Consider the following 144,179-nt stretch of genomic DNA (forward strand, 5'->3'; position numbering starts at 1 on the left):
CCATCCCTCTGAGCCTGTTTGTAGCGACACCAACTAATTGGGCAAAGATAGTGTATGGGCTGTTCATCTGTGGATAACATATGAAATTATGTAGCCCAAAGAGACCGGCACATGTCTTCAACCCTTGATAGGTTATCCCAAATATTCTTACCATAATATACTTGAAGTGTATCAATCATCTTCTTCGATAACCTGTTCTTTCCACTTAGACCCTTTCCATCTTCCAACTTCTTGCCCTTCATGTCATCCATAACTTTTCGCAATCTTGAGCCCATGCGCTTCTGGATGTGACCTACACATTCAAGCTTTTCAATAATACATTCTCTTTGCTGTCACTTACTACCTGGAGTCACCATTACCAAGATACTTTATGTATCCTACTCCATGTTTGGGAACAGATTTGTTAAAAATTATCTTCAGTCCAGCACCTTCCATTGAGCCACTTAATCCACAATGGTTCATTCTGCAGCTGTGATTCTTCATCAAATCTTCTGTTTTCATATTTCTCGTAATAGGACAATTTTGACAGTACTTGCTCATTACTTGCACATCAAGTACTTCACCTACATCAACACTTATCACACCTGAAATACCGTATAGGGATGTATCACCTCTCTTCATAAATGTGCCATCACATGAAACAACCAGATCAGTCTTCACATGATTACCATCCTCATCATCCAAAGGATCATTCTCTCTTACTGCCTCTGCTGTGCTGCAGATAAATTCTCTTCGCAAACTTCATACAGTGCCTTCTCCAATTCAGTATTTGCCGTTGAAAATCTAGCACATGGTGCTGGCATATTCATCATTCCGTGGAGTATATTTCCTCCTTCTCTTCCTACACCAATGCATCTTAGACCATATAAAAATCTCATATTCACTTCATAATACCAGTTATTTGATTTTGAGGTTTTAAATGAGGGGTCAGCATCCTTGCATACAATATGTACATTACACACCATGCCCACTCTGTTACCATCATCGAATAATTCCAGATTGTCAGAACCACGTGTCTTACATACACATGCTAATTTCACTACACTAGACAACAACTCAATGTCAACCATCTGATATCCAGTGTTATTTTGACAGTCATCACCACTGTCATTAATATTGACACTTGAAATCTTCTGTCTTGAGCTACTGGGGGAAGAGTTCACATGTTTAAAACACACAGTCTCATCAGACAACTCGGTACCATTACCGAAATTATTAGCGTGTCTGCAATTTAATAAAGCACGTACACACTTCTTGCACATCTTTTTGAAAACTTTTCTTTTCGGTGGCATCATTAAAAAAAAAAAAAAAAAAAAAAAAAAAAAAAAAAAAAAAAAAAAAAAAAAAAAGTACGACGACAAAGTTAGCAAAACAGCACAAATAAATACAAGTATTCACAACTTTGTAAACAAAGATTATTGTTGTCTTTTGCTTCCAGCGACAATATCCAACAGTCACAGATGATATACAACACAAAGAGAATAACTACATACAATTCACAGCCATCTTGATGTTTCCGTAAGTAATACGAAAACTAATAGTGAAGAGTCTCTTCAACTAAGTGTGCATGGCAGGACGAACACGTTAGGCATTAAATTTTTTTAAGGTACTTAGGTTTGGATTTGGTTTATGAAATTTCCGGAGATTATTGCCAATGAGCTGAGCTAACAAAAGAAAATAAATTTAAAAAATGATATTTTTTCGCGTTTTCATGTACGTTTCCCCTTAACCTATAAATATTACCACTTATACGTAGCCTTCCACAATTCAACTCTCAGACTTTATATATTTCTATGAACACTCATACATATAATCCCATAACCTCAATTCAGCAATGAGGGTGCGTATCACCAACTCCCACTGACCATCTTGCACACATGCATCCTTACATCTGCCGCCCCTCAAGCTTGCACGATAATGTCTGTTTACATACACTTTCATAATAACTGAGGATATCCAATAACATACTTAATTATTGCTCATTTATTCACAGCATTTGGTTATTTCCTTACATCTTCTCAATCCAATTACATCTTACATTCCTACTGAGAGAAACTAACTGTTCATTAAACCCCTCTTTATGTAGTGTAGCCACTATAAGCTGAAGTTCCCAACTGTTCATGTACTAAGATCCTGGTTTTTAGACAAACAGCTATTTCATAGCATTTTTACTGTTCTAGTACATATCCACTTACTGTTGTAACTGTATCGCACATCTGGAGGATTCCCTTATGTTAACCACATTGATCACAATTATTATTCCAATCAAAAAGTTCCATTGATGAAGTTTCAACTATGCTACACAGGCCTATAGTCTCTTCCACGTATGAACCACAAAATATCATTCCTGAAGGTCTGAATTAGTTTAAGCTTTCTTATCCACTATAGGTTTCCTGATGTGCACCATTTAAAACTAATACGGTGTACCTTTAATCCAAATTAATTGAACCAGACAATCTAATCTTCCCCTTTACTGAATTAATCCCCCAACAAGGAAGAAAAAAGAAGCTTCATAAAAACCAACCCATAACAAATACATTCCATTCTTGCAAAAGGCAAAGAAAAGAAAAAAACTAACTCATCTCGAAATTTCATGTCTTAAAAGGACAACCCACTGGAGATTGTTGCTCTGATCCTAATAGTCTCAGCATTTAACATATTATTGACATATACTAAATAACTATTTTTTTAATAACTGTAACACTAACACTTAATTCTCCTTTACCAAGTACCTCAAAGGTTGATATAAATCATGAATTTCATAGCTGTCATCCCATTTGGCTCAGATTACAGTTCATCACTTGATTACTATCTAATTTTCATAATTTGTCTCTTCATTCCGTTACATATGACTGTTACTGACAAGGGGAAACCACGATGTTGGGATCATGGATTTACTTCAAACTTTGTACACCTTGAGTAAGCCATTAAAACCACATAATGTGCACATAGTAAGATGCACTACTCTCACAATTCCGAGAAAATCATAAGAGAATTTTGTGTGTGTAGGTGCCAGATGTTAGAGCTGATAGTGGTCAACTGGTTAATGTTTGAGCTACATGAGACACTTACAGGACAGTAGAAACTTACTGGACGGTAAGTCTCGCCCGACCTGGGGTTCTGGGTGAATTTTCTGAATTGTACTCCTTTCCCTAAACCTCTCCAGTCCTTCTTCTTCACCCCTCTTCCCTCCCCTTTAACTCTTCTGACAGGAGGAGGAGTCACTGGCTCTGATAGCTTGTAAAACTTAAACCTTCTTGTGTATGTGTCCTCCTGCCACCGATTGGTGACTAGATTTTTTTTATCTTTCCATTTACATTATACTGTCAATAACTGATTATTTCTGTTGTTATAAATGAAATATATTGTAATCTTGATTATGACGTTGAGCCTTCGAGGCACATCTTGTATGTAAATATGTGTTCCACTCAAACTCATGAGTAACTATTGATCTGTACGCCCATTCACGGAAATATATGTTTGGGAAAGCAAAGTAGTGGATGTGCTTTTCTTCTTTTGGTCCAATAACAACTTCAGAAGTCAAATATTCCTTCGGCTACACATGTGATTTCAGAGGCACCGATTAGCAGGAACTCTACTTCACGAGAATCAATGACAGCAACCAGATCAAAAGAAAAAGGTAAATACATCAGATATTATGTTGGGTGACAGATTTCATGAAGTATTCTGACTCAGCTTCAACTACAAGGAGTGAGCCAGTAGCTACATAAAACTCTAAACTAACAAGAGAAACACTTCACTTTGTTGTGGTAGGTACCTGTAACCATTTTCTGAGGTTATTCTGTTGCAGGGAGTGACCATCGGTATTATTGTACGAAACACTGAAGGTACTTTTTCTTGTTTTCACCCGCCGAAGGTGCTGGTGAGAGATAAAACTACTACGTACACATCTAGGGAGTTTTGCACATACTATTTTGGCAATGCTATATCCCACATCACCATTTTTATCCACAACCTTTGTAGAAAAGGGTGAACTGAAATCTAAAATTGGTATTAATTAATTTCCATAGCAAATTGCAAGCATATTGGAACAGATCTGTGGGGTGGCTTAACTTTTCCTCCCTATCTGCAGGCCGCGAGGCTCATAAAACTGCTATGGCAAAATTAACGCTAGCATATCTGCTAAATTCACCTATAGTGAATCTGTGGAATGTTAATGACTCATTGCCTGAGAAAATTAACCCAGACGTGGTTAAGAAATGAAAAATATTCAGCCTCCATACCAGAGAGAGATTAGGAGGTACAGCCAGAGAAGACATCCTGTGTTGTTGAAAGTTGGCGATTTGATTTTTGTTAAATATTTCTTTGCTCAGAGTAAAGCTGTGGAACATCCTGGGAAAATTATTGTGGTTTTTTATGGGCCCATATAATAAAATTTTGGAGGTCCTTATGCCAGTCGCTTTTTGGGGACACAGCACGGCCATGGGCAAGGTTAAAGTGGGGAGCTTAGCCATGCACTGACTCATGTTGACTTCATTGTTAGGTGATAAATCACATGGCATTCTTCTATGGGGCACGCGAAGAGGCAGCTAACAAAATTTAATGCCAGATACATCTGTGTGGGGTTGTCTTGTTTGTCAAGTGACATGGTGTTAATGGTTGAGGACTACAGTAGTTTGCTACATGATGGACAGATCATACCTAGTGTTTATATTCCATGTGGGATGGAGCATGGCAAACCATGAGAAAGTGTGGCAATTAATCAGTAATCATTCTTGTGCATGGTATGTCATAAAGGATGGGAGGTTACTGCCGGACGGGCCCTAAACTCTTGGTTACAGGTGATTGGGTGTATTTACTTGATGATTTATTGGAATTTTATCCGTGCAGCTGGACTATGTTGAATCTGGTGAGCCTTCATTAGTAAAAACTGACCTAATGGTTTTGACACTGCAGTCCCTGGTTGCACCTTGGTGATATAAAATTAGAGTAACAGTGTTATCAGCTATAAGCAGTTTAGTAAGGAATTTTTCACATGGTGAGGCCAACTCATTACTTTTAAGGCCATGCACCAAGTCTGGTCTTTGGTGTTTCCTAAACTTTTCTTGTGTGCTTATTGGTGATACACGGATATTACAATTTTCATGCCTAGTGGAGTATCGAGTGATCTTAACATGGACATCACGTTCCAGTGTCCACTGACTGGGAGTGTTCCTTACATAGTTACACATTTGGTATGTATACAAATCTGTTTTCTTGATATTTTAGTAAAATGGATGATTACCACAAGTGAGCTTTATACATTATAAATAACACACTCACATGTAAGAAGCCAACTTCGATTGATATGGAATCGCAGGCCTTACTATTTTTTAATCCTGCTCATGCTAAAGTAACTCTGATTTTCTATTGGAAGTTGTTGCCCTTTTAAACTGTGTAAAGTTTCCTCGAAGTCCATTTTGTTACTGTAATAAGTTGACTGAAGACACTCTGTCTGAATTTCTTTACCTGTTATAAGTTTAATGGAGCCTTGATTGCAAATTATGTTCTTAACTGATATTCAATTTTCTTTGGAATTTATCATTTAAATTGTGTCCTTTGCAGACAACTCTGGTAAATAAAACAAAATTTGTTCTGTAAGAAATTTATTTTTTGAGCGCAGTACCTTACCACTGCCTCCTCCTTGCATTGCTGCCATCTTTCACACAGCGAACTACTCACATGAAACTTGGAATCTTTGATTTTGACCACTAAAAGTCAACAGTAGGCATTGGAGATCTAATATCCCAAATGAGAGTGTTGTTAAACACACAACATGCTCAGTGTTACTTGGTATCATGTACATGTCAATGGAACAGATTTGTAGCATTATTTCGTAATGTGAGATTGGAGATCCATGCGACTCAACAGGCAGTAGCATCTTTGGTAACTAAAGCAGTACAGCTGTGCAGCCCATATAGGGAATGAACCACTTGTGGTGTTTCTGGTTGCAGCATTAAGTTTACAGAAAAATATGCTCAAGAGAAGATAATTACACTCCATGTGGGATGGAATGTGGATGGACAATTCTCTTTAATCTTTCTCCAAAATGTTCTGTTCTCTTTTATTCACAGTACACTAATACATGAAATAGTATGCAAATAACGTGGTTCGAATCTTTTTACAGGTGTGATATTTGATATTGTACCAGAATGTAACATCATCTGTGCTACAGACAAGTAATCTTTGTGTAATTGTATAACCGAAGATAAACTCTAACCATAAAAGTGGTGTATCACCAGTCTGAGTAAAGCCTAATTTGTTACAGTCAAGCATACATCCATTATACTGGTACAAACAAATGTCCAGTTATGAATTACTTTACAAACCGCTGTTTATTACTAATAAGATATTTTTGTTTCTAAAAGTCCGTCTTGATCACACATTGCTATCTGATACACATATCACTGTCACGTAATTTGTACATGCAAGTACAAGAGCATTGGCTATTTTACAATGTCCAGTTATGAATTACTTTACAAACCTCTGTTTATTACTAATAAGATATTTTTGTTTCTAAATGTCCATCTTGATCACACATTGCTATCTGATACACGTATCACTGTCACGTTATTTGTACATGCAAGTACAAGAGCATTGGCTATTTTACAGAAGATGAAGATGGACTACAAGCATCATTTCTTAGTAGCCATCTATGCCACCTATGCTACATATGTCGAATGTCCTTCCTTCTGGCCAGCTTCAAGGGGGTGTTCCCCAAGTTATCTACGGCTTCCCTGTCTGCCCCCGCGTTCAGCAGCACAGTTACCACACTTCGGTGGCCCCTCTCTGCTGCTCTGTGCAGGGGTGTGCGCTGCCACCTGTCCCTGGAATCCACTTCAGCCCCATTCTTCAAGAGACATTCGACCGTCTCCAGGTATCCTCTCTCGGCTGCCCAGTGCAAGGCAGTCATCCTGTAACAGTCCCGCATTCCCACATCGGCCCCTGAAGTGAGCAGTTGTTGTAATTCCTCCATTGATCCATCCTTAACTGCCTGGAGAAGCCTCCTATTCATCTCGTCTGCTGGCGTGCTGCTGCACAAAACAGTGAAATTATTTCATTTTACTGTGAACTCCCAAATCTGTCAACAGTTCTGAATACTCATGGTAACAATTGTCCACCAACAAATTAAAATTCTACAATTTTTGTTCCTTCTACAATACATGAAAGTAGGAAAGTCAGCGCATGTTAAGGTACTGATGGGAAAACTGTATCTCCTTCTTAAAGTCTTCATGCACTTCCTATTAGAAATGTCTTTCCTTCCCCCCACCTCTCAAAAATTCAATTGCAACATCAATCCTCGATAGTTCCTGCCAGTTTACTATTCTACAGCCCTCTGTGTGATTATTCTGCCTGGAGATGATCTATGATCTGTGTAGAGAATGGCAACTTATCCTCAACCTCAGTAAATGTAATGTATTCTGTATAAATAGACAAAGAAATCCAACAATATTAGATTACATTATTCACGACCAACCACTAGAAACCATGACTACTGTAAAATGCCTTGGAGTAAGCACACATAGTGACCTAAAGTGGAATGACGACATAAAACAAACTGCAGGAAATGCAGAATTTAATTCACCCATGAAAGAAGTAGCTTACAAATCAACTATCTGACACATGATTGATTATTGCCCATTAGTAAGGGACCCTTACCATGATGGATTAATAGAAGATTTGGAGAAAATCTGATGAAGAGTGGCACATTTCATCTCAAGTTTGTTTACTAAATGCGAGATGATTACAAAGATGCTCAACAAACTCCAGTGGCAGCTGTTACAAAAGAGGCATTGTGTACCATGGACATGTTTACTGTAGAAACTTCTAGAGTGTACATTCTGGGAAGAGTTGGGCAACATCTTACATTTTCTCACACGAAATGATCACAATGAGGAAATAAAAGAAATATGGCTGCAAACAAGGGTTTATCAATAATCATTCTTCCCATGCACTGTCTGCAAAAGGGGCTGTGAAGTGGGGAGGGAAATTGGTTGTATCAGAATTACTCTTCACCACACATCATAACGTGGCATGTAGAGGGCAGGTGGAGATGTACATGTACATGTACATCTACATGGTTACTCTGCTATTAACACTTAAGTGCCTGGCAGAGGGTTCATCGAACCACTTTCATACTACTTCTCTACCATTCCACTCTCAAATTGTGTGTGGGAAAAGGAACACCTAAATCTTTCCATTCGAGCTCTGATTTCTCTTATTTTATTATGATGATTATTTCTCCCTACACAGGTGGGTGTCAACAAAAATATTTATGCATTCGGAAGAGAAAGTAGGTGATTGAAATTTTGTAAATAGATCTCGCTGAAAGAAAACCACCTTTGTTTCAGTGACTGCCACCCCATCTCGCGTATCATATCAGTGACACTCTCACCCCTATTGCACGATAACATGAAACGAGCTGCCCTTTGCACTTTTTTGATGTCCTCCATCAATCCTACCTGGTAAGGATCCCATACCATGCAGCAATATTCCAGCAGCGGATGGACAAGTGTAATGTAGGCTGTCTCTTTAGTGAGTTTGTCACATCTTCTAATTGTTCTGCCAACAAAGTGTAGTCTTTGTTTCGCCTTCCCCACAATATTATCTATGTGGTCTTTTCAATTTCAGTTGCTCGTAATTGTAATTCCTAGGTATTTAGTAGAATTGATAGCCCTTAGATTTGTGTGATTTATCGTATACCCAAAATTTATTGGATTTCTTTTAGTGCCTATATGGATTACCTCGCACTTTTCTTTGTTTAGTGCCAATTGCCACTTTTCGCACCATACGGAAATTCTCTCTATGTCATTTTGTAATTGGAATTGATCATCTGATGATTTTACTAGACAGTAAATTACAGCATCATCTGCAAACAATCTAAGGGGGCTGCTCAGATTATCACCTAGATCATTTATATAAATCAGGAACAGCAGAAGGCCTATGACACTACCTTGCAGAATGCCAGATATCACTTCTGTTCTACTCAATGATTTACCATTTATCACTATGAACTGTGACCTCTATGAGAGAAAATCACAAATCCACTAACACAACTGAGATGATACTCCATATACATGCAATTTGATTAATAGTTGCTTGTGAGGAACAGTATCAAAAGCCTTCCGGAAATCTAGGAATATGGAATTGATCTGAGATCCCTTGTCGACAGCACTCATTACTTCATGGGAATAAAGAACTAGCAGTGTTGCACAAGACCGATATTTTTTGAATCCATGTTGGTTATATATCAATAAGTAATTTTCTTCAAAGTGATTCATAATGTTCGAGTACAGTATATGCTCCAAAATCCCAGTACAAGTTCTAAGTAATTCCCATGAGGCCTTTGTTAATGTCTAATATCAATTTAAATGTTAGGAAGTCATTTGTGGGGTGTTTGTCTGGAGCATAGCCTTATATGGAAGTGAAACATGGAAGATAAGCAGTTCAAACAAAAAGGGAATACGAGCTTTGAAATGTTGTACTATATGAGAATGATGAAGATTGGACAGATAGATTTAATATCAAATGAGGATGTGTGGGGTGGGGGACATTTATGGACAACTTGACTAACAAATAGCAGCAGTCAATAGGGCACGTCCTGAGCCATGAAGGCACTGTCACTGTGTAACAGAAGTATGGGGGGTAAAAACTGTAGTGGGAGACCAAGGCTTGAATACGGTGAGCAGATTCAGAGGGATGTAGGTTGCAGTAGTTGTGCAGAGATGGAGAGCTGCACCAGGCCAATCTTCGGACTGAAGACTGCAACACCAACAACATGAGGGCATATATCTTCAATGCACTTACTGGCAATTTTTTCAATACAGTGTCATAAAAAAGATAATGTTACTTTTCTGTAAATCACCATTTTGTAGATACAGTCAACAAATAACAAATACACTACTTGCTGCTGTTGACAATATGACGACACACACACACACACACACACGCACACACACACACACACACACACACACACACCAGCAACAGGAGGCTTGTAGCTGCCATGCTTCTTTCGGGTGGCAACCAAACAACTGTCGATTATGTCTATATGTTCTATAAAACACATCTTTTAGAACACAGTTTAACATTCAGGGGTCTCATAACATCTCACACTCCAAAGCAGAGTGAGAGATTGATTTAACGCATTATTCTACCGCAGGAGCTATTAGAGATCTTGAAGACAATGAACGTTTCACAACTGTCCTATTTCTTTCCTTACAAATGTTACGTATACACTGAAGAGCCAAAGTAACTGGTGCACCCGACTAATATCATGTAGGGCCCCTGCGAACACATAGAAGTACTGCAACACAACATGGCTAATGTCTGAAGTAGTGTTGGGGGGAATTGACACCATGAATCCTGCAAGGCTGTCCATAAATTCATAAGAGTACGAGGGGGTGGAAATCTCTTCTGAAAAGTTTGGTGGCCAGCAGAAGTGTTTAAACTCAGAAGAGTGTTCCTGGAGCCACTCTGTAATGATTCTGGATGTGTGGAGTGTTGCATTGTCCTGCGGGAGTTGCCCAAGTCCATCAGAATGCATAATGGTCATTAATGGATGTAGGTGATCAGGCAGGATGCTTATGTATGTCAATTCTCAGAGTCGTATCTAGACATATCAGGAGTCCCACATCACTCCAACTACACATGCCCCACACCATTACAGAGTCTCCACCAGCTTTAACAATCCCCTCTGACATGCAGGGTCCATGGATTCATGAGGTTGTCTCCATATCGTACATGTCTATCCGCTCGATACAATTTGAAACGAAACTTGTCTGACCAGGCAACATGTTTCCAGTCATCAACAGTCCAATGTCGGTGTTGACAGGTCCACAAAAGTGGATCTATAACTCCGAAAGCTGAAATCTGCAGCAATTTGTGCATGGGTTGCACTTCGGCCACACTGAACAATTCTCTTCAGTCGTTGTTGGTGCTATTCTTGCTGGATCTTTTTCTCGCTGCAGTGATTTTGGAGATTTGATGTTTTACCGGATTTCTGATATTCATGGTACACTCGTGAAATGGTCATTTGGGAAAATCCCCACTTCGTTGCCACCTTGGAGATGCTGTGTCCCATTGCTCGTGCGCTGACTATAACACCACGTGCAAACTCACTTAAATCTTGATAACGTGCCATTGTAGCAGCAGTAACTGATCTGACAACTGCGCCAGACACTTGTTGTCTTATATAGGCATTGCCGACCACAGTGACATGTTCTGCCTGTTTACATATCTCTGTCTTTGTATACGCATGCCTATACCAGTTTCTTTGGCACTTCAGTGTATATGGAGACAACAGTATCACCTTTTCCACCAATAACAACTTCTGATAAAGAAGGGGAACACTATCATAACTACTAATATTGCACATAAAACTGATCACAAGCTTACAGACAGTCTGTAAAATTATGAACAGTTCAGAAATTGAGAAAAAGTAGGCATGTTTCCAAGATTTTATATGAATTGATTATTGGTATTTTGTATGGCCAAATTTTAATAAATAGCCATTACATGTTTCTCTAGTTAGATGAAACATTTATAGTAAATTCTGTAATATACAAATAAAGAAAAGCATACTTTAAAAGACGGAATTATAGTTGTGAACCAGGAAGATAATGTGAACACCACCAGTTGCAGACATGTACGAACAGAGCTGATAATTAACATAGAGCAAGAGTTTAATTTCAAGTACAACACACACAGGGCTGACAAAGGTGAAAATCCCACCTTAAAACATAAAATATCCTAATACAAATGACATTGAACTCTGAACCTTTGGAGTTACCCTTTTACCTATGGTAAATGAAGCAGGGAAACATCCACACATTGATATGCTGTGCACGCACAAGCCTACATCTCAGAAAACATTTGTATGAGTTAGATACATTATACATTCACACACGGAATGAAACGTCTTTTTGTCAAATGAGACAGGACTCCTATTTTCTTAACAGAGAATTCGATATAAAAACTGATGTTTAGTTGGATCTAAGCAAATTTTGTTTTTCTATGAGGAAGAAACACCTATAAGTATTTTGCAAACCTTATAGCCTGCAGATAGCAATTATGTTTAAACTAACATGGTTACATTTATTCTTTACATGGGAAAGAAATAATAAAATGACATTGAACAAATGGCTAAATTAAGAACAACAAAATATACATTTTATTGGCTCTAACAAATTACATTTAAACACTTATTTACTATTAGAAGTGAAGTCATAATGCTACTCACTTTTGAAAAGTAAAAACAACAAAACGTTAAAAAAAAGTGTTCGGTCCACTCCACTTACAAAAAAATTTACTCATCTGATCTTCATTTTGACATATATAAATTCAATTTATTTTATGGTTTCAAACAAAGTAACATTATTAGAGAATATAATTCTCTGTACCTCAGTAAAGAACACAGGGACACAGAGGGTGAGATCTGTTTTGTTTTATACTTGTTTGGCTGTTGCGACTATACCAGAGCCCCAGGAGCAAAGCAGTATGGCTGGTGCTGTCCCTTTGACAGACATTAGCGGATATGATGAACAACTAATGGCTATTTTTTGAAATGTGGCCGTTCAAAATACCAATAATCATTTCATATAACATGTTTTTGGAGACCTCACCTGTAAACAATGGTAAGTGACATTTTAGGTCCAGAATGAGATTTTCACTCTGCAGCAGAGTGTGCGCTGGTATGAAACTTCCTGGCAGATTAAAACTGTGTGCCCGACTGAGACTCGAACTCGGGACCTTTGCCTTTCACGGGCAAGTGCTCTACCATCTGAGCTACCGAAGCACGACTCACGCCTGGTCTCACAGCCTCACTTCTGCCAGTATCTCGTCTCCTACCTTCCAAACTTTACAGAAGCTCTCCTGCGAACCTTGCAGAACTAGCACTCTGAAAGAAAGGATATTACGGAGACATGGCTTAGCCACAGCCTGGGGGATGTTTCCAGAATGAGATTTTCACTCTGCAGCGGAGTGTGCGCTGATATGAAACTTCCTGGTAGTTTGGAAGGTAGGAGATGAGATACTGGCAGAAGTGAGGCTGTGAGACTGGGCGTGAGTCGTGCTTCGGTAGCTCAGATGGTAAAGCACTTGCCCGCGAAAGGCAAAGGTCCCGAGTTCGAGTCTCGGTCAGGCACACAGTTGTAATCTGCCAGGAAGTTTGACATTTTAGGTGTTTTAAGAAATCGTGCAGTGAAGTTTCATTACATTCCCAGAAATAAAATATTGTATGGGCATCCAATGTGATTTTTTAATGCACCTACACCACTGTTTTCACATACATACACCATAACGACATATTTTTAAACTGGTAAATGCTACACAGAATACTGTATTCTTAATGCACTTAACACCGGTTATAATTGATTTGCCACTGTTTACTTGCTGGGTGAGTTAGTGAAACATTACTGTGAAACATCTCCAAAATACAAATTTCAAAGGTCTTTTATATATAACACTTTTTCGACCATAAACAACCTTATAGGAAGCATTTTGCATATCATAGCAATTCAGCTGCCAGAAATTACGAGAATGTGCATTGTCTTCTTCACTTATATGCTCAAAACACTTTTTTGAGCACTCACATGGAGAGCCTATATGTTTTCATACAACACCGACCCCTTGCCCCTGTATGTTCTATATTCCTTTCCCTCATTTTTCTTTTCTCTTATCTATTCCTGGGTACCCCCATGTTTTGCCCTCTTCCGACCTCCGTCAGTTCTGCTGATACTTTGGATCAACTGTATCTGCCTGCAGAATTAATATTTTAATAAGGTGATTTTCTACTGTCATCAGATACTTACACAACTGCATTTTTAACCATCAGTTGTATAAATAAACTTTTCTTCTTTACCAGTTTTGATCACTCAAATCAACATTACTGGAAGAAAAGGCAAATACATTAGATGGAAAACCAAATCATCTCTCTCTTGGATGTTTTGAAAGTCTTCAATGTTACACTGATTCTACATGTCCATCTATTGTATAGCATAATCTCAAATACATCTATTTCTCTTTAAGGTTGTAACACATAACAGATGGGTATGTACAATCATTGTAACACTGAAGACTTTCAAAACATCTAAGAGGAAGATGAATCACTCTTAAATATGAAGAATTTGCCTTTCCTTCCGGATATGATGGTCTAGGTGACCGAAACCAGTAGAGAATAAAGGTTTATTTCTACAGCTGATAGTTAAAAATCAAGTTCTTTAAAAGTGCTTGCAGAAAGTCAGGACCTGGTGCATCTTTGGAAGGATGCATATCTGTGATGTTACTCTGAATCTATAAAAATGCAGAGCTATAAGCTTAACATCCTCTACACATTTCAGAATAATTTCACATATGTAAGTCAAATACAACCATTGATAGTATAGTCACATTGACACCATAATACATATCCCCCCCGTCTGAACACCGAACAGGCCTCAGAAAGTCCAACGGTTCAGACCAACCACCATGTCGTCCTCAGCCATTAGGCATCACTGGATGCAGATATGGAGGGGCATGTGGTCAGCACACCGCTCTCCGGGCCGTTGTCAGGTTTTGTGACTGAAGCCACTACTTCTAAATCACGATACTCTTCAGTTGGCCTCACATGAGCTGACTTTATAGAATTATAGAATACATTCATGCAATAATAATGTTTTTTAAGCACGTAAATACAGAATTGACTTGTTTGTCTGGGGGTACTGATACAGCTGTAGGTAATGCTTTAAAAGAAACCAATGAAAGCACCTTACTACAGCATGTCAACAATGTTAAGGATGGCATTTAACATGCATGCCATCACACTGTCATGTAAATACACGTAAACTACGAAAAGTGACAAAACTTTACGATGTCTACTAGTTGCTCTGTGGTTCAGAGTCTGCGTTAAGTTGTTCATTCTCCTATAACTGGCTGGGTAAGTAAGTGCAGAGGTCAGAGCAAGGTGAGACTTTACCACTGGCAACAGGGTCCTGTCCAGTAAAGCACTGCCATGCTCAAACCAACCTTTACGATGAAGACAGCTGTACTTGTGAGCATGAAAATGGTGCCTTTTTGTAAAAATGATTTGTGCGTAGGGAATGCAGATCCAGTGCTGTGACATGCATGTGTGATCATGGTACTCACCACACGGTAGAGAGGAAGCCATTAGGTGGGGCAGCCTTCGACATCTGGTGGGATCTTGTGAGTGGTAGCGCTTCTTCAGGTGTGGCAGATTTCTGAGCGTGGTCTCCCTGGAACTGTGTGCCACCGGGTGGTTGTGTCTGACGTGTTTGGTGGGAATCTTGGGTTGGCACAGCCGTGGCAGACGTATGACCACTCTGGAGCCGAAAGCCAGGGGTTCGACAGCTGTCTTGTGCAGTTGGCACACTACACAGAGAGTCACAGTCTGAGTGGGGATTGGGTATCATATAAGGAAGAGTTCCTAGTCACATGTTAACCTGAGGTTGCTTACCACACAGTGAGTGGTTTCGAGAAATGGTACACTTTACAGCTACACTGGTCTGTGTTTTAAAACTTTTCTTTTATGTCAGGGTTTTCGTTTTTAAGAGCTTTTATATTTAATGCATGCTGAATTCATAAATGTATCTCACTTTGCTAAATCAGGTCATGTTTTTTCTCTACCCTGACATTTAGGTAGTAGCCTGTTAGGTATATAAGCCATTCAAGTGTTTGAAATTTTTAATTCTATTACCACTTTGCAGAATTATTTACAAATCATATAGCTACATTAAATATATGATATTAAAATAAATGTAGTTAACAAGGAGGAAAAGATATCTGTAATTATCTGTATTTTGTTAAAGACCTTCAAAATGATGCTAGAAGCACAGCCATAGCTGACAAATCTGCCCATAGAGATGGAACTGGCAACTCTGCAGGAGAGAGAGCTGGGGGTTGGGCTGACATTGCTTCTAGCTTGTAGCAACCTGCAGGCTAGTATGACTTGAACTGAGTGATAGCAACACTGGTACAAAAGTGCAAAGTGCAAGAAGGATCCTGATCAATTTTGCTACATTTGAGGAGAAGTCATCACACGACATAGGAAGTTAAAAATTAGCCCTTTTGTGAGAACAAATGTATCATGCATGTCTCTGAGTTAAAATTGGTGATGAGGACAAGTCCTCTGCGCCATATGTATACAGCAAAACATTTGAAAGTCTGCGGTGCTGGAGCAAAAGCCAACAGAAGTTTCTCAGTTTTGTTTTATGTATGATTTGGAGGGGAGAAGAGATCACACTACCTACTGTTATTTCTGCATGATAAATTTACTTAATTTTCATGAACTTCACATATCTCTTTATGAGTGCATTTTAAATTAATTAGAAAATGTGTCTTAATTGAATTAATTCAATGAATGTATTTACATTTACTTTTAGGTATAAATAAAAAAACAAAGAGAGCTAGGGAGTTAAAATATCCAGATATGCCATCTGCCATAAGACCAATGCCTCATAGAACAGGAATTCCAATTCCAACACCTCCTGATAACCAGAGTGACTTTTCTGCCCAGATCATGAAACGCATTAAGGGAATGTTGGGGATATGTATCACACCCTCTCAGATTCACACCAACCAAAGCCCCTAATCCACACTGAACTGAATGATTTGACATAAGGTTTGTGAAATAGGTTATCAGCTCCTGGAATAATCTTCTATTGGTGCTGTGGTTTCCAAGAAAAGTTTTGACAGTATTTCAGAAACATGAAGAAGTTTCTCTTGTTTCCTGTCATGACATTGGTGGTCTCATTGAAGCTTTGAGTATAATATATATCTCTACTGAATGGCAGCTTTTCACAGATCCATCAAGTAGAAGTTTCAAAGCTGTACTACTCCACATTCATAATGTGATTGCTTCTGTTCCTGTGAATCACTCAGGAGAAAGGAGTGAAACTTTATGGTCATCAGATCAGGGAGCTCGTGAAAGATCCACAATTAGATGACAGTATGGATGGTACAGAGAGAGGAATGCCTGGTTAGCATTAAAATCAATAACAAAAAACTTTCTTGGCAACCATAGGAGCCTGGAATATGAAAATTCTGTCACGGAACTCCTTCAAAACTTCCAGGTTCTTGTACGTCAATAAAGGTGCACTTTCCTACCTCACATTTAGATTACTTCCCTGACAACTGTGGAGATTATAGTGTGGAGCAGGGTGAGCGTTTTCATGGCGATATTAGAGTGATGGAGAAGAGGTATGAAGGTTGCTGAAATGAGCACATGCTTGTGAACTACTGTTGGTGCCTCAAAAAGAGACATTCCAGACCCAAAACACATATTAAAGTCCTCGAAAAGAGCCTTCCTTTGATAAAATGATGATGATGTTTGATCTTATATACATAATTCAGACTTCATCCAAATACAATACTGTTTTCAAACCATAATCAGCATATATATTGTATTAAAAAATATTAAATGCCATATTTCAAAAAGTGAAATAGCAATAAAACCTCACCTGACTCAACAAAATGAGTTACATTTCTGAGTTCAGAATGCATGAAATATTAAGAATCAGCTTAAAAAAAACCTTGACCTAAAAAATGATGTAAACCAGAGCTATATACAAGGAATGAATGTATCAAATACGGTTAATGTTATTCACCAAAAAATCCAGAACTGTAACAAAGTAAGTGACTTTTGAAGTTATACGTAACCTTAACTGTGCCAAAAGTTTGATGAGTGTAAATTATTCATAGGTACTTTTGTTGTTAGAAACTGAATTTCGCTCTGTAGCCCTTACAGCTCCTTTGTGCAATGGAAACCTAGTGTGCTCTGCTCTGTGGCTCATGGGTCTTTTTCTGCAGCACCTTACCTTTTTAGCTAAAAGGGAAAATATTTATATTGTTGCATGTAGTATGCTCACATACATTGTGAACGTGTGTGATTGTGAGTTTTCGGACTATGGAGGGAAATTATTTGCTTGCATGAACATCTTCATTTCAACAATTGTATACGGTGTGTGCCAACAGCAATGAAAAATAAGGGACCAACACACATTTAATTTCTTAATGTACAATGGAAAGGAAAAAAAGGATGTAAGAATGTCTGTGAAGGTCTGTGTCTGAAATGAATTATCAATCAACAGTTCAGTAAATTTAGAGACAATAAGACTGTGGCTTGTAGTCACAAACTAGTCATAAATGCATACAAGGTATCTGCTCACTTTATGGAGTTACTTTCTCAAAACGATTAACAAAATGATCACACATAAAAAAGGTATTGGCACAATCAACCACAGAAGTCACTCAAACACTCCAAAGGTCCCTCAGATGCAGAATGGATAAAACTTCACAGACTATGACACAATGTGGAAAGTAAGTGCGGGATTTAAAATATCCCAGATGCAACCGCAAAAGAAGTACGCTGAAGGTGGTTCTGCAGTGCCTGTAAAGATACTGAGAATTTTGTTGTCAGCTCAAATGCATGCAACACAGCTGAAATCAGGAGCAGCCTCCTTCCCTGGACCTGGAAATGGGAGTGTCCTACTTCAGAAAGCATTTACTTGCAAAATCTAACTCCAATGATCTTGTTACAGAAATCTTCCTGCTTCTGATATACTGATGACAGAAAAAAATCTCTGTGCATTTTCATACATCCTCTGCTGGAGCAGTAAGAGCATTGATCCGTGTACACTATCTGATCAAAAATATCTTGACATCCATTAGCAGACCTTAACAATGGCTTAAATTCTGCTGTGGATACTCTCATTGAGGCGTCTGAATGTCTGTGGAGGAATCACAGCCCATTCCTCCACAACAGCCAAAATCAGAGATAGTAGTGACGTTAGAGGCTGGGATCTGTAGCGAAGTCAACATTCTAACTCATCAAAAAGTGTTTCACTGGGTTGAGGACAGAGCTATTGGCAGTCCAGTTCATTTCAAGAATTTTACTGTACACAAAACATTGTCTCTCAGAATACACTTAATGAAATATTGTTTTGTCATGCTGATACAATGAATCATCATCTCCAAACTGTTCCTCTACTGTACACAGAACACAATGCTGCAATGTGTTCATATATTTTCGCATTTAGCATTTGCAATAAGGGTGTCAAACTCTAACCACACGAAACACCCCCATACTGCAACACCAAATTCACTATACTTCAACACTTGGCTCTACACATGATGGCAACTGACACTCTCCATGTCTTCGCCAAACAGTTTGCCACATTGTATAGCACCATTTCATCACTTCAAATCACTTGTTTTGAGTCATTCACTGGCTAATGGTATAACTCTTTACATCACCTTAAGCACTGCTTAACACTGATTACATCAATGTGAGGGGTTGCTTGAGCATTATACCCCCATTCTTTTTAGCTCTCTACGCACAGTCTGTGTGCTAGCTGGACTGCTGGTAGTCCTCTGGAACTCATGAGTGGCTCTTTACACCTGATTTAATATGATACTCACCATATAGTGGGGATGATGACTCGCAGGTAGCCACAATAAAAAGACTATCAGAAAGTGAGCTTTCAGCCAACATGGCCTTTGTTGAAAATAGACAACACACACACACACACACACACACACACACACACACACACACACGCTTGTGCATACACACACACATACACACACACTCACACACACACACACACACAAAACCACAATCTCTGGCCATCTGTCTTCACTGCCAAGGACTGTGACTTACCAAACGGGAAAGTGCTGGTAGATAAGACACAATAAAAAACACACGAACACACATGAATATTGGTAAGTCACAGCATCTTTTTTAATATATTTTTCCCATGTGGAATGTTTCTTTCTATTTTATATATATATATATATATATATATATATATATATATATATATATATATATATATAAAAAAACAAAGATGATGTGACTTACCAAATGAAAGTGCTGGCAGGTCGACAGACACACAAACAAACACAAACATACACACAAAATTCAAGCTTTCGCAACAAACTGTTGCCTCATCAGGAAAGAGGGAAGGAGAGGGAAAGACGAAAGGATTTGGGTTTTAAGGGAGAGGGTAAGGAGTCATTCCAATCCCGGGAGCAGAAAGACTAACCTTAGGGGGAAAAAAGGACGGGTATACACTCGCACACACACACACATATCCATCCACACATATACAGACACAAGCTTGTGTCTGTATATGTGTGGATGGATATGTGTGTGTGTGCGAGTGTATACCCATCCTTTATTCCCCCTAAGGTAAGTCTTTCCGCTCCCGGGATTGGAATGACTCCTTACGATCTCCATTAAAACCCACATCCTTTCGTCTTTCCCTCTCCTTCCCTCTTTCCTGATGAGGCAACAGTTTGTTGCGAAAGCTTGAATTTTGTGTGTATGTTTGTGTTTGTTTGTGTGTCTATCGACCTGCCAGCGCTTTCGTTTGGTAAGTCACATCATCTTTGTTTTTAGATATATTTTTCATATATATATATATATATATGTGTGTGTGTGTGTGTGTGTGTGTATGTGTGTGTGTGTATGTGTGTGTGTGTTGTTTATTTTTGATGAAGGCCTTGTTGTCTGAAAGCTCACTCTCTGACAGTTTTTTTGTTGTGCCTATTTGTGACTTAGCATCTCCACTATATGGTGAGTAGCAACTATCCTTTTCATGGTGTTGTTACGTTCCGTCCTGGATTTTCCATTGTTTGGTTTACTGTGATTTTTGAGAACCACATTATACGATGCTTGACAGTCCCTGTCCATCAGTACATGGGGTCTGGCTGGTTTGGTTTAGCTGTGGTTGGTACTTTGTCTTTCCACTTTACAATTACATCACCTTCAGTCAACTTGGGCAGCTTCAGAAGTGTTGAAATGTTTGTGATTGATATGTTACTCAGGTAAAACCCAATGACTGTTCTGTTTCCAAAGCCACTGAACTCTGCTGTAAGGCCCTTTCTGCTGTAACTACCTCTCTTCCAACAACACAATACTCCCTGCCTCCTTTTAGAGTGGACTGTCCACTTCTCATGACAGCCAGTGGACAACTCTGCATTAGAGACAGGTATCTGGACACTTCTGACCAGATAGTGTACATGATATCAATTTTATTTTACAATAAATCATAGAATGATGAACATTTACTATTGTATATGTTACTGGCATTGTGTGGTATCTGGCCTAGAATCGAACATCAGAGTTTGAAAAAGACTCATATTTTATACATTGTCTAGGCGTTGTATACTTTGCCACATTAGTTGATGGCAAAACATACAACACGCCTAATCCTGCCATTTTTTCCCCCCGACACCACTGTCTGCAGCAATGTTCAGGTCTTTGTTTAACAGTTGTGACGACAGCGTATTGTTGTATGATGTTCAACTATCACACCATGGATATCGCCATAATAGTCCTCCAGTGTACAGCATCCAGCTGAAGTTCCACAGACGCTCTCCTGTCATCGTTTCCTGTTGTTCTTGTATCACCATGTCGGAAGCAAGTGTAGTACCAAGACAGGGACAGGTATCACACCATGCTGACAAGTAACGACATTTCTGCGATGAACTGTCTCAAGTAAGACCCATTGTTCCAAAACAGTGTTTTCCTAACAGAAAAAAGTTAGTCAACAATATGAAGAAGGCTAAGATGACCATGAAGCAGGAACCACAGACCATTGGCTGCTGAAATACTATGACGTCATAATGGTCAAGAATAAGACTAAGTTGATCTATTCTGTTAAATAAAATATGAGCGCTATTCAATTTTGCGATGTGAACTATGAGTTATCTAATATACTTCTTACAACCCTTTTGGCTATTGGTCATGGAGGATGGGATAGAATACTGAAAGAACTTTCACCCAAGTATAAGAGAATTACCCGTCATGGTAATGAGCTGCATATTTATCTTTGTGAGCCCTGCCAGAAGAAACAAAAACGTATTAAAAAAGATGTTGTGGACAAGCCAATTTTTTTTCTTTTTCTTTTTTTTTCATAATTAAATTCCCATTTTACATTCATCTCATTGACTTCCAGTCCCATCCTGATAAGAGTGTACAAGTTTATAATGGTTTACCAAGATCATCTCACTAAGTTTGTAGTCCTCATGGCTTTGAAATCAAAGAGAGGAGAAGAAGCAGTCTACAACCTCATCAACATATTTAATTTACTTCATGCTTCAATGATTCTACAGTCTAATAACAGCAGGGAATTTGAAAACACTGTGATAAGCAGCCTAAAGGAGTACTGGGCCACTTTGAAGATTGTCCACAGTAAGCGGCACCACTCACAAAGTCAGGGGCACATCGAAAGAGCAAACTAGGACACTGAAAATATGTTGCGTGCTTGGATACAAGATGAAAAGTTAGCTGCTGGAGTGATGGGCTGCAGTTCATCCAACTTATGAAAAACAGAGCTTTTCATTCTAGGATTAACAGGTTGCCATACAAAGCTCTGTTTGGCTGCAAAGTTAGGTCTCGCAACATCGTTCCTGCTTGACAATGTTTTACAAGACACAGATACTGAGGAGGAGCTGGAAAAAATAATGGAGAGCATAAAAAAACCAACAGCAGAAAGAAAGACAAAATGAATCAATGCAAGAGGCACAGCTCCCTGCAGAAGACACGGATAAGAATGCAATCCATGATGGAGGAAACCAAAACAGTGATGAAGCCATGGTTATCGAAGAGCCTTCCATTTCTGTGGTTACCGAAAATCCTTCTTTTTGTGATATCTTAATAGAAACCAGTGCTCCTCATACATGTCAAAAGCATGCATGAAACTTTCATGCCATCTGTGGACATTTTCCTAAAGATGATGATGGCGACAAAATAGAAGGTCATGGAGTCAGCATTTTGTGCCATGATTCAGTTTTGAGAAAGCTATCCAGAATACAATAGAATCAGCATTGAACCTTGAGATTCAAGCCAAAAAATGAAAAGGGATTCTGACAAAAAAAAATTCTCCTGTGGCTTTGGGTGACACTGTGCGATTCCTGATTCCTGACTTCAACAAAAGGCAGGGTGACTCACACAGTCTGTTGACAGTTGTCGGCTTTTGCTGACTTGGAATTGGTGAAGGAATCTTGAAGCAGCTTTAAGAAAGATCAAAATTCACCAATTTCCAAAGAACTTAATTAGAACTGAAGAGGTTCCTGATTATGAAAGATCTCTCTGATCAGCAGCTCATTCTCAGTCCACAGGAAGTGCAAAAATATTTGATATTCGTCAGGTGTATGTGCAACATGAAATGCCAAAATATGGAATGCCTTTGCATCAAAAAGAAAATTAAGGTCAATTCGAAATGTCATTCTAGCCTTCCCTGCTGCAACAAGTAGGTCATGCCAGTTCTGCTTTGTGTTTTACCAGTAACAACATTCTGCTTACATTTTTCTTTAAGTCATGAAATGTATGGACAAGATGAAATTGCCAAAATTTAAAGTGCTTTTTTGTGAAGAAGAAAAATAATTACTAACTGTAACAAGTACTTCAATCTCTGTTCTACTTTCATTGTTTTCTGTTAAGTATATCCTGTGCTTTATTTCTTAGTTTTGTTCTTTCAGTTTCAAATGCATATTAATTAATAAAGACTTCTCATCTTGTGCCCTTTTAATGCTTTGTGTAAGTGGTATTGGTAATTCTGTATAATGCCTCGGAATTGTGTAGAATGCCTAGAAAAAGTATGTACCATTTTCACAAAAAAAACTTATATTTCATAGTTTGCCTAAAACCATCAAGCATTCTATACATTACCTAGGCATCTCTCACTCTTGTCACACACTGAAATAATACGATGTGCACGTAGAAATTAGTGTGTATACTGCTTGCACTGAGATACAAGTAGTAGTCTAATACAGCGAATGACACACTGTCCAAACTTAAGAAGAAACCACATGAAAATATCTAGAGAGATATGGAAGATTTGCAGTCACACAAGACAGAAGTAGCATACCTTGAATTTCTAAAATCATTAATGTTAGTGGTAAAAGAACAATTACTCACGTTAGTCTGCAGGATCTATGTGACTGGAGTCCTACTGTAAGACTTTTGGAAGGGTATTGCCCACAAAATCCCTACCACGACAAGAACAGATAACTGCTGGGAACATCTCACAATCAGTTTGACAATTTACCCATTCTTGTTGCTAACCAGAATAATATACAAAAGACTAGAACTGAAAATTAAAAATCTTATAAAAAGGGTGACGCGCACACACACACACACACACACACACACACACACACACACACACACACACATGACCACTGTCTCTTGTCACTGAAATTAAAAATCGGTTGGATGATGACCAGTTTGGCTTTAGGAGAGGTAAAGGTCAGAGGAGGCTGTTCTGCCATTTCATTTGTAAATAGTTGAAGACTTCAGGACAATCAAGCCACTCTTTTATAATTTGTTGACCTAAAAAAAGCATTGAAGAGTGTACAAGTGTACAATGGTGCAAGATGCTTGAAATTCTCAGAAAATGAGGACAGACTCCAGGAAAAAGGTGCTGAAAATAGTATATACAAACACAATGTGGTTAACAGTAAAACGGACCCCCAAATGAGTGCTGAGATTAAGACCGCATAAAACACGGTAAACTTTCCAACCTGACCTGTATATTGAATATGTAATGAAGGTATAAAAAAAGCTCAGAACTGGGTTTAAAATTCAGGGTGAAAAAACATCAATAATATGATTTTCTGATAATGTTGCTACCTTCTGTGACAGTGAGGAAGAATAACTGCATCTGTTGAATGGAATGAAGAGTCTAATGATGACAATTATGGACTGAGAGTAAACCATAAAAAGACAACAATATTGAGGACTCCAGGAATGAGGTTAGTGACAGTAAATACCAAAGCTTGGGATCGTACAGTAGATGAAGTGAAAGAATTCTGCTGCCTTGGAGGCAAAATGATGCAGCACGAAAGAAGCTGGGAGGGTGTAAGAAGTCGACTAGCAAAGGCAATGTGAGCAATCCTTGCAACAGAAATTTTGTAGTATCTAACAGTGGTCTTAATCAGAGAATGAAAGTTCTGCAAATGCACATCTGGTGCACAGAAGTGCATGGAAGTGAATCACACACTGAGGTCCAATATGAATAAAAGAGAATCAAAGCATTTGATGGGTCAACTTTTCAGATTTTACAAAAATAATAATAGAAAACATTTTATTTTGCACAAATAAAGTGCCTGACAAGAAAAGTGAAGCACCCAGAAGGGGAAGAGGAAACAATATGAAACTTCAAGGACTGAGTGGGCACGTCATGTTATTTCTGTCACTACAATACCGAGTCAAATTTATTAAGAACCTGCCTATGTGACCCTACTAATCACTAGTTAGATACATAGTTAGCTAGATATTTACATTTTCCACAGATAAATTGAATGATTCTTTTATCGAAATGGTGTGGAATGAGTCAATTTACAGGCTATGTATGCATCATTAGTGTTAACATTAACTAACATTATTATTTTTTATGTACTACTCATGAATTCATCAACAACATTTAAAAAAACTAGGTGTATTTCTTATTGGCTATCAGTTTTTAAATAAAAAATTGTTCACGGAGGAAGAGTTCTCCAGCAGAAATGATTTTGGGTTAGGACTTAAAGGAATTGCAGACATTGGCTGCAAGTGGGCATTGATTTAAATCGATGGGGAAGGTTGAAAATTTGTGCTGGACCAAGATTTGAACCCAGGTCTCCTGCTTTATAGGCACATATGCTGGCCACTGCACTCTCCAGACACAGTGGTCATCACAACTGCATGGACTACCCCAGCTCGCCCCTCATCAGACCCAAATTCTTAACCTATCCCCCCCATTACAAATGTAGTACCCCTTCTCATTACTTGCAGCATTCCACTGAGTCCTGCAAAAGTTTGAGTGATGATCTCTACAGAACAGATGCACATCAGGCTCAAATGGACGTGCAAAATTACAGACCAATATACCTAACTTCAGTTTTCTGCAGAATCCTTTAACTTATTCTCAGTTTGAATATTATTATTATTATTATTATTATTATTATTATTATTATTACTATTATTATTATTAAAGGCCAAGAAGCCTATGTCTATAAATCATCATGGTTTTAGAAAGCATCACTTGTGCAAAACTCAGCTTGTGCAAAACTCAGCCTGTCCTTTTCGCACGTGATATAATGCAAACTATGGATGATGGGCAACAGGCAGATTTCATATTTCTAGTTTTCTGGAGAACATTTGACATGATGCCCCACTGCAGGCTGTTAATGAAGGTACAAGTGTATGGAATAGTTTTACAGATATGTGAGTGGCATTAAGGCTTTTTTTAAGTCATAAAACCCAGTACATTGTCCTCGAAAGCGAGTATTCATCAGAGACAAGGGTATCATCAGGAGTGCCACAGTATGATAAGACCACTGTGTTCTCTATAATAAATGATATGGTGGACAAAGTGGGCAGTGATCTGCAGTTGTTTACTGATGATGCTGTGGTGTATAGTAAGGTGTCAAGATTAAGTGACTGTAGGAATATACAAGATCACTTAGACAAAATTTGTAGTTGGCGTGATGAATGGCAGCTAGCTCAAAAAGAAAAATGTAAGTTGATGCAGATGGAGGGAAACATTCCACGTAGGAAAAATATATCTAAAAACAAAGATGATGTGACTTAAAAAATGAAAGTGCTGGCAGGTCGACAGACACACAAACAAACACAAACATACACACAAAATTCAAGCTTCTGCAACAAACTGTTGCCTCATCAGGAAAGAGGGAAGGAGAGGGAAAGACGAAAGGATTTGGGTTTTAAGGGAGAGGGTAAGGAGTCATTCCAATCCCGGGAGCGGAAAGACTTACCTTAGGGGGAAAAAAGGACGGGTATACACTCGCACACACACACACACACATATATCCATCCACACATATACAGACACAAGCAGAACACAATGTATCCCTGCCTACGTAGATCAACACCTTCAACCCATTACATGCAGTCTCCCATCCTTCATCAAAGACACCAACCACTTTCTCGAACGCCTGGAATCCTTACCCAGTGTGTTACCCCCGGAAACCATCCTTGTAACCATTGATGCCACTTCCTTATACACAAATATTCCGCACGTCCAGGGCCTCGCTGCGATGGAGCATTTCCTTTCACGCCGATCACCTGCCACCCTACCTAAAACCTCTTTCCTCATCATCTTAGCCAGCTTCATCCTGACCCACAGCTTCTTCACTTTTGAAGGCCAGGCATACCAACAATTAAAGGGAACAGCCATGGGTACCAGAATGGCCCCCTCGTACGCCAACCTATTCATGGGTCGCTTAGAGGAAGCCTTCTTGGTTACCCAAGCCTGCCAACCCAAAGTTTGGTACAGATTTATTGATGACATCTTCATGATCTGGACTCACAGTGAAGAAGGACTCCAGAATTTCCTCTCCAACCTCAACTCCTTTGGTTCCATCAGATTCACCTGGTCCTACTCCAAATCCCATGCCACTTTCCTTGACGTTGACCTCCACCTGTCCAATGGCCAGCTTCACACGTCCGTCCACATCAAACCCACCAACAAGCAACAGTACCTCCATTATGACAGCTGCCACCCATTCCACATCAAACGGTCCCTTCCCTACAGCCTAGGTCTTCGTGGCAAACGAATCTGCTCCAGTCCGGAATCCCTGAACCATTACACCAACAACCTGACAACAGCTTTCGCATCCCGCAACTACCCTCCCGACCTGGTACAGAAGCAAATAACCAGAGCCACTTCCTCATCCCCTCAAACCCAGAATCCCCCACAGAAGAACCACAAAAGTGCCCCACTTGTGACAGGATACTTTCCGGGACTGGACCAGACTCTGAATGTGGCTCTCCAGCAGGGATACGACTTCCTCAAATCCTGCCCTGAAATGAGATCCATCCTTCATGAAATCCTCCCCACTCCACCAAGAGTGTCTTTCTGCCGTCCACCTAACCTTCGTAACCTGTTAGTTCATCCCAATGAATCCCCAAACCACCTTCCCTACCCTCTGGCTCCTATCCTTGTAACCGCCCCCGGTGTAAAACCTGTCCCATGCACCCTCCCACCACCACCTACTCCAGTCCTGTAACCCGGAAGGTGTACACGATCAAAGGCAGAGCCACATGTGAAAGCACCCACGTGATTTACCAACTGACCTGCCTACACTGTGATGCATTCTATGTGGGAATGACCAGCAACAAACTGACCATTCGCATGAATGGACACAGGCAGACAGTGTTTGTTGGTAATGAGGATCACCCTGTGGCTAAACATGCCTTGGTGCACGGCCAGCACATCTTGGCACAGTGTTACACCGTCCGGGTTATCTGAATACTTCCCACCAACACCAACCTATCCGAACTCCGGAGATGGGAACTTGCTCTTCAATATATCCTCTCTTCCCGTTAACCACCAGGCCTCAATCTCCGCTAATTTCAAGTTGCCGCCACTCATACCTCACCTGTCATTCAACATCATCTTTGCCTCTGCACTTCCGCCTCGACTGACATCTCTGCCCAAACTCTTTGTCTTTAAATATGTCTGCTTGTGTCTGTATATGTGTGGATGGATATGTGTGTGTGTGCGAGTGTATACCCGTCCTTTTTTCCCCCTAAGGTAAGTCTTTCCGCTCCCAGGATTGGAATGACTCCTTACCCTCTCCCTTAAAACCCACTTCCTTTCGTCTTTCCCTCTCCTTCCCTCTTCCCTGACGAGGCAACAGTTTGTTGCGAAAGCTTGAATTTTGTGTAATGTATGTGTCTGTTTGTGTTTCTATCGACCTGCCAGGGCTTTCGTATGGTAAGTCACATCATCTTTGTTTTTATATATATATATGATGTTCGGATACAGCATTAGTAGTGTCTGCTTGACACACTCACATCTGGGTGTAACACTGAAAAGTGATATGAAATGGAACAAGGTTAAAATATCCCTATAAATAGAGGTCTGCGCGGATGCGGATATCCACGGATATATCCGTGGATATCCACGGTATTTGTTACTTGGCAGATGAAATCGCGACCACCGTGGATATCCACGGGTCATCTGCGGATAATGAGCAAGGCATATGCCCAGTATGTATGTTGCAATGTTAGATGAAAACTTCAAGTCCGTTGACATTCTTGGAATCTTGCAGGGCCCGGGTAGAGCGGATGTCTGTTGTCCTCAGCCCCTGGCTACGACCGACGTAGCTGTACCCAATAGACCTGCGCCTAATCCGTTTCCGCGACCGTGTCTTTTGTGTGGCCTGTGAAGTGCTCTCTGAGTGGCAAACATACCCACTGTCTAGCAGACAGGTACCCATTGCAATTTTCCGCTGCCATCAGTTAGCGCTTTGTAGTGACCGAGTGACAACGTGCATCGTAGCAAATATCAGTGAGAGTTCTTTCTTCAAATGAACACCATATCAATGGATACAATTTCATGTAAGGTGAAAAAAGGTGATTTTACATTAGTGAAGGAACAAAACTGAAATCGCCAATTTGGAAAAAATTCGGATACCTATTTGATGGCAACGAAAAGATAAAAGATATAGTGGCTTGTTTTGCATGTAAAAAAGTATATTGCTACACTGGACACAAAAGTGGAACTTCAAATTTGCTAAAACATTCGTGTGAGGCTGGACAAAGTAGCATAATTGGTTCAAATGGCTCCGAGCACTATGGGACTTAACATCTGAGGTCATTAGTCCCCTAGAACTTAGAACTACTTAGACCGAACTAACCTAAGGACATCACACACATCCATGCCCGAGGCAGGATTCGAACCTGCGATGGTAGCGGTCGCGTGTTTCCAGACTGAAGCGCCTAGAACCGCTCGGCCACCAGCGGCCAGCGTAGCATAATTACTTATTTAAATACCAAGAGAGACGTGAAAGTTCCTGAAGTTCTGGCAAATTTGAAGACAGCCGCGACAGAAAAACTTATCAATCTTGTCAGCAAAGACATTTTACCATTCGAAGTTGCATCTGGATCTGGGTTTCTCAAGACAGCACAGTTTCTTATTGATGTGGGGGCCAAGTACGGTGCAGTGAGTGCTAAGGAACTGCTACCTCATCCAACCACCATACCCAGAAATTTGAAGGAAATGGCCGATCGTCTGCGTGAAACTGTCTCCGCAGAAGTGAAGAATATATTCAGAGATATAGGTGGAGCACTAACTGTCGATTTATGGACTGATTCGTACTGTAAAATAAACTATATGGGAGTGACTGCACATTATGTTAATTATGAAGAAGTGAAACTTGAGGATCGAGTGTTGTGCATCAGAAATTTTGAGAGTGAGATTAAAAAAACAGGAGAAAACATTAAAATTGCATTAATTAAGATACTACAGTCGTTCGATTTATTCAATGCTGTGAATAACAGCGTGTTCGTTACGGATAGAGGTCCAAATAGTGTGGCAGCACTTCGCCAATACAGGAGGCTCTCGTGCTCAGCACACATTCTTAATACTGTGCTGGAGCACACGACTCGAGGAGACGCGAATGATGAGAAGAGTGACGTGCAGCGACTAATATATTCCTGACGAGCTATCACAACTTTCTTTAAAAGATCTGGTCTTCAGAATTGCCTTCAGAAGTCATTGAAAGGAGGTAAACACACATGATGGAACAGTAAATTGGATATGTTTGAGTCTATTAATTTACAATGGTTTGAAGTTCTGTCAATTTTGTCAGAGAAAAATCAAGATAATTTGATTGATTCTATAGACAAGATGATGTGGGAAGATATAATAATCTTTCTGACACCATTTACAATAGCTTCTTGCGATCTCGAAGCCTCCAAAGCCCCTACGCTTTATTTATGTGTGTTGTGGAAGTTAAAACTTCTCTCCTTCCTTGAAAAAATTGATGGCAACAGACCATTTCTGATGGATTTAAAGAGTACAGCCAAATTTATTTTAATCAGCAAATGGGACATAACAGTAACCCATAAACTTGCAACGTTTTTGAATCCAAAATATAAAAACCTAAAATTTCTTAGCAGTGCCGAAAAAGATGAAGTTGTAAAGGAAGTGAAAAATTATGTTGCGAGAAATTGTCCACAGTGAATAGATAAGGAGGAAACAACATCTGGAATTCCTACAAAAAAACATACGTCTGACGTACTTTTTAATGAATTTGAAGATTACTCAGAAGATGAATCGACGAGAGATCTTGACGTTGCGTCAGATGAAATTCTCAGATATACGAATGATTAAGTCCAATTTTCGGAAGGCAACGACCTGATGGCTTGGTGGCATGGACGTGAAAACGTCTATCCGCGTCTTTCCAAACTCGCATACTTCGTGCACTGCATTCCAGCGTCCAGTGCGCCATCTGAGAGAAGCTTCTCTACTGCGGGACAAATAATGCAGGACTGACACACGTCTTTGAAGCCACAGACGATTGATGACATCCTGTTCCTGCATAGTAACATTCAAAGTAAAAAGGTACTTGTACAGCTTCTCTTACTTCACTGTATTTTTTGGGCTTATCTGAATTAGTTAATTTTTTTTCATCTGATTCTTTCTTTTACAGAATTTGAATCAGAAGCAAGCAGAAGATGAAAATATTTAATCTGAAGCCTGTGAGTTTTTATTGTAATATTTATAGTGAAGAATATCCTCGACATATTATTAGTATTTTTACTATTCCCAACAAGAACATTTAAGTAGCATTAGATAAAAGAAGGAAATATTTAACAAGCAATTTGTTTTGTTGTAATTTCCATATTAAAGAGCTCAATTTTAAGTTTTTACTCTTCGCAACAAGAACATTCAACAGCTAACACGTCAATATTATTAAACTAGGTAATGATGATCTCATAAGTGCCTATCTAAATTTTAGCATGCACTACAGTGACATTTGCAGCCACCGAGCACTGTCACTCCTTGTGAACAGTGAAACAGCCCGGCCGGAGCAGCAGCACGGCGGGCCTTGTAATTAATTACAAGTGGGACTTCAAACTACAGCTCACGACCACCAACAAACTGTGACTGCGATAGCCCCTGGAAGATTATTCTGATCACATTGAAAACTTACAAAATATTCAAATCATCAAAAATAATAATGTGTCTTTTAATTCACCAACCAATTGGTAAAGATAAGGGCTGAAATTCGTAACAAAATTGAACATTTTAACTTTAACTCGGTATTGCTTAACAGGGAACAGTGCCTAACATTAGAAGTTATGGGACAGTCGTTTTTATACAGACATCTTGAAATTGTTTGCAGTTCCATTACACTCTGAAAAAAATTATTTTTTAACATTGAAAGTATTAACTGCGAAATCTACTGCAAATTTTATCTTAGTAATTTAGACCAATGTTGAGGATGTTTTAAAGTGTGAAAAACTTTGTTTAGTTGAGAATGAAACAGACATTTCATTTATCGCTAGGTCTTAATTCGATAAATCAGCCAAAAGATGAGGTTCGAGATTTCAATAGTATTTTTAGCTAAAGCTAAATGGACTCCTAATTCCTATAGCCACCGATTTTGTTGTCACTCTTCGGAAGACGAGTTATTTCTTCCAGACAACGTCAGTTACTGCTGGCAGTTTAACTTTTTCACAGGTGCGCCAGCATTTTGCAGTGTAGGCCTAATACTGTAAATATTTTCACCTGGAAATGACGAGGACTGAACGCGTAAGCTATAATATAATCATCAGCTGACATGAATGGCTTCAAAATTTGACACACCCAAGCAGTGAGTACAAAAATCTGTTGGTAAATGATGCAATGTGCTAGTAACAGTTTAAAACCATCGTCATTTTCAGCTGCCTTGGCACGAGAGCAGCGAAATATAATTGTTTCTATATACGTATTTTCATCATTTAATACTATTATATTGAATTTTATTTTTTTAAATAGTGTTTCCAATCTCACGAGATCCGAGCCGCTACTGTGTGTGCTCTGGAACGCCAATGCTTTCCTGTTTGGAATGGTCTGCTTTATAGTATGTATAGAGCATTTCCTGTGATTTAAGAAGTCAAAAGCAGTTAAGTTGTCACAGAAATGGCACCCTAACAATAACTATGCCATTAGATACCATAATTATGATTGCTACTGTCTATTACTATTAATTACTCATTCAAAACTTACAATATATGCGAATGCGGACAAGGAACTTGCGGATGCGGATTAATTGCTGCGGATTGCACTTTTCTTATCTGCGCAGACCTCTACCTATAAACATACCAAAACCTTTGTTCTCCAGCTGACAATATCCTACCCAGTTCATCTATAAACAGATTTTTCACGCCATCTCCTCCTCTGAAAACAGTAAACATGTTAACCAGCTGCCAAGCAGCATTCCATTAATCACCTAAATCACTCTAGCCTGTCTATTGTTGTGCCCTGAGATGAACGAACCACCTACCCAACCTACAGAGTATCCTTGTCCATCCCTATTCCAATCATACACCCAATGGCTAATTCTCCTGTGAATGTCCCAAGTGCAAGACTTGTCTCACTTACCCATTCACCTGTCTTCTCCTACTACTGCAGTCCAGTAACTGGCATTTGCTACCCAATAAAAGGCAGGACCATGTGTGGAAGCAACCACATTATATTTCAACTATGACGCAATTACTGTGCAGGATTCTATGTCAGCTATTTTACAGGGTTCTATGTCAGCTACTTTATCTTGAAACTCTTTCACTGGTCCATGTTTGCATAGAAACAACAATATGTGATTGTGGATCTACTATGACACAAATCACTTTTGTTTTTAATTTATTTATTGCCAAAGTAGTTTCAGCAACAATATTGCCATCGTCAGTGGGTCCTATGATTCTAAAACACACAAAAATAGCATAGTTGTAAATGTTACAAAACATTATTACATGTGTACTGTTTGGTTATAAATACTGTGTTCTGTCAATAGTTTCACAATACCTTATTTACTTTAAACTTTCCTTCTCATCCTGTGCGGTAAGTCTCCAATGACCCGCGCTTCTGGGTGAATTTCCCAAAATCTACCCCTTTTCCTAGACCTCTCCAGTCCTTGTCCTTCACCCTTCTTCCTTCCCCTTCAGCCCACTGGCTCCAAAAGCTTGACAAGCACAACAATCTTTTAATGTGTGTGTTCTGCCGCTGCTTGGTGAGAAGATATTTTTATCAATCCAGTTAAATAATTTTATCAATAAATGATTGTTTTCCTTATTTACTTTAAGCCATACCATGGTTTTTACATTTGCATTTAAGTGTGGAAAAATTTATGTTAATGTGGATGATACAGCATTAGTAGTGTCCTGCTTGACTTAGTCGAGTCGTTTACGTATCTGGACATAATGTTGCAAAGCGATATGAAACAGAACAAGCATGTGAGAATTGTGGTAGGGAAGGCAAGTGGTCGACTTCAGGTTATTGTGAGGATTTTAGTAAAGTGTGGTTCATATGTAAAGGAGGTCACATATAGAACACTAGGGCGACCTATTCTCGAGTACTGCTCAAGTGTTTGAGACCCGTACCAGGTAGGATTAAACAAAGACATCAGAGGCGGGCTGCTAGACTTGTTACTGGTATATTCGAACAACACTTAGCTGTGAAGGAGATGCTTTGGGAACTCAAATGGGAATCCCTGGAGGGGAGATGTCCTTTTCAAGGAACACTACCGGGAAAATTTACGGAACTGGCATTTGAAGCTGACTGCTGAATGATTATACAGCAGCCAACATACACTGAGTATACAAAGATAATATTAAAGAAATTAGGGTTCATATGGAGGCATACAGACAGCTGTTTTTCCCTTGTTCTATTTGCGAGTGGAACAGGAAAGAAAATGACTAATAGTGGTACAGGGTACCCACTGACACAAGCCGTATGCTGGTTTTGGGAACTCAAATGGGAATCCCTGGAGGCAGATATAAATTCTTTGTGTATTAATTCCAGTGGCTGTCCGATAGAACAGACGTCACATATACAGGGTGTCCCATTTATCTTGACCACCCTAAACAACTGTTTGTCCAGATGCAATTTACAAAATGTTTCAAGCAAATGTTCTTTAGCCATCAGGGGGACATCAATCAGCACGATGCCTTTGTTGTAGCTTTGTTTTTTACAAGTGGAAAGGCTTTTTTTAATGGCACCCTGTATTTTTTATTTGGTAATTCATTTCCTCTCCTAAAGACCTATTCAAAAATGTATCACAGAGTACCATTCACTGAAACACAATGTTATTAATTACATAACACAACACTAACGTTGACACTCCCAGCGCTTAGTGCAGGTACTCGGGATAATGGGATACATCCACATGCTGATGTTAACAGAGGAGAAATGTAAACATAAGTAGAATGCACACCCGTCATTCCGTCAACCACATCATCAGTTGCAGAGTTGTGTGAGTAGAATGTACACCAATCAAGAGAAGGTAGAAATGCAATTCATCTATGGGGAATATAAGTTAGCAGAACAATAATTGCAATACTGTTTTCTTATTACGGGTACATTTAGTACAATAGTTTAGTTCTTTTAAATACTGTTGTGTAGAGTAGGCATACAGTAAAGGCTGTCCTTCCTACAAACTGCATCAACATAACATTTCTTTTGTTGTTGTTGAAGGTAGGCGAAATGCTATGCAGGCAGCGGAACTATATAGAGAGCAATATCCTGACAGGAACCCACCTTCCCGATGGATGTCTTCTCATTTTGTTGTGACGCTTCAGGAAAAGGGGAGTTTCAACCCACGACAACACAATCCTCATAGCACTCGCACAGATGAAGCTGCCAAGGTTACTGTTCCCGCTTCCATTGCTATGAATCCATATGTGAGCACACAACAGCTTGAACACAAGATTGGCATTCCTTAAACCAGTGTACATTGTATTCTTACACGTCGCAGGTTCCATCTTTACCATGTACACCTACATCAAGAATTGCATGGGAATGATGTCCAGAATCATGTACAAGTCTGTCAGTGGGCACAGCAGCAAATCCTCGCCAACCCAAACTACTTCACTAATGTTCTATTTACCGATGAATGTGCCTTCTCAAACAAAGGACAGGTAAATACAAGAAACATGCATTACTGGTCCAGTGACAACCCATGATGGCTTAAGACAGGTGAAACATCAGCGTCAATGGAGAGTTAACATCTGGTGTGGGATGCTCGGTACTACAATTATTGGCCCTTAAAGGTAGTCTAAACGGCATAGCATATGCCGACTTACTCTGACGAATTCTTCCTCCTCTTCTGGATGAAGTGCCGCCAAGAACCGGAATGCTTATGTGGTATCAACATGACGGATGTCCAGCACATAATGCCTTGCGTGCACGTCTTGTTCTGAAGCGAAGGTATCCTACCAGATGGATTGGTCAAGGAGGAACAGATACTTGGCCTGCTAGGTCTCCTGATTTAAATCCTCTGGACTTTCTTCTTAGGGGGTTCCTTAAAGATTTTGTCTATCACAATATTCCAACAACTCCAGAGAACATGCAGGAACGTATCATGCTTGCTTGTAATTCTCTTCAGCAGACAACACTGGAAGCCGTAAATAATTCTTTCTTTCAATGAGTGCACCAGTGTATTGGTGTCCAGGGTCACCACTTTGAGCACCCTTGAATGTTCTATTCCTGGGCAATGGTACAGAAGAGTCAAAGTCAATTTTGTGTTATGTTTTTACTTTGTTTTCATTTGTTTTCTGACAACTCCAGCGAATGGACGAGTTTGTGATCCCGGGCTCAAAGTCAATGTTGTGTTATGTAATAAATAATGTTGTGTTATGTAATAGATAATGTTGTGTTTGAGTGAATGGTACACTGTGATACATTTTTGAAAAGGTTTTTAGGAGAGGAAATGAATTACCGAATAAAAAGTACAGGGTGCCATTTAAAAAAAGTCATACTGCTGTTCATATCTCTGTAAAAGAGCTGCAATGAAGGCAATCATGCTGATTGATGTCTCCCTGACAGCTAAAGAACATTTGCTTGAAACATTTAGTAATCTGCATCTGGAGAAACAGTTATTTAGGGTGGTCATGATAAATGGGACACCCTGTATATTTTACGTTAGCTCTGAAACTTGTTTTTGTACCTGTTACAGTTTTCTGTTATTGGGTAAATGATCAATAATTTTTGTTTCAGCATACTGAACTCCTCCATGAGGCACTGACAGCTTCAATAATGACTAATAAAGATCATTTTTTCCTGTAGTGCTGTAGAAATGAACATCACTATTCTTCTCAAATTGTGATGGATTACGGTGTTGCACACACTGTGGCATGTACACATGAACTGACTTGGTTGGGAAGTGTGTCATATGGTAGTCGTATCCTCTCTTAAGGCAAACTGTCCCTCAGCAGTTGTAACCGGTTATTGATATCCTTGTTACTGGCACTCGGATGAAAATGATATCCAAGCTGGTCCCACTCATGTTCTATCTAGGACAGATATGGGAACCTCACTGGCTATGGGAAAGCCTCAACATCATGCAGTCAGTTCATACACACATGAGCCATCTGTGGAGGAGCATAGTCCTATTGAAAAATAGTGCCACAATACTGTTGCAAGAGAGGTAACATGAGGACACAGGATGACCAAGACATATTGTTGTGCCATCACAGTTCCTTCTGTTACTACCAGCTGTGATCTTAAGTCATATCTGATGCCCCCCACCCCCCACCCAGCATGACCCAGCAGTAACATCAATGTGCCTTTCCAAAACACTGGAAGAATGGGACCTCTCCCCTCTCCCCAGGTCATCTCCAGACTCGCTGATGATGGCCATCCAGAGTAGTGTAGAACCGCAATTTATTGCTGAACAAAATGCGGCACCATTTGCCAGCAGTCCACATTTCCCATTGATGGCACCACTCCAAAGGCAAACAATTGTGTTGTGTTGTTAATGGCAACCTATACACAGGACAGTAATTCCTTAGTCCAGCTGGTGCTAGTCTCTGACCAATGGAGAGGGATGACAAAGAATTTTGCAGTGAGTCCATTACTTGTTCTCGGGTGGTATGCACAGATGTGAAGGTCTTATGGCGTGTTTGGTGCAGAATATGGCAATTCTCTCTTGTGGTGGTAAGACATGGTCAACCAGAACCTTGACAATGAGTCATGTTACCATGCAGTCCAACATCAAGTCTGTCACATCTGAATACCCCACAAATCTGGAGATTACAGCATTTGACCAGTTGGCCAAATGGAGACCCACAATGAGGCCCTGGTCAAACCGTGTCAGATGCTGTCAACGCTGTCTCAGGCGAGTAAAAAGTGTCTCCACGTCTGATGATGCTCACGCCCCTTATATATCCTACCAGCCCTAGTAATAACACTAAATATGAACAGTACTAATGCACTCTGCTGACCTTTCTGCCTGTCAAAGAAAATTGCAACACTAATAATTTTCACATCTTCTGCTGGATCGCATGTGTACAAAGTTACATTCACATTCAACCACGTTTTCTGGATACTCCACTCTTTTGTCAGGTAGTGTAGCTTTATTGTTGTTAAGCTAATTGCCTTTAAGATATCTTCACTTGTGAATGGGTTGATCTGGAACAATTTTTCCAGTCTGATGTTGGTATCTCACAAATATATCTTTGGAAGAATTCAACAGGCTCTTGTTGTTATGGAATTTGCCTGCCACACACTTTTGTTTGATATAAGGAATGTAAGGATGTCTTTTAAGTGTTTGACATTTTGCATTACAGCTGGTGGCACTGTCATGATGAAGAATGATGTAACATTTCCTATTGGTTTCTTCCTTATTTCATGGATAACTTGCAGTAAACAAATTATTGTATACCATTCAGCAGTAATTGTTCTTCGACCCTTTAGACAAACGGTCACAGTATGTCCAGTTAACCAAAAAAACAAGCAAATCTTTTCTTGGAAGTGCTTCCCTAAGTAACCATTTATTTTGTTTTCAATCTTTGAATAGCCAAAGACTTGACTGCAGCTTAATTTCTAGTTTGTATGAGTGTGTCCAAGTCTTTTTTGGTCCTTGTATTATGCTGTAAACCAATTACACATTTCTACAATCGAATTTTTGAAGCATTTTTAGACTTGAATTGACATAAGCCTGTTTAAGAGTTTCAGATATACTGTGCAAAACACGTCAGGAACATGCTTTTCACAGCTAAATGTCTGGGCAAAGCTGAATGAGCTACTGTCTTCAGTATGACTAAGAACACCTTGATCTAATGGTACGATGTTCGGTAATACTTTTTGCCCATGCTGCATACAGCACCTACATTTTATTTTGGAATAGCCAGTGTTGATAAACACTGTAATTTGTTCCTGACAGAAGGACAACCACAAAGTAATTTTCCACACCAACTGTTGATAATCTTTCCTGAAAGTGTTTGACTAGCAAAAGTTGAACGAAAGCATTCAAGTCACTGGTGAAAAAATTCACATTCATTCACATTTTCAATTCTTTATATCTTGTTTCTTTCAATGCTCCCTGTAAACCAACTAGTTGGTCAATTCATGAACTGCATTTTTTAACAATAATGAATGACAAATTTTGTAAAAATACTAACATTACACTTCAATAGCACCATCTAGTGGTAGTTCTTAAAAACTTTTCAAAAAAGCACCACTCATTTTACAGAGCCACGCTTGGTAAGACAAGAAATGAAATTCTCAGCAGAACTGATAAGGAAATGAGTATTTGGAAAATATTAACTATAAGAAGGTGCAGGATATTTGTTAAAATACCAGTGGAAAGCTTTCATAGTACTAGAAGGATCTGTAGACTGCAAAAATTGTAGGGGAAGAAAGAGACTGGAATGGATGCAATGAATATCTAAGGATGAAGGCATAAGGGAGGTACGCACAAGGAAGGATGTATTGGTGGGCCACATCAAATCAGGCAAGAGACTTATGACAAAAAACTCTGACCTGATATCTGGACTGACTGCCACTGCAGCAGCAGCAGCAGCAGCAGCAGCAGCTGCTGCTGCTGAGACAAGACTGCAGATTTCAACAGCGACCTCTGTGTGGTTCCGTAGGGCCGCTTTCCAGCCATCAGTCCCCATCACCTGTGGGGCATGTCGCATGATTAACTGAACAGCCGCACTCCTGAGAGTGAGGCGGCAGTTCATAACAGCCACAACGGCTACTGTTGCAGCTGTTTCCACAGACAGTCCCTCCATAAGCACCCGCTCACACCGCTCCGCGAGCTCTGGTAGGGAAAACCTCTCGGCAGCAGCGAGCATCTCCCCTGATGATAGATACAGCAACAAGTTATTAATATATGATGATATCGAAATTTATACTGCACTGACATTGGCATGCACACATTAATTTATACTGCTGATATATCAATGATATCAACATGTTCTATTTATACAGGGTGTTAAAACATATGTTATTTTGAGAAGTGGTAGAACTCATCAAAACAAGGAAAGCAAACACATTAAAATTACTCTGGTAAAAGCATACCTCTTTATGAACACTTGCCCATAGGAATGGCTGAAAAATGTTCAATTGTGAATGTGAGCACAGTTCTTGCATTGACAACTGGTCAACATGGCCAACAGAGCATTTTGACATCTTTTTGTGATACAGAACTGTAGGCACCAATTATTCTGACCTTTAAGTCACGTTGTTGTTTGGTCTTAATTCTGGAGGTGTACAGAGATGCCACACAACCAGAGTTTGCAACAACTGATACCACAACTACCGTGGACATTCATCCGTAGTAAGAACATCACTGTGCACAATCTAATCGTGCTGCCTGTGAGAAACATGCTCCCTGAATAGTGTCACTAGGAAAAGAGAAGTATGCTTAAATAATCATTCACAAGCAGATGTTGTCAGCTGCCAAGCAGAAGTTGTCAGCTGCAGTATGAGCAGAAGTTGTCAGCTGCAAGCTGGAAGTCTGTCCAAGTCTTCAAATCATTGAATGTGGCCAATAGATAGACTGTGGTTGTCTTCAATGGAAACAGAGCAGTGAATAGAATTATTGTGAATGAACAGAGACTGCCTGCCTCAAGATGGAACTAAGTACTGTTAGTCTGAAATGCTCTTTGAATAGAACATCAGGAGAAAAGATTAGTTTTCTTCTGGCATTAGTTCACAGAACATTATTTAGCTTGTGTTTGTGGAACTGCAGACGATGAAGGACAGATAAGCTAAACCTGCATTCTACAATTGCTGTAATACAATTGCTGTAATCGGCATTATGGAAGCTGAGTAATATACAGGTTGAGTCACCTAACGTTAACACTGGAAACACCTCCCAAACAGTAACAAACACTGAATTACCAATTCCACAGATCAAAAGTGAGGTGAAAGGCTGGTGAAACTGGTTAATACCAACCATTGAGAAATGCACTGAAGTATGATTTTCAACACATACTTTTTTTTTTTTTTTTTTCGCAACTGAAAATGGAAACAAATACTTAATCAATGCCGTTTGTTATATTGTAAAATGTTACGTACATCCAGAGTAATTTTTAACGTAAAGTTGATACCTGAAACCTCAGACATTCAGTTGCATGTTGTAACAGACAAGATCTGCAGAGGTACATTTATGAACAATACGATGTTTACGAATTTGGCTGTCTCAGTGTCTGCATGTAGTGTTTGCTAAATTAGTTCTTGTACTCAGAATAACTGTAATACACTGTGTTACCGGATATCTATGATAGTGTACTGTACACAAGCAAGAACAGAAGTACACACAGTAGGAACGTGAAAAGGTTGCAAGCACAACAATGTGTACAGTGTTGTAAGAACTGAGGAAATGCTTTATTCTGACTCTGAAAAGGCAAAGATGATACTCAACTATGGCGAGTGTAGAAAAAATGCAGCTGCAGCCTGCAGGTTGTATGCAGAAAGATACCCAGACAGATATCATCCAATGTGCTGAACATTTGAAAACACCTACAAACAATTGCATGCAATAAGTACGGTTGTAACACGCAAACGGGTCCATATCAAACCCATCACAGGAGAAGCAGGTGCAGTTGGTGTGTTAGCTGCTGTTGCTGTGAACCCACATGAGTTCACGTGACATCACTAGTGGCAGTGCAATGGGTCAAAGTAGTGTAATGTGCATACTTCATAGTAATAAATTTCACCCGTATCATGTGTCGCTGCATCAGCAATTATGTGGAGATGACTCTAATAATCGAGTGAATTTCTGTCAATGGGTATTAACAGGGAATGCATTGCAGTTCTACCTGTTCACCAATGAAGCAGGTTTCACAAACCACAGTGCAGTGAATTTACGAAACGTGCATTACTTGTCCATGGACAATCCTTGCTGGCTTGAACAGGCAGAGTGACAGCGACCGTGGAATGTAAATATATGGCGCGGAGAAGTTGGTGACCATCTCATTGGTCCTCACTTCACTGAAGGCACGCAAACTGCTGCAAAATACATTGAGTTTCTACAAAATGATCTGCCAACATTGCTAGAAAATGTCCTGTGGAAACGCATAGACATACGTGGTATCAACATGACGGTCTTCCTGCACATTCTACAATGAACACTTGGTTGACCGTTGACAGAATGTTCAACGGGTGTTTCATAGGACATGGCATATGCATAAATTGGCCAGTCCTTTAGACTTCTTTCTGTGGTGTACATTAAAGGAGAATGTGTACCATGATGTGCCTTCGATCCCAGAGGATATGAAGCATCGTATTGAGGCAGCCTGTGACAACATTACACCAGATGCACTGCGTCGTGTAAGACATTCATTATGCGACAGATTGCAAATATGTGCAGCAAATGATGGGCACCACTTTGAACATTTATTGGCCTGAAATGTCAGGACACACACTTTTACATTCTGTAATTGAAAACAAAAAACAAATTTGTAAGTTTAACCACATACGCATGTTAATGTACATTTTCTTCTAACAAATCAGTGCAGTACAGTATTCTTTGGAGAAAAAGACTAATAAAAATGTTAGCATGTGGACGTAACATGCTGTTCATGTCTCTTCTGTACCTATGTTACATTACTGTTATTTTTGTATCCCTAATTAATTTGGATCTCTCCGATACACATGACTGAACTGCTGAGGAGTTACTCAAGTGTCAAATTTACATTACAATTTACTCTGGAAGTAATTAACATTTTACAATGTAAGAAATGACATTGACTAAGTATTTTTTCTATTTTCTGTTGTACTAAAAATAACAATAGGTTTCCATTCTAAAAAAAAATTAAGTATGAGTTGAAAAATCATACTTCTGTGCAATTCTCAATGGTTTGTATTAACCAATTACACCAACCCCTCTCCTCACTTTCGGTCTGCATAATTGGTTATTCACTGTTCGTTATGGCTTGGGAGGTATTTCCAGTGGTAATGTTAGGTGACTCACCCTGCATTTTATTATTCCCTCTTAAGTGTTTCTTTAATTGTGGGGGTCATGCACATCTATGCATTTGTCCAATGAGAACATCTTTATTAGTCTTTTTTTAGTGGCAGTGTGATTTTCATCAAAGTGGATGCCCCCAGTCTACAACTATTCCATAGATTGGTTTGATGCTTCTCTCTATGGACTATTTCTTGACTCTGTAAATAAAATAACAACTGATCTCTTGTTGAATGATACAGAAGTACCAAAAAGAATATTACAAGGAAAGCCATGAGGGCAGAGAGGATGTGGTCGACCATGATCCAGATGGGAAGATGGAGTAATCGAAGATCTTAGGAAGATGGGCTATAGAAACTGGAGAGTATTGGCAAAGGACTGAGAGAAATGGAAGGAAATTGTAGAAGAGGCCAAGGCTCATCATGAGCTGTAGAGCCAAGAAAGAAGATGACGATCTCTTGTTTGGGTCATATTGTCTTAAATGTCTTTCCTCCTCAATCTGATTCCATCTCTTCCAATCTTGGTAAGACCTTCAAAAACAAACCTAAATTGTTTCTTTTCATTAACAACTATGGTACACTGTGTACAAATTTTGCACTCATGCACTCCAATCTTGGTAAGACCTTCAAAAACAAATCTAAATTGTTTCTTTTCATTAATAATTATGGTACACTGTGTACAAATTTTGCACTGCACTTATGGGGCACTCTTTTTTGGTGGCCCAAGCAATCCTTTGTATCGCTTGGGCTTTACACAGTATGCAAATTTGAGCACTATGATTTCTTTTGCAAGGCTTCTGCCCAGCTTGAGTGTGCAGTCAGTGTTGTCTCTCGAACATGGCCCGTATAGTGAATATTTGAATGTTTGCCCCATGTGACATTATTTTAGGCTTGTGATGGTTGCTGCAAGCTGCATTTATGTTCCGTGTTGCCCCATATGGAACACAGGGTGGTTATAACAAAAGATGTCTACCAAGAATCCTTCGAATGGTCCACAGTCCTGTTTGAGTGTGCGGGAAACGCAGATGAAATGCCGAATTGACAGATAAACAGCAGTTATGGGAAGGCTGCCTGGCTACCAGGCTTGGCAAAGGAAAAGGAGAAATTGCGGCAAGCTGGTTAAGCTGGCTAGTTTGTTTTGTGATTGTTCTAGGAAATGTTGTCTTCAATGTGTTAATGAATTGCTCAAGCTTTGGAAATGGGGTTGTTTCTTGTACAATCTTACCTCAGCAAGGAAAAACTGCCTGTTAACTGACAAAAAAGGCTAAATGGTTAAACTATTTGTCATTCTGACTCTTAAGGAACTGTTCAATTTAAAAGAAAAAAGGATTTTACGGTTGTCAGTTTTGTTGAATCAGTTACTGGCAGATACTTGATAAGAATTAACTGACATCTTTGTGATTGCCCATTTCTTACAACTAGAAGAATATTTTCATTTTGGCATTCAGTTTTAAAATGTGTTAAGACTTGCTTATTTGCGTATCAGTAAGGAACTGTTTGATTGTAAAAGGTTTTAAAGCTTCCTGTTCTGTGGAGTCAGGAAGTCAAAAGGGTTATTTAACATACTAGTAGTCAATATACTGATACTATTTCTTAAAACAGAAATAATTTTTTTAGTTTTTGGTATTCTATTTTACAAGGGTTTAAAGCATATTATATTTATTAGTCAAACAATTGAAAATCCAGGAAGGAATGTAACAATATTATTAAGAGGATAGTTGCTACTCACTACATAGTGGAGATGCTGAGTCACAAAGAAGCACAACAAAAAGACTGAAGGAAAGTGACCTTTCGGCCAACAAAGGCCTTCGTCGAAAATACACCACACACACACACACACACACACACACAAACGTAACTCACACACACAACCACAGTCTCTGGCAGAGGAAGCCAGGTTGTGTCTGTGACTGTGGTCATGTGTGTGCAAGTTGTGTTTGTGTTTGCGTCTGCCTGTGTGTGTGTGTGTGTGTGTGTGTGTGTGTGTGTGTTGTCTATTTTCGACGAAGGCCTTGTTGGCTGAAGGCTCACTTTCCAACAGTTTTATTGTCGTATTTATATGTGTTGGTCAAATTAAAATTATTTATCAAAATAAATTGGTCAGTGGTTAGTAGCATGTTTTTACCTGCAACACCAATGAAAAACTCCAGTGTTACCACTTGAGCCATGCTGGGATAACTGCCTTACACACAGCTCAATAACACTAATCTTTTCAGTATTGTGAAAGAGATGTCGTAAGGTGACCCTATTAAGTATTTTATAATTAGCAGTTTATTACATTGTTATATAGACAATTATTTGCAACAATCCAAAGTATGAACATCTGTTTTGTTCCTTGAGGAAAGAATAATTTATTGAATAGAACAGGGTGTAATTCAACCACAGAACCAGGGAAGCCTTTACACCATTAAATTGGTATGCTCTTTCCCTTGTCATTTCCATATTTGAACACCTTTTCTTTAGAAGGAGCATGCAGTAGGCTAACCACAGTAGATAAAATCACTGTAGTGTGCACCTCCACCCTTGGCTTTTTGGAATACATTCTCTCTGTGTGAGGAATGTGACTGACAGACAGCAGTGGACAGAGTAGTTAAAGGGCAGTGTGTGAGTAAAGCTCATCTAACAGTGCATTCTACAAGAATTCAGTCTTTGTGCTTAAATATGGGGCAATTTATGGAGGAAGGTGAGCATTAGCACCTCTTGCAGTACCAAGTCAGCTCATATAAATGCAAGATATTTCCAGGAAAAATGTATTGCTGCGAGAACTGCACCTTAGTTACATCAGGAATGGTAACAAGAGGCAGACAATATGGCATGCTTTGTCTATCTGTATGAGATGATGCTGTGAAAAAACATTTGCATGATACTCTCAACTGTGTTGCTGTTAAAAGGCAAGCTACTGACCTCATATTTTTTAACTAGTATTGTTACTCAATATACAGCAAGTAGTTTCTAGTCTTTTACAAGTACACTACCTTAAATTTCTGCTTAAATTCTACTGAGGTACTATTTATTAAACAAAAACAGATTTCTATTAATGTAAAGTTTTGTCTCTTAAACATTCATCAGGAAGTGATGAGGTACAAACTTCATGGTTCACATTGCTACAGTACTTGGCTAATTTGACTTATAATTCTTGAGACAAGAGTAAATTCGAGCATGTAATACATGTAATACTATTTAACTTCATTTTTCCACAATCCAATCACATAAATGTTCCCCTGTCGAAAATCTTCTGCAGTGCAGGAATACTGTCAGTGAGGTTCTGGAAGGTACTGGCAGGGATGTGGGGGGGGGGGGGGGGGGGGGCATGCTGACTCCAGAGCTGTGGCCAACTCCACTAGGTTTCTCAGCATGGCACGAACAGCTCGATTCTTGATTGGGTTTAAATCTGAAGAGTTTGGTAGCCAGGGGAAACCCACCCTGGTACTCTTTGAAACATGCACGTACACAGTGAACAGCGTGACATCAGTGTGACTACACAAACTTGGGGCTCGGGGGGAGGGGGGGGAGGGGGGGGAGGGGGGGGGAGGGGGGGGAGGGGGGGGGGTTATTTTCAGGAAAGTATTACAAATTTCTGCGCATATATTTATTTCTTTATCATATATAATAAATAAACAAATTAGTAAGCAATGGTTCTCACCTCCAAAGAAGCATAACTTTATAGCTTAAAAAAGTGTAAAGTGTTATGTACACCTACAGTTTAGAGAAAAAACAATACCATAATAGAAGGTTTATAATGAAGTGGTTAAAAATAGTTGGTAAAGGGCCACTCAAAATAAAACAAAAAAATTATTAAACTGATTGAAATCAACTTAAAATTTAGGAGGCTTATACAACATAACAGAATTTTATGACAAAGAATGATACACTTTAAATATTATTTGCAATTAAAAGTAATGTGTAGTTACGAAACACATACAGTTTTTAATGTTTCATTTATGCAGGTCCCAATGAATTCTTGAAACATTTGGGTCCCAACTTTAAACACATAAAATATCTATTTAGAAATTTAGTACGGGAATTTCTTTTTTTTTAATTTTTCAGATAATTTTACTATTTAAGAAACAAATACATTATCACAATGCAATTATCTAATATTTTAAAGCCTTTATTTGTTTTTCATTTCCAATGCTTCTTTTATAGCACTTTCTAAAAATTTCCAAACACTGTTTCCAGCACTTTCACTTTCATATCTTATTTCCATTTTTCTAAAATGCTCTGTTCCTTTGCATGCTGTTCTTCTTAGAACTGTTACAATATTTTACATACTTTGATTGTGCATTCCTTGTGCTGTGAATAAAGGGCTCGGGAATGTTCAAGTTGTCAATGCTGCCTGTATCATATCTTTGCTTGCATGTAACAACTACTTTCTCCCTCATGTTTTCAAGGAGACAGTCACCATTAACAGTACAGTTCCTTTCAATGTTAGCATTCCTTTGGGAAAGGCTGCAAACTAATTTCACAAGACCATAAAATTTAGGTATTTATCACTAAGTACATCCACCAGAAATGATCAACTCTTTTTTCAGAAGAAACTGTATTCTTCATAAGAGTTGTTAAAATGTGGTAGAGAAATTTTCGTTATATGCTGCAGTTCCACTTAGGTGATAACATTCTGTGAGAATACAAAGCAGATTATTGTGACATGATGTTGCCAAACTGATGTTGGACACAATCAAACCTGGGTCAAGACACATAATGACAAGTGTCAGTGGGTAGGTTAAGACTGACCTGTTATTATGTTTGATGACATATGTTAGAAGACTCATACTACATTCTTGGTGAAACTTAAGAATCTCAATAGTTCTTACAACTGAACCGGTTTTCTTTGATTCTTTACGGGTATCAACACCTAGAATTATGTTTTTTGCAGAAAAAAGATTTTTTTCTTCTTTGGTACCAACTAACTTGATTGGTGTGCTTCTCTCTAGTATCTTTGGCTTCATAAAATGTTGTAATGCTGCCTTTACTGTCAATACAGGTGCTGTGTGAAGGAATGGGGTCAACGGAGCATCTATCTAGAAATTTGCAGGCTAATGAATTAAAAGAAAAGCAAGTATTGGACACAGCAATTGATCATGAATAAACATACTTCTTACCAATACGAAACTTTCACTCTTTGGTTCGTTCTTATCTTTCTTCACACCCTCAATGAATTTCTTGTTGTTTGGTGTTACAGCTGTGGCGACTATCGACTCTACGAGTGAGATATCTCCGCCATAGCAGGCTCTCTGACCCATGTGGACTTATTGTGCGCCGCCATATTGCTTGCCTTTCTGTTGTGTGCTGCCGACTGTATAAGACGTTATAAATATTCTCGCATAATAAAGTTGTATTAATGCATGTTGGTGTGTTATTTAATGATCGAAGCCGCTCCGCACATCAGGAATAACCACATTGGTGACCCCGATCTGTTTTAGTTCAATTCGCAAGTGCTATTAACAGTGATTTGTATTGTGCTACGAACAATGTTTCAACAACCGTTCAATCCCTGTGATGCGACTTCTCAGACGCAGTTTTTCAAAGCGGAAAATGAATCCATTCCGGAAATCACGCCACAGTTTCAGTGCCAAAGTGAACTCCGCTGTCAACCGGATTTTTACCTACGTGGCCCTGAGATAAACTCAACGGTTCCCGCTTGGCTGCCGCAGCACGTTCCTGCGCCTACGGCTGCCTCACGACCATCGGACTGCATTCTGCTTATCGACGCCCCAGCACCTGCCGTTCCTGCTCATCTCCTGCACCCACACATGACGCCTGCTCCACAGCCGCAGACTATGCAACTCTCCACGGACAGCTTACAACCGCTAAGGTCTGATGCAGCCGCGTGCCATCCCGGCTCCTGTTCGTCTTCCGCACGTTTTCCCGACGGTTTCGTCCGTCCCTGCCGCGTCGGTATCAACCGCACCCGCTACAGTCCCAAACCCGTTGTTAACAGCTCCGGCATGCCTACAGCCCGCGGCGGCACCGGCCGCCCCACCCGCGCCGGTCCACAACGTTTTATCGACTTCCGCGCCGGGTTCTTTCGATTGGCAAACACCGGTCGCATGCTCACCAGTCCGAACTGCACCTGTTTCCATGGTACTGGCGAGTCTTCTGCACCCAACCGTGCCCCCACCAGCCGGGGCCCCAGCAACTGTACCTGCCTACACTATGCAACCGAACTCACATGTCAAGACTGAACTCTCTTCTTGCACTCCTGCTGCTTGTAAATCATGTGGTTTTGTCCCTAATAACCGGATTAGTACAGCTACTGTGTGCCAGTCTCCTGGTGCCTACAATCCAGATTTGGCACCACTCTACACTACTGCACCGTCTGCACCTCCAAGTAGTGTATTCGCTGCACCGACCGTTCCTCAGTACCTCGCACCTAGCAGATTCCCAAAACTGCCAGCCCTACAAACGGAGAACCCTAAGACATGGTTTGCATTAGTGGATAAAATGTTGGACATTCACAGCGTGCTAGACGATGGAGCCCAATTTGTGTGCCTTCTTAGTCACTTGCACGATCACACAGATCTTATTAGTGACCTGCTGCTTTCGCGTCCCATGCAGAATCAGTACAAATTTGCTAAAGCTTGTATCATTGAACGCGTATCCCGTCCCCCTGCTGAGTCGATCCAATGCATCATCCATGAGGAACACATCAACGACCGTACCCCATCACGGCTGTGGCACCACTTACGCGCCCTTGTGGGCACAGACTTTCTACCAGACGTCGCACTTTGGACAATTTGGATGCTTAAACTTCCTTCTGAGCTACAACTGCAGTTATTTCCCCATGTCTCTGAGCCCCTCAAAGCACGCCTGCACATCGCCGACCATGCCTACAGCATCATTCGACACCGGTACCTCTAGCATTCGAGTCCGGCATCCGCCGACCCCACACATTATGCAGTAACAGAAGCCAAGCCTGGCCGCGGCAGGACACGCGCCACGCTGTCAGCACAAGCAACGGCCCCGCCACCCCGTGGTCGCCCGACTGCACCACCTACTTTTACGTTGCCGCCCCAAAGGTCACCGGAGACGGCCGAGTGAGCACCTGAGTACACTCTGGCCACGCAGCTGGCCGCCTCACCGCCCAGCCATGCTCCTGCACCGCAAGCTGGCTCTCCTTATTGCTGGTTCCACGCTAAATTTGGTGATGCGGCTCGCAACTGCAAGCCCCCGTGCACTTTCCCAAATGCTTATGGTGAGCACGTCTAGGCGCCACGTCCCGCCACACTGCCTCACAGCGCCTACCGACATCTCGTCCGACGCCTGCTGCACTGCCTTCCGCTTCGCGCCTCTTCGTCGAGGACACCAACACTGAACTTCATTTTCTAGTGGACACTGGAGCCGACATTAGTGTTATCCCACCCTCCCTCGCCCCTAACATAGATCCCTTATGTGCACCGCCACTGATAGCTGCTAACAATTCCCTGATTCCGGTGCTAGGTTCCTCACATCTCCTGCTTAAATTTGCCCAGATCAGGTTTTCCCCTGGACATTTTATGTTGCGGAAGTTGATGAACCTGTACTGGGCCTCGATTTTCTTCATCACTATGCCCTCTCCCCTAATCTGCAAGCCGGCTGTCTGACTCACGTCTCCGGTTCGAGTGTTCCTGGTGCGTCACAACATTCCCCCCCTCAGCCCGAAGTTCCTACTGACTGTTCACACTCTGCCCTTTCAGAGTGTATGTCACTTGCTGCAAACCTTTCTTCTGCTCTCTCAGCTTTCTTGCGCGAGCGTTCAGACGTCGATGCATTGCGCACTCAGAATGTCGACCTGCGTGTTCGCATTGACGAAGTCCATGCACAACTGTTGCAGACACAAGAGCAGCTTCTACAACTCCGCACATCCACTCTTGCAATCGTGGATAAGCCTCCGCAGCCTGGTCATTGTGCCGCAGCTGTGATCCCATTAACGGTTCGGCCAGCCTCTGCCCCTACCCCCCCTGCCCCTACCCCCCCTGCCCCTACCCACCCTGCCCCTACCCCCTCTGCTTCTCCCACGTTTTTGCGTGCGATTGCCAAAGGCATGTGCCACAGAATAAACACAACTGAAGGACCCCCTGTGCGGCATAAGGCGCGCCGCCTAAACACGCAGAAACTTCGCCGCGCTAAAGACATTGTTAAAGATCTTTTGGATTCCAACATTCTCCGTCAATCTGATAGTAACTGGTTGTCACCAATCCATCTCGTGCCGAAGAAGGATGGTACTTTCCACCTCTGTGGTGACTACCGTGCTCTTAACGCACGCACTACCATCGATAACTACCCTATCCCCCACATTCAAGATTTCACCCAGATGTTGCATGGTTCCCAGATCTTCTCCGTTCTCGATTGTAGCAAAGCATATCATCAGATTCCCATGTTCCCCGACGACATCCCCAAGACAGCCATAATCACTCCATTTGGCCTCTTTGAGTACTGTTCCATGCCATATGGTCTCAAAAACGCCGCACAGACATGGCAACGCTTCATCAACGCTCTGTTGTTTGACCTCCCTTTCGCCTATGCCTACTTAGACAATATTCTGATTTTCTCTCCCTCACCTGAGGAACACACTCTCCATCTTTCCAGAGTGCTTGCACTGCTCGCTGCTAATGGAATGGAGATCAACCACGAGAAGTCCCAGCTTAGCAGTCCTGAGGTCACCTTCTTAGGTCACACAGTCACGGCCGAGGGTGTCTGCCCTACCTCCTCTCAGGTTGAACTCATACTTAGCCTCCCTTCCCCAGAGGACTTCACTGAACTTCGCCGTTTTCTAGGCATGGTGAACTTCTACAGGCGCCACCTGCCTCATGCTGCATCTATCCAGATCCCTCTGACCGACACTCTGGCGGGTAAGGATACTAAAGGCAAACACAAACTCGTTTGGACACTGGAGATGGCCGATTCATTCAAAAATCTCAAAACCGCCATTTCTAAAGCTGTCACACTCGCTCAGCCCACTCCCAACGCACCAATTTCTATTACAGCTGATGCGAGCGACACTGCAATTGGTGCGGTCCTTCAGCAACGTGTATTGGATACCCCCCAACCCCTCCGTTTCTTCTCCAAGAAATTAACGAAATCCCAGTCCAAATGGTCCGCTTTCGACCATGAACTCCTCGCCCTGTATGAGGCGGTCAAATATTTCAGAGCCGATGTCGAGGGTCGCCCGTTCACGATTTATACAGATCACAGACCCTTGGCAGATGCAATCCACAACTCCTCACGCGATCTCCCCCCACAACGCTTCCGCCATATGGATTTCATATCCCAATATTCCACTGATGCACAATATACGCGAGGCACTGACAATGTAGTCGCTGACTACCTGTCTCACGTCAACATCATCACTACCCCACTTGACCTTACCGACCTGGCCCGCCGGCAAACCGAAGACACCGATATTCGTGCCTTGCAACAAGACACAACCTCTTCCCTCAAACTGGAACAACGTGCATTCCCCGGCACCACAGAACTAGTCTGGTGCGATGTTTCCACTGGTAGCCCCCGCCCTCTCGTACCCGCAGCTCTCCGCCACTCTGTTTTTGATGCATTCCACAACCTAGCTCACCCAGGCATCAAAGCGTCCACCAGATTGGTCACGGAAAGGTACATCTGGCCCGGTGTTAAACATGATTGTAGGATGCGGGCTCGCGCCTGCATACCATGTCAGAGAGCTAAAGTGGGCCGCCATGCACTTCCTCCGCCAGGCACTTTCGACATACCTAAAGGACGTCTGCGACATGCCCATATAGATATTGTAGGTCCCCTCCCTCCTTCCAAGGGCTTTCGATATATCCTGTCCGTTATTGATAGGGTCACTAGATGGGTCGAGGCAGTCCCTTTGGAAGATATTTCGGCTGAGTCTGTGGCTCGGGCCTTCATTGCTACTTGGATTTCCCGATTCGGAAGCCCTACCTCACTGACCACCGACCAAGGTAGGCAGTTTGAATCACAGCTGTTCGCCTCCCTCTGTTCGTACTGTGGCATCGCAAAGTTTCACACAACTGCTTATCACCCCCAGGCCAATGGACTTGTGGAGCACTGGCACCGCACGCTTAAAGCCGCACTTATGTGCCACGGTGGCCAGTGGTCTGAATCTCTCCCCTGGGTTTTGCTAGGCCTCCGCACTGCATACAAAGAGGACTTGCAAGCCTCCCTCGCCAAGATCCTTTACGGGGAGCCTCTGGTTTTACCAGCCGAATTCGTCGAGGATACGCTGCTACCAAGCTCTTCCGAGCTCCCAGCACTCGTCGAGAGCGTCCGAGGGCACATTGCGCTCATCAAACCTCCCTTGCTATCTGCCCACTGTAGGCCTCGTGTGTTCATGCATAAGGAACTGGCCACATGTGAATTTATCATGTTACGTGATGACAGAGTACGGACAACCATGCAGCCTCCCTACACTGGTCCGTTTAAAGTCCTGTCACGAGGCCCTTCCACATTGTCGATACTTAACAACGGCAAACCAGTAACTGTTTCACTCCACCGGGTGAAACCTGCGTGGACCTTGCAGGAGCACTCAGCAAGTGACCCTCCTTCCCAGTAACCCCATCATGATTTGGACGGGCCCACCACCCCTCCCCCCCTTCCTCCCCCCTTGCAGCCTACATCACGTGCCGGACGACTCATGGTTCCACCCCGTGGGCACAGGGATTATGTCCTAGCTTCAGTCGAGCTTGCTACACCTATCCCCAAGTGTTGTGTGTGTGATTTCACCATGGACAAGTGCTTTTGTGACCATCAAGTGTCCCACCCCCACCGGGCTGGCACAGGACTTGGCGCACCACCGCAAGGGGGGGGGGGGGGGGGGGCTCTGTGGCGACTATCGACTCTACGAGTGAGATATCTCTGCCATAGCAGGCTCTCTGACCCATGTGGACTTAATGTGCGCCGCCATATTGCTTGCCTTTCTGTTGTGTGCTGCCGACTGTATAAGACGTTGTAAATATTCTCGCATAATAAAGTTGTATTAATGCATGTTGGTGTGTTATTTAATGATTGCCGCCGCTCCGCACATCAGGAATAACCACACAGCAATTGCTCTTTGAGAAACTGAGGAATTTTCCAGCAATATGATAAAAATTTTTTGAAAACATAATGGAACCTGAATACTGAGTAATTAGTGTTATCCTGGCTGGGACATTCTTGAGCAAATGTTACAAGTCTCAAAAATAATGTGATGTCCACATGTGTTCCCTTGATTACATCTTTGAAAGCATAATGCATGTAATGAAGTCCACAGCTACCAATATCTAGCAGTTTCAACTCTGGTGAATGTGCTTTATATTCTTTCAGCAACAGCCAATTCACACTTGGCTGTCCATCAAAATCTGGAGACTCTTACCTTTTGGTATGTCTTTTGTCTCATCAGTGAACATAAAAGGTCTGTAGCTTTAGACCTATGAAGAAAAGAGGAAGTAAGGTATCATGTTGTTATCTCTCTTTTATCTTCATTCCAAACTCTTGTATTTACATCCATTTATGTGCATCTTTCAACTTTCTTCAGTGATTCATCAAAACCAAGAAGACTATAACTCGCTTTCATCAGCAACCTAGGGAACTATTGATTTAAATAATATACAGTCCTTAACATAAGAACTCGAATTATTTTATCTCACTTAAGTTGTACCTTGTTAGCTGCACCACTGTCTGTACACATTCTTGAGATTGCAGCAGCATCCTTTTCAGGTTCCCAAAGTGACTTTTGTGTCATTACTGTTGCAACACACCACAGAAGTTCTACTGTTATTACATTTTTAAACACAAGTTCTTCAAAACTGTGTGAACAATTTGGTGTTAAAAATAATACAGATACTTCTGATTTTGAAGAAGATGGTACTGGAGTGTGTGGCTTAGAGGTGGTGGGCGACAGGGTAGCAGCTGAGTTGTTTTGGCTGAAAAAACATCTCAAGTTGAGATGTTGAGATTATGTTTTCTTACATGAAGCACATTGTGTATGCTTTCTCCCATTCATGTGGCTAAAAACACCTGACATCCCATATTACTTAAAGATATTACACTATGGAAGTAAATGCCATAAGCTTAAGTGGGTTCACCTGGCACAGACTCAATGCAGTCCTTTAAATTTTGGTGACACTTCCAAATACCTTTGTAATAATTTTGAAATTACACACTGTAGCACTATTAATCTTTAAATGGAGAACAAAATACTTACACCACTTTAAAACACACACACACACACACACACACACACACACACACACACACACGAGTGCCGGTAGAAATACAGTGCTCTTATTCATTGTCACGTCTAAGTCATGCACACACAGCCATTGGAAACATATTCTGTTGGGAACATGTTTCCTGTGGTGTTTTGTAACTTGTTTCTAGCTTTATTTCTGCTCTCTGTCTCCATCCAAACTGGTGGCAAACATTTCTCACAGTGTACTCACATTGTCTGTAAAGCTATATGGAATATAATTTTCATATTGATGAGGAAACTATAACAATATGTGGCGCTGCACTATTAATAAGTGCACTATTAGTCACAAAGGAGTATCTCAGACACCAATCTCAGAAAGGCATTTTCGAAGAGAGTTATATGATTCCCTGTAAAAAGAAAGTTTTTATCTAATTCACAGCTATGTTCAAAAAGTGGTAGTTAAATACTGTACATATATCTGACTTACCAGTAACAGAAACCTTTTTTACCACATACTGACTTTATATCCTCAACCTTATGCTGCTGACTGGAGACTTCCTGCACAACTTACCATATTATTTTAATGTTATTCTGTGAATTAGCTGTTCTATTTGCATATCACATAATCTTTGCCTTCCTAACACCATTTTTAAGCACCTTGCAGTACTGTTTGTAATGGGCTACTGTAAATGAATTTTGGCTGCTTCCAAAATTTTGATATAATCCCCACTTAGTTCTACATGATATCCTTATCCCAACAGTCAACCACCTGGGCCGCCTTTTATTGCTGATAACCTGTTTTGAACATTCTAATGGAAAGCAACTTTCAAAGAGTATGAGAAATGTGTAATGAAAGCATTATATTTGTCATCTACATTATCAGCACTACAAACAACCCGCAACTCTTGTTCCTTAACAACGTCTAAAAAACTCTCTATTGCTGATGGATTAACTTTTCCATGTAGTTTGTAATTATACATAACATTTGTTTGAGTACAAAAACTTTTTAGGGTTAAAATTTGTCCATCATCATCTCAAAGGCCATTCCCCGTTTTACCAACAGAATGCCCATCTAGTAATAAAGAATGAATAAAAATATTGTCTATGGTTGTGCTATTGTTCCCCTGCACCCTGGCTGGAAAAAAATATAGTCTGCATCAAATCATATGAATTTAGGAGATCTTCCAACGTTTTTTTTCTTGCGCAATCACATACAAAATTAATATTGAAGTCACCACATACAACACCTCTACTTCTGAATCACAGTCCAAATCCTTTAGAGACATGGAGATCTGAAGCTTTTGTACCTGATATTCTATGCTACAGGAAGACAGTACTCACATGTTGTGACTTCAGTTTCCACTGAGAGCCTACTTTTTACAGCTCGCAACATCATCACTCAAATAAGACATACACTGTTGGAAGTCAATATAAAATCGCCTTTTTTTTAATGACCTTCTTAAAGAACACTGAACCTAAGCACAACTCACTTGTCCGCCTAAAAACTTCTGTAGCTCTCTCAGCACAGAAAAAGCAACCTTCAGTAGGAAAAACACAAAACTAAGAAAAAGATGTCTCAGTTTTAAAGACAGGGCAGTCCCTGGGGGTAGGTGGCATTCTGCAGCCTGAAGTTGATGGCCAGTCCTCTCTTATTCCTCCTACATGGGTAGCATGGTCTAGGCATAAGAGGCTCACTCAATGCTGAGTGGCTTTCCCCATGAGGACTCGTGTTTTCCAACACCCATCGCAGAGAAACTTCTATGAGGCCTGGCAGAAAACTGCACCTCACAGAAACACTATATGCAGAAACAGGAAAATGCCAATGAAAATACCTACAAGAAGTTTTGTTTTGGCAGCCATTTTTGCAGCAGCAGCTGTAAATAAATTGCAGTAGTTTGCAAGAAAAACACCTTCTGTATGCTGCAGAGCATTTTTTTTTTTTATTTCACTTATGCACCCAGACACGTTTTGCCTTTATTATAAGGCATCTTCCATGGGTATCGTCAACTATTACATGATTTTTTCAATTTAACTCACAGGTTATATATTTAAAACAGTTCATGGAAGTTTTTACAATAAAATGGATAGGTACTTACACATTACCATGTGATTCATTATTTTTAAACCAAGCGGTATTCTTTCATGTGAAAAACTGGATGAAACCTTGCAGTTTCTCTTGTTGTCAATCTGCTTCCGAAACATTGTCAATCTGCTTCCAAAACATAGAACTGTAACTGTCGTTTATTGTGTTGAGTGTGTCATAAGTCTAGTTTTTTTTTCAATTGATTTTTGTCTGTATCTGTGTTGATGTAAATTTGTGCGTCTATTCTTCTTCTTCTTCCTCTTCATTTTTATCATCATCATTTTTCTGCAAATTATATACTTAGGAGAGGAATTGGATTTGTAATCCTCTATTGGAATATGTGTCTATTACATCATCAATCAGTGTAAAGAGTGAGTGGTTAGTTATATTCATTTGGTCATTTAGTAGTAGATTCTTTTGTGTCTTTGTTTTTGTAGATATCATAGTCTTCTTGTAACTGAACAACAACAACAATGCAAAGAATACATGAAAACAAGAAAGAAGATTCAAGATGGCACACAGAGAATACAAACACAACATCACACATAAAATAACAAACATTTTCAAAAGACAAGACATAAACATAGTATTCAGTCAGACAGTTCAGTCAAAAAGTACATTCCAAAACTGATAAAAGACACAGACATCTACTAGAAAGTAGGAAAACACCAACAAGAATGCAACACATGACGGAAGGTATGCAGTGGAAATGAACGAACATTCAAACTCACAATACAAGCAACATATTAGAGCATGCAAATAAGGGACAAGCCATTTAACTTTGGCAGAACATTTAAAAGGAAATGAATCACAAGCCTATTACAAGAGATAAAGACCTGAAAGAAAAATAAATAAATAATGAAAGACGCCTCCTCACTTTACAAGGAGATTCCACATATACAAAACAAAAGACAAACAAAAGCTTCTACTAAATGGCCACGTAAATATAACTAACCACTCATTGTTTATGCTGACTGATCATGTAATAGACAGATATACCAACAGATCACAAATTCCATTCCTCCCATAAGTGCATGGCTGCGCGGAGTGGCCGTGCGGTTTGAGGCGTCATGTCACAGACTGTGCAGTCCCTCCTGCTGGAGGTTCGAGTCCTCCCTCTGGCATGGTGTGTGTGTGTGTGTGTGTGTGTGTGTGTGTGTGTGTGTGTGTGTGTGTGTGTTGTTCTTGGCATAGGTTCGTTTAAATTGTGTGTAAGTCTAGGAACCGATGACCTAAGCAGTTTGGTCCCTTAGGAATTAACACACATTTGAACTTAAGTGTATGACTGGAGGAAAAGAAGAAGAAGAACACGCACACAAGCGCACAAGGATAGATTGCTATTCACCATTGATTCACAGACAGGCATAATGAAAAGACTGCTCTGCATTTAAGTTTTGGGCCAAAAGGTCTTATTCTGAAGCAAAACAGATACACACAATCACAGCTCACATGCACATAATCACTGTCTCCGGCCACTGTGACCAGTCAGTACACTGCAGCCCTACTTGTGTCCACCAGTTTCTGCATGCTCTCACAACCACAGCCCTACCCTGTTGTCCCACCTGCTCCCACCCAATGCTGCCTCCTAACCGCCACCATCCATGCCAGACTGCCACGCTCATCAGGCACCGTTGCAGTCCACAGTCCGGCCACAGCAGCCTGGAGACAGTAATCATGCATGTGCGAGTTGTGCTTGTGTGAATGTGTACATTTTTCCTAGTTCAGAAGCCCTTTTGGCTGACAGCTTTAATGTACAGCAGTCTTTTCATTGTACTGTTTGAGACTCAGTGTCTTCTCTACATAGTGAGTAGCAATCTATCCAGGACTTTCATTGTTACATCATATACACTGATACAAAAAAAAAAAAAAAAAAAAAAAAAAAAAAAAAAAAATTCCGATTCTGAAAAACTGACACATTGAAAAGTGTTTTATCAGAAAGTCTATGCTGAAAACCGACATTATGAGTAAAAACCATTGAAAATTTATATTCAGAGTAGTCGATTCTGAATATAAGATATTGCTTTGAAAAACTTTTCCACAACTGCATTCAATAACAATTATTCGTGACGATGGAGAGGGGGGGGGGTGACTTCTTGTTGTATGTTCTATTCTATTATGACTGTAACAAGTGTTTCCCTTTTTTTAATATCAAAAGATGACAGTCTCAATTATTGATACTAGTCATCAGAAATAAATAGTACTGAACGTAGTGTTGGCTATTAAAAGGTTCTTCAAAGCAAATACAGATCACTCCTTCCCATCCCTAATTATGAGAAATTTCAATATAAGACACCTGATCAGCTGGAACATTATGACCACCAACATACTATTATATCAACCCATCTGTGTGATAGCAGCATCACCTGGCGAGGAATGACTACTAGTCAGACATAAGATTGGTGCCTGTAGTATCAGTGAGTGCGCATGCAAAATGGAGAAGGCAGGAAATCTAGTTGAGTTTGACTGAGAGCAGATTGTGATATCCTGGTGACTTGGCATGAGCATTTCAGAGACTGCATGACTTGTCAGGTTTTTGAGGAGTGCTGTTATGAGTGTCTTCAACAGGCAGCAAAACCAAGGTGAAACCGTGTCCAGATATTGTGGGGTCGGTCAGCCACCCTCATTATAGATGTTGGATGTCGTAGGCTGGGCAGACTGGTAAAACAGGACAGAAGGTAAACTGTAGCGGAACTAACATCAGACTTAAATGCTGAACACACAGTTCATCGAACACTCCTAAAATGGGCCTCCTCAGCCGACGACCCATGGATGTGTTAATATTAACACCACGACATCGGCAACTATGACTGAAATGAGCAAGTGACCATCGGCACTGGACATAGGCGCTTTGACAGATCATTGCACGGTCTGATGAATCCTGATACCATGTTCGTCAAGCCGATGGGAAGGTGCGAATCCATTGTCTTTCAGAGGAATAGCCCCTTGACACCTGTACTGCGGGACAGAACAAGCTAGCGGAGGCTTCATTATGCTCTGGGGAACATTCACATGGGCATCCATGGGTCCAGCAAAGCCAAGGTTGCCATCCATGAACACCCGTCAATGAGGAACATTTTTCCTGATTACAGTGCGTAATATTATTGGATTTCAGCTACCTTGCATGTGAGATATTTGTCATTAAAGAAAAGGACAGCCAACAAGATGCTAAGCATCACAGCGCAAGAGTAAAGAGATGCAATATTTTTTTTTTTTAATGTGCGCCTATACCAAAACGTGCATCCAGCATTTAAATACTCTAAATAAACACTATGACCCGCTGGGCGAAGATATTTAAAATCATTGCTGTAGCACCGGATAGCAAGAAGCTGTGAAACAGAAGAAAGACGATTATCTTTTGTAAAGAAATATTCTAGAGACTTCATTATCCATTTTACTTTTGGTTACCGACATGTTAAGACGTACTACATAACATTGCTGCAAGTTGTATTTTTATTTTGTGTAAAAACTATGTGAAATGACGGACAAACATTTCGGTAACTCGGGCGTGGATACAATGTACATGGATACAATGCACATGCAAGCACGTTTAATTTTAAGAAGGAACGGACTGACAAAGCAACGATTATTGGTCTGCGCTATTTTTACAAAAGAAATATCAGATGTAAGTCATGCATTTATTGTGTATTTGTCAATGTGTAGAAGTTTAAGGCCAATTTGTTCAAAATATATTCATATTTTACGATGCAGTAATTTTCTTCTTATTCTTTTCTTTCACTAACCAAAAATGTTGTTTAAATTGTATATGAGCTTTGTTACAGGTTCGCTCTTTATTGCGGTGTCTCGGTTGTATTTGGGATACCACTAATGTGTTCAACTTCCGATCTGTTAATCTTTCTCTTACAAAATTCCACTAATTTGCTTTCATTTCTATTTTTATATTAAATAGGTCCCTTAGGTATTTTCATCGAAGATTCAGATTGCTTGAAGACAATTCAGGTCAAAAGGTGAATTATTCGCATAATCAATCCATACGTCTCCTGAACACAATCGAGAACCGACACATCGGTGATCAATTAGTAATCTTTCCCTCTTTTAAAGTCATACTAAAAAATGGTCACATAGGATAGTATGCAATCTAGCATTAGGTTGCATTTTGTCAGTAAATATTACCAGCCAACAGTTACAGCATCACTATTATTAATAGGCAAGTTCCTAATGCCAGAAGTGCCATTTTTCAGCAAGATAATGTGCCACATCACAATGCCAGGAGAGTAATGGAGTGGTTTGAGGAACACAGTGGCAAGTTCCCATTGATGTGCTGGTGCTCCCAACTTGATAGATCTGAACCCAATCAAACATATCTGAGAAGTGACCTCACTGCTTCGATGCCATGACCAGTTGCTGTTGTCATCCATGCCAAAGGTGGAAATACCAGCTGTTAGGCAGAGGGTCATAATGTTCTGGCTGATCAGCGTACATTAAAAATTTCCATTATGAAAACTGATATATCCATTAATGCTACGTCACAGATAGGCACAACAAAAAGACTGTCACAAATACGTTTTCATCTGACAATGCCTTTGTCGAAAATAGACGACTGACTGACTAAAACACACCCACACACACCCACATACACGCACACGAACTCATGCAAACACAACCCACACACACATGACTGCAGTCTATGGCAGCTGAAACCAGCTGAGTGTGGCTTCAGCTGCCAGAGACTGCAGTCATCAGTAATGTGTGTGTAAGTTGTGTTTACATGGGGGAGAGAGAGAGAAAGAAAGAAAGAAAGAAAGAAAGAGAGAGAGAGAGAGAGTGTGTGTGTGTGTGTGTGGGGGGGGGGGGGGGGGCTATTTTCAACAAAGGCCCTGTTGGCTGAAAGCTTATTTGTGATTGTCTTTTTGTCGTGCGTATCTGTGACTCAGTATCTCTGCTACATGGTGAGTAGCAACTTTCCTTTTCATAATATTTTACATTCCATCCTGGATTTTCCATTGTTTGATACATCAATTAATTCGTATAAATGTTCTGATATATCATACCGGTCATTAAATGTATCAAAAATATTGATGTTTTATCTGATGGAGTATCAGTATTGATACCACTCAGACGCTATATTGCTGGTGTAGATAATTTTGCCATTTCTACCTGCTGAGCCCACCTCCAGCGCCACCCGCCCTGTGTAGAGGAAGCGCAGGACTTGTGTGAGGACACTCGGCTCCGTGCTCTCGACGTGCTGCTTGGCAGCGAGTGTAGGGCAGCGTGCCACCAGCAATGCCCTGTGGGCTGCCATCCGGGTGCCCTGCTTGCCCACCCTCAGCGTCACATCTGCTGCCTCTCCAGACTCCAGCAGCACTGCCATATCCTCTTCCAGGTGACCTCTGCTTGGCAGCGTATCTGGCGACAGCAACTGTTCCTTGCTGCGACAACCAAACAGTGCTAATGTAACAACTACAGATATGGTTGACAGATAAGTTGAGATAAAATAAAGAACACTACAACAAACTTGACAGAAAAAATTACATATTTGTTTTACTTCTTTTTTTTTACTATTGAAACATTCTCTGTATGTAGTCTCCCACAACTTGCAGATATTGTATTGTACCACCCTTAGGTGCAAAGAAACACCTTTAATGTTTGACTGGTAAAAGTCATAATCTCAACACGAAAATTTTCAGTCATAATTACGAGGGTAAGTCAATTATTATCCGCAAAGTACTTATAAAATTTTATTGTAATCAAATAGGAAACTTACAAGAATATCATTTTTCGACATAGTCCCATTGCATTTCAACGCACTTGGTCTGTCGTCGTACAAGCTTCCTGATGCCCTCATAAAGGAATGCACCACTTCTTTCACTGCTTCATCCGAGGCAAATCGACGGCCTCTTAATGCCTGTTTGAGTGGACCAAACAAGTGACAGTCAGAAGGGGCAACAGCAGGACCATATGGAGGATGATCCAGTACTTCAAATTTGAGCTTCTGGAGCATTTCAGCAATGTGGGCAGCAGTATGTGGACAGGCAGTGTCATGTAACAACACATCACCTTTTGACAGCAATCCTTGGCATTTGCTTCGAATTGCAGGCTTCAGCCTTGCAGTAAGCATCTCACTGTAACCTACACTGTTTGTTGTTGTGATCTTTTCCCCATAATGTTCCAGTACTGGACATTTTGCAACCCAAAAAATTATAATCATCAGTTTTCCTGCGGACGGTTGTATCATGAACTATTTCTTGCACAGCAAATTTGGATGTTTCCATTCCACACTCTGCCGTTTACTCTCTGGCTCATAATGATGGATCCATGTTTTGTCACCAGTTATGACCCTGTCTAAGAAGTTGCCCCTTTCGTTACCATAGCAAACCAAATGTTTTTTTCCGATGTCCAAGCGTGTTTGTTTATGCAACTGTGTGAGTTATTTTGAGACCCATCTTGCACAAACTTTATGATACCTAAGCCTGTTGTGGATGATTTCATAGGCAGAACCATGACTAATTCGCAGATGGTGTGCCACTTTGTCAATCGTCTGTCTACGAGAATCATTTCACATGAACGCTCAATGGTTTCTTCATTTGTGGCGGTAAACGGTCGTCCGGCTCCTTCATTGTGCGTAACACTTGTGCGACCATTTCAGAATTTTTCAATCCATGGCAAAACACTGTTCCCGTACTGTACCAAAAGTTTTTGATGAATTTCGGCCACTGATACGCCTCCCGCCCACAAAAAATGAATCACTGAATGTTGCTCTTCTTTGGTGCAAATAGACAGCGGAGCAGCCATGATTAATAGCAAGGGAGCGATAACGAAACTAACCTAGCAGCATGAAAATTGCAAAGATATAACGACAAATAAACAAAGCAAGTGTCATCAACGTAAAACGACAGTACTACCAAAATAAACAAATATATAACTAAATTGCGGATAATAACTGACTTACCCTCGTATCTGTGTAGACACAAGAGAGATTCTCTTACATGTAAGGTAACATCTCACTATATACAACATTAAAACTGGAAATGGAAAATCAAAATCAATACATAATATTTAAACACTGTTATGAAGATCTACCATGTCTTAATACAATTGTACAAGACATCCAACTACTGGATAATTGTACAGTACTGGAACAACACCGCTGTTAGATGTCTGAACAATACATTACCATGTATATCAACCTCAGTAAGAGAGATCCAAAGTGGTGACAGTAGGTTCAAACAATGTGTGTTACAGAGATGCTTCGGGAACTCAAATGGGAACCCCTGGAGGGAAGGCGACATGCTTTTCGGTGAACACTATTGAAAAAATTTAGAGAACTGGCATTTGAAGCTGACTGTCGAATGATTCTACTGCCACCAACATACACTGCGTGTAAGGACCATGAAGATCAGATACGAGAAATTAGGGCTCATAAGGAGCTTATAGCAGTCATTTTTCCTTTGCTCTATTTGGGTGTGAAACAGGGAAGGAAATGATTAGTAGTGGTACAGGGTACCCTCCACCACGAACCATATGGAGGGTTGCGGAGTATCTATGTAGATGTAGTGAAGTGTGATGCTATTCATTCCAAGGTAGATCAGACTGCTATGAGGGGTGGCACAAATCATTCCAATTTTTAGGATGAATTCTTAATCAAGTGTATGCAATGTAATTTGTTAGGGTGAGTTCTGCCGTCCAGTGTCAATGGCACTGCCCACAGAGACTGTATGAATTCTGCTGAAAACTATGTGTTAATACCACTGCTCTTATAATTCCACACCACCTGAGGGACTGGTTCTTCAAACCTACCACCCAGCTCACAATCCTGAGTTGACTTCCTGACATTTTATGCTTGGATCTTCCTGGCACTGTAATAACTGATGTCAGAAGCTACTAGTGACATCAAGCAATGTCATGAGTCAGCTTACGCCATCATTAGTGCAATGTAGTGAATGGAAACAAGTGCTATGGTGGGTCAGTTGGTTTTTAATGATTATGATTTTTGAGTGCAGTTTGTGACAGTAGGCTCAATGAACTGAGGTGTTCAGAGTAAACTGAGACAGTAGCATATACTAGTTTGCACCTAGTTAGTATGGGCATTGCTCAGGTATCACCTGTAGCATGTTTCCAGCACAGAAGGTTGGTTGGGAGAAGGGACCAAACTACGAGATCATCAGTCCCTTGTTCCTAATAAAACAATGCCACAAGTGTGAGAATAAAGTGGATGGAACATATAACACAAAATGGAAAAAAAAAGGAAAAGCCACAAGAATGAATGGAAGGCAACGAACACTAAAAGGAAGAAAAGAGGACAAGAAAACAACAGAGAGATGCTAGATACAGAAGAGAGTAAAACATGAAAGCAGATTACAGTGGCTGGCCAACCATGAGAATACAAAGGGAACTCTGCAACACACTAAAACCTCCACCCTAAAAGCACTAGGGTGGAGGACACAGAGGGACAAAGGACATACGCTAAAACCTCCATAGAAGTATAAAACCCACTCTCACGGATAAAATGTAAAACTAAAGCTGCTGTGGAGGCATTGTCACCTAACACCAAAGGCAGGGTGCTGGGAAAGTCAAAAGTCTGCCGCAGAGTGGCTAAAAGTGGGCAGTCCAGCAAGAGGTGGATGACTGTCATTAGGGAGCCACAGTGACACTGAGGTGGGTCCTCGCAATGGAGTAGGTATCCATGCGTTAGCCACATATGGCCAATGCAGAGCCGGCAGAGGACAACTGATTCCCTGCGAGAGGCCTGCATGGAAGACTTCCACACATTCATAGTCTCCTTAATGACACACAGTTTGTTGTGCGTGCTGTTATGCCATTCTGTCTCCAAAAGCCGGAAAACCTTGCAGTGTATGACAGGCCGCAGGTCAGCTTCGGAGATGCCTATCTCCAGAAGCGGTTTCCATGTCGCCTATTTGGCCAGCCTGTCGGCAAGTTTGTTGCTGTGGATTCCGACATGTCCTGGGGTCCATACAAACCACCACGGAATGCCAGGACTGTTCCAGGGCATAGATGGACTCCTGAATGGACACTACCAGAGGATGGTGAGGGTAGCACTGATTGATAGCTTGTAGGCTGCTCAATGAGTCAGTACACAGGAGAAATGACTCGCCAGGGCATGAGCGGATGTACTCAAGAGCACAAGATATGGCCGCCAGCTCTGCAGTGAAAACACTGCAGCCAAATGGAAAGGAGTGCTGCTCAATATGTCCTCCATGAACATATGCAAAGCCTACATGACCATCAGCCATTGAGCCATCGGTGTAAACCACTTCAGAGCCCCGGAACACGTCAAGAATCGAGACAAAGTGACAGCGGAGAGCAGCAGGGTTAACGGAGCCCTTAGGGCCATGCAAAAGGTACAGACGAAGCTGCGGCCGAGGTGTACACCACGGAGGCGTACGTGAATGGACCGCAAGTAGAGGTGGTAAAGGGAAGGACTCCAGTTCAGAGAGAAGGGACCGCACGCGAACCGCAATCGTTAGCCCCGATCTGGGCCACCGATGTGGGAGGTGGACTGCCGCGGGTGGGAAAAGGAGACGGTAATTCGGATGCTCAGGGGAACTATGAATGTCTGCTGAATAACTGGTGAGCAGTTGCACACGTCTGATCTGTAGTGGAGGGACACCCGCCTTCACCAGTATGCTGGACACCAGACTCGTCCTAAAAGCTCCTTCGCTAATCGAACCCCACAGAAGTGCACAGGGTCAAGCAAATGCAATGCTGAAGGCACTGCCGAACCATAAACCACATTCCCATAGTCAATTCAGGATTGGACAAGGGCTCTGTGGAGCTGCAGCAACATAGAGCGATCTGCACCCCAACTGGTGTCGCTCAGGCAACGGAGGGCACTGAGGTGCTGCCAGCACTTCTGCTTAAGCTGACGAAGATGAGGGAGTTAAGTCAATCGAGTGTCGAAAACCAGTCCTAGGAATTGATATGTCTCCACTACAGTGAATGGATGTCATTAAGATAAAGTGCGGGTTCCGGATGAACGGTACGACACCGACAGAAGTGCATGACACACTACTTTGTGGCTGAAAACTGGAAGCCATGGGCTAGAGCCCATGACTGCGCCTTGTGGATGGCTCCCTGGAGGCGCTGCTCAGCAACAACTGTACTGGAGCAACAGTATGAAATGCAGAAGTTGTCTGCATACAGAGAAGGTGAGACAGAGGGCCCAACAGCTGCTGCTAGACCGTTAATGGCCACTAAAAATAGAGAGACATTCAATACACAGAGTCCTACGGGACTCCATTCTCCTGGATATGAATGGAACTATGGGAGTCACCAACTTGGACATGGAAAGTATGGAGCGACTGGAAGTTTCAGATAAAAATCGGGAGTGGTCCCCAGAGACCCCACTCATACAATGTGGCAAGGATATGATGTCGCTAAGTCGTGTCGTATGCTTTACATAAGTCAAAAAAGACAGCAATCAGGTGATGCCGTCTGGAGAAGGGTGTTCGGATGGCAGACTCGATGGACACAAGATTATCAGAGGCAGAGCGACCCTGGCGGAAGCCGCCCTGACATAGTGCCAGCAAGCCACATGACTCCAGGACCCAACCCGACCGCCGACATACCATACATTCCAGCAGCTTACAAAGAAAGTTGGTGAGGCTGATGGGCTGATAGCTATCCACGTCAAGCGGGTTTTTACCGGATTTGAGCACCGGAATGATGGTGCTCTAACGCCATTGTGATGATAAGACGCCACTGCACCAGATCCGGTTGAAAATGACGAGAAGATGTTGCTTGTAGTCAGATGAGAGATGTTTAATCAACTGGCTGTGGATGCAATCAGGCCCAGGAGCTGTGTCGGGGGCAATGCGCAAGGGCACTGAGGAGCTCCCACTCTGTAAATGGGGCGTTATAGGATTCACTGCAGCATGTAATGAATGAGAGGACGTTCCCTTCCAGCCGCCATTTGAGTGTGCGAAAGGCCGGGGGGTAATTCTCCGACACAGAGGCTCCAGCAAAGTGCTCAGCAAAATACTCGGCAATTGCATTTGCATCAGTACATAACTCACCATTTATGGTAACACCAGGGACAGCTGTTGGGGCCTGGTACCCGAAAAGACGTTTGATCTTTGCCCAGACTTGGGAAGGTGATGTGTGGCACCCAATGGTGGAGACATATCTCTCCCAACACTCCTTCTTCTGTTGTTTGATAAGGTAGCGAACATGGGCACGGAGCTGTTTAAAGACTATGAGGTGCTCCAGGGAAGGGTGCCGCTTATGCCGCTGTAGAGCTCACTGACGCTCCTTAATTGCTTCAGCGATTTCCGGCGACCACCAAGGGTCTGCCTTACACCTCGGGCACCCTAAAGAGCGAGGGATCGTGTTTTCTGCAGCAGAAACAATTGTTCTGCCACAGAAACAATTGTGATAGTCACCTGCTCAACCATCACATCGATGTTACCATGTGGAGGAGACTCAAAGGTGACAGCAAAGGTGAAAGTTCCCCAACACGCCTTGTTCAAAGCCCCACTGGGGCAGTGACAGGAAGTTGGGGAAGTGGTCACTACCACACAGGTCGTCATGTACTCTCCAGTGGATAGATGGGAGAAGTCCTGGGTTGCAAATCGATAAATCAATGGCTGAGTAACTACCATGAGCCACACTGAAATGTGTGGCGGCCCCAGTATTTAAGAGGAGAGGTCAAATTGCGACAGTAAAGTTTCGACATCTCTGTCTTGGCCAGTAAGCATGGTAGCACCCCACAAGGGGTTATGGGCATTACAACCTTCCAGAAGTAGGAAAGGTTTAGGGAGTTGATCAATCAGTGGAACTAATACATTCAGGGGTACTGCACCATCTGGAGGAAGATATAAATTGCAGACAGTTATTTCCTGCGCCATCCTTATTTTGACAGCCACAGCTTCAAGAGGGGTTTGAAGGGGCACATGTTCAAACTGCACCTGACATTCAATTACAGTCGCTATGGTTCCTGTAATATCCCTTATAGCCGCGGAGCGCAGAGGTCCACACTGCTGGGAACCAGGTTTCCTGGAGGGCAATGCAGATAGCAGGTATAAAGCTTAACAGTTGCCGCAGCTCAGCCAGGCGGTGGAAAAAACCACCGCAATTACACTGGAGGATATCGTGAGACTGGGAAGGCATGCAACATTCAATGAGGCAGTTTACACCTCAAGAGTCACCTGCTGCCACTGATTTATTGCCTGAGCAGTCTATATTCATTGTGTCTGAGGGTCTGGCAAGATCTAGGTACCGGTGGTGTGGGTGCCACCGCAATTTCCTTGGTCTTAGGGGTTTTCTTTTTGTATTTCTCTCATTTCTCCTTGGGTTTCCTCGGCTGGGAGGACTTCACTGGCTCAGTCTCCGGCACTGAGGATGAGTGTGAAACCCTACGACCAGCTGCTATTGGGCTCTTCAACCACTGGCGGGTGTCGTCTTTCTCACTAGAAGAAACCTGGGATGGGAACAGAAGGTTTGTACATTACACCAGGAAATGTACAGAGTGCCAACCACTAGGACATAAAATATTAAGCAGTGTCAAAGAACTGTTCCAGTATTACCCTATGTTTATCCTATTGTGTTTGTTCTGTTGTGTTAGATCCAGGTTTCACAATGAGTAACTCAAAGGCACAGGTGGTTACCAGTCAGGAAAAGGTTCAGACTTTCCTGTATCCAGTAAATGCCAGCAGGTAATGTAGACCTGCATAGGTGGTTAGATACTTTAAAGGAGGACAGATTCTCTTCCATTTTCTTGGTATCTGTCCTAGATGCCAGTGTCGCTAGCCTAGCTGATTATTTTTCAGGCAAGATAACCTGCTGACAGCCAAAGAGCTGGGTTGTTGGGCAGATGAACAACTGTTACAAATGGCTAAATTATCTTTAATACAGGATGCTAAAACACATTTTATATACCATGAGGACTTGAGGAATGCACAATTACTTGAAGTATTGAGGAGAGACAGTACGACAGTATAGAAAACGGAACAGTTGTAGGTACTGCCGCAAACAGTTAAATGGTGTCTCACAGAAACAAGGCGAATCCATTCAAACTTTTGTGCATAGAATAAGAAAGCTCAATGTTAATACCTACAAGTAAATGGACAGTGACGAGATGAATAGGGTCCTTCTGCAAGATGCGTTTTACAGGTATGCACCCGATGAGTCAAAGAATGTACGAGCGGAATTTCCAAGGACTTAGCTAGAGTCTTAGGCACAGCAATGGCTTTAGAAGAAATAGATGCAGATCTCAAGTCCATGAGGGAAAATTATTTCTTCTGCTGATGTCAGGAATTACTGTTGGGGATGTTTGGGCCACATATGACAAGACTGTCATTAGCCACAAAATAGGAACTGGGGGAACGTTAGTCATTGAGTACTGGACTTTTATAAAAAGTGTAAAGAACATAATAAGAAGGGACAAAATAGGAATAATGAACCATTAAATGGTAATGAGAGCCCCAGGGCCGCCGAATGGCATTCCCAGTCAATTTTAGCATGAATGAAACATGCAGATAAGTGGAATTGTGCTTCATCGACGTAGTATGTGCAAGGGAACACAAGTTTTTATTAGATACAGATGCACAAATGTCTGTGGCAAGTTTGGACCTCATGTGTAAGAGGCAATTAAACCCTGCACAGTTCAAATTGTGAGGAGCAGGGGATAATTAAGAGCATTCGCTGAGTTCAGTGATATTATGTTTTCTTTTGAGCAAAACATTTCTGGGAGTATATGAAAATTTTGCTCCATGCAATCGTTGGTTACTGTTTTATCCCAGCACTAAATTTCCAGTATAAGCATTATGCAACTGACCTTGCACAATGCATAATAGAACTCAGAGGTACATTGCTCCATCAGTGGGGAAATTTGTCAGTGACATGGAAGAGCAATATTTGTCTTCCTGGAAAGAACCAATTAAATTGGGTAAAAGGGCAGTAAGGACCAGTTCACACAATGAAGCAGAAGGTATAAGGAAACTGTTATGGATGAGTGTAGGAATGAATCTACCTATAAATATGTTCTATGCCACTGAGTGACTGGGTGAAAGCAGGTGTTTTGTATGGAGGAATATTGTACATGTACAGGAGACAGACAGTGAGTGTGTAGGGCCCTTTGGTATTGATAATGATGGGAACAGAGACATGGCTTCATCTAAAGGGTTGTTGGTCACTAATATAGATGATCTAGATGAAAATGATGTACCGTATTTACTCGAATCTAAGCCGCACTTTTTTTCCGGTTTTTGTAATCCAAAAAACCGCCTGCGGCTTAGAATCGAGTGCAAAGCAAGCGGAAGTTCTGAAAAATGTTGGTAGGTGCCACCACAACTAACTTCTGCCGTCGAATATATGTAGCGCTACACAGGCATCCTTTGTAGGCACAGAGATAAATACTGGCACCAAAACCTCTGCGTCAGTAAATAAATTTAAAAAAATAAAAAAATAAAAATAAAAAAAAATGGTGGAAGTCCAGCTTTTTTTTCTCCGCCCCGAGTTTTGACCACTGCATTTTCATACATTATCCAACGAAGTAAATACAAATTCCGTATTGTTCATCTTCGAATGTAGCAGAATTTCAATGTACTACGAAAATCCGACTGGCAAGACTGTTGCCAATAGGAACCTGATGAAATGTGAATCACATGCAGTATTCTCTTCACCATAAGAATAATACGAATATAAACATTTTGCCATGTATTCTTTCATGTTTGCTGCTATCTCATTTAAATCCTGTCTGCCTAATAAACTACGAAACTAGAGTGAGACAACAGCAAATGCGGAAGAATATACGTATCGTGTCATGTTTATATTCGTATTATTCTTATGCCTAATAGCGATACAGTCAGAAACGAAGCACGGCAACTGACTAGATTTTTAAATCTAAGACAACTAATTTCTGTGCAGAATTTGATGTACTAAAGAAGCGGCTGCAAAGATTTTCAAACGGAGAAAAATTTTCGCCTAACTCTCGTTCAGAACATGTTGTATCATACGTAGTCTATTATTTGGTTCTTGTTGATCATTATCAAAGAAAGCAGCAGTGTAAGTAACAACAAATAGCAGTCTCTTGCCATTGTTTCACTAATGAGATGATTCTTTTTTTTTAAGCGACGGTAGCGCGCACAAAAGCAAGCCATGCCATGAGATGCTGCGAGCGGCGACAGGCCGTAAACACGCACTATCAGAATGCGACAAACAATGCATGACGCAGTACAGTAATGCATTTTCAGCTTAGAGTGACGTAAACACCTATAACAAAGGAAACGGCACTTATCAGATCAAAGCAAAAGAAGCAATCGATTCAAACCAGACGAAGTACGTGAAAAAGGAATGGTACCCGTATAAATATGGACGGAGCGTCTGACGCATAGCAATGGCTACCTGGTAAAGCTTAACTGCTAAGCTTACGACTCGAACCAAACTACTGTAGCTGTATCGTCTTTCATTCGACTAAATTGTGTCTCGTATTACAATGGACCAAATTTGTTTCGATTTGGAGGTGCGGCCTAAAACTTTTTTCTACCCTTGAATTTCGAGTCTCAAATTTCAGGTGCAGCTTAGATTCGGGAATTTTTTTTTTCCCCCTTTATTTCGAGTCTCATTTTTCAGGTGCGGCTTAGATTCGAGTGCGGCTTAGATTCGAGTAAATACGGTATAGACGACGAATTCAAACTCTAGCCATAAGCAAGCTGTCAGTGCGACTGCGTCATATAAGAAAAAGAAGCTTTTAAAAGAAATGGAGAAAGTAGTGATGGAAGTACATTTGAGTTTGAAATGGAGGAGTTCATTAATTGGCAATTAAAGATGGTATTACTGAGGAAAGTGCCAGCTCACAGGATGTACCCGTGTTGATTGTACTGAAAAAGAGCCTGGTTGGAATGAAGAAATATTGATTTTGTTGTGACTAGAGACACCTCAGTAGTTGTATGATATATCCATTCTATATCCATGTATATCATTTCCAAATATAATGGCGACTCTGGACAATTTGGGGCAGTGTATGTAGTTTTCTACTATAGATCTATGGGGTGATTATCATCAGCTTGAGGCAGCACCAGAGGACCAGCTGAAAATGTCATTTACTGTTCCTTTGGGTGACTCCCAGTATTGGCATGTGCTGTTTGGGTTGAAGAATACACCAGCCACAATTCAGCATTTGTTGGGTGGAGAGAACTGAAACCAAACCAGCTTATGGTACATCTGGACAATATAATTATTTTTGCAAAAGATATGGAGGAGCACGTGTGATGGTTGAGGGAAGTATTTAAGAAATTATGTGTAGCACACCAAATTCTTAGTGTAGAAAAGCATCACTTCACACTACAATCAATATATTACTTAGGACATATAATTAACCAATTAACTTAACTTTTTTTCAAGTTATGTTATAAAAAATAATATTTTTCTATTAATGAAAAACATCCTACAATGAATGACAATACATAACAGGCATATAAAGACAGCTTTTAATGCTCAAAATGATAAGTTACAAAACTTTGGAAATCATCACTAATAAAATTCCAAGTATACTCATGTGCTGGACTTTGACTGAAATACCCTGAAACTTAAAGCCATATTTTTGTTTCTGTGTAACTATAAAGTCTAACTATGTATTTCAAAACAGTTCCCTGGAACATAAATCTAGATAGCTTTTAAAGCTCAAAATAATGAGTTACAAAATTTTGAGGATCACCAATAATAATAACTTGAGTATACCTGTCCACTGGACTTTGACTAAAACATCCTGATCCTTGAAGTCATTTTTTAGCTTCTGTGTAGCTTTGAAGACTAACTATGTATTTCATAACAGTTTCCTGTCAACATAAATCTCGGAGGAGTTGGTTGGAGTACGTTGGATGTATTTATCTCGTACCACTGGTAAGCACTTGTCACTAAACTGATGAAATGTTGTCACTTTCAGTCTCCGATGAAGTAACATGACATTCTTCTTCACTTTCTGAGCTGCTAAATTCAATTTCAAACTCAGGATCATTACAGCCATCTGTTTTTGAAAGCATTGCCTAAACAACAATACAGGAGAGAATCTAAAAAGCACACATTTTGTTGTCAATTATCCCAAGGTGTACACAGTAAATACAATAATTAGTGGCACTCACAGTAAGGAAAATGCTACAGCCACGCTACAAATGTAGTAGCAGATGCTCTCTAGAGACTGAACTTTTAACTACAAGGTGCAGAACTTTGCTTCCGCCATTTGCTGATTGGTGGCAACAACAGTTAGGTAGCCATCAAAAGAAACAGATCACAGATGTCAGGCAGTTAGCTTGGACCTCAGTCAATATAACCTCATTCAAACATTAATCGATTTGTGTCTGCATCATAAAGCTGTTCTTGATTGAAAATTTCAGTTGATGAGCCTAATTCTCGTCATTTGTGGGAGGTGTTACTGTTTTGTTTCAATATGAAGAAAACAGAGGCCAAGTCTCAATGAATGCTCTCAAGTACGTATGGTAAGGATGCTATTAATGAAAGAACATGTCATGAGTGGTTTCAACACTTCAAGAATGGTGATTTTAACGTCGTAGACTGGCATAGTGGTGGAAGAGAGAATGTTTTCGAAGATGCAGAATTGGAGACATTGCTGAGTGAAGACTCGTGTCAAACTCAAGAAGAATTGGCACGATTAGTGGGAGTGAGACAGCAAGCCATTACAAAATGTCTCACGGCTATGGGCATGATTCAGAAAGAAGGAACTTGGGTCACATGTGAGATGAAACCAAGAGATGTTGAACAGCGTTTGTGTGTTTGTGAACAGCTGCTTCAGAGGCAAAAACGGACGGGATTTCTGCATCGCATTGTGACTGGTGACAAAAAATGGGTTCATTACGATAACCCAAAATGCAAAAAATCATGGGGATATCCCGGCCACGCTTCCACGTCGATGGCCAAACCGAATATTCACGGCTCCAAGATCATGCTCTGCATTCTGTGGGACGAGCTCGGCGTCGTGTACTATGAGGTGTTAAAACCAAGTGAAACAATCACAGGTGCTCGTTATCAAAAGCAATTAATGCATTTGAGCAGAGTATTAAAAGACAAACGGCCGCAATACAGCGAGAGGCACGATAAAGTTATTTTGCAGCACAACAACGCTTGATCCCAAGTTGCAAAAGAGGTTAAAACATATTTGGAAATGTTAAAATGGGAAGTCCAACCCCACCCGCCATATTCTCCAAACATTGCTCCCTCTGACTATCACCTGTTTAGATCAATGGCGCATGGCCTGGTTGACCAATACTTCCGATCTCATGAAGAAGTCACAAATTGGACCGATTTGTGGATCGCTTCAAAAGATAATCAATTTTTTCGATGTGGGTTTCGTACACTACCTGAAAGATGGAAGAAAGTAGTGGCCAGTGATGGAAAATACTTTGAATGATACACGTGTGACTAATTTATTTCATTAAAGCCTCATATGTTGGGGAAAAAATGGCGAACATAAAGTTGTACACCTTGTATAAGCTGGGTTTTATTTTTTGAAAGTCTTTCCTTAAATTGCTTGAGTATACTTGGGATTTTAAGTTTGTGTCAAAATAATAAAAATGAGATAACTCGGGATGTCAAGTTATGGTGATAATCACGATGGGATACAAACAGATGTTAAATTGGTGATGGGTGTGTAAATTTTGCCAACACTTCAGACAGGAAAAGAGTTGCGATTGTTTCTAGGGCCAATAAATTACTGTAGGAAATTTTGTCCCCAGATCTGCAGAAGTAGCATGCTCTCTCATGTACTTACTGAAAAAACGTGTAAAATTCCACTGGACATTGGAATGCCGGGATGCATTTGAAAAGCTAAAATAATTGTTGACAACTAGTTCTGTAGCCCTATATTGCCCTTTCCAAGCTATGAAAAGGAGTTCATATTATTGCATGACACTAGTAATCATGCGCTGAAATTGTTATGGGATTGAAGGATATATCTAACAGACTGACATGTTGGGCACTGAAACTAAGTGAATTTGATTTCAAAATAGTCCATAAATCTGATAAAAATCACAGTAATGCATATGGCCTATGTATGAAGACCGGTGCATCACAGACATTAAGTCATATCACTGCACAGTGGTAGACAGAGCAAGTTGCTGACAAGTACTGCAAATTACTTGCAATGCAGCCACAGTTCACCACACACAACGATATATTATGCAAGATGACAAACCTTGGGCCACATGTTGTTTTTCCAATCACGATGCAGGAGGAAGTGCTAAAACAGGCACATGATTACACATTATTTTATCATGGGGCCCCACAGAAACATGGAGCAGTGCACAGCCAAACATTATTGGTGGTGTACACATAGACAAGATGTAAAGCAGTATATTAAAAGTTGTGTGCCATGCACACATTGGGTTGAGTTGAGCAATCAGTGTATTCCACTACAAAGGTTACTGGAAGCCAATAAATCTTTTGAAATGAATGGGATGGACATTTTGAGACCTTTTGGCCAGAGTGCCAGCAAGAAATCATTACATTCTAACCATAATAGATCAGTTTTTTGCATTACTTGGGAATAGCAGCTATCCTGTATCAGCAAACTTGTATGGAAGCACAGGCAATGGCGAAAAATTGGGGTCAAAGTTGAATGTGGCACTGGAGTTATCTGATAGTGTATAACAGATCTACATGAAACCAATGTAACTGTTAATTGGTTTTACTGGTCACCCCTGATTCCGCTGTAACAGTTCTAGAGTCATTCAAAGAATGTGTATGATCAATAGTGCATAAATACCTAGATCATGGATTACTAGTTGGAAGTGGCTTTAACTTACTGAGTATAGACTGGGAGTCTATGGATTCACTGCACGGGATACAGACAGCCATTCATACAAAGTGCTTTTGAACACATTCTCTGAAAACTGTCTTGAGCAACTATTTTGGCAGCCCACACACAATGGAAAAATCTTAGATTTTGTAGCTACAAATAGGCCAGACCTTAATGACAATGTCAATATCGAAACGGGGTTAATGATAATGAAATAATTACATCAACTATGGTTACAAAAGTTAATAAATTAATTGAGAAGGCTAGGAGAGTGTTTCTGCTAGAAAGAGCAGATAAGCAGTTGTTAGTGCCACACTTAAATGGTGAACTGATATCACTTAGTTCCAGCATATTAACAATGGAAAAGACCCACCATGGTTTAATAACGAGATTCAGAAAATGTTGAGGAAGCAGAGGCTGTTGCACTCTCAGTTTAAAAGAGTGCAAGCAAATGACAATAACCAAAGGTTAGTAGAGATTCGTACATCTGCAAAAAGACCTATGCGTGAAGCACACAACTACTGCCACTGTCACACCTTAGCTACAGATTTGGTAGAGAACTCAAGAAAATTCTGGTCCTCTGTAAAATTGCTGAGTGGGCTAAGGCTTTCATTCAGTCACTTGTTGACCAGTCTAGTGTAGCAGTTGCAGATGGCAAAACAAAAGCCAAAGTTTTAAATTTCGTGTTCAAGAAATTGTTCATATAGGAGAATTGTACAAATATACCATCATTTTACCATCGAAAAGACACCGTATGACATAGTAATAAGCATCCCTGCCACAGAGAAATAAGTGAAAGAGTACAAAACAAAAAAAGTTACCAGGTCCAGATGAAATCCCAATTTGGTTTCTCAAAGAGTAATCTACGGCACTGACCCCTTACTTAGCTTGCACTTATTGTGAATCTCTAGCCCAGTGTAAGGACCCAGGCGAATGAAAAAAGGTGCAGGTAACTCCTGTATACAAGAATGGCAAAAGAACGGACCCGCAAAATTACAACCAATATCCCTAACAATGGTTTGCTGCAGAATCCTTTAACACATTCTCAGTTTTTCTTGAGATCGAGAAGCTGATGTCCATGAATCAGTATGGTTTTAGAAAACATTGCTCTTGCAAAACTCAGCTTGCCTTTTTCTCATGTGATGTACTATGAACTACAGATGAAGGGCAACAGGCAGATTCCATATTTCTATATTTCTGGAAAGCAATTGACATGGTGCTCCTTGCAGGCTATTACAGAAGTTATAAGCATGTGGAATAGGTTCACAGATATGTAAGTGGCTCGTAGACTTCTTACATAATAGAACCCAGTATGTTGTCCCCAAGGGCAAGTGTTCATCAGAGACAAGGGTATTGTCAGGAGTGCCCCCGGGAAGTATGACAGTACCGAGTGGGCAGCAATCTGCAATTGTTTGCTGATGAAGCTGTGGTGTATGGTATGGTGTCAAAGTTGAGTGACTGTAAGAGGATACAAAATGACTTAGACAAAATTTCTAGTTGGTGTGATGAATGGCAGCTAGTTCTAAAGATAGAAAAATGTAAGTTAATGTGGATGATTAGCAAAAACAAACCCATAATAATTGGATACAGCATTTGTAGTGTCCTGCTTGGCACAAGTCATGTCATTTAAATATCTGGACATAACATTGCAAAGTGATATGAAGTGGAACAAGTATGTGGCAGTTGAGGTAGGAGAGATGAATGGCAGACTTCAGTTTTGGGAGAGTTATAGGAAAATGTTGTTAGTCTGTAAAGGAGACCACAAATAGGATGCTAGTGCAACCTATTCTTCAGTACCGCTCCATGGTTTGGGACCCATAACAGGTCAGATTACAGGAAGACATCAAAGCAGTTCAGAGGTAGGTTGCTTGATGTTTTGGGAACTCAAATGGGAATCACTGGAGGGGAGGAGATGTTCTTTTTGAGGAACACTATTGAGAAAATTTACAGAACCGACATTTGAAGCTGACTGCAGAAAGATTCAGTTGCCTCCAATATATGTTGGGCATAAGGACCTTGAGGATAAGATACGAGAAATTAGGGCTCCTACATATGCATATAGGCAGTTGTTTTTCTCTCATTCTACACACATCAAAAAGTGTTTTGCCTCACCCCAGTTCCCAGAACTCCTGAAGAGAGACATTGACTGTGGATATTGTATCACAGACACAGTCCCTTTGACTGTTCAGAGATGTCACTAAACCCACCCAAAGATATAAACAACCATGCACGAGCAGCACCTATTACATGGAGGGGGTCCGACAACCGATCATTTCCAGTCATTCCACCAGGAACGAGGTACATGGCTTGTGTTGTCTGTAGTTCAACCATGCCTAGACGGTCAAAACTGCGCTTCAATCCCGTCTGCATTGTTACTTTGTGCCAGGAAGGGCTCTCAACAAGGGAAGTGTCCACCCGTCTCGGAGTGAAACAAAGCGATCTTGTTCGGACATGGAGGAGATACAGAGAGACAGCAGCTGTCGATGACATGCCTCGCTCAGGCCGCCCAAGGGCAACACCATGTTGAATAATGCTTTTCATGCAGCCACAGGACGTCGAGTTACCATTCAAACTGTGCGCAATAGGCTGCATGATGCACAACTTCACTCCCGACATCCATGGTAAGGTCCATCTTTCCAACCACGACACCATGCAGCACGGTACAGATGGCCCAATAACATGCTGAATGGACCGCTCAGGATTGGCGTCATGTTCTCTTCGCTGATGAATGTTGCATATGCCTTCAACCAGACAATCGTCAGAGACATGTTTGGAGGCAACCCAGTCAGGCTGAGCACCTTAGTCACACAGTCCAGTGAGAGCAGCAAGGTGGAGGTTCCCTGCTGTTTTGGGGTGGCATTATGTGGGGCCGACATATGTAGCTGGTGGACATGGAAGGCACTGTAACGGCTGTACGATACGTAAATGCCATCCTCTGACCGATTGTGCAACCATATCGGCAGCATATTGGCGAGGCATTCGTCTTCATGGACAACAATTTGCAGCCCCCATCATGCACTTCTTGTGAATAACTTCCTTCAGGATAACGACTTCGCTCGACTAGAGAGGCCAGCACATTCTCCAGACACGAATCCTATCGAACATGTCTAGGACAGAGTGAAAAGGGTTGTTTACGGACAACGTGACCCACCAATCACTCTGAGAGATCTACGCCGAATCTCCATTGCGTAGTGGGACAATCTGGACCAACAGAGCCTTGATGAACTTGCGGATAGTATGCCACAGCGAATACAGGCATCCATCACTTCAAGAGGATGTGCTACTGGGTATCAGAGGTACCGATGTGTGCAGCAATCTGGACCACCACCTCTGAAGGTCTCGCTGTATGGTTGTGCAACATGGAATGTGTGGTTTTCATGAGCAATATAAAGGGCAGAAATGATGTTTATGTTGATCTCTATTCCAATTTTCTGTACAGGTTCCGGAACTATTGGAACTGAGGTGACGCAAAACTTTTTTTTGAGGTGTATATTTGCGAGTGGGACAAGAAAGGAAATGACTCATAGTGGTGCGGGATACCCTTCACCATGTGCTGTAAGGCAGAAGGCACAGTATCAATGTGGATGTAGATGCAGAATTGGTTACTAGACTTTGGTGTTCCAGAAACATTAATTACAGATCAGTGCATCAATTTTACGTCAGAATTTATGAAGTATTTACGCCATCTATTGTGTATTCAGAAGTTGAGGTGAAACCTGTCACATCTGCAGGCAAATGGTAGAACTGAGCATGTGCATCAAGTGATAGGAACAATGCTAAGACACTGCTTGTACAGGTAACACAATGATTCGGATACTCTTACTGCCATCTTTTGCCACAGCTTACAATTGAAAAATCAATGAAAATACAGGCCTGACACCATACAAAGTAGTATGAAGCCACAAAATACAGTCGACATCTGGGATAATCAAACTTACGGTGAGGAAAAATGATGAGAAGTGTGAAATTTTGCAAAGATGTTGTGAGAGGTAGAGAAGTGGGTGCAGAAAGGCAATATCAATGCCCTTCCTCAATTGTTAGGAGCAAATGGGGCATCACAATGCTAAACTACCGAACTCCCACATAGGTCAGTGCACAATGCTAACAAAGTCCTTATACATCAAATGGGAAACTGAAAAAAATTGTGACCAAGTATCAAGCCCCACGTCAGGCTACTCAGATGACCTCATCAGTGAACGTTGAACTGCAGCTTCCAATACGTGCAACAGTTATATATGTTGCCTGTTTAAGTCCTTTTCATGGCACGCCAGGTTCATTACCACCACATTACCAGGCCCACTCCCAAAAAAGGAGGGAGGAACAAGTACAGCAGAGAAAGGCATGTTGCACCTGCACATGCCACAAGCACATTGCCATACATGTTAAGACCACGGAAGTAATAGTGTATCAAGGTTTTTGGCATTTCATTAGGTGTATTTTTTGTATTGTGTAATTGAGTGTTGCACAAATCATGAATGAGTTTCTTGTGGTATTTAACTTGAGATATCAGTTTGCAGAGTATAAAGAATGGATTGATTTCATTTTTGAGATAGATGGTTAATGATTTTTTTATTTTATTTTATTTTATTTTATTTTAGGGCATCAAGTGAGTAGTTTGCTTGAATTGATTTGTTGTGTTACTGTAGTATTTTAGATGTTGGCAATGGAGAATATAGCTATGGTTATTCACATAGCATAAATTCCAGTACTCCTTTGTTTTGATTTTAAACCTTTGTGAGATACCACAGGTGGGAGATTATTTTTTAGTACAGATCACTATTGCCAAAGTATAATGTATAATGGATTTTTGCACCATTGGTGTAAGTGGAATTTTCACAAAGGTATTGAATTATTGGTCTAAGTTAATATCTTGGTAGGATTAATGGGAATCATGGCTGACTGCTGAGTTATTATTCAATTTTTGGGAACAGTTATATTTTGTCGGGCATATTTTTTGCTTAGAATATTGGTTATTTGTAGTGAGCTAGGAATTTGTTCTGTTTTGTTTCACAGTGTACATATTAGATGATGATGGCTTCGTTGTATACAATGTGAGTAAAGTATAACAATGAGTATTTCCTGGTGGAATGATCATGGTGACAGCTGTAGCAGCAGCACTTTATTTGTGGGAACATGAAATGTAGGGGAAAGATGATTATTTATTAAGTTCATATTGTGCATTTGAGCATTAGCACACTTTTTGTAACAACAAATTGGCTGTACCTGTATTTACTCTTGTAGGCCTAATATCTGATTTAACTTTGTGCTCTTATCTTTAACCTTTATTTGAAACTCCTTTTTCTGTTAAATGGTTGTTATGTTATCTAACTGACATTGTATCTATTACTGTATTTATAGTATGTCTTACATAATCTATGTACAATTTGGCATTGAACTGCCCTTGAATTTATTGTAAGTTTAAATTGAAACCTGTACAATTTGACACGTTCCATATCCTTGTGATTGACTCTCTAACTGGATCTAAGGAACATGAAATAAATAAATAAATAAAGTTCATAGAGAAATTAATAAAATGGAGGGGAAGCTCATTGTAATTAATTGTGTGGAGATTTAGAAAGAGCGTAACATAACCTATCTTTGGTGTGCCACTCAAATGTTGAACGATTTTTGCGTAATGCACATCCATGATGATCCAAACTGCTACAGCAACATGTGAAACAGAACTTTTCTTAGAGAGACGGAGTCAAAGGGTGCCTGTGGGGCATCCTTGAACTGCATCCTAAATTCCAGATGGCAGCTGACAGTGGGTGTACTTAGTAGCCAATCCAGTGGTAGTTATCACGAACTGTCAGGAGCAAGGGCGATCTAAGAATGCAGAACAGTTTGAGCTGCAGGGTAGCAGTATAATAATAAATGGTATGATGTGTGACATTTCACGGCCAACTTTTCAGCTCTCAGAAACTGTAACAGGGGGAATAATTCTTCACAAGACATACTTGTTACTGTACTTGTCTGACGAGCCCTCAGAAATATTACCTACTAAGAACCTGACCTTTTTAAAAAATACCTTGTATCCCAACCTACTCAGTTCTGTAGAAGACCTTGTGACAGTAACAAATGGGTGAACTATTGGAGAGGTCACACTTCAATGTTTACCACAAAATCACAGTTTATACCAACAAAAACTCATGGTAATAGGAGTTTTATCTTTGAGTACCATATTGATTCTGGTTCTTCCTTGTGTAGCCTATGTCTATTTACAGTGGAAAACCACCCACCCTCCTATATTCTCTAATCGCAACACACCAATCAAGTTTTTAAATAAGGAAGCACAGCAGAGCTCAAAGTATTTCATTTTCGTGTTTTGTCAAGGAGGTTGTTTTTGGTGTTTTGTGTAGTCCGAGAGCCACTAGGACTTACATTTTATTGTGCCTTAGAAATATTTCAAAGTGCAGCAGTTCGAGACTTACAAATATTTTGGAATTCTGAGTGCTAGTCCACAAAGACTAATAGTCAAGCTAATGACCATTTCAACTGAAATTTGTTACCATAGAAAGACTTGTATGCAGGTGTTGGAAGAAAAAAAAGAAATACAAAAAAGGGTGGGCGACACTCCACCCAGTCCAGATAATGATAGCTGCAGAAAACCCAAAACTACCACTTTAAGATTGAAAGAAATGCCTCTCAAAGATGAGAGTATTCAAATCCTAATGGTACTCTGCCGATGTATTTGCAACAAAGTGCCAGACTTTGAACTGCTCACGAAAAGCAGCAAAGCTCACATAATACTAGGTACAAAAAGCTGGTCGAAACCTGAAATTGATAGCAGTGAGATATTTTGGGAGAATTTATGTGTATATCGAAAGGATAGGCAAGAGGGAAATGGAGATGGTGTATTTGTCACTGCAGACAAAAAATCAAATCCATCGAGATTGAAATTGAAGCTGTATGTGAGACTGTTTGGGCAAGACTCAGTATCAGGGGTGGACATAAAATAACTGGATCCTTCTATTGGCTACCAGACTCATCACCTGATGTAACCAAAAACTTCAGAGAAAACCTTAGTTCACTTGTACATAAGTTACACAAAAATACTGTAATCATTGGTGGAGACTTTAATCATCCAACAATTAATTAGGAAAATGACAATTTTCTTAGTGTTGGGCATGATAAGATACCCAGTGAAACTTTACTAAAAGTCTTTTCTGAAAACTACCTAGAACAGATGGTTAGGAACCATACTCATTATGGAAATATAATGGACTTAATAGTAACAAAAAGACCTGAGCTCTTCGAGGATGTCCATATTGAAACTGGTATTAGTAACCATGATGCAGCTGTGGCAACAATGATCACCAAAGTGCGAAGGACAACTAAAACACGCAGAAAGATATATATGTTCAGTAAACTAGAAAAAAAAAATCAGTAATACCCTATCTCATTGAGGAACTTGAAACTTTCAGCACAGGTCAGGAGCATGTAGAGGAACATTGGCTCAAGTTTAAAAGAATAGTTGACCACACACTGGATAGACATGTTCCCAGTAGAACAGTACATAATGAGAGGAAACATCCATGGTATACAATCACCGTAAAGAAACTTCTAAAGAAACAGAGAGTACTGCATAATAAGTGTAAAACAAATTTAGGGGCTATAGATAGAGAGATGCTGAATCAAACACATTTGACTGCCAAGAGAGCAATGCATGGTGCCTTCTATGACTACCATAGCTAGGTATTGAAACTTCCTGGCAGATTAAAACTGTGTGCCCGACCGAGACTCGAACTCAGGACCTTTGCCTTTCGCGGGCAAGTGCTCTACCAACTGAGCTACCGAAGCACGACTCACGCCCGGTACTCACAGCTTTACTTCTGGCAGTACCTCGTCTCCTACCTTCCAAACTTTACAGAAGCTCTCCTGCGAACCTGCAGCCATGGCTTAGCCATGTCTCCGCTATATCCTTTCTTTCAGGAGTGCTAGTTCTGCAGGTTCGCAGGAGAGCTTCTGTAAAGTTTGGAAGGTAGGAGACGAGGTACTGGCAGAAGTAAAGCTGTGAGTACCGGGCGTGAGTCGTGCTTCGGTAGCTCAGCTGGTAGAGCACTTGCCCGCGAAAGGCAAAGGTCCCGAGTTCGAGTCTCGGTCGGGCACACAGTTTTAATCTGCCAGGAAGTTTCATTTCAACGAGTAGGTTCTCTACAGAATCGGTGAGGAAAGGAGTATCTCGTAAACACTGGCTAAAAGGACAGACACAATAATAGGTTGTGTGTTAAAACATAAGGTAGTAGTTGCCTGGTTCTAGAAAGAATTCTGGATTACACACACTGTAAGGGAAGACATAGATTGTAATACAGGCAACAAATAATGGAGTATGTTAGGTGCAAGTGCTACTCTGAGGTGAAGAGGTTGGCCAGGAGAGCAACTCCCACAGGCTGCATCAAACCCATCAGCAGATTGATGACTCCTCGCCTCTTGCTCCAACACATGACTGATTAACTTCCACAAAAAAATCCGATAAGTATTGTCATGCCACAATAATAAATGTGAACCGTCCCTCAAAGAGAGAGAAGAACGGTTACAAATGTGGTAAGTGGCCTACCAAAAAATCAGGCACAAAATGATTCTTTAGGCTGCCCTTGTTCATTTTTATGGTGCTTTTGAAACACTCATTCATCTGCAATTGAAAACTAGTAAAAAGTACTTTCATTGTTTGGGCATAAATGAGATGATATGTCCTTTTTCATCCTATACTACCACTATACTGCTTGTACACACATGCCCCTGATGCACAGATGCACTCCTGAACACGCCACATCATATCGACTGTACGGGCTTACCATATGTACAGGACTAGCCCAGATGATCCTGCTTTTTAGAGATGTCCAGGGTTGCAAAAATGCCTGGAGTTTGAGAATTTGGTGACTGGCAAGGATTTTTTTTAAATTTTAGAGCTACATTTTCTACATTGTGTTTTTAAACACTTTGTTATGGTCAACCTTGCAGCCAGTGCTGATGTTGATAGGGAGGCATGGCTAAGCAGTTCTGCCACTACTTTTCACTTACTATTTGTTTCTGAGTGTGAAGTAACTCGTCTACACATTTTTGATCATTTTCTCTCTATTCATCTTTACCAATGGGTAAAACGAAGTGTATGTCTAATGTTAACCTGCAACAAGAAAACAAATTTTTTAAATTGTGTAACGATAGTAACAATGAATGTTTTTACTGCACACTATGTACTGGAGAATTTTCTGTTGCATGTAAAGGAAGGGGTTATTTTAAAGAGCACATGAAAACTGCTAAGCATAGGATTGTTACTAACTCTACTATCCCATCAAACATAAGAGATTTTTTAAAGCCAAAGATGTTAATTGTGACTTGAAGTGTGCTACTAAAGAGGCAAAATTTGCAAGCCACACTGCTGGACACAAACTCAGTTTCAAAACATCAGAGTGTACGTCTCAACTGGTTAAAATATTATGTAACCCACAATTTTCATCTGCTAGAACCAAAACTGAGGCAATTATTGTCAACATCACCATTTATATCTGATAACATATTGTGTTCTTTGGAAAATATTAATTATGCAACATTAATGATGGATAGCTCAAACTGAAGTACAGTAAAACTTGTTTCTACTGTTATAAAAAATTTCAGTCTGGAAGAGGAAATTCAAGTTAAACTTTTACACTTTGATGAAGTGTCACAAAAAACTGCTAAAATTTTGATTGTGTTTCTTTTGCAGCATGTGAAAAAATATATACTTGAAGAAAAATATGATTTGTTATACTGCTAATAAAACTAAAAGCAATTTTGGCCACAGACAAGAAAGGAGGTATGAAATTGTGTTCAGTGAAGTTCAAAGTGATTAAGAAAGTCTGATTTCAGGAACTGGTTGTTCAGTCCACATTGTACATACATTATTTCTGAAGCAAGTCATATCTAATGAAAAATACAACTGAATAAGTAAAGCTGAATGTTTCAGTAAGCAGTAAGACTTGTAAGTAATTTCAAAAATATGTCCTGGGTTACACCCAAAAAATATGGTAAACCTACGAATGTACCTCTTTTCTGACGGTTTGGCCACCATGAGTCGGCAGATCTGTGCGACCGTTCGTGGGTGCTTGAGGATCGCATCCTCCCAACCATTCGTGCCCAACACTTCATTGTGTGTCCGTATGAAGTTGATGGTGACCTCCTCCAGTTTAGTACATGAGTGTTTCACAGCAAGTACTGCCATTTCTGAAGCATTGGTCACAGTGATCCCTTTGGCCAACATGGCTTCACACACTTGTTTCAGCAGTGGGATGCCGTACTCATCCGCTGCCACTAGAAGCGGTGCTGCATAAGTACACAGGTCTGGCACCTGGTCTGTGTACATGAAACAAAGCAACTGCTTCATGACTTCGTCCTTCATGTCAGAGATCTGTACAGTGAGGCTGCCGCTCTCTTTTGCGATGTCCCTTAGCTTGGCTCTAAACACTGGACTGCGGGCTGTTAGGATGGCCCTGTGCGCCAACAGCTGTGACCCAGACACCTCCAGTGTGACGTCAGCAGCCTCCTTCGACTCCAGCAGTACTCCCAGGTCTCCAGATAGACCACCTCTGCCTTCCAATGGAAATATCGCAGCCATCACCGTCACTGGGATCTTACTGTAACATGTCCAAGTATCAATTAAGTGACATGAGCTGTTGCACCACATGTAAATAATATTATTTCAGACTTAATGAACAAGTTAAATTGTAATTTTATCTTTTTTATAAGTAGGCAGAATGACTGGGCAATACTTTCAACTCTTACCTTGACGAGCCAAAATTTCAGTATTGCCAATAGATGCATATAAAGTAGAGAAAGATGTCCTGGGTTTCGATACCATTAGTGGAGATAGGTTGCAAAAGGCTAGGAAGAAATGGCTGGTCAGTTATACAAACCTGCTTCGAGGATGAGGGGACGTTAAGTATAATGTGAGAGTATGCTACTTTGGTAAAAACTGTCGCTTCCCCAGCCTAGAGAGAGAAGCAGATACAAATTAAGAGAGGAATGAATAGGAATTAAGGAATAGGAGAAATCTGGAAAGGGAGGGAGAGGGAGTGGAAAAAAGTGACTGAGAAAATAATTGATTAAATATACAATGACAAGCCAAAGAAACTGGTAGACCTGCCTAATATTGTGTAGGGCTCAAGCGAGCATGCAGAAGTGCCACAACTTAACATGGAGTGGACTTGACTACTGTCTGAAGTAGTGCTGGAGGGAACTGACACCATGAGTCCTGCAGGGCCATCTATAAGTCCATGCAAGGAGATCTTTCCTGAACAGCATGTTGCAAGGCACCCCAGATATGCTCATGTCTGGGGAGTTTGGAGGCCAGCGGAAGTGTTTAAGCTCAGAAGAATGTTCCTGTAGCCACTTTGTAGCAATTCTGGATGTGTGGGGTGTCTCATTGTCCTGCTGGAATTGCCCAAGTCCGTTGGAATGCACAATGAACATGAATGGACGCAGGTGAGCAGACAGGGTGCTTACGTATGTGTCACCTGTCACAGTCATACCTAGACATATCAGGGGTCCCATATCACTCCAATTGCATACACCCCTCACTATTACACAGCCTCCACTGACTTGAACAGTCCCCTGCTGACATACAAGGTCCATGGATTCATGAGGTTGTCTCTGTAACTGTACATGTCTATCCGCTCAATACAATTTGAAAAAGAGACTCATCTGACCAGGCAACATGTTTCCAGTCATCAACAGCCCAATGTCAGTGTTGATGGGCCCAGGCAAGAAGTAAAGCTTCATGTTTTACAGTCATCAAGGATACACAAGTCGGCCTTCGGCTCTGAAAGCCCATAGCGATGATGTTTCGTTGAATAGTTCACATGCTGACATTTGTTGACGGCCCAGCATTGAAATCTGCAGCAAATTGCAGAGGGATTACACTTCTGTCACACTGAACGATTCTCTTTAGTCATCATTGGTCCCGTTCTTGCATGATCTTTTTCCGGCTGCAGCGATGTCGAAGAGTTGATGGTTTATGGGATTTCTGATATTCACGGTACACTTGTGAAATGGTTGTACAGGAAAACCCCCACTTCACTGCTGCCTTGGAGAAGCTATGTCCCACGGCTTGTGTGCCAACTATGACACCATATTCAAACTCACTTAAATCTTGATAACCTGCCATTGTAGCTGCAGTAACCGATCTAACAACTGCCCCAGCCACTTGTTGTCTTATATAGGCCTGCCTGCTTACATATCTCTGTATTTGAATATACATGGCTATATCTTTTCTTTGCTGATTCAGTGTATAAAGACATACTATAAAGTAATAAAATGAGGATGTATGCTCAGGAGAGTGACAGGACTTGACAAAATGTTGGAGAGCAAGTTACCATCTTCAGAGTTCAGGAAACTCAGGAAGGGCCCTTGAGACCTGTTGACACACCTTGCTTTGGTAGTACTTCTCCATTTATGTACTCAATTATATTCTCAGCAACTTACTTTTCTATATTCATGTCCCACCATCCCCCTCTCTGTTCCTCTTGCTTTGGTCTATTCTGTCTACTTTTCTGCTTTCCTTCCAGTCCATAAGCGATCATTCATTTAATGTATCACTTCTCTTCATCTTTACTTCTCACTGTATCCTCCTGTCATTCCTGTACTGCAGGAAGCACAGACTCATCAAAGTACTATCTTACGTCTTCTACCTTCTCTGATGCCTTCCCCTTCACCGTTTCTACTCTACTCCACATTACAAGTAGGCCCCACTCCTCTTGGGGTCTGAATTAAAAGCCCCTCCTTTATAACCTTTCCTATATTTCCTTAAGGAAGGTACTACAAATTATGAAAGCTAGGACAGTTTTTTCCTTAGTTTTTATTTTAGTGTCACAGCAGCACTGGAATTTCATCTCCTGAAGATAAGAATGGTCCTTACAGTTTGCCTCTTTGTAATTTTACAATTTTCTGAAGTCAATTTAAGTTTTAATAAACTTTTTTTTATTGAAAAGCTGTGAGTACTGGAATTGTATATCACCATAATTTTTAACTAAAAATCTAATTTCTACAATTACTTTAGCGAGTGTCATAGCTCGAAACTGCTGATTGTTTCTGAGTGAGGCAAAAATGTGTTAGTCGCAGTAGAGACAGCAAGATATTGATCAACCACGGGATTGTCTGGGTCTTGTTAAGAGAGTTAAAATATGACTATTTTCCAGTGCAACAATTTTCCTGTTTCAAAAGTTATCATTTAATATATTACACGTAACAAAAAAAATTCTAAAACAATTTAAGAAGAGACTCAGATGACAATTTGTTCAAAGGAAGTACACTGGAAAGATTACCAGCACCAAACAAGACTGCAGTTTTACTATCACATCATGTGCTAATGCATCTATTGAAATAGATGTAACACAGAAGCTAATTTGATTTGAAATGCTTCTGAGTGGGTCAAGTTTATGCCTTGAATACACTTGACTTTAATATTCATGTGAATTTAGTAATGAAACATCCTCTGGAACAGAGATCTTTTGCACTTGGCCTGCAATTAGAAGGAATAGACTCTCTTTGTGCTTTGTCTGCCCTGCACCTTGTGGACCTGTACAGCAATGAATTCACATGACACACTGAAAGAAAACATATTTATTCACCAGTATGTGTGCAATTTATACAACACAATCTGTTTTGATAGGTCAAGATTGTGAACGTGGGAGATATAGGCTGAGGATTACAGAGAAGTACGCACAGTGTGCGTAAAATCAGCAACAACAATTTTGAATAATACTGAAGATAACGAAAACAATGGGGGTTTGGATCAAAAGTGTTAACACAAGTAGACATGGCTGATAGGTGAAGGCACACAATGCGTGGCCATGTTTAACTAAAGGTACAGCTGGAGTCCAAGACAATGCATCACCAAACTCCCACAGTTTTTTTGCAACTTCACTACTGCAATGCTGCCAAGCAGCTTGCATGTATAAACACACAACGAAATGACTGAGTATTGTGTACATGGAATGTAGAAGCACATTCAAAATGCAAATAAGATCACCTTTCGGAGAGTACTGTCACATTACAAATAAGAAAAGGCCTCTTATACTGAGGGATCAAATAAAATGTTTTTCCTTTTTTAGGCAGTATAGTATCGAAGAGAGGGAGATATGGAAACCCACTCTTTCTCTTCTGAGTGGGTCATTTGTACTGACAGATTTGTACAAGAATTCAAAATCAGCAAATGTGTAAGACAAGTTCACTGTCACCACTACATCGATAATGGAAAGAGGGAACTGAACTGTTATTAGGTCACCTTCCATTAGGAAAGTGGGCGCACTCAGCGACTGTTATATGATTTATACATTATAGAGTGCAGCAATCAGTCTTTTTTTTTTTTTGCTGGTTTTATTACGCAAATCCAGATTCCGGCTAGTGCCTAGCCATTATCAATGGACTAATTTCTAATCTAGATGCACGTTAGTTCCCTGTTGTTCGGGCGTCAGTCACTGTTCTTTGAATAATACTGTATGCCGACAGTGAACAGGAATTGTAATGTAGTAGCAAATTAGGAAATGCACATAAATAAGAAAAAAGTGTCATAGGTGGACATGCCAGAGAATTAAATGTAACAGCTGGGAAAGAGAATCTCCAAGTGATATGTGCATTTAGAAACCTGGTAAGCAGAATGGATAAACATGACAGGTATGCGCAACACAAAAACGCAAGGACTAGGACAAAAAGTCTTTCATAAATAGCAGCTAATGTCCAAGAATGTAAAAATCACACCCAGCTTGAATGCATTAAAATGGAGCCTGAAATCCAGAATGAAACTTGAGAAACAAACTATAAATGGTGTAAACTGTAAAGCATCAGAAAGTACGTGGCAAGCATGCGGACGTACTCCACAATCAGTTCCTTTTGAAATTCAACACATCAGACCACAATTTATCAATTTATTTCTTGAGTTAAAGGATTTTCGATAATACAATAGCGACTCGGCTAATCTGAATCACGTATGTATTACATTATCCTCAGATCTATTATATGTTAACATTAGCAAGGTGTTGGATATTAATTTATTACATTTTCCTGTTCATGTTGAAAAAGTCAGCATCCTGTATAGTGAGTGATAAATATGGAAGTACAAGCATTACAAATAAAATTTCTCAGTTGATATCCTGCTGCACTTCCATTACTATATGCTAGCTGCTTTGAATGCTAATTCACTGCAGCTGTCCAAAGGGCACATATTTTGGTCTATTGGGTTGAGAGAGAGAGAGAGAGAGAGAGAGAGAGAGAGAGAGAGAGAGAGAGAGAGTAAAAGATGCCATAAATAACCATAGTGTGTTTCTTGCTCACGTTGAATTACTTATTCGTTCTCGATTCATAATTTCAAAAGACTGAACAATTCATTTCCATTAATAATCACAATTGGCAAAGTTTTGAATGTGACATTAAAGTTGTGGGTAATTTTTTTCTATTGTCAAGATTGGTAAGTAAACAGGCTACGTAATTTTATAATTATCAAAATGTTTGAAACGTAACTTCTCAAACGAATCTGCAATATCTGAGAGTACAAGTGAAAATCATGTTATATCTACTTAGACTGCAACATACAATGTCACTGCATAAACATAGAGAACTGTGCTCACAATTTCTTTTGGTTTCTTCTCTAATTTTATGTCAGTGCACCTCTTGTTTAATGATGTTTCAGTGACAAATTTAGGTACGTTTGATTTCACACAAGACTGTTTTCAATTCATGTAATTAACTGACACTTCACATATTTGGTCTCAGACAACATTTAGTGTATTTTGATATTCATACAAAATCACAATCTTTACAACTTGCTTTTTAAGTTTGTTTTCTGAAGAAGGGTGTAATATTAGGTGAAACTGAGACTGTCTTTCAAGAGATTTGTCGTCACAAAACCAAATTTTTGTGGGCCTAATCAACAGTGCAAACCATATGAATATTCTATGAAGTGTGGCACCATTTATTATGTTAAGATGTTGCAATGCTTCACTTGTGTGTATCATTGGTAGATTTTCATTCACACTTTTGGTTTACAATATGTTGTTTCATTCTTGAGAATGGTCGATTAGCTTGCATTTCTTACAAGTCTTACAAAGGTCTGGTGAAGATGATGATCCGCAGAAGGTTTAGTAGTGGAGATGGAGAGTATAATAACTGTGATAATACCATTCTGCTTTCACCACTGATGTCCGACAGACTAAACTGTAGCACACATGTAGATGTAGCTCAAGGTCTAAGTTAGGTAAGAATGTGGTTGACTGGCAGTGAGATGGTGAAGCTAACGAATATGTTACAACAGTTTTTTTTTTCTCTTTTTTTCCTTTTATGTGCCATGATCCATAACTACATTTATGTTGCTGATAACTTATTTTCTGACATAGTCCAATATTTCAAAGGTTTTAATATATTCAAAGGCATTAATGACAAGAAAATACATACCACAATGTCTCTAGTTCCATGGAGATCCTGTTAGTTTGTCGGCACCTATTTTGCTAGTATTTTCATGTTGATAGTGGCACCATCCATTGAGCTTTTCGATTTCTTGAGGTTTGTATCTTTTCAGTTAATGACATTGCTGTATCGACATGGTATTGCGATGTTAACAAATCCCACTGAACGAGCACTGATTGACTCATATGGGGAAATGGCATCTGCTTCTGAATCACAATTGTTTTGCTAAGATGTTGGCAGAGCACTACAGCCTCGATTAAGGTGTAACTGACGTCTCAGCAGCTACATACTCTTTTTATTTCAGAAAACAAGTGATTTAAGTTTGAAACTATTTTCATAGTTCCGCATAAATTTTGTGTCCCAGTCTGCAAGTACTTTCCCTGTCCTGAATAATGGTACTATCAACAAGCCATTCTTCCAACTGTACTTGAAGTGTTCATTAAAGAAGCAATTACTGAAGACTCGCTTGCTTGTTTATTGGTTCTGAACTGAACTTTATATTAATATGGTTAACTGCATTACAACTTTGCTGTTACGAAATCTTTCTGTGTTGTTCAAAATATAGTGCCATGAATCAGAGTTTCAATTATGTGTGTTAATCAGTCAATGTACTGACTAATGTTCCCTGCAGGAGTGCTACAGGGATTTATTATAATGTCTTGTATAATTATTCTGTAACGGCTATTTTGTGTGTGATTATTGTGTTTTATTGTGTGATGCATAACAGTGATAACTCAGGCCACATCCAGAATCAGGCAAACTGAAACTGTGTGCTCGAGTGGAGCTCAAATGCGGAACATTGCCTTATCCAGGCAATACTGTTAATAAGTGAATATCCAGATAAGATTCACCCTCACAGTTTCAACTCCCTCTTACTTTCATTCTGTAAATGTGTAAATTATTGCTGGAAGTTAAGAGTTAATGCGTTGCTGCTCTGTAGTATAATAAGATTCCGGTGCACACATAGTGACAATAATTCTTGATATTTCTGTATTAGAGGAGTTTAGTGTAATAACAACAATCAGAATCCATCGTGCAAACTGCAGAAGAAAGCCATATTTGGCAAAAGTGTCAGACTAGTTTTACTTTGTACATTAAATCCAAATAACAGCCGTTTCACTACAAACTGTTCTTGTTGCAATCAGTGTCAGATGTGTAAAGCACTCACCTGCTTGCAGATACACATACAAGCCATAGTTGTTTCATTAGAGCAAGACATCATGGTGATATAGCTCACGAGGAATGTTAAATAAGAGTTGTCATCTTTGACCAGTGATGTAATGTTAATGGCTGCTGTCGAGTCACCTTTTGGTGCATATATTTCACAGTCTTGTTGTTAGCTGGCAAAAGCAACGAATATGACAGCATAAAAAATTGAATGTTTTTCTAATGAGATAAGCTACAGATAAGTGTCTTACCACAACCATATTTCTTAATATCACGTTCATGTACTTACTGAAGCAGCAGGGTTACTTGACTTTTGGTAGACTAGTTACAGTTGGACCACAAAGGATCATAGCTGTCAGGTACGGACACCAGTAACAGCGAGGAGTGGTGGAATTAATATCTTAAGGGCAAACACCACAAAAATTTACAGAGAACCACCAATATTTCATTGGTATATGCAGTCTGCTGAAAATAAAGTGCAACAACTTGAATTGGAATTAGTGTCCGAGCAGCGCAGTTGTATGCATTATAGGACACTCGTGTAGAAACTGAAATACAGCATTTAATGATCATACACTCTTGTCAATAGTCAAGTATATGATCTCAACACTAGACATAAGAGTGATTCTTTTACAACAAAAAGAAATTTTTCATACAGCCCATTATGAAAAGAGCAATATACCTGAAAGAGCTTGAAGATTCAAAATTTGAAATTAAGCTGAAGAAGGCTATTGCCTTGATGACCTGTAATTTAAGTATTGTTACTAGTTTTATATTTGATACCTTGAATGTTTTGATTGTGGGCACTCTGTGACTTTTTATCTTCATTATATTAAGATTCGACTTATCTCATCATTACCACGACTAACTGGAATGGTTGAACTTCATTCTTTGCAATATTAAAGAACAAACGAAAAGAAATTTCATTGGCCTACTATAATAGCAGGTGTACTTATGTGAGAAATGGAATATATATAAGCAAGATCTGGTCGCAATTAATGTAGATAAATCTTTTGAAATGTCAGCCATTAAACAGAAAAAAACTTGGCATCCACATTTGAGCATGTATTTTCTTGTTATTAATGCTTTTGAATGTTTTAAAACCTTGGAAATATTGGATTAGGTGGGGAAATAAGTTATCAGGAACATAAATGCAGTTGAGGATCATGGCACATAAAAGGAAAAAAAAGAAAAAAAAAAAACCTGTTGTAACATTTGTTGGCTTCGCCATCTCACTGCGTCAATCACATGCAACCTAACTTAGACCTCAAGCTACATCTAGGCCTACATGTGTGCTACAGTTTAGTCTGCCGCACATCAGTGGTCAAAGCAGAATGGCATTATTGCAGTTATAATAAGCTCTCCATCTCCACTACTAAACCTTTGTAGTCTAGAACTTAACAAAACAAAAACTACTGTCCCCTTCTGCGGATCATCACCTTCACCAGACATTTGTAAGTTTTGTAAGAAACACGAGCTTACCCACCACTGTCAAGAATGAGACATACTGTAAACCAAAATTGTGAATGACATTTACCAATGATACGCCTAAGGGAAGCATTGCAACACCATTGCCCTATGAATGTTCTGTTCACCTTGTGGCAATGTGAACACATTTTTAACATATCAACAAGTTCTGGACATAGTCTCAGCTCCCAAAATTAACATAATTTTATGTGGCGATGTGAACGTGAACACAAGTGTTAAAATCAAATTAGTACCTACTTACTGAACATTACAAATACTTTTTGCATGTCAAAACTGGTAAACACTACTATGAGTGTAACCTAAAGCTCAGCTTCAGTCTTAGACCATATACTTCGAGATTTCAACACACATTAAAAAATTACAAGTCAGTAGGCCTACATGAGGTGCCAATCTTAATTCTGAAGGCAAGCATGGACAGCATACACACTCTATTAACACACGTAATTAGGAGTATTTTTAGTATTTTTCTAGGGTATTTGAAACATATTTGGGTTGCGCCTCTACTAAAGAAGGGTACTGAAAGCTAAAGGCCAGTTTCCTTGTTCTCAACATTCTCAAAAATCGTGGAATCGGCTGTGAAAGACTGACTAATGACTTGTCTGAAAAAAATTCCACGTTCTTAACACAAGGTTGGTTTCCAAGGGAGCAGAAGCAGAAGTGTAATATCTGCCATATCTGGCACAGTTGACGACTTGAAGCTCTTGACACAGAAAATTGTGTCACAGCCATACTTCTAGAGCTGATGAATGTTTTTAACACTGATGATCATACAACATCACTAAAAAACTAAAAGCACCAGAAAGAAACAGCCGATGAGTGATCCCATTCACACTTTGAAAATAGGGTACAATAACGTCAAATTTTTAGTGAAACAATTATCAGTCCCCAAACATGTAAACACAAGTGTGTTTCAGAGGGGGACACTTGGACCAGTTTTGTTCTTAATACATATCATTGACTCTTCAGACAATATAAAAAATGTTGATGTAGTGAATGATAAATAGGCCTAATTCAAAAACCTACCTGAAGACTGGAAAAACGCTTGTCTTGGTCTCCCAACTCTTTCACTGCATATTATATACCGGCACGTAAACACTTGCTGCAAATATGTAATTCACAGTGGACCGGTACTCTTTTAATAACATAGGTCGGTGAATCATGTAACAGTATCAATATATTCTGCACTGTTTACACATACCATTCACACGCTACTCTTACAAAATAGGTGGGGTTCCAGTTCCTAACAAAGTTTCTCACATTTCATAACATACGAAAACAGTCGTTCACTTCTCAATAAAGTTTACTTATGGTAGAACTTTTCTGTTACACGTGTAACTTTCACAAATACTGCGCAACATCTCCAGTTGTTTAGATTTCTTATACAGTCATTAGCAGCTCGACTAGCTACCAAATCGTCCACTTTCCACCTCGTAATTTGTCTATTTACATCTAAATATACTTCCATAGCTTGGCGTAGGCGGGTTTCGCTTTGCTACGCACAATTAAAGGTTCTTGTACACAAACAACCTTGTTTGTCAAACGCGCGGATACGTCAAACAAGTCCGTACACGTACTTTAATGAAGTTAGTCAGTTTAACCTCACTTCGAAGCAGACGCTCTTCGTGTTCATATTTGGACAGTAGTGCGAATGGCAGCAAATGCACATAAATGCATTGACTTTGCTATCCCGTTTGATGAAGAAAAAGAAAGCAAGACGCTGGTCCAGGGAATGACTTAAAATGAGTGTGAGATTATCCACGAAAATCTGCTTAGGAAATATTAATCTCAGAACTTGATTACATCAACTTGGAATGGACAATGAAAATTTTCAAAAACTTGTTACGGCCCCCGTAAAGAGGCAAAGGTGTCTGTCAAATTCCCTCTTTATTTAGTCACGGATGTTTCAAACAAGCCCGTACACGTACCAACAAAGCTTGTCAATTTAACCTTACTTTTGAAGCAGACGCTTTTGGCGTGTGCTGTACTTTGACACTAGTGGGAACGACTACAAATGCAGATACACATTTCTAGCACTGACTCTTTCACTGTAGTTAAACAAGAAAAAGAAACATGGAGCTGGTTCAGGAAATGCTTTAAAAGTGAGAGATCACTTTTGTAGAGTTACTTCGCTCTCATGTTGAAAACCGACACAACTATGCAAAAAATTATTCTCTTGTACTCCATCCTCTGACAGTTCATTAAAATATCAGAACCCACATTGTACGCTGAAGAACCGGAGAACTTCGATTCTTTTATTTCATTACACGTCTGCTTGTTACGTCATGCGTAAAATATTGGTTTTGTTCATAACCTATTCCTCCGTAGACATATGGCTGGGAAATATGTGATATCCCTACCATTTTGATAACGATTAGCGCTATTTTGTTTTTATCCTTGACCGCCGTTTCCATATTTTCAGAAACTTACCATACTTATTGTGAGATAAATTGTGATAAAACAATTTTTCACTGTACTTATGCAGCGTAACATCGACGCTAACAACGTTCTCCATCTTGTCAAATTTCCCGCAAGCACGTCAAACACCATCGTACACTGCCAAATACTTAGTTAAGTTTGACAAAATGTTTCATCGTTTACGGGGGCTTTAATGAGATATTATATTCTTTTCCTTTTTTTGAAGAACTAACCTGTGCTACGTGTGTCCTTAACGACCCATAACGCTACTCGCTATCTTACAAACTGGGACTTCCCCTAACTCATTTCTACGCTTTTCCTGCTCGCATCTGGATGAACCTCCCAACACGTCTGACCAGTTGCCAGCTGTTCGCATAAGCGCAGAGCTGCAATCGTTTTAGAGCAGCGCCTGCTCACGGTTGTGGATACTTCGAGTATAGCTGTTGGCTGTTTGAGCAGCATGTAGCAATCACCCAAAAGCTGCCACGAAATTTTTTCTGGTGCTCTTGAGTTGCAAGGTTCGCGCATTCGCATAGCTGCTGAGTTGTAGTGACCCATGTTTGCTGTTTGTGGTGTTCCGTTTTCGAAGCTGTTGCAGGGGAGTGTCTCGCAACAGTACACACTTGGCTGTTTCGACGTCACGTGACTGTCCCTTTAACACTTGGTCGCAGTGACAGATTTCCATCAGTCCCGCCACTGACGGCACCTGTTGGAAATACTGAAGAATTCAGTTTTAGCATGAAATGCGTAACTTCCACCTCATGTTTTAGTTGTTCATATACAATAAACAAAAGAGAATAAAAGTTACGCAGGAGGTTCAAAAATGGCTCTGAGCACTATGGGACTTGGCTTCTGAGGTCATCAGTCCCCTAGAACTTAGAACTACTTAAACCTAACAAACCTAAGGACATCACACACATCAATGCCCGAGGAAGGATTCGAACCTGCGATCGTAGCAGTTGCGCGGTTCCAGACTGTAGCGCCTAGAACCGCTCGGCCACTCCGGCCGGCCTACGCAGGAGGGCTTCATTGCAATTTACGTAGTTTTTGCCCTATGGAGACTTTTTTTTCAGTGTTAACCTTGCCGGTTTAATTATTATAACGAAACGTGCAATCCTTCGCGACTGTGGTGAATTTATATTCCAAGTCTGACAAAGGTAGTTTCTCAGACCAACACAATAACGGCCAGTTTACACCGGCCTTTAAGTCACGGCACGGTATGTCAATGGAAGCCACGTGATCTCAACTCGCATGGCTGTTCTCAACCGCTGTTCCGCGGGAATCGCGATCTTCGCAAAATGATTTTCAACCATTTATACGCGCGAAGAGCACATACACAAAGTGGTAGCTTATATACGTGTATAAGTGACAAGTGTACACAGTATGAAGTTCAATGAGTACTTTGTTTACTGCAATTTACTTCCCAACAAAAGAGCTCAACACAGGCACGCTTTCGCAGCTAGATACAAAAGACAATCAAGCAAAAGATATACACACAACATAATGTTCGATTTTCGAGTACTGTTCCACATCCGACTGGCTGGCATCAACAAAAACAACCGTCTGTGCACCAGGAATGGGATAGACCAATAAGACAGCCTTTGCTAAAGACAATTTCATGGACTTGAAAGCCTCCTCGACTGGACCCGTCCAGGGAACTTTTCTGACACCAGAAGTGTGTTTGACCTTTAGCAGGTCATTGATAGGTTCTATAAAATCTGCAAACTTCGGCAGGCGTCGCTGGTTATGATTGACCATACCTGTAAACCTGCGAAACTCTTCGAATGTGGTAGGAAAAGGTATCTGCAAAATGTCTGGGACCCTCTGAGGAATAGGAGAAATATTGTCTATTGATACAAGGTAACCCAAGTAAATACACAATTTCCCTTGTTCATTTTGACGCCGTTTGCATCACGATAGGAGAAAAACGCGTTCAGATAGGAACTATGGTCACTCATATTATCGGAAGAAACCACGTAAAAAAATGAAATGAAAAAAATAATGAAATGCTGTAGAATCTCATCCATAAAACGCTGCCACGTCTGAGCAGCGTTACGAAGACCGAAAGGTATGACGTGGTGTTAAAATAGCCCAAAAGGCGTCGTGACTGCGGTTTTGTGCTTGTTTGTCTCGGCCACTGGAATTTGTGCAAAAGCTTTAATGCACAGAGGCACCTTCTAAACTGCTTGCGAAATGCAACATGTTCGGTATCGGGCACCGGCCTGGCGTAGTACGGGAGCTCAGTCCCCTATGGTCACTGCACAAATGCTAAGCCTTATCCTCTTTGAGAAGAACCATTCGTAAGGGGGCGGCACACGCACTTTTAGAGCGAGACTGTTCCGTCTGTTAGAATTGCTTTGAAAGCGACTTAGCCGCATTAACTTCATCGGAGGCAGTCGGCGTGGGCGTAAGCGTCAGGCTGTCCCGGCGTCGCTTGAATGTGATGGACGGTGGAATGTTAACGCTGTCTCAGTGCCGATATCGGATCCGTAACCGCAGGGAATTTTTGAAGCAACTGCTGCGTAATGTCTTGGCCGGTTGGGCAGCGTCAGGGGGCGCCGTCATTAAGCCTCGTAATCCTGCCTGAGCCTCATTAAGAGACTTCTCCGTCTCAGCGATCCGCTGCTTGAATACATGAATACACCATTGGCTGTCAGCGCTCTTTCAGATTATTTTTCCTTGAGGAAAAGTTCACTGAGATGAGTAGTAATCTACTGCTGCAGCGAAGTGCATTGCTGTTGAAGTGGAGTCCGCTCCGTATAGTCAAGTGTAAGATGTAACGTAGACTTCTATCGTGACGCACATGTGTGTGCTCGGCAGCGAGGCGTGCACAGAATGGACACAAGTTGTCACGACGCGGGAGACGGTGCAAATCTTGTTGACTTCCAATCCTGCGGAATGGCATCTGGTGTCCTACGCGGAGGGGAGCGAAAACTACACAAGAAGCTGTCAGTAGATACGGAAAAAATTTTTAGATAATCGGCACCCTATATGAGGCCAGACACGTCGGGCACTAAGAACAGCCACGAATACGAGAAACCACCCTGAAAATTCAGTGTCATATGCCTCCAGCAATATGTCTGAATTGAAGATTGATTTGCAGCGGTTAGTATAGGGAAGGCGGAAAAAGTGTGGCTTGTCGTTCACATCCCGCAGAGCAACACTTATCTCCGAACCTGTGTCAACCAAAGATGCCATATCAGACGAATAATCTTGAAGATTCAGATTTAACGGGAACTGTGGCACTGCGCGTTTCAGGTAGGCGCTTACTTGTTGTAGAACAGACGCGGGCACCATACACGTCCGTTGCTGTCGTTTGTGAACTCAACACTGTTGTGAACATCATCTAGCATTACGCCCGAATTTACACCATTCGAATTTACGTGGCGGCCGCTCATCGGTGCGCCATATGCTCCTTGGGCTGCCATCTGCCAGCTTGCCGTTGAGTTTTGTCGGTTCAGTGAGGATTCGCTCCATAGGTGGCTCTGGCGGCTGCTCAGACGAGTGCCCAGCGCGCGAAACTTGACTTCGCGTGCCTGATGTGCGCGGTTCAGGGCCGGGATCCATAACCTCATCAATAGTTGGCGCTTGAATTACCCGTTTCATCACATGCAAGTGCCACAACGTCTGCCTTTAACGCCAATTAATCCACAATTAGGTCAAGAAATGCGGACAAAATTCGTGAACAGCCAGCGGGAGGCGACGTAACCAAAATAAACTAATTGACTGTCCTGAAAGGAGTTCCGGATCCGTCAAAGCACGAAGTAGGCGGGAGGGGGTTTCTTTCCAAACGAGACTCTGGGGACACACAAGGAAACGCTGCAAAACAGTTTCTCTAACATCGCAAAAGAGCGCGTGAGGCAGAATAACCCCCACTTGCTCAATAATGTTTAACTCCAGCTTCGAAATGACAATGGCGAATTTTTCCTATTCTGAAATGTTGTGCAGTTGAAAAATGGCTTCCACTTGCGCCCCGTAGGCCAAAAAAACGGTACTCTTACCTTAGGCCGGTATTACACTATCAAATTTCTTTGGCCGGTATTACACTATCAAATTTCTTTGTCCAATATCTTTGTCAAAGATATTTGATAGTGTAATAGGGACTTTGTCAAATGTCGTCCAATATTTGATCAAATCTAGGGCCTCGCTGTATATTTGATCAAAGAAACCGCTTGTCTTCTGTTCACTGCAATGTGACATGTTACCACATGGAGCGCTAGCATCGCTGCAGCGTTCTGTCGTCTGTAGTGTTTTTATAACCATTGCCGGTAAATACAATTGGTGTGTGCCGACAACTACAAAATTAATAGAGATGTCTGAAGCTGATGAGGCGCTTTACAACGTGAAGCACGCTGAATACAAAAATAGATTAAGAAGATTGGAGACCTAACCTGACCTAACCTAACCCAACCTAACATAACCCTCTCCTGTAGCAAGGAATCGGAGTGTTATAGTGAGCCAGTCTTCTGAAGATGTAGCAGTTCTTAAATGAATATTGTGCTTTGTGATATGAGGATACACTTCATTGAGCACATACAGAAATTTATGCTCATCCATTCTTAAGTAATTGATGTACGACTTGACGTCTTCCACTGTAAGCTCACGTAACAAGTTTTGTTGAATGCTTTTATCGTGTCGTTGTAAAACCCACGGCTTCACCCAGATTAGATTAGTTTTTCGTTCCATAGATCCGTGCTGAGGAGATCCTCGTGGATGTGGAACATGCCGATTTTTTTAAGCTGAAATAACAATACTAATAGTATGAGTAAATACAATACATCATTTGTTTCTATTAAAAGTTTCGCCAATGGAGTAGAAGGAGTTGGCCAGTAGTAAGTCTTTCAGGCTCCATTTAAACTGATCTTTATTTCTAACTACACTCCTGAAAATAGAAATAAGAACACCGTGAATTCATTGTCCCAGGAAGGGGAAACTTTATTGACACATTCCTGGGGTCAGATACATCACATGATCACACTGACAGAACCACAGGCACATAGACACAGGCAACAGAGCATGCACAATGTCGGCACTAGTACAGTGTATATCCACCTTTCGCAGCAATGCAGGCTGCTATTCTCCCATGGAGACGATCGTAGAGATGCTGGATGTAGTCCTGTGGAACGGCTTGCCATGCCATTTCCACCTGGCGCCTCAGTTGGACCGGCGTTCGTGCTGGATGTGCAGACCGCGTGAGACGACGCTTCATCCAGTCCCAAACATGCTCAGTGGGGGACAGATCCGGAGATCTTGCTGGCCAGGGTAGTTGACTTACACCTTCTAGAGCACGTTGGGTGGCACGGGATACATGCGGACGTGCATTGTCCTGTTGGAACAGCAAGTTCCCTTGCCGGTCTAGGAATGGTAGAACGATGGGTTCGATGACGGTTTGGATGTACCGTGCACTATTCAGCGTCCCCTCGACGATCACCAGTGGTGTACGGCCAGTGTAGGAGATCGCTCCCCACACCATGATGCCGGGTGTTGGCCCTGTGTGCCTCGGTCGTATGCAGTCCTGATTGTGGCGCTCACCTGCACGGCGCCAAACACGCATACGACCATCATTGGCACCAAGGCAGAAGCGACTCTCATCGCTGAAGACGACACGTCTCCATTCGTCCCTCCATTCACGCCTGTCGCGACACCACTGGAGGCGGGCTGCACGATGTTGGGGCGTGAGCGGAAGACGGCCTAACGGTGTGCGGGACCGTAGCCCAGCTTCATGGAGACGGTTGCGAATGGTCCCCGCCGATACCCCAGGAGCAACAGTGTCCCTAATTTGCTGGGAAGTGGCGGTGCGGTCCCCTACGGCACTGCGTAGGATCCTACGGTCTTGGCGTGCATCCGTGCGTCGCTGCGGTCCGGTCCCAGGTCGACGGGCACGTGCATCTTCCGCCGACCACTGGCGACAACATCGATGCACTGTGGAGACCTCACGCCCCACGTGTTGAGCAATTCGGCGGTACGTCCACCCGGCCTCCCGCATGCCCACTATACGCCCTCGCTCAAAGTCCGTCAACTGCACATACGGTTCACGTCCACGCTGTCGCGGCATGCTACCAGTGTTAAAGACTGCGATGGAGCTCCGTATGCCACGGCAAACTGGCTGACACTGACGGCGGCGGTGCACAAATGCTGCGCAGCTAGCGCCATTCGACGGCCAACACCGCGGTTCCTGGTGTGTCCGCTGTGCCGTGCGTGTGATCATTGCTTGTACAGCCCTCTCGCAGTGTCTGGAGCAAGTATGGTGGGTCTGACACACCGGTGTCAATGTGTTCTTTTTTCCATTTCCAGGAGTGTAAATTTTTTATGTTTGCTGGCAAATTATTGAAGATGAGTGTTCCTGAGTAGTGGACCCATTTTTGAACTAAAGTAAGTGCTTTTAAGTCCTTGTGCAGATCATTTTTGTTCCTGGTATTGTACGTATGAACTGAGTTGTTTGTTGGAAAAAGAGATATATTATTTACGACAAATTTCATTAAGAAGTAAATATACTGAGAGGCAGTAGTTAGTATACCCAGTTCTTTGAAGAGGTTTCTGCAGGAGGTCCGTGAATTTACTCCACAAATAATACGTATTACACGCTTTTGGACCTTGAAAACTTTTGTTTGACTTGAAGATTTACCCCCAAAATATTATCCCATATGACATTATGGAATGAAAGTATGCAAGCTTTTTCATTTTTATGTTGCCTATGTCTGCTAACACTCGAATTGCAAATACAGATTTGTTAAGGCCTTTCTGAAGTTCGGTGGTGTGCTCCTCCCAACTGAATTTATTATCAAGTTGTAATCCCAGGACTTTTAAGACTGTCAACCTCGTATGTATGGTTCCATTTTTTCCCCCCACTTCTTTTCCGCATGTGCACACAATGCAATTGGAGTACGTAGAACTGCTGCGGTTAAATAACAAGTTCTTGTCCGCCATCTTGAACTTTGACGAAAAATTTGATGACAGTGTAATACCCCTTGTAGCGCTACATCAAAGATCTTTGTTAAATATATTGGACGGAATATTGGATCACATCTTTGATCAAATCTTTGACAAAGAAGTTTGATAGTGTAATACCGGCCTTTGTCAAAGATTTGATCAAAGATGTGATCAAATATTCCGTCAAATATATTTGACAAAGATCTTTGATGTAGTGCTAGAAGGGGTATTACACTGTCATCAAATTTTTCGTCAAAGTTCAAGATGGCTGACAACAACTTATTAACCGCAGCAGTTGCACGTACCGCAATTGCTTTGTGTGCACATGCGGAAAAGAAGTGGGGGAAGAAAAGGAACCATACAGACGAGGTTGACAGTCTTAAATTCCTGGGATTACAGCTTGATAATAAATTCAGTTGGGAGGAGCACACCACGGAACTGCAGGAACGCCTTAACAAATCTGTATTTGCAATTCGAGTGTTACCAGACATAGGCAACATAAAAATGAAAAAGCTTGCATACTTTGCCTACTTTCATTCCATAATGTCAAATGGTATAATATTTCGGGGTAAATCTTCAAGTCAAACAAAAGTTTTCAGAGTCCAAAAGCGTGTAATACGTATTATTTGTGGAGTAAATTCACGGATGTCTTGCAGAAACCTCTTCAAAGAACTGGATATACTAACTACTGCCTCTCAGTATATTTACTCCTTAATGAAATTTGTCCTAAATAATATGTCTCTTTTTTCCAACAAACAACTCAGCCCATACATACAATACCAGGAACAAAAATGATTTGCACCAGGACTTAAAAGCATTTTAGTTCAAAAAGGGGTACACTACTCAGGAACACTCATCTTCAATGATTTGCCAGCATACATAAAAAAATTAGTTACAAATAAAGATCAGTTTAAAAGGAGCCTGAAAGACTTACTAGTGGCAAACTCCTTCTAATCCATTGACGAAATTTTTAATAGAAGCAAATGATGTATTGTATTTATTCATACTATTAGTATTGTTATTTCAGCTTTAAAAAAAAATTGACATGTTCCACATCCACGAGGATCTCTTCGGCACTGATCTATGGAACGAAAAACTAATCTAATCTGGGTGAAGCCATGGATTTTACGACGACAAGCTAAAAGCATTCAACAAAGCTTGTTACGTGAGCTTACAGTGGAAGACGTCAAGTCGTACATCAATCAACGAAAAACTAATGCATCTGGGTGAAGCCGTGGGTTTTACCATGACACGATAAAAGCATTCAACAAAACTTGTTACGTGAGCTTATAGTGGAAGACGTCAAGTCATACATTACATCAATTATTTAAGAATGGATGAGCATATATTTCTGTATGTGCTCAGTAAAGTGTATCCTCATATCACAAAGCACAATATTCTCTTAAGAACTGCTACATCTTCAGAAGACAGGCTCACTGTAACACTCCGATTCCTTGCTACAGGAGAGGGTTATGTTAGGTTAGGTCAGGTCTCCAATCTTCTTAATCTATTTTTGTATTCAGGGTGCCTCACGTTGTAAAGCACCTCATCAGCTTCATACATCTCTATTAATTTTGTAGTTATCGGCACACACCAATTGTATTTACCGGCAATGTTCATAAAAACACTACAGACGACAGAAGGCTGCAGCGATGCTAGCGCTCCATGTGGCAACATGTCACATTGCAGTGAACAGAAGACAAGCGATTTCTTTGATCAAATCTACAGCGAGGTCTAAGATTTGATCAAATATTGGACAACATTTGACAAAGTTCCTATTACACCATCAAATATCTTTGACAAAGATTTTTGACAAAGATATTTCACAAAGAAATTTGATAGTGTAATACCGGCCTAAACCCCGACTCGAGGTGTCGATGGAAGAGGCAGCATGTAATTCAGGAACAGTACGAGACTATAGGGAAGAACCAGTTGCTGGCCGGTGTCGTCGTCATAATGTCGGAGCATAATTATGGTTCAGAATAAAAAGAAATTCCACAACAAATCACGTCGGAGGTCACCACTGTAGGTGACAGGTGTACACAGTAAGCTCTTTAATGAATCCTTCTTCACTTATCTCAGTTTACTTCCCAACAAAAGTGCACAACACAGGCACACTTTCACAGCTAGATCGTAGCACAAAGAAGATACAAAGGATAATCTATCATTTCGAAAACATTTGTTACAACCGTTTTAACCATTTCTCCTACAATGACCACGAGAGATTCTTTGCTTTTTCTAATCAAAAGCACATCGGCTACATACAAAGCAGAGAAAGCCAGATTTTTCCAACTATTCCAATGAAAATACATTTATCTGCATCGCTTTCTTTGAAATCGAACTTGTTCAGGAATTTATAAAACGTTTTATTCCGACGACAAGCCTGTTTTAAACCGTACATTGACTTTTTATGTACGCGTAAATTTTTGTTCTTATCCAGCATCACTCCTTGCAGCACCGACATATAAATTTCCTCGTTGGTTTTTACACATAAAAACGTGAATTTTGCGCCGAATTGCAACATCTCAAAATCCTCGGCCGAAATCGCAAGCGAAGTTCGTTGTGAGTCTTATCTCACTGCTGGCAAAATAATTTTGTTGCAGTCTAGTCCAAAACGTTGCGTAAAGTCCCGAGCGACTAGTCAAGCTTTATATCTGGGTCTGTTTTCGGTTTTCGCTGCTTTGATTTTCTTGTTAAAGCGCAAACGCTGAGAGTTTCCATACTGGCACGCATCACAAAAGCATGACGCCACATCAGACAAGCTTATTCCCTTGATAAGATCTGTTTTGATCAAATTCGTAACCATTTCGACATTTTTATGACCTATTTATGCCAGGTTCTGAGGCTATTCGTGGTCGACAAATTTATGTTGCCCTGGATATATGGTACAAAAGACATCCTGAGAATCTCGTTTTCTTGCTTTATTCCTTCGACAGCGACATATCCATCGCGAGAAGTGTTTACAAACTTACCTACAAAGTTCACCTCAAAACCTTTTGATGTACAAATATGGCAGAAAACAAATTTTTTCGGGACGTGCAGCACATCATCAATTCGTTCGTCTGCCTAACGACAGTTTACGAATTTATTAATTTTAATTTTATCCGATCCCAATCGCCTCGCATTTAGCTGTATCTCCAACTGAAATTTCGATGTTTTGACATTCGCGAATTTCACTGAATCATTCCTACCGAAAAGTAATGTGCCGCGAAGTTCTGCTGTCGGTAATCCAGAAATCGCTTATAGCAGCACACTCTAGCAAATCAATTTATAGTGCAGGACTTCTTCGCGTGACCCTGCATTAGTAACAACGAACGTATTTACTTATTACCTTTATTTTGCTGGCTGTTTTTCTTCTTCTTAGAACGGTAATTTCTTGACAGGTGGCTTTCCTTCCCGCAGGTTCAACAAGTTAATTTTTGCTCTTGAATTCGCCTGATTCGGGTACTTCTTCGCGCCCGTATGCTCTTTCTTCCAGTCTTGAAATGATTTAGCTGCCAGGGCGTTGGATTTCGCATCCATGTCGTTGAATCGTTTTTCTCCGGAGATGAGCCGCTCTTGAAGTTTCCGAATCGAGACTGCTGATCCGCGGGAACGCTGTGTCCTAGGCCGTGGCAAGGGTGGGAATTTTGTCGGAAGGCTTCTGAGGATCTACGTCCGACACGGTTTCACCCATATCCTTGAGTTGACTCGCAGTGTTAATTATTTTCGTGGTATTCCGTGACAACGGACCACTTGCGTTCATTCGGCAGTCGTAGAAGTTTTTCACCTGAGAGAGTTTATTCGCTTCGGATGTTTATTCTTGAATCACGCACAATTTCTCCCGCATTTCACGAGCTGAGGGCACGTTATCAAAAATTCGAGCGGCGAGTACTCCATCGTTGTCAAAATGCAACACATACCATAAGCGTTTTACCCACAGCTTTTCCAGCAGATATCGTCAATTCCTCAGGTTTTGCTCTCTGGCCGTCCACCACATCTCGAATGCCGTAGGTGTCGAGCAAAGCACGAATTAGAAATTCCCATAGCTGGATATTCGATCAATCGAATTTCACGACACTTCTTGTGATTCCTTCGTCCGAAGAAATCGCACGTAAAGCAAAAGACATAATAAACTTCTTTGGTGAAATGTTGCGATTTAGCCTATTAATAAGATACTGCAGTGCCTGCGTTGTTAATAAATGCGATGCAATGTTTCATCAGACATGCATGCATGTGGCAACCACAGCCATTATGAGATACATCAAATGTATTCGTAGTTGCGAATATGAACAACCATCAGGTGAATAATGGAATGACGACAAGGACAATTTGCGCCCGACCGGAACTCGATGGCGGATTTCCCACATATCACAAGCTGTCGACTGACATTAAGTTATCCGAAAAGACCTCACGGCCAGACCCAAACTTACGTATGTCGTCAACCATCTGTCAACAACCTGCACTCATTCATCCATTATGTATATTCTCGTATAGGGGGGACATACTAATTGAGAGTCACTTGCCCTGTGTACGAAGGAACATTGTGCCTTACTTATGAACAACACAGGCACTACAATACACTCGTAGTATTAATCCGCCGACACCAGGCAAGTGGCTCTCAATTAAAATGTATCCCTTATACGGGAATGTACACTACCGGCCATTAAAATTGCTACACCAAGAAGAAATGCAGACGATAAACGGGTGTTCATTGTACAAATACATCATACTATAACTGACGTGTGATTACATTTTCACGCAATTTGGTTGCATAGAGCCTGAGAAATCAGTACCCACCTCTGGCCGTAATAACGGCCTTGATACGCCTGGGCACTGAGTCAAACAGAGCTTGGGTGGCGTATATAGGTACAGCTGCCCATGCAGCTTCAATGCGATACCACCGTTCATCAAGAGTAGTGACTGGCGTAATGTGACGAGCCAGTTGCTCGGCCACCATTGACCAGACGTTTTCAATTGGTGAGAGATCTGGAGAATGAGCTGGCCAGGCAGCAGTAAAACATTTTCTGTATCCAGAAAGGCCCGTAAAGGACCTGCAACATGCGGTCGTGCATTATCCTGCTGAAATGTAGGGTATCGCAGGGATCGAATGAACACGTTGTAACTTCCCCACACGTAATAATAAAATGAATTTAAATATTAATTATTGAATGTAACCTCTGAACAAAATTGGTTCCCATTTATAATCTCCGTGCAGAAATGCATTCACATTTGATGTACCCACAAAATTCTTTTCTCATTTAATGTTAAGTTCAAAACAGAAAAATTCCTAAACCCCGAAATAAAAAAATTCAATAACCTGGCAAATTTTAGGACGACAGCAGCGCTGCGCCACGGCGCTGTATTCTGAATAAAAAAAAGCAAAAATTCTTACCTCAATAATAACGGCGAATATATCTGCTCTTACCTAAAAAATTTTCGGCACAGCTCCGTGCAATGCTGGCCTATACATTTGTGATTCGTGAAAGGAATGATCATGCATTGGATAAATTCTTTAAATTGAAATGAATGCTTTTTTTAAAAAAAATTACTTTATATTATAAAATTTATTATTAGGGCATTTTTTAAAGATTGGATGACAGTTCACATACATTACTAGATATGCGCAAGGCTGCTTCTTTACCTTATACAATAATACTCATCCTCCAGAGTCCCGACCAGAGCAGACTGCACACAAGCGCAGACTACTGCAGACACACGCAGACTACTGCAGACTAGCGACAAGCAACAACTAACTGCTCTCTGGTCAGAGACTCTCCTATGCCTTGCCTATTGCAGGCAGCGCATACAGCGCATACCTCTTACATAACCCTCCACTGGGGGGGGGGGGGGGGGGGGCAAAAATTTGGCAGCGATGGTGAGTCAATTGGACTTGCCATGAGCAACAAATTTTTCTTAATTAACTAAGTTTACAATCACAGAATATATACACATATATAAGTGCAGAACATAAAATAAAATATAGTGCACATGCACTGAGTACAGAACATATCAAGCAATGACAAAATGTATACGCAATGAGTACAAAACATATTAACAAATGACATAAGTGCACACGCACTGTAGTACAGAACATATCAGGAAATCACAAAATGTATATGCAGTGAGTACAAATCATATTAACAAATGACATAAAGTGCACACGCACTGTAGTACAGAACATATCAGGAAATCACAAAATGTATACGCAATGAGTACAAATCATATTAACAAATGACAAAAGTGCACACACACTGTATTTTTTTTTACTATTTTACAAGAACTAGGATAGGAAAGGGAAGGATTGCATCATGGTTGTAGCACATTAGGTTGCATGCAGCTGCACTGAAAGTCCATATCTTTCTACAGAAGCACAACACCAAGTGAGACAATCTGAAGTCCTTTTCCCTGAAGTATTAATCAGTGTAGCCAAGACACTGAAATGTCGTAGTAATATTCCATGTTATCATTTTGGTAGTACTTTAGGTACACCAAACAGTGGGACCATAATAACATCTACATCGCTCAAGGTGGTGGACAGCATGTCGTGTCAACACCACGTTCTTGTAAGGTACACCAACGTAGAATTAGTGCAAAAACCAAATATAGTGCTCCATGATCATGAGGATAGACTGGACAAACGGATATTGTAGTAATTTCTGGTAATTAGGTCAGAAGGTGAAGGACATTAAGTCTTATGCCAGTCATCATTGATAATTACACTAGTCTATCAACTGATTTGAGTAATTCGTGGCACTCATCGCCCAGTTACTGAACATTTCTGTACCATGTATGAAGTATTACAGAATAATGTTCATAAGTTATCTGTTTACAGAGAACATTGGCACTCATTGACCAGTTACAAACCATCAGAAGTCATCATTCAAAACAGGAGCTAATGAATGTAGCATCAAGCTACTGGTATTCATATATATAGCATGAAAGTGACATAATATAAATTTAAAATATAAGAAACAGTGGCATTCATTGGCCAGTTACTAAACATATAGCAAGTATTGAATATTACAAAACATTTTTCATCATTCAAGTGACATATGACATATTTAAAATAATTATTGGCACTCATTGATCAGTTACAAATCATCAGAAGTCATCAGTCAAAACAGGAGTTAATGAGTGTAGCATCAAGCTACTGGTATTCATACATATAGCATGTAAGTGACATAATATAAATTTGAAATATAAGAAACAGTGGCATTTATTGGCCAGCTAGTATTGAATATTACAAAACATTTTTCATCATTCAAGTGACATATGACATATTTAAAAATAATTATTGGCACTCATTGGCCAGTTACAAATCATCAGAAGTCATCAGTCAAAACAGGAGCTAATAAGTGTAGAGCAAGCATGCATTATTACAAAATATCATTCACTATTACTCATAACTCTCTTAAACTGGTAGCATTATTTGGGACTGGTAATACATTTTTTTGTGCTAGCAATGCATTGCGTTGGGATCGATAATTAATTGCTGGGGCATAACAATATTTGCTTTTGACTTATTGCTGCAAATGAAGATGGGTAACGTCATTCATCATGAGTCAGCTGTAGCAAGATTATGAAACAAATAGAGTATATGTGATCACATTCATGAATGACACACACAAATGGGTAAAAAAATGCAAGTACTAGAACAGGTTCAATGACCAACTGCTTATAGCACATTAATTTCATGAATAGCTTCTCCTGAAAAAAAAAATACAAAATGGACTATTAAGCTGAAAGATGAAACGCATATTATGCTGAAAAGTAGTGAACTTCGAATTAACAGGTAATGAAATGTATATTAAATATATATGCTCTCTAGCTGTCCTTTCCAAAACCTTCAGTCATCATACCATGCGACATAAGACATACTGTCGAAACGAACTGCAACAAATACTTAAATAACTACATAGCATAAATACATAAACTTCAATATTATCCTCATCTGCAAAGAAAAACTTCATTATCATTACTATCATCACTGGCAAAGAAAAACTTCATTATCCATATTATTCTTCATCACTATTCATCATCATTCATTATCATCTGCAAAAAGACACTTCATCATACAATTGTTCATAGTATAAAGTTCCTTATTTCTAGCATATTTCATCACTAAAATTAAGATGTGTAGTTCTGTCTGACAGCCTGCATCAATCGCCTCGTATTCTGAAAGAAAAAATTAGTTAAGACTGCTATCATACGATGTGTATAGTATATTCTTGTTAATGCTGTTAATTCTGATCCATTTACTCTTCGTGACGAGGTTTTGCATCTTCTTTCGTTCATTCCGAAAGCGAAATTCCCATTTCACAGCAATCCACTGTGGTTTGTTTAATTTATTTCTTTGACACGTTATTGCTTTCTGAAAATGAAGAACAATGATTAATGTCTTGCATTTAAATCATATACCCATTACATAAAAACTGGTTTCTAGTGACATAATCAAGCATACAGCATAGCATGACAGAAAACGTAATATGTCAAAAACATAGACAGTGCTCAGATGCAAAAATGTACACAGAGTATCACAATGTAGCAGCAAAATAAAATGTAAAATAGTCACGATGTTGATATATCATAAGACAAAATGTCAAAGTCAACTGGTGTTTGTTATATCTTAAATATTTCATAGTGCATACAAACAAAACAGTAAAACAATCATACATACATGAAGAATGGAAAATGTGCACGGCCTGATGTATAACGACAAGAAGAGCGACCTGGTAACCTTACCTTGCCGGGCACTTGCCAAGAAAAAATATAATAATTATCAGTAAATAGTCACATAAATATAATTGCATAAGTGGTCATAAAATGTGTAAGTTCATCTGGAAAAATGTGCACGGTCTGATGTGTAACGACAAGAAGAGCGACCTGCTAATCTTCCCTTGCCGGGCACTTGGCAAGAAAAAAATACGATAATCATAAGTAAGTGTTCATGTGAATATAATTGCGTAAGTGGTCATAAAAAAATCAGGAAATGGCATTACAGTGTGATAAATCATAAAGTATGTTCATTCAATAAAGGGTTTGATGTTCGAGACATGGTGATTGCCTTTGGTTTTTTTGGTTGTCAGAGTTTCGACGTGTACTACATTGGAGTGAGGAATGCTGCAAATTCGATATGGACCTGCATATAGAAGCTCAAATTTACTACATCTACTTTTTCCTCTATTAAATAAATAATGTGTGCGTACTAGTATCTTCTGTCCAATGTGAAAGTCACGGCGTGTACAAACCTGTTTTTGCTGTCTTCTCCGGAGCTCTGCGGCACGTTTGATGTTGTTCAGCGCAATGTCAATTATTTCATGGTGTCGTAGTCGACGAGATGTAGGAAAGGTTACTAATTCTTTAATTTTGTTAGGTGGTTCAACATTTTTCAGTATAGCAGACGGAGATAGCATAGTAGATTCATTTGGTATGGAATTAATTACATCCTGGAATGAGAGTATGTGTGTGTCCCAATCAATATGTTTTTATGGCAGTATATTCTACACAGTTTACCAATTTCTTTCATTAGTCGTTCACAAGGGTTCGAAGAAGCATGGTACCTGGATATATAGATCGGAGAAATGTTTCTAGCTCGTGACATACGTGTCCATATAGCAGATCGAAACTGTGGTCCATTGTCGGAAATTACTTTCAATACATGCCCTACATGGAACAAAAAATGTTTTACAAATGCTTTCGAAACAGTTTTAGCAGTAGCTTTGCGTAACGGAGTGAAGGTAACAAATTTCGAAGTGAGTTCAACAGCGACAAAGATGTAGCAAAAACCTCTATTAGTTCTGGGAATCGGACCAAAAATATCTACAGCAGCCATGTGTCTCAATTTAACAGGTACAATGGGATGTAATGGAGGAATATGTGAAGTCGTATCTGACTTAGCTTTCTGGCAGATTTTACATGACGCTAAAACTCGTCGAATACGTTTCTCCATGTTGGTAAAATAACAGTTCTGTCGCAGTATAAGAAAACATTTTCTGGCTCCGTAATGTGCGTAACTTAAATGAGTATACCAAATTAATTTGCTAACAAGTTCGTCAGGAATGCATAATAACCAATTGTTGCTGTCAGGCTGAAAGTGGCGAAACAGAATGTTATTGCGTACAGTGTAATGGTTTCTAATGGTAACATTATTCCTGTCTTGCCAAAGGTGTTTAATTTCTTTCCACACGTTGTCTTTACTCTGCTCTTGCGCTATGTCTTGTAATGACGACGAAATGAAATTTTCAAATGCAACTTGTTGAATGTACATGACGCTGAAATTTACTTTGCAGAAGTTGGTTGCGATGTCTTGCTGATTGTTGCTGAGAGAACGGGATAGTGCGTCTGCTACAATATTTTGTGTACCGGGAATATGAACAATTGTAAAATTAAATTCCTGTAAATAAAGTTTCCATCTGCTTAATCTGTCGTGTGTAAATTTAGCGGAAAGTAAAAACTGTATAGCTCTATGATCTGTATAATCGGTCGTATGTCTTCCATAAAGAAAATGCCGAAATCTTGTAAATGCCCATACAACACATAATGTTTCAAGTTCTGTAACAGAATAATTGCGTTCAGCAGGTGACAGAATGCGACTTGCAAAGGCTATGTTTTTAATTACTGTAGTACCATCTTCTTCAATTTCCTGAAAAATGTGTACGCCTAAAGCGGTGTTAGAACTGTCGGTGGCAATGGAAAAATTTCTAGTAAGATCTGGATGTGATAAAAGTGGTGCATACAACAAAGCATGTTTCAAATAACGTTTTCTTGAACAAGATTCTGTGTATCTGAAGTATTGCTTGCGTTACTGGAAGATGCAACCTGTACTAATCTAGTCAAATTCTATCTGACGTGTTATTATTTTTGGGAGGATGCTGTGGCATTTCCACTATTTGAACTGTTCTGTTATTTCTTCCTGACGTATTACGTTCGGGATGATATCTACTGTCTGGTTCATTCATAATAATCTGTTGTTGCGGATGATTCTGCTGCTGATAAGACCGACTGTTATTAAACGTACGCTGAAAATTGTACTTATTACTTTTACGTCTGTCATGATAGTCATTACTATTCGGTGCATTGCGATAGGAATTGAAATGGTGAGTTTTCTGTACGTAGTTATTTCCTTGTTGCTGTGCGTTACTATTTATTGGAGCTGACGCTATACGTGCAGGCGGCGAAACATTAAAGCTTGGTTGACCTTGCACACCACATTGTTGGTTAGGTATGCTAACCGGCTGGTTCTGTTGCTGTTGCGGAGAAATACCTGTATTGTTACCAAAATGTGTTTGCTACTGCTGAAAATTTTGTACATACTGATGATTAAAATTTTGTTTGTTATTACAATTACGCTGGTATTTCTTTTTATTTCGCGAGTGTCTAATAAAAAATTGTCACTTTCGGTAAAACTTGTCGTATCATGTTTTCTTTACTCATTCTTAATTCTAGATAGATCGATAATTGAAGAGCTGTTTTGATAGATATAAAGGATAGTAGAAGAGAAGGCAGCCGTGCAGAAAACTAAAGATGAAATAGCACTACTACGGCTCGCGGCCCTGTGCACGCTACGGCACATATTCATCGAAGCGTAATGAATCCCCTGAGGTCAATTACGCGCTGCAAATAAATTTTAGCTTCTGCGTTACAGGCAATACCGGTGAACATTCAAAAGCAAATTGCTGTATCCATGCCAATTCTAGTTTCTGCATTACAGGCAATGGCGGTGAAAGTACAAAAATAAATTGTCGTATCCAGTTCAAAGCGTGTACCTGTGCTCTGTCATTTTTAAATGTCTTAGATTTTTTTAAGGGTAAAAATTGCTTATAATCAAAATTATCGTCTCTGTATGTCTGAACAGGTTCAGGATTGTATGAGAATCTATCTGTCTGTGACTGTTCGGAATCTAACTCACATACTCTCTGTAAATTACCTAAATTATACTGGCTGTGTGAGTCTGACAAATGTTCGGAAAGTGGCATATGCTGTGACGTGTTGAACGCTGAAACATTTTTCATCTGTGTTACCTCTTGCTGTAAAGTTGACAATTTTCTACGTAATGTATTATTGGACGAATCTATCTCATTGATCGTCTGCTGTAAATTTTGGAATTCAGGCGTTTGATTAAACGAAATCGGTGAAGCATCGTCTGATTTGGTGTCATTATTACTTTCGATAACATCAATACGACTGGCCAATTCATCATATTTTTCAGTCAGTATTTTTACCTGATCATCATTTTTAGTGTCGCAAGCATTAATTTGTTTTTGTATTTTACATGTGGTTTCGTTCAGTTTTTTAACGACTGCTTTGATGGCATCGAGATCCTGTATTAGTTCTAATTGTTCGAGTCTGTCGATCACTGTCTAAAAGTCTACTGTGTGTGTATCTGTTTTTGATTTAAGATCGGAAATTTCATCACGCAATTCTGTGTTCAACTGTTTGATAGTATTAATTTCGTCTGATACTGTACCAATATTGTTGTCTACGTATGTTTTTGCTTTCGTAAACAATTTACGCGTATCTTCCTGTCTCTATACAGTAATTGTTTCCATGACTTGTCGCTTAACTTTATTCTGTTCCTGTATCAATTTACGGTAACGCGTTTCACTGTTTTGTAGGTGGTGATTAAAACGTTCGTCAATTTGACTGTTCTGTTGGTCAAATTTTGCGTCTACTTTTGCATCCAGTGTGCGCGAATGTTCTGCTGACATTAATTTAAACTCGTCGCGTAACTGTGTTGCTTTTTCAGAGCATTGTTTAGCAACTGCCCTAATTTCGTCTCTAAGTAATTTAGATGTAGCTGCATGTGTATTATTTAATTCTTGTGCCACAGATCTAATTTCTTCACTACTGTTCCTAGCACAAGCCTGAATTTCCTCACGTAATTGTTCTTTAGTATCATGACATTGCGCGGCAACAGCTGTAATCTGTTCACTAAGCTGTCTGGAATTGTTGTCTGGTTTTTCATTAAGGTTGTCATGTTTTTCGTTCAACTGTTCGAAATTTTCATTAAGTTGTTTGAAGTTGTTGTCTTGTATTAATTTGTTGTTTGAGATTTTCACTAAGTTGTTTGTGATTGTTGTCTTGTTTTTTTTTTCGACTGTTTAAGACTTCCATTAATTTGTTTATAATTGTTGTCTTGTTTTTCATTAAGTTGTTTGTGATTGTTGTCATATTCTTTCTTAAACTGTAGCAATACTGCCATAATTCGATCCAAGCCAAAATTAGCGACTCTATTTTCTATGCTGTGTATTGGTGTACCTGCATTTGTCACGTTTTCTGTAACCATTTGGTCATTCTGTAATTCTTGAAAAGGTTTGCCAATCGGATGTGCACTGTTAGTCACTACCTCGGAATCAAATAAATCTGTCGTATTTTGAGTACACTGTTCATTTTTGTTAGAAAAATTCATCTGTTCACAATTCAAATTTTGCAAATCGGGCGTGTCGAACCGGGCAGCGCCCACTGCATCGGAATGCGCCGCGTCATCAACTGTCGCCAAATCAGCAGAGGACACCATTGAATTCGTTTGCTCATCATTAGGATCAAAATCATTACTCGTGGTCAGTAGGCACTGATTGTCTGCAAATGGAGGATTATCATTAAGACACTGAGTGTCGCAAGTATTATCGGTCAAATTATTCGAGTCGAGTATTTCACTCATTGCACATGACGATGTACTGTTAACAGTTTTTCGCGGCATTTTCACTAATCAAAATTAAGCAGAAAATGAAACAAAGACAAAGCAAAAAAAAATGGAACAAACAATTATGATTTGTGAAAGAAAGAGTGACAAATTAGTAAATGCGTTACGCCAGATGCAAACTACATTTAAGTAAATAAGAGCAGATATATGACTACTTATCAGAAGATTCACAAAGAAATACGATCCTGGCAGGGTCGCCAAGTGTAACCTCCCCACACGTAATAATAAAATGAATTTAAATATTAATTATTGAATGTAACCTCTGAACAAAATTGGTTCCCATTTATAATCTCCGTGCAGAAATGCATTCACATTTGATGTACCCACAAAATTCTTTTCTCATTTAATGTTAAGTTCAAAACAGAAAAATTCCTAAACCCCGAAATAAAAAAATTCAATAACCTGGCAAATTTTAGGACGACAGCAGCGCTGCGCCACGGCGCTGTATTCTGAATAAAAAAAAGCAAAAATTCTTACCTCAATAATAACGGCGAATATATCTGCTCTTACCTAAAAAATTTTCGGCACAGCTCCGTGCAATGCTGGCCTATACATTTGTGATTCGTGAAAGGAATGATCATGCATTGGATAAATTCTTTAAATTGAAATGAATGCTTTTTTAAAAAAAAATTACTTTATATTACAAAATTTATTATTAGGGTATTTTTTTAAAGATTGGATGACAGTTCACATACATTACTAGATATGCGCAAGGCTGCTTCTTTACCTTATACAATAATACTCATCCTCCAGAGTCCCGACCAGAGCAGACTGCACACAAGCGCAGACACGCGCAGACTACTGCCGACTACTGCAGACACACGTAGACTACTGCACACACACGCAGACTACTGCAGACTAGCGACAAGCAACAACTAACTGCTCTCTGGTCAGAGACTCTCCTATGCCTTGCCTATTGCAGGCAGCGCATACATCGCATACCTCTTACAACATCTGAAATGTAACGTCAACTGTCAAAAGTGCCGTCAATGCAAACAAGAGGTGACCGAGTCGTGTAACCATTGGCACCCCATACCATCACGCTGGGTGACATGCCAGTATGGCGATGACGAATACACGCTTCCAATGTGCGTTCACCGCGATGTCGCCAAACACGGATGCGACCATCATGATGCTGTAAACAGAACCTGGATTCATCCGAAAAAATGACGTTTTACCATTCGTGCTCCCAGGTTCGTCGTTGAGTACACCATCGCAGGTGCTCCTATCTGTGATGCAGCGTTAAGGGTAACCGCAGCCATGATCTCCGAGCTGATAGCCCATGCTGCTGCAAACGTCGTCGAACTGTTCGTGCAGATGGTTATTGTCTTACAAACGTCCTCATCTGTTGACTCAGGGATCGAGACGTGGCTGCACGATGCCTTACAGCCATGCGTATAAGATGCCTGTCATCTCGACTGCTAGTAATACGAGGCCGTTGGAATGCAGCATGGCGTTCCGTATTACCCTCCCGAGCCCACCGATTCCATATTCTGCTAACAGCCACTGGATCTTGACCAACGCGAGCAGCAGTGTCGCGATACGATAAACCGCAATCGCGATAGGCTACAATCCGACCTTTATCAAAGTCGGAAACGTAATGGTACGCATTTCTCCTCCTTACGCGAGGCATCACAACAACGTTTCACCAGACAACGCCGGTCAACTGCTGTTTGTGTATGAGAAATCGGTTGGAAACTTTCCACATATCAGCACATTGTAGGTGTCGCCACCGGCGCCGACCTTGTGTAAATGCTCTGAAAAGCTAATCATTTGCATAGCACAGCATTATCTTCCTGTCGGTTAAATTTCGCGTCTGTAGCACGTCATCTTCGTGGTGTAGCAATTTTAATGGCCAGTAGTGTATATAATGGATGTACGAGTGCAGGTTGTAGATACGTGGTTGCCGACATACGGAAGTTTGGATCTGGCCGTGAAGCGTGCTCCGATAGCTTAATGGTAAGGTGGCTGTTTCCGATAAGCGGGAAATTCGGGTTTGAGTCCCAGACCGGCAGAAATTCTCATTGTTGTCATTCCATTATACAGCTAATGATTGTTCACATTTGCAACTGCGAATATACTTCAAGTATAATCTGTCGAAGTTTGTGATAGCCTTCCTGTAGGCCATCCTGTGAGTAGTGTGCCTAGTGCAGTGGTTCCAAACCTTTCTCTGAGTGTAATCAGATGTTAGCTATAGCCCCGGAGTCCCTCACATCAGGACCCCAGCCCCCATCATCATAATTAGTGTCTAAAGTAACTTTAGAATAAAAACAATTTTCTTCGAACACTTTCATTTTTATAATGACGAAAGATATGCAAATCATGTTTAGTTTTTGTAAAGATTTTACTAAACAATGGACTAATAAGTCAATGAGACAATTGGTACTGCTTATTTCTAACAATCTTTTTCAGAGAATGATGACGCTATTGTCAGTGCAATACAAGTGCTACTTTCAAACCCTCCTCGACAGAAAAGGAAGCTATCCACACGGAGGGTAGACACTTGTTAAAAAACATGCTTCCCTTGCACCACTCCTCTCTCTACCGACATGTGCTTCACATACAGCTCGCATCCTATTTAAAGTAAACCATATTAAACTGCGTGCACAATACGTAGGCCTACCGTCGGTAAATCATTTGATTACGCAACTCTGTACCTCTGAATTGGCGACAATAGGAAGACTTTAGGCTGTCAATGCTTTCTGCAATAATAATAATAATAATAACAATAATATTAATAATAATACAGTGTATATACTACAGCAGAGTTGTAGTCATCATACAATTACTGTTGTGCTGTGTTGCCAGTTGGTTTATTATTGCGAAGTGGATAATTCAACACAGTTTGGTGAATTGTAGGAACTACGTAAAAGTTTACTGGCGAAATTTCGGGAGAGCACTTTTCAGGAGGAGTCGGACAACATATTACTTCCCTCCACATACACCTCGCGTATTGACCACGAGGAGAAAAATTCGAGAAATTAGAGCCAATGTAGAGGCTTACCGAAAATCGTTCTTCCCACGCTCTGTTCGCGAGTGGAACAGGGTTGGAGGGATCAGATAGTGGTACCGAAAGTACCCTCCGCCATACACCATTAGGTGGCTTGCTGAATATGATGTAGATGTAAAAGAAGGTATTTTCACGACATATTTAAGTACATGTGATTTGTACGTGTCAACTTTATTGTCACCGATGCATGGCACAAAGTATGTGTGTAGGGGATGTACTATGTGAGGAAGATGCTGTTCATACATTTTTTACACAAACTGCAACCCGCACCACGCTGAGTCACACATTAATGTTAGTTTTAGATAAAAATGTAATTATTGGTAAGTCTTGTAATCAGTACTAGAGGCTTATGAAAAAGTGATAGTAGTGATGATCTGAAGACTGAAATGTTGTTCAAGGCTATTAGCTGTCAGATGATAAATACACCCAGGTTGGGAGGCTCTGGTCTAGCGTATTAAGCGAGATGGCTCATCAAATATGAAGACAGACAGCTCGAAACGAATGTCATCCAAATGCAACGGCTCAACATATTGCTGCCTCCTGGCCTACCCAGACGAATAGTTAGAAGTGCAAGACGAAAAATACTTGGGATAAAAGGAAGGCTGTCATCTGCAACTCAGTACGAAACATGGATAGTGGATATGCCAGATTAGCGTCGAGATATTTGGCAAACCCAAAGGAAAGAGCCTAAGCTGGCTGTTGACGAAGGTGCTGAGATACTGGCTCTCCAAGGGAGACATCTACAAAATATTAACAATCTGAAAGTGCATGGATTCAATGAACTTGATAAATTCGAAATTACTATACTTGTAAGAAATGGGTTGGGAAATATGACAAGCACCCTAACACCAATATAAGAACACACATTTGGAATGAAAGTAAATGGACTAACTTTCTACATTGAACATAAGCCTCCATCACAACGTTGGCAAACGTTAGTGCTACCCAACCCAGAGCACTCAACCATCTGCATAGGTGACTAACATACACCATCATAGATGGGACTATGCAACCTGCAACCAAGACTGCCTGAAACTAATGGTCTGGGCATACCTGAACAACTGCCACGTAGTAGCCGATGCTAAAGGTAAAGGCTCCTTCCAGTCGAGGACTTGGAGCACGACAACATCACCCAATCTGCGCTTTGTCGCAAAATCAACATCACCTATAGCCCTACCAATCACGAGAAATATCTTAGCTCGATTCCAAAACAGCCAACAGTGTGCAATCGTCTCCGACTAGGGCTATAATTGTGGATTGCAAGAGGTATACCTGCTATTTTATTTATGGCTGTACTTTCCTTCAACTGTAGTATTGTTTTTTCAGGATAAAATTCAGTCATCAATTGCAAATAAATTGTTTTGTGGTTCACTGGTTCCGACAAATTAATTTGTCATCTTCAGAAGCTTCGCACTGGTTTAGCAGATGTCGTTATCTTCTTCATAACAAATAATAACAATTTATTTGTAGCATGTAACGTAGCAAATTATTACGAGGTGCATCTTGCATTGAAAACGTATCTTGCCGTGGAGCCGGAGGAGAGCAGATTTTGGTTCCACGCTCGCACAGCTGACGCAGGCTACTGGGCCTGGTGAGACGTGTACTTGCTTAACGCTGCCTGCAATACGTTACACATACTCTCTATGAATCTGAAGAGTTACAATTCTATGAATAACACAACCATACTGTTAAAATTTCAAATCAATAACTTCAATATTTTAGGAGCTATTTTTAGCTAAAACACACGATAACCGAGCTGGCATTGTGCAACCGAGTTAGGAACTGTAATGTGTTCATCTATAATATCAACTGAAACCACAACCAACAGGATAGGTTCATATAATCTAATTTTCTGGAATTTTCTTAGGTTTCATTACCACAGATTTTTGACGTAATTAAAAGAACGTTAGAAAATTGTTATTTAATTGTGCTTTGGTTGTGAGAGTGTTTTTGAGAGACTGAGAGGGTGAAAGGAGGACACACGTAATGTGGGAATGTGATATTTTGCTAAAACTATATAATGTATGCGTGAGAAAGTTGTGCAGTAGGGCTATTTGTGGCGTATGTCCGAGTAAGGTTGATTTTGTAAGAGGCAGCCAGAAGGGGCGTTGAGAATTAATTTGATAGTAATTTATTTTGTGGAAAGGAATCGTATTTTGTTTTTATTAAATTTTATTTAGTTTTGGAATACGAAATTTCTAGTCTAAATTATTTGTGCTAATCCGATTGGCTGACATTAGAAATACCGTGAGTGTAGAAGGGCTTCAGATGATCTGATTGGCTGTTTAACATACTAGCCAATAGGAACTCAGAATTTCCCGCGCGTTTGAGTAGGGATTTGTGACTCAGATCTATGAGTCGATATAGTCGCTCGGGACACCTATGTTAAATCGCATTGATCAAATTTGTTCCAAAATTAAATTCGCGCGTTTGATTGGTTCTCGGGTCGTTGACGAAGAGCGACGACAGTATTGAGTATTTTGTGAAAGTTTGAGCTTTGTGAGTAGTTTATTTAATGAGATATCCGCTTGTGAACTTTTCATGTATATTAACTCCGGGTGGCGTGTTTCGTGCGGATTACAAGACATTATGGCGAGCACTTCTGTACAAGAAGACAACTGAACGACGGGCTGTGTTAACCCGTAAGTAATCGTGGGTCAGTGACTGTTTAGGACGTTAAAAGTATCGAGTCGGACTAAATATCTTCTGGCTGCTTTTGGGCGAGAACGTGTTACTGACAAAATTAGTAACATTTCATAATTAATGACGGGATATTAAATACTAACTTGACAGCCGTTTTCCTTATTTTAAAGACAATAAACCAACTAAAAGGTAATTTTAGACATTTTTTCAAACGAGTCATCAAAGAATCCCGAAGAGTCGATAGTTTAACTAACTTTCAGCTACTGCCCATGGACTAGAGTCATGTGGCCTCTGCGTTGTAGGTATTTAGTCGAATTTTGTCAACGGTGCTTCTGTCGGCTAAATCAGTACCTTCCATAGCAGAGTGAAGGGTTAGACAACCTGAAGCCTATCCAGGTAGTGGACAGATTTACGTTAAAATGAAAAATCGAGATCGTATTAATATTTATTTATTGACCCGTTTCGGCCATCTTCAGAATTTCTTGGCTGTAAACGGTCAATAAAGAAATATTAATGCGATCTCGACTGTTCATTTTAACGTAAATATAACATCAGGTCGCTACTCTCCGTAAACTATGTCGTCAAAATTTATGAAAGTGGACAGATTGTTTAAAGGATAGTGAAAGCGCAACCCACCCCGCCACAAACTGATGACTGAATTTTATCCTGAAGAAAAGAAGTAAGTCTCTTCTTCGATGGAACCTCAAGAAAGTCAGCTGGTACCTATTTTCAAAGAATGTTGGAATAGCAGTAAGAAGAATACCTCCGACACCAAACAACTACATACGATTTGTGAAACTGATACTAAAATCAGCACAGAAGCCCATACCTTGAGGATGCTGTAAGGAATATGACCCTTGCTGGACTAAAGAAAGCACAGCCCTATTGAAAGAGTATAATAGAACAGGAAGCTATGAATATAAAAAAAAATTTATCAATTTTTTTGGATGAAAAGCGAAAGAAAAGATGGCATGAGGTTGTAGAAAATATCGATTTCATACACATAAGCTGCAGAAGTTTGGGCTTCCAAAGAAAGCTGGGAGAAACCAGCCACCAACATAGACGAATGACCAAAGTCATTCAGAAGCAGTTTAGTTCTAACATACTTAAGACCTCAAAAATATGTGACTACAGAACATAAGAAAATAGTGACGGAGAACATGAAAGTAGCAATAAGTAACTTTGAGGATGGGACTACGCTGACATGTAAAGTAACAGGTAAAGAAATGGAAAATGCACTAAAACACACCAAAAATGGGAAACCAGCTGGCGTGTATGAACTGCTCCCTGAATTTCTGAAGAGCGTTGGTAAGGATGGAGTGAAGTGCCTAGTAGAATTGTTTACCACGGTTTTAATGATTCCAAAAATATGGAAGGAACTAAAGTCATTGCTATCCAAGATCCTGGAAAAACTAGATATCACCCAAAAGACTACAGGACGATTTCGCCGCTGTGCAGTACGGGTGAGAGAGTAATAATGGACGGAATAGAACCAATTATCGATCAGATAATATCAATAACATGGAGAAGGTGTGGAAAGTGTAGAAGCTGCTGTGATCAAGTCCTAGCCCTCACAACCCATGTAAGCGAGATTTTAAAAGAACAGTTGTTTGGTTACCTCTTCCTCCAATGATTTTCGAAATTCCGAAGGAATGCTATCTATGCCAACCGCCTTACTGTAGATAAAGTCTTCCAATCCTCTATTATTTGAGTGATACTGGAGCACCTGCGCTACCAAGTCGACTTCCATCTCTACTTGTATCACGTCGTAATACATCCTCTCTCTCGTAGAGGCGTTCAGTGAACAGTTTCCACCCATACCGTACCTCCCTTGTGTTTAGTAGTGGAATTTCTTTTGCATTCTTAATGCTCACGTCTTTCCTTTTAATTGCACCGACGGTTGTTTTTAGTATCCTCTCCGCTGAATCAGTCCTTCATGCGACCATTTATATGTAGATTTTTTCGCATTTTCCTGTACCCATTCTGTCTTGGCTTCTTTACACTTAATACTTCATTTGTATTTGATTTTTACTGCTGCATTTCCATGTTTTTCCGGAACATTTTTGGACTTTCTTTCGTCGATCAATTGAAGTATTTGTTCTGTTCACAAAGACTCCTTTCCCATAGCCTGCGCTTTGGTACGACTTCTGTAACTGACATTTTCAGAGATGTCGAGTCCTCCTCAACTGATCTGTCTATTGCGTTATTCATTATTGCAACATTAGATTTGTCACCGCCTCTTTTTAAATGATTTGTAGTTATGTAAAATAACGAGGAAATGAAAATATTAACTTTCTGGAAATTCTGACTTGAAATAATTAGCAATGACCGCAACGTTAAAATTTCTTTGATTCTATTGATAATGCCTTTACGTAGAATATTAAAAAAGTCAGTTTGGACGGCTGTTTTTTGGCAATCTATAAATTGAAAGTGAAATTTAATGCTGTTTTCTTCCGAAAAAGAATATGAAGTTTGTAATCGCTTTTCGAAATGTACGTAAAAATGATTGCAGGCTCTATCAAAATTTAATGACAAAAGATAGCTGCGCATGAAATGGCACTTGAAAATGACACGAACTGAAAGAAAAGCTTCGGTGTTTAATTATTTATCAATTACTTATCTTGTAAAGAAAGGAGTGGTACTTCAAATAAAGTAAAAATTAAGTTTAAAAATATATTTTCAGAGTAATTGATACACACAACTTACATTCGATCATCACAGCACCCGATCGATACTTATGACGGAAAAACACAAAAAAATGTCTGAAGATAATACTTTTATGTGATTTCCAAACATTCAGTTATTCCCAGAATCTAATTAAACATTTATTTTCCAGATAAGATTTAAAGCTGGACACTCAGCTAAAATAACATAAGATGTAAGCTAGCGAAATTCAGGATCGAGCAAGCAACAAAGCGAGAGAGCAACGTAAGCAAAAAATGTCAAAAAGTGAGGTCGAGGTCACTTTTACAATGAGCTCTGGTATCTCTGATACAGTTCTTACCGTATTTTATGGACTATAAGATGCACCTTAATTCTTCAGTAACTTTTTAAAAATATATTTTTACCATTTTTATTATTAGATTGCAGAGCCAGCCAAAGAATTATGAGTTTATAAAACCGAACTAATATTAAAATCTCTGAAAAGCCTCATCTGAACTTTCTTCTTCTTCTTCCACTTCTTCTTCTTCCCTCCCCTGTAACTCCTCTTTCTTCTGCTCTTCCTCCTCCTCCTCCTCTTCGTCCTCCTCATCCTCCTCCTCTTCATCGTTATCGTTGTCCTCTTCACATGTAAGAGTGTCTTCACTCATCGAGAGCGTTAGTTACGCCGCACTGCTTGAAAGATTTACCAATAATGTCTTCTCTCACTCTCAACCACGACTGTTTTATCCACTGACGTATTTGTTTGATTGTAGGTCGTTTTAAACCTCCTTTCGGCATGAATTCATGTTGGGTTTCATCTTACATCCATTTGTTCCATTCCTCTCTCACATACACATTGAATGGTTTGTTTATCGAGACATCAGGAGGTTGCAATTGTGAAGTAAGTTCTCCCGGAGCAACAGAAACCTCTGTATTTCCCTGCCTCAGTTTCTCTTTCATAGAGTTTTTCAAGTGACTGCTAAGCCGATGCAGCATAAGAAGAGAACTCTTCCTCAATACAGCACCTTTCCTTCTCTCCCACGCTCTGTTAATCCATAATTTCATACCAGCCTCGTCCGCCCAATCCTTGTCATGTACGTGAACAACACCTGGCGGTACTACAGAAGATTTTGGCATTGTATTGCACTTGAAAATGATCATTGGATTAAGTTTAGTACCATCGGCACAACACGAAAGAAGAACAGTGTAGTGTATTTTTTCATGTGTCCTTGTTTTTATAGTTACAGTTTTTGCTCATTTCAATGACAACAGTTCTGTTACTCGGGACATCAAATGTCAACGGAGTTTCGTCCATATTCGCTATTTCGCTTAGTTCCACACAGGTTGAATAATAAAGCGAAGGAAAGATAATATTTTCTCTTCATACTATCGTGGCATTTTCTGAGATATTTTGGTTTTGTTCGTATGCTAAGTCCACCACACTTCATAGATCTGTAGCACCAACCAATTCCATCCTTCAAGTTCCACTGTAGCGCCTACTCGTGAGCATTTTTGTATAAATTCAAATGCCTTTTGACGGTGTCCTTGAAGCCATTTCAGTACGCCATCTTCTACTTCTGGCCATTTTGCATTCATTCCTCTATCTGCACATTTAGTCTTCCTCATTTTTTCAGTTCTTCTTTACTTGCCCACCAATTGCGAAGGTTTTTTCTGCTGGTTGGGGGGGGGGGGGGGGGGGAGGGGGCGAAATGCCGCTCAGCTGCTCTGTTTCCATGTTCTTCTGCATATGCTGTTACTTTTAATTTATAGTCAGCATCATATGAAAACCTCTTATTTTTTTCCATTACGAAACGAGCTATTAACAAAAATATTGTTCTGTTACCTATAACACAAATCACGCTAAAATTCACTGGTACCATAGACTGCAATGACGCGTCTTAGGCTTGACAGCTTTCTGGGTTTGTGGTGGCGGGGCGGGAGGGAGACAGTGTAAGCAAGCTTGTGAATCCTAGCAACTCGCAACTCATGTTCGTCGCATCAGTGCACTGCTGGTGCCAGTTGAATCCAGTCCAAGATTTCCCTCAGTAGGTGGCCAGTTCTAAGACTGGCGGGAATTTTAAATCATACACTGGACATTTTATATTAATTTAGTGTTTAAGACATACCTGAATTTTGGAGACAATTTTTCGAAGAAGAAGGTGCGTCTTATAGTCTGTAAAATACGCTAAAGTTTTATACACTACTGGCCATTAAAATTCCTACACCACGAAGATGACGTGCTAAAGACGCCAAATTTAACCGACAGGAAGAAGGTACTGTGATATGCAAATGATTAGCTTTTTAAGCGCATTCACACAAGGTTGGCGCTGGTGGCGACACCAACAACGTGCTGACATGAGGAAAGTTTCCAACCGATTTCTCATACACAAACAGCAGTTGACCGGCGTTGCCTGGTGGAACGTTGTAGTGATGCCTCGTTTAAGGAGGAGAAATACGTACCATCACGTTTCCGACTTTGATAAAGGTCGGATTGTAGCCTATCGTGATTGCGGTTTATCGTATCGCGACATTGCTGCTCGCGTTGGTCGAGATCCAATGACTGTTAGCAGAATATGGAATCGGTGGGTTCAGGAGGGTAATACGGAACGCCGTGCTGGATCCCAACGGCCTCGTATCACTAGCAGTCCAGATGACAGGCATCTTATCCGAATGGCTGTAACGGTTCGTGCAGCCACGTCTCGATCCCTGAGTCAACAGATGGGGACGTTTGCAAGACAACAACCATCTGCACGAACAGTTCGACGATTTTTGCAGCGGAATGGACTATCAGCTCGGAAAGCATGTCAGCGGTTACCCTTGACGCTGCATCACAGACAGGAGCGCCTGCGATTGTGTACTCAATGACGAACCTGGGTGCACGAATGGCAAAACGTCATTTTTTCGGATGAATCCAGGTTCTGTTTGCAGCATCATGATGGTCGCATCCGTGTTCGGCGACATCGCAGTGAACGCACTTTGGAAGCGTGTATTCGTCATCGCCATACTGGCGCACCACCCGGCGTGATGGTATGGGGTGCCATTGGTTACACGTCTCGGTCACCTGTTGTTCGCACTGACAGCACTTTTAACAGTGGACGTTACATTTAAGATGTGTTACGACCAGTGGCTCTACCCTTCATTCGATCCCTGCGAAACCCAGATTTCAGCAGGATAATGCACGACCGCATGTTGCAGTTCCTGTACGGGCCTTTCTGGATACAGAAAATGTTGGACTGTTGCCCTGGCCAGCACATTCTCCAGATTTCTCACCAATAGAAAATGTCTGGTCAATGGCGGCCGAGCAACTGGCTCGTCACAATACGCCAGTCACTAGTCTTGATGAACTGTGGTATCGTGTTGAAGCTGCATGGGCAGCTGTACTTGTACACGCCATCCAAGTTCTGTTTGACTCAATGTCCAGGCGTATCAAGGCCGTTATTACGGTCAGAGGTGGTTGTTCTGGGTACTGATTTCTCAGGATATATGCACCCAAATTGCGTGAAAATGTAATCACATGTCAGTTCTAGTATAATGTATTTGTCCAATGAATACCCGTTTATCATCTGTATTTCTTCTTGGTGTAGCAATTTTAATGGCCAGTTATGTACTTTTCACTTGCGCACTTTACAGTGTCTGTTTCCACACACGTACACAAATAGAACTCAGGACAAAAATTTACGATGTTCAATTGTGACGTTTCATCAGTATCCTAGTCCGAACTCGGTAGCTGAGTGGCCAGCGCGACAGGCTGTCAATCCTAATCGTCCGGGTTCGATTCCCGTTTAGGTCGGAGATTTTCTCTACTATGGGACTGGGTGTTGTGTTATCCTAATCATCATCTTAGACTTGCACCCGGCGTACGGTCTACCCGACGGGACGCCCTAGTCACACGACATTTATTTATTATCAGTATCCCACTTCTTTCCACACTGATTTTTCCGGACGTTACTCGAACATCAGTCTCATCTTCATCATTACTAAATTATGATCTGAGTCTGTCTGCTTCGCGGTTTGCCATCCAGTCACACATCTCATTTCGTAATAAATGTGACCACGAATAAATTGTACTCTTCCCGCGTCTGCAGGTCAATACCCGATGTACTACCTCCTCTTGTCACTTGATAAGCATATTCGCTGTTACTAGCTGAAATTTATTGCGGAACTCAAGTACTTTTTTTCCTTTCTCATTCCTACTACCCACACGGTGCTTACCCATAATTATGTTTTCTATTCCTCATTCTGTATCTCACTCCTCTTACACACAGAACTACCAGTTCAATATTCTTCTGTACTTTCTCTACAGCTTCATCTCCTGATAATGATATCGGCATGAATACCTGAAATATTATTGTTGCCGTTGGATTGCTGTCGATTCCGATTAGAGTAAACCTATCACTGAATTATTCAAAGCTACTCACTGCCATACCTTCACACACGTAACGAACCCCACTGCCTCCACACCGTTTTCCGCTGCTGATGACATTACACTATATTCGCCCGACTATAGCCCGTGAGACGAGTGATTGGTACTGACAGTTCCGGCGGGCAGACGGCGCTGTTGCCGAACGTGGCTCACAGCACGCGGCGCCCTGTCTGCTACACGCATTCTCTAACAGCAGAAATAAAAGCGAGACAAAATTCAAGTCGTATTGGTTCGCGTGAATTTATTTAAAGTTGATGCTTGAAATATATTAACTCGAAAACTAATAAGAGCTATTTAGTACAAGTATCTAAGATGCTGAAACATAATAAAGTTATTTGTTAAACTTCACAACTGAAATGAAAACTATTTTCGCAAGTTGTTGAACATTAGCAGTTTTGGTTTCCATTGTTAAGTATTAGCATTATTAATTTGTTCTACTACAAGCTACAGAATAATTGGGCAGTGTATTAAGAGTTATAATCTGAAGAAAGTACTCACAATATGACGATCTGGTTGTAGATCGATAGCAAACTCCCTCCTTACATTCCTGAATACGTTGTAGTTACTGTAATGCAAAAACACCACTCACATCACTGTCAGAATCTGATTTGACATTGTCTTCCTCAGCACTGCTCGAACTATCACTGCTCTCTCCCAGACGTATAATTAAATTTTCGATGCATTCTTCCACAACCCCTTCGGTTTTGGCCGCCTCTCTGATGGCACTTGCAGCGCTGTTTACAATTTTAGCCCACGTCTCGCTTGTCACTTTATTGATAGCTGCTGGAAGGAGAGTTTCTACTTAAGAGATCGTGAATTTTTTATTGTTTGCAGCAATGTAATTGTTTATCTGCGCCCACACTCCTTCAATTTCATTGAGGTGACAGTGGTATGGAGGAAGCCGAACGATTTCATGCCCGTGCCTTTTAGCAATCTCGTCAATTACATACACTCCTGGAAATGGAAAAAAGAACACATTTACACCGGTGTGTCAGACCCACCATACTTGCTCCGGACACTGCGAGAGGGCTGTACAAGCAATGATCACACGCACGGCACAGCGGACACACCAGGAACCGCGGTGTTGGCCGTCGAATGGCGCTAGCTGCGCAGCATTTGTGCACCGCCGCCGTCAGTGTCAGCCAGTTTGCCGTGGCATACGGAGCTCCATCGCAGTCTTTAACAATGGTAGCATGCCGCGACAGCGTGGACGTGAACCGTATGTGCAGTTGACGGACTTTGAGCGAGGGCGTATAGTGGGCATGCGGGAGGCCTGGTGGACGTACCGCCGAATTGCTCAACACGTGGGGCGTGAGGTCTCCACAGTACATCGATGTTGTCGCCAGTGGTCGGCGGAAGGTGCACGTGCCCGTCGACGAGGGACCGGACCGCAGCGATGCACGGATGCACGCCAAGACCGTAGGATCCTACGCAGTCCCGTAGGGGACCGCACCGCCACTTCCCAGCAAATTAGGGACACTGTTGCTCCTGGGGTATCGGCGAGGACCATTCGCAACCGTCTCCATGAAGCTGGGCTACGGTCCCGCACACCGTTAGGCCGTCTTCCGCTCACGCCCCAACATCGTGTAGCCCGCCTCCAGTGGTGTCGCGACAGGCGTGAATGGAGGGACGAATGGAGACGTGTCGTCTTCAGCGATGAGAGTCGCTTCTGCCTTGGTGCCAATGATGGTCGTATGCGTGTTTGGCGACGTGCAGGTGAGCGCCACAATCAGGACTGCATACGACCGAGGCACACAGGGCCAACACCCGGCATCATGGTGTGGGGAGCGATCTCCTACACTGGCCGTACACCACTGGTGATCGTCGAGGGGACACTGAATAGTGCACAGTACATCCAAACCGTCATCGAACCCATCGTTCTACCATTCCTAGACCGGCAAGGGAACTTGCTGTTCCAACAGGACAATGCACGTCCGCATGTATCCCGTGCCACCCAACGTGCTCTAGAGGGTGTAAGTCAAGTACCCTGGCCAGCAAGATCTCCGGATCTGTCCCCCATTGAGCATGTTTGGGACTGGATGAAGCGTCGTCTCACGCGGTCTGCACGTCCAGCACGAACACTGGTCCAACTGAGGCGCCAGGTGGAAATGACATGGCAAGCCGTTCCACAGGACTACATCCAGCATCTCTACGATCGTCTCCATGGGAGAATAGCAGCCTGCATTGCTGCGAAAGGTGGATATACACTGTACTAGTGCCGACATTGTGCATGCTCTGTTGCCTGTGTCTATGTGCCTGTGGTTCTGTCAGTGTGATCATGTGATGTATCTGACCCCAGGAATGTGTCAATAAAGTTTCCCCTTCCTGGGACAATGAATTCACGGTGTTCTTATTTCAATTTCCAGGAGTGTATGTTGGAAATCGGGGTTTCTTTTGTGCCACAATTTCGAGCAGTTCCACCTTCCTTAAATCTTCTCTGAAATCTACTTTTCGCCGTTTCAACCACTGAATGATACCGTCTTTTTTTGTTGCCAAGGTTGGTGCCTTATCGTGAACAACGGAATGATAAGGCGCATTGCCCATAACAATCACTGATGGACTTGTCAGATTCGTCATAAGCGATGTCTCGAACCATTCTTGAAATACTACACTGTTCATTTCTTCACAGTAATCTCCCGTCTTTTTTGACCGAAACATTTTCAAGCAGTTTGGCACAAAACCTTTCGATGTTCCTGCATGTAAGACAATAATACGCCCTCCTTTGCCAACAGGCACTGCCATTGTCCCCTCGGGCGTTCCATCATTCCAGCCTCTACGTAAAGAATGGCTGGCATTGACCCAAGTTTCATCTAACCACACTATACTTTCGAATTCCACAGCCATGATCCTGCGCAGAAATCTGCACCGCCATGCAACTACATCTGTCCTTTCCATTAATATTTTGCGTCCGTTAAACAGTGAATAGCTGAAGCCTATGTATTTCAACACTGTACGCAATGAAAATTTGCTCCCTTTAAAAAGATCGTCTTTCTGAAGCGACACCTGTAATTTAGATAGAGTGGAATGTTCCCTTCTCTTATAATAGCTGTATATATGACGACGAATAGCGTCTTTCTGAAAATCGTCCAAAGCTGTCACCTGCTTATTTCTCGGTCGCTTCTTTCCTGGTGTGTGCAGCTTTGTTGTGCCACTCTCGTCACAATCTACACTATACTGTTCTTACCCTATCTTTACAACAGTGTTCTTACTTATTTTCAATGCTGCTGCAGTTCTCTTCACAACCTGAAAAACAGGAATTAAGGGCCCACCTTTGTCCTTTTCTTTCTCAAAGTAGTCCCTCACAGAGCACACGAATTCACGGGCCTGGGTGTGTAGCACACTTTCTTCCTCCGTTTCACTTCTTGTGTTGGGCTGCTACTACCCGCCGCACTAGACATTGTTTACAACGAAACATAAACAAAGAAACACTAAAAACAACAAAAACGAAATAAACTGCGAATTCAACTTCAGACAAACGACGAACGACCGCACCACCTGCACGCGAGACACAGGTAAGTTTCATAAGCGCGCGCGACCAGGTTTCAGAGCGGCAACGTGGCCCTTGCTACCCGCTCAAAGTCAGGCCGTCATTGGCTGCCTGCCTGCGGTTGCTAGGCAACGGAAAGACGCTACCGAGCTGTCAATACCAAAGACTCGTCTCCCAGACTATAGAAATCAGCACCTTCCTTCCATTAAACCTCAGTGACGGCCACTATATCTAGACTGAACTTTTTATTTATCTTTTTCGGTTCCCCTATGTGACGTCCCCTCTCCCCTTTCGTTGTCGCTGCTGATGTTGAGCCGCTACTGCTACAGCTCGGTCGGTGGAATGGAGACGCGACGCTTCGTGATGGTTGTCTGTCCCCGTCGGATAACGTGGAAGAGCACCTGAAAATCTCTAAATAAAATTGTTCCTCGCGTAATGTATGAGAGTCTGTTTGTGAGTCCGCACAGTTTTCTCAGCGATGCGAACTGCTGATTTTAATTGTCTGTTATGGTTTTATGATGATTTGCTATGCCCGGTTAGATAGTTATTGCAGTATTGAGTGAATCATTCGTCACCGGCGTCGTTTCACGCCACTGAAGCGAGGAAAAATTTATTTGCGGTTCAGTATCAGTAGTTGTTACGTTGCAAGGCAGAATTGTTCACTACGGCACGACGCAAATCCAGAGATAATCTATAATGCTTTCGTGCGTCGTAATATTATTTCAGCAAAACACTCCTTTCAATGCTCAATGTTCATCAAGTCACTCTTTCAATTAAAATGTTCACAGTTAATTAATTCTGATCTTCAACTATCACACAGTTCAATTAATGATGGAGCCAACGCGTGAGATTTCCATTACTGGCGAACAATTTTTATTGTTCCTTCTTAGCAGTTAGTTTATAATCATCACACAACACGCACACCGATGTATCAGATCAATTACGGTTCTTTTTAGTTCAGTGATCGTGACAATTCCAACTTTTACAGTCAGCGTATTTGTATTATCTTCGTGTGGTCGTATTAACGTTTCCTACTCAAGGCTAATCAGGTATTGCAGTCTTCGATACTATGTCCATTCTTCGTTGTAACTGCTCACATTGATGAAGGTTGAGTCCAACAATAATATCTCCAATAATTAGAGTTCATTAACTCGTCGTACACTATCAGAATATCACTTCAGTTCAAGTTCTCAAGTCAGAATAACTGAGAAAGTCCGCGCATCTCTATCACGCAATAGTACTTTTTTGAATAGAAACAATCTCGTAGCGTTCCGTTTGTAGTACTATAACAAACGGTGCTCTTTCACGACTCGATAGCAAGCAAGCTAGCAAGTGACTAACGTTTCCATGATCGAGCATTGTAGGCGCATTGAATTTCCTTTTCGCCGTGTTTACAACTCTCTTTCATAATAAATGTTATATCTGACCGACATATCACTTTGGACTTAACTTTCGTCGTACTGATTTGCAGTTATTACTGGGATGTTTGATAGCTAATTAAATAACCTTTCTTTCTTTCTACATTTATATCATGACATACTCAGTAATTATTGAAATTGGTGTTCATCAAAGCTTTAAGGTGCAATATTATTGTAAAAGTTGTCGTGCCTATAAGGATAACACTGTTCCCTACTTTAAATTATCATGACATTATTATTTGGGTTTTCGGTTTCTTGGGGTGTTGCACCTACCACACTGACTTCTGATACTAAAAGCTCCAACTTGCGGTGTTACCTTTCCATAGCTAATTCAATCTTTTCCTTATCGATGCATTACTTTGTAACCCCCTCCCAGATATGCGAATGGGGAACTAATGTGGAAGCTTTGGCAAAGGAGAGATCGTAACACTTTAATTACAGGTCAGATGTTCTGTGGACACACATTGCCTTTAACGCAGGTCGACCAGTGCGCTGTATATCCTACCTTTTGTGCATTTCGCTCTTTGCATCCTTCCTTTCTTGCAGATGTACTACCCCAAAACCCAGCACGGCTGTGGGTGGGGATCGTTACGTACCTACGCAATGGTATCCCCTGACTATGCTAGGATTGTGCCGGCGGTCCCTGAGCTTTCAGCTTCCCACGCAAGCCAAGAAGAACGTTCCAGACGTGGCTGCGGCACAGGAACACTGGGCAATGGTTTACCGGCTAGGTAGCCGTTGTTAAGGCTGGGTGCGCCTTTGGGTAGAACACTCTTTCGGAGAGGGCGGTACCATGGCGGAAAACTGGCACATGGAAGCAAATTAAACTTCCTTCGGCTGATGACTACAGGTCCCATCAGTTTCTTCAGTTGGGAAAGATTATTATAATGCCGAGAGACACGACTCCACGAATATTTCTGCCCTGGCTTCGCCATTGGAAGAGGTACAAGCCAGACGTCTGTGTGGAAAACGCTTCCGAACGTTGTTGGACCGATGGGGATACTTTTACCGCAACGAAACCATTATATTTCCAAAATATTGAAGACCATCTTGGAAGGTCGAGTGCCTGGAAAAAATACGAAATGGTTCGATATTAACTAAAACCTCATCTGCTACCCAATATACAGCTCTTCGGCATGTGATGGCGTAGGTGACATATGTTTGACTATTTCCTGGTTATTTGATGTAAAGTTTATTTGAAATGATTTACTTGGCCCGAGTGGAAGTTTTTAAATGTTTGCAAAGAGATTAATTCGCATGTGGTTTCATATAACAAGCAGTTTGTAAAATTGGCCTGAGTGGCGGGTTTTTAAATGGTTTTAAAGAGATTAATTCATTTGTGGTTTTATATAACAAGCAGTTTGTTAAGTTTGCCTTAATGGCGTTTCTTAAAGAAATTATTATCTCATTTATGATTGTAATTTTCTTAATGATTTATCTATGATGCAAATAAATATGTTGAAATGAAATGGTCACTGTGAGGATCAATTCCTTCCACTCCCTTTGTATTAAAGGTTAAGGAAATTGCAGTTCAAAATAGAAATTATGTACCAATTATTGCGTAAAATTTTCACATCTATTCAGAGCTCGTTATATTCACCTCCGAACTCAGGTAGACTTCACAAAGCAATTCTCCTAGCAGAAAAAAATACACACGAACATACTGACCTCTGGTTATTGATATGCATCGAAACCAATCCAATATTAGTATTAAACCGCGCAATTTCTCGTCTGTTGCTTTTGACCGGTCAGATCTTAATAGCTTTTATGAACAATTATCAAAAGAACAAATTTATAAAATCTATAAATATCAAAATAAATCCCTCTCCAAACAACTAAATTATCGAAAAATTTATATTGTTTTCTCAGCCCCAAAAACTGGCTGGCTGCATTTTACAATTTTCCCTGAGAATGATTCATTCTCTCAATGAACAGTTCTGACTGATACTAAGTTAACACGCCACGCAAAACGATATTTGTTTATTTAATACTTCGCATTCACACCATCACTCACACTAATAATCAAACAAATTAGCAATAATGAATGAAAGTCACGATAACACAATAACTACAGGTTTGTTTTCCAAATACACAGTTTTAACTGCTCGATAATTTTATAGCCCATAAGATGCTGACATCTTTCGGCCGCAGTCGTAACTACTTGCAGCTAACTACTGGATCCGAGCGCATTTGTCATGCGAGACGTGACCCATGTATGAAGCTATCTGGTACTCTTACTTACACAGGCGCGATGCAAGACGCTACGCCTCAATAGTACCGCAAAAACACGCATGAAGTACGAAGAAAAGGGGAGATAATAAGTCGACTAGCACGGATAAAAAAAGGTTTGCTAAAATCAAACATCGGCAAACAGGTTTCTGAGTATGTACTTTTCGTGCTTTCTATGTGTTCCGGTGTAACGCCAAGAGCCGGAACGAAGATCAAGATCGATAGAGTAGAGACGACGTCAGCCAAAAGCAAGCGAGCCCCGCGAGAAAGACAGGCCGTGGCGTGTACGTCACGAAGGTAGGCTTGAGCTCTCGCATTCCCTTAACCGAGAAAACAAAATGCCTTTCTAAACTTGTTAACTCGCAGCTAGGTGTGTACGTACTAAGGAATATTGTACCTTCTACTGGAATCTGGTATTATAAAGTCTTACTGATTACTACTCGTAGAACAAAATTTAAAATCAGTTCTCTTCTACGTAACAGTCCTCATTTCATACAAGAAATGGTGCCTTATGCAACTGATAATCACTGCGGCATGATTTTAATTTTGTTGTACCCTAGTACAGCCGTAACAAATTATTGGTAGGCCTATGCACTTCCTACTATTGTAGAACTAATAACAGTAAGACTCCATAACAATGGATTCCAGTAGAAGATGCAATTCTCGTTCGCTACATACACACCGAGTTAAGAGTTAACAGGTGTAGAAATGCAGTTTGTCTGCTGAGTTGAGCGAGCTCTACCTAACTCCGTGACGTACGCGCCGCGGCCTGTCTTCCTCGTGGGCCTCTACAGGAAGACGAGCCGTGACTTCTTAAGAATATCATTTACTTGCAAAGGAAATTGTATACATTAAAGGACATTGATTATTTGCATGCCGCCAACTGCTTGCGACCAATATTTGTAATGACGCCGAGGTTAGTATTGTCAATCTACTTTATTGTAATAAAAACCATTAATGTGTTTGCTTGAATTGTTGTTTAGCTATCCGAGAAAGCAGCATCCTAGACATCCTATACTACACGCGTGGACAGGATACCACAGTATGAAACACGGACTGTGGGGAAAACCAGAAAAGTAGAGGGTAGCAGGATGTCTAAAATTATGTTGACTGATAAGTAATGATGTTCTCAGCAGAATCGGCGAAGAGAGGAACATGTGGGAAACATTGACAAGGAGGAGGGAGGTAGGATAAGTCATGTGTCAAGATATCAAGGATTAAGTTCCTTTGTACTTGAGGGAGCTGTAGAGGATAAAAATTGTAGCGGAAGGCAGAAATTTGTATATATCCAACGAATAACAGAGGTTTGAGCAGCTGCAACTATCAGATGAACAGGTTGGCAAGGACTAATTCATGGCGGCCCGCGTCAAACGAGTCTGCTGACACCCAAAGAATGGAGGGGGCATGGAGTGAGCACATCCTTCTCCTGGCCGTTGTCAACCTTGCAGACATTGGCGCCGCTGTTCCTTATAGAAGCAGCTCCTCAGCTGGTATCATGTGGTTGGGTGTACCGCCTTCCACTCCTCAAACCAACTACAAATTGTGCAAGTACCGGGAACTGAACCCGGATGCTCCACAAGGCAGTGAGACTCGCCTACTACTAAGCTGCAGAGGCGGAAAGAGTAAATTACACACACTCCCATCTTTCAGCCATTGCTAGGTGCCACTTTTAACACAAGAAACGTGATATCTGGCGTCGTATCAGCCTTTGGAGAATACTTGTACTCCGAAATAAGTGTGACCTTTCGTGACAAGAAAACTTTTGTATGTGTTTGAAACCAAATAAAATTTAATGTTCAGTGAAAACTAATTCCGGAGGATTCAATGATAGTATGAGGGCACAAAAAGGAAGCCAGCCTTACTGAAACTATAGAAAAAGAATATTGGAACAGAGATCAGACCTGAGAAGTTCAATGTGCGCTGAAACGGAACACGCAGTTGTTATCATTAACGCATAATCAAGCCCTTAGAAACCTTTTGTACGAGGGTTGTTCTGAAAGTAAGGAACGATCGGACGCGAAATGGAAATCACAGTGAAAATCAAAATTGTTTTCTTTCCACATTTAGCTACACCTTCCAGGTACTTATCTACATAGTCACCGCTCCAACTTAGACATTTTTCTGAGCGTTATACCAAATTTCCAACTCCATCGTCATAGAAGGCAGCCGCCTGTGCTTTCCGATAATTCTCTACGCTGGTCTATAGCGCGTAGCCTGCGCCCAAGTGTTGTCTTCGTATCCAGCGTTTCATGTGAACAGAGATGATACTCAGGACGAGCCAATTAGGGCTGTGTTGTGGATGACCGAACATTTCCCATCGAAAAGGCTGCAGGAGCGTCTTCACTGCCCCTGCAGAGTGCAGGTGAGAATTACCATGGAGAAGAAAGTGCGTGGCAGCTGTGTTTGGTGGGCTGTATTCATTAAGGTGAAGCCTCTCAGCGGGCCCTCCTACTTGGCGCGAGACATTGTTGTTCTAGACACCTTTACTCGCTCACAACTGAAAAGAGCATCTTGATGCGATCGACGGGCATACTAGAAACACTGCCCAAAACGTCTGTGAAAAGCCTCGTCGGGTTTTCACAGTGGTTTCCATTTCGCGACCGATCGTTCCTCACTTTCCGAATAGCCCTCCTACATGAAAACTAATTTTTAATGTAATAATGGATTGCGAAATGGGACGAGGCATTGTTACCAACGCTAACTAGCTTTAAAATCCACTGTTGCTGTTTGCAACTATGATCGCAATGTAATTTCTGTGATTTTTATGTACACGATATCTATTGTAAGGATAAGGATCTTTTTTACCGGAAATTCTTGTTTTATTGAACTTGTGAAATAATGGCGTTGAAGCCATTGCGAAGCAGATTAATATGATCTTAGAGAAATTAAAGATGCTCAAAGTGTTTGTGGTATAGTCAATACATTTTGAAAAATCTGTTTGTCTACTGTAACTGCGGCTGACACATGAAAGCAGCTAACAGTGGAGTTACGCGGTGAGGGGGGTTGGGGGACATGTAACAAAAGAAATGTCAGCTTACAGCTTTTTCTGGAGATAATGGCAGAAGGGTTCAGTGCAGAAGAGAGCAAAGCACAATCACTGAAGTAATCGGTCAGTAGCTTTGGTGACATTGTTAGAATTTACATCCTTCGCGTCCTAGACTATTCGACATATCTACTTTTCTTACTGATCACTAACAGTAGGTTATTCCAACAGCTACCCGAGTGTTCTAAAATTTCATCTCCCAATATGCTTCTGATTTCTTGATAAACAGCATTCCAGATGTGGTTTTATGAAGGAACGTTCATGTTCCCGTATCTTCTGCAATCATGTAGCGTCCATTGCTTCCCTCATATGTATCAAACCTGCCCTACTTCTCGTCAGCATGGGTAACGTACCTGCTTTCACACGTCTACAGATGTGACGTTATTCTACTACAATTCGACAACGGCAGTGTGTCGATTTCGAACATAATTTCCCGTGAGTTCGTTACCTAATGTGTTAGAAAACCTGGTTTACAAGGTAACATTCCCAAGTGTAAATAAGCGATCTTGATGAAACTTTCTGCGTTCGCGGAGGGGACAAATTAACGCGATATTTATTTTTTGTTTCTGCCCAGTTTCACTTTTAAGGTGTAAAACACACCCCATAAGTTCGTTTGGCATAATAGGTTTAGAAGGAAGATCTACGAAGTGATGGTATGCTAAAAATATTTTCCATATGTAAGTTGATATGTAAATAACGTTCCTGAAAACCGTGCAGTCAGCTTTTGTAATAATTTGAAATTTTGTAAAATCTGAACCACCAATAATTAATTCTGGAAAAATGAAAAACTGTTACAACATAAATCATAGGAACTTTCAAGTCTCATACATCCATGTGTAACAGAGCTATTTTCTGAAATATCATTTTTGGAAAAATAAGTTTTACACAGTGTGCCAGTGTGCTGTCAGGAGGATTTGCAATATACCTAATCAAAGTATCGAAACACTCATTACTATTCTAATTATTTTATTTAAATTTGTTTTATGCTTTATATTATTTTACATTGTATTCGTTTTCTGTTTTATAGGTTACCAATTAAATACGTGTATTTTGTTAATTGAAAATAATAACTCGTTATTATGACACAAAATGAATACAATAATTATAATCTGTATATAAATGCTTAAAACGTTCTGATTTTTACACCATGGACATGAACGAAATTTCTCCACAAAATATACACAACGGAGAACGCAATATAAAACAAAATTCAGCAAGATTTCATATTGTCACGGATGATCCTCTAAATACCTTGATTTTTATCTGGTGTACGTTGGGAAGCGTTGACGAAGAGAATTTATTACGTGCTAATGACTGAAGCTTGATGATATTGTTTCTCAAGTGAAGATTGACATCATAATCACACAACGGAGGGCGAGCCGGCCAGGGAAGCACTTCAATCTGGTTATTGACGAAGAACCTTTGGACAATGCGTGCCACGTGTGGTCGCGCATTATCCTGTTGAAATATGGCTGTGGCCGAGCCCTGAAGGTAAGGAAGGACAACTGGCTCCAGCACCTCGGATATGTAGCGCCGGCTATTTAAAGTACCGGCAATGCGTACTAGAGGCGTGCGAGAGTAATATCCAATACCGCCCCATACCATAATACCCGGTGCAAGACCAGTGTGGCGGTGCATAATGCAGCTGTCCAGCATCCTCTCTCCACGGTGTCTCCACACTCGAATCCGACCATCGTGGTGCTGCAGACAGAAGCGTGCCTCGTCAGTAAAGACAACGTCATTCCATTCTGCCGTCCACATCCGTCTGTCATCACACCATTGGCGACGGAGACGTCTGTGGTTCTGCGTCAATGGTAGACGAAGCAATGGACGTCTTGCGGACAGACCACTCTGCTGTAAACGGCGTCGAATGGTACGCGCAGACACTGGATGATGCGTTACAGACGCAATGTGCTGTGCTATGGTTCAGATGTCACTGAGCCGTCCGTCACTGTCATGCGCACAATTTGCCTATCAGCACGTGCAGTGGTGCACCGAGGTGAATGCGATCGACCACGTCGGTC

General features: G+C 40.8%; 1 protein-coding gene across 5 annotated transcripts; it reads right to left on the minus strand.

Moving 5' to 3' along the window:
* Positions 1–6,048: 6,048 nt before the first annotated feature.
* LOC124776272 (poly [ADP-ribose] polymerase tankyrase-2-like) lies at positions 6,049–98,923 on the minus strand. Of its 5 annotated transcripts, none has more exons than XM_047251173.1 (6): positions 98,879–98,923; positions 87,167–87,754; positions 62,537–62,808; positions 39,759–40,080; positions 15,124–15,366; positions 6,049–7,034 (listed from the first exon to the last, which is right to left on the minus strand). In XM_047251173.1, the coding sequence occupies exons 2-6, from the start codon at positions 87,733–87,735 to the stop codon at positions 6,668–6,670; spliced, it is 1,773 nt and encodes a 590-aa protein (XP_047107129.1). In that variant the 5' UTR covers positions 87,736–87,754; positions 98,879–98,923; the 3' UTR covers positions 6,049–6,667. The 5 variants fall into 5 exon arrangements, with proteins under 5 accessions (XP_047107129.1, XP_047107130.1, XP_047107131.1 ...); XM_047251174.1 differs by lacking the exon at positions 98,879–98,923 and adding an exon at positions 98,658–98,752; XM_047251175.1 differs by lacking the exon at positions 98,879–98,923 and adding an exon at positions 97,254–98,175 and having other exon boundaries at positions 6,049–7,031.
* Positions 98,924–144,179: the final 45,256 nt, after the last annotated feature.

Source organism: Schistocerca piceifrons, chromosome 2 (assembly GCF_021461385.2).
Source record: "Schistocerca piceifrons isolate TAMUIC-IGC-003096 chromosome 2, iqSchPice1.1, whole genome shotgun sequence".
Taxonomy (NCBI): Eukaryota; Metazoa; Arthropoda; class Insecta; order Orthoptera; family Acrididae; genus Schistocerca; species Schistocerca piceifrons.

What these genes read in the sequence shown, in the direction of transcription:
- LOC124776272 (XM_047251173.1), bottom strand. Translation starts at nt 87,735, where the DNA reads ATGGCTGCGATATTTCCATTGGAAGGCAGAGGTGGTCTATCTGGAGAC. An exon ending in GCCAAACCGTCAGAAAAGAG is followed by an intron (nt 62,809 to 87,166) that starts GTACATTCGTAG and finishes TGGTTGTCGCAG; the next exon opens with CAAGGAACAGTTGCTGTCGC. An exon ending in GCTGGAGGTGGGCTCAGCAG is followed by an intron (nt 40,081 to 62,536) that starts GTAGAAATGGCA and finishes ATCTATCATCAG; the next exon opens with GGGAGATGCTCGCTGCTGCC.